This window comes from Haliotis rubra, unplaced genomic scaffold, assembly GCF_003918875.1.
Source record: "Haliotis rubra isolate DU_JTF1 unplaced genomic scaffold, ASM391887v1 Scf130, whole genome shotgun sequence".
Classification (NCBI taxonomy): domain Eukaryota; kingdom Metazoa; phylum Mollusca; class Gastropoda; order Lepetellida; family Haliotidae; genus Haliotis; species Haliotis rubra.
In genome coordinates this window covers 1491119-1609120 of record NW_025765226.1, presented here as the reverse complement: position 1 = coordinate 1609120, position 118002 = coordinate 1491119, and the positions used below count along the sequence as shown (strand labels likewise).

The 118002-nt window shown below is 39.0% G+C and overlaps 2 protein-coding genes across 2 annotated transcripts in view; one reads left to right on the top strand and one right to left on the bottom strand.

Annotated features, from left to right (window-relative positions):
* The window catches only part of LOC124267285 (aspartate aminotransferase, cytoplasmic-like), a 17252-nt gene extending 9096 nt beyond the window's left edge, over positions 1-8156 (bottom strand). The window contains exons 1-5 of the mRNA XM_046702201.1: positions 8001-8156; positions 6769-6947; positions 5745-5853; positions 4272-4384; positions 3504-3608 (exon numbers count right to left, since the gene is read on the bottom strand). Coding sequence (XP_046558157.1) covers positions 3504-3608; positions 4272-4384; positions 5745-5853; positions 6769-6947; positions 8001-8115 — 621 coding nt within the window. The 5' untranslated portion in view covers positions 8116-8156. The remainder of the gene's footprint in view (positions 1-3503; positions 3609-4271; positions 4385-5744; positions 5854-6768; positions 6948-8000) is intronic.
* A 12395-nt stretch (positions 8157-20551) lies between these two features.
* Positions 20552-102417, top strand: LOC124267284 (pleckstrin homology domain-containing family A member 1-like). The gene is given in 14 exon segments (XM_046702200.1): positions 20552-20694; positions 21905-22116; positions 30310-30369; positions 70109-70154; positions 76760-76857; positions 77997-78116; positions 78842-79027; positions 79359-79427; positions 80259-80320; positions 81155-81218; positions 81739-81752; positions 81754-81820; positions 82930-83004; positions 100022-102417. Coding segments are annotated over 13 exon segments (1074 nt in total). The 5' UTR covers positions 20552-20694; positions 21905-21975; the 3' UTR covers positions 100094-102417.
* Positions 102418-118002: the final 15585 nt, after the last annotated feature.

Below are 118002 nucleotides of genomic sequence, written 5' to 3'. Positions count from 1 at the left end.
ATACTCAGCAGCAAAAAAACCCGTCAGTACAAATTCAAAATTAGATAGGCACTGTAATCAAATCATTACAGAAATGGACATAATAAGCGGATCAAAAACATTTTTTGTGTACAATATCTTGACACATCAATGAATAACTCAGCACAATTCCAAGACATTACGTGAACGTTTGCAGTCCATTCAGACTCTTGACTTGAGTATCTAGTGTGACCACCACGAGTCGCAATAACTGCAGCACAGCGTCTATGCATGGAGTGCACCAATCGATTGATAAAGGCCATTGGCACCTTGAACCACACTCTGAGGAAGGCCTGGCACAATAAATCGGCTGTGTTCGGCCTTGGTATGACATTATTCAGTCTCCTCTGAATTTCATCCCAAAGATGTTCAACTTGGTTTAAATCAGGACTAAGGGCTCGCCACTGCATAATGTTGACACCGTTTTGCTGTAGGAAGTCCCGTGTAGCTCTGGCAGTATGGGCCCGGGCGTTATCATGCTGGAAAATGTTGTTCCAGGGACGTGCTAAATGTGGTATGACGTGTGGTCTGAGGGCTTTGTCGATGTAGCGCACCGCTGTGATGCCGCCTCCTCTCCCTGGACCAAGATTCTGGAACACAACAGGACCCACTCTCTGGTTCAGGCCTATTCCATCCCATACCATGATGCTTGCACCTCCCCATGAGTCTCTTTCCATAACACATTGGTCTGAGTAACGCTGGCCACGTCGTCGCCATATTCTTGTTCTGCCATCTGCAGTTGATACGCAGTACCGACTCTCATCCGTGAACAGAACAGTTCTCCATTGCCTGTATCGCCAGTTTTGGTGTTGTAGGGCAAACTGTAGACGTTCACGTCGATGACGAGGGGTGAGGATAGGTCCACAGTAAGGTCTACGACAATGGAGGTTCCCGCTATTAAGACGTCGGCGTACTGTATTAGTACTGATTGGTCTTCCGTGTGTTCCCACTGTCTGGCGTGCTGTTTCGGATGCCTGCATGAAAGGGATTCTGTACATGCTGTCGCACAACATGGCGGTCTTGTCATCTTGATGTCACCCTTGGTCTGCCAGTACGGGGACGATCATTTGTGGTTTTGGTGGCCCGGAAACGTTGCTGCAGCCTGTAGATGGTCCGATTGGAAGTGGAAGTGATTGGCAATGGCTTGTGCAGTGTGACCAGCTTCAAGTCTTCCTTGCGCCTGTTTCCTCTGAGCTGTCGTGAGAAGAGGCATCCTGCTGACGTTGTAATGTGAATGTTTCAACCTGGTTTGGGGGTGCATTTTGTAGGGCTGCTCCTTGTGAACAGCACGTGCAGCATTAGTTGCATGAAACACATGGAGAACACCTTACCATCTCCGAGATCAGGTTGCGTTTTTGAGACCATTTCCTGGGTTCCATTCTGAGTTTGGGAAGGAATGTCTTTGCTCAGGTAAAGTTGGAGATGTTGTCAAAAATATACAATCAAAACATTAATGAGTTTACAGTTATCCGTTTCTGTGAAGGAAAATTCCAAGCTGACGTTTCTTTTGCTGCTTAGTATATTTTACAGATTAAAGATAGTATGCAGCAGAGAGGGTTTGGGTGATCCTGGCACAGTCAGACTGGTAAGGCTCATCATCAGCTCAGGACCCTTGCCCCCTCTACATGCAGCAGAGACAGTGAATGGGACTTCTCCTAGGAAGCGCTGCCTAGTCGTACCCACCAAGAACTTCCCGGAGAATATGAAGGCTCCCAAACACTGCAGCCTTCTGCATTACTCAGAGTGTCAGAAGGGCTGTGCTCCCGGTGGAGAACCCGGGCATTCTCCTGATCTGCGCCAAGAGATCAGGAGGTACCAAACCAAGGGCATCGAGAACAATGGGAAGCCTGACGACAGTGTACTTGGGATGCAAGCGGGACATTTCAAAGGTGAGGTCCGCATACTTTCCTGAATCTTGCCAATCACATTGCTGTCAAAAGGGACAGAAAATTCAATGATATAAATAAATTCATTAGCTTTATCAAAAAGGACAAAATCAGGATTGTTGGCTGGAATTCTCCTGAGGCTGTATATGGGCCTATTCCAAAGAAGTTTAAAAGCATCATTTCCATGACGCCCTGAACATGTTCAAGGTCGTAACATGGATGGACCTCGGAGTCAAAGCCACAGGCATGGCGAAGACGATAGTAGAAACAACGAGCCATGCCATCATGTTGTTTAAGGTATGCTTTTTGTGCAAAGGAAGGGCATCCACTGACAAGGTGTTGGACAGTCTCTGTGAATTCACTGCATAGTCGACATTTCATGTCAATATTTTCTTTAAGAATCACATTTAGGTGATTACGAGTGGGAAGTGACTGGTCCTGAGCAGCAAAAAGGAAGCCCTCCGTTTCACATTTTAGATCAGCCGACTTCATCCAGGCGAAGGAGTCGGTTTGATTGCTCTTCTGTTCCACACACTGCATGTACTCACAATGGAATGGCTTATCAGAAAGCTTCTCCACAAATGACCGACTCTGAGCAGACTTGGTGAATAACCGTCCAGCAGTACATTACCTTCAACAAAATCAACCTCAAATTTCAGATTCTGTCCAACAACCTTGACACGCTTAAAATAGCTGTGGAATTCCTTGCTTTCATCATGAGTCTTGACATGCATCACCAGAGGATCATCCGACAAATAAATATGTGCAAAAGTACACAATAAAATTCTGTCATGAAGAGCCTCCACATTAATCAAACCCTGACCTCCCGAACTGATTGGCATATATAAACGATTGAGAGAGGAATGAAGGTGGTGGGCTCTGTTATCAGACATGATCCTTCTGGTCAGGCGGTCAAGACTATGGATAAAAATCAACTACTCCAAAGAAATAGGAAAGGACTGGCTCAGCAAAAGTATTGGTGGCTTTGACCTTGTTTCGAGCATTTAGCTCTGAGCTCCAGATTTTCTTTAAGCGAGCTTTGTACTCGGCCCAAAGTTTTTCTTGAATCTGGGCATTCTAGAGCTTGTCTCGAACTAGCATTCCAAGACAGGTGTAGGCCTGATCTTCCACAAGATGCTCAATAACTCCTCCCCCTTGTTACCTGACAGATCCATCATTAATTACCTTGTCACGTTTCAAATGAAGAGTATTACATTTGTCTAGTCCAAATGTCATGCCAATATCCTTAGAAAAGGACTCGACAAGGAGAACCTGTTCTTTCAAATTGGTATCTCCCTTGGCAAGGAGCATAATGTCATCCATGTAAAGGAGAAGACTAAGTGGTGTTGGGCATCTGTGCTGAGGAGGTCCGGTGGTAACCCTCCTCTTTATTGAGCAGAAAGCTCAAAGTATTTAAAGACAAACAAAAAAGCAAAAGATTAAAGGAATCCCCCAGGAATATTCCCCTTCTGACTGGAATAGATTCCGAAGTCTGCAGCTGCCCTTGCGAGTTACATCTCAAGTTGAGTCGACCAGCAGCTCATTAAAGACTTATTATTAGTAGTAGTAGTATTAATACAACCTGTTGTTCCCTCTCACCTCACAGACATCAGCGATTTCCTTCCACTGTTCTGGTGTAGGGTCGACTCCAGTCGGGTTATGAGCCACAGCGTGCAGGATCACAACTGACTTTTCCGGGGCACCCTGTTACATCAAACAATTTATTGTATAAACCATGTGTCCTAACATAACCATACACTACACATATCATACATGAATATTCCTTCCCCAAAGTGAGTGAGTATGGTTTTACGCCGCTTTTAGCAATGTTACTGCAAATTCACAGCAGGGGACACCAGAAATGGGTCTCACACATTGTACCCATGTGGGGAATCGAACCAGGGTCTTCGCCGTGACAAGGGAACACTTTAACCACTGGGCTACCCCACTCCCCCTCCTTCCCCAAAAAGAAGCAAAATCGATAACCTTTGGTCTCACATGACAATGCCTTTTCCTTGTAAAGTCACCATTCATATCACTAATTTCAAATTTTACTCTCCATCTTCAAACAATTTCACAAACAATAAATTAGTTATTTTGAAGTCATTTTCCCAAGTACGCTGATTACACTCAAAAATGACGATTATAAAAGGAATATTTTTGCATAATGTCAGCATTCGTTTCTTCAAATTGAAATTTCAGATTGGGGAGTAAGTCATGGAGCTAAAACAGCTTAGAAAGCTGACATGTGACTATTCTACAAAGATGTCCTCTGTTCTTCATGTAGAGTGACAGATCTTGTTGTAATGAGCCTGCTGGTGAATGTTCTGGTGACATCTTTCACCCTTTTCTCCGCCATGTTCTTACATTGAGATCCTCCAGCATACCCTCGAGGTCCAGCCCTCTATTCTTGGGATTCCAGTAGCGGTATTCCTTGATGTTGGAGAAGTTGGCATGCTTGAAGATAGTCCTGTGGTTACCTGAAGAACAATAAGCCATGACGACCCAAATAGACAACAGAAACTACTTGCTCACAATATTAATGATTTGCATGAGAAAAGTAACACATTTTAGATTTGGGGTAACACTCTCTAGTAAAGTACAGATTCTAGAACTTTGGTCACAAAAGATGAAGACAAGGTGATTACAACCTGCATCGTGGCTTAATATTTATCCTTGAATTCTATAGTTATTGCAAGGGTAACATACTGACGATTCTGATGTGATGCACCCTGTGTGCATGCCTATGTACCTCAAGCCGGAGACCTGTTTCAGGGCTCCAGATAACTTTTGGGGGTGTGAGTGTACTTACACATCATATCGCAAGTGGAGGTGTACTGAGAATTTTGAAGGAGTACTGACATGTTTTTGTGTGAGCGAGTTGATGTGGTTTATCTGGACAATTCATCGATCACTATTTCCAACCATGTATTTGTATTTGAAGATGCGTGAGAAATAACTGAGCGACTGTGTGATGCGCGAAATGTCAGGTCCGACTGGATATAAATAGGAACAGTGTAGTTTTTAGCCAATCGAAAAGTAGTGAAGCATATCGTTGCATGGCAACGCAAGGGATTCCTACTGTCGGGGTTTCCTTATGTGACAAATAGTGTTTCGCAAAGAAACTCTTGACAACAAGTATTTATCCGAAATAGATTTCCATTTGCACGATACGCACGGAAATTAAGCGTTAGACGTACAAAAGTATTTATGTGCATACACGATATGCTTGAAATCTATTATTGTGTCATTCTTAATTGATTTTGAGGCGTACATGACGCCTGTACACCCCTTATCTGTAGCCCTGCTGTATGTTGAGCCAACATGAAGTACAAGTTGACTGAGCATTGTTTTGTGCCACATTATTACAAACTTCAAGCTGAAGGACTACCAGAAATGAGCACCACATTCTACACATTAGGGAAATCAAACCTGGGCCTTCATCCTAAATATGAATGTTTTAACTACTAGAACACCCAAATCTTATGGGGCTGTGGGGTAGCCCAGCGGTTAAAGCATTCGCTTGTCATGCGGAAAGCCTGGGTTCAATTCCCCACATGGGTACAATATGTGAAGCCCATTTCTGGTGTCCCTGTCGTGATATTGCTGAAATATTTCTAAAAGCAGCATAAAACCGAACTCACTCACTCACCCAAATCGCATTTTGTGTTCAGGTTTGTCAGAGTGGTACACATAAAAAACCTGCATTTGTCCAGACTTTCTTGCCACATCAAGCTAACGCTCCATGGTATACCATAACACATTCAAAGCAGCTTAAAACACTTCTCATACACACACACAAAATTTAAAATGTAAATAAATAATATAAATTATAGTTACCCCACGTAGGTTTGGACACATAGACAGTGTCATACTTGAGAATCTTCTTGAGGAATTCTGCACACAAGCGTATACATCCAGTTCCTCCAAGACACTGTATACCTTCAGTCTGTATACATAAACAGACTCATTACACAGGGAAACAAATAGAACATTAAGCTAAAAGACAATCCGAAGTACTTAAATGGTAAATAGGGAGAACATTGATGCGGGGTTTTACACAATGCAGAAATGTGCGTCCAGAACACACAAAAATGTTTTGAATGGACGCAGGAAAAATTAATATTGCAGTCCTTACCAGGCCTTACATTTTCCCAAGAGATTCATATATGTGTAAAACAGTATCGTTTTCCAAGTAAGACTTGGAATATATAAAATATGTAAATGACCCAAATCAGGTCAAGATCATAGTCTCTGTTACCTACCAATACAAATCATATTTTAAGATGATTAAAAAATTCTGTACAATGTATTTTTCCATTTTCCCTTTTAAAATATTTTGAAATTTTGACTATTGCCCTTTTTCCTCTCTGACCAAATTTTCACTCCTAAGATCTGTAAACACAACATAAAAATGTCTTGCTCTGTGTACTATGGCTGTAACGATGCATCAAACTATCGATGGATTGCAACAAATTGATGGTAGAAACGAAAAACTATCGATGCATCGATAGTTTGTGTGACTATCGATAGTTTAGTCTGTGACTTCTGCTGATAAATGAGTAGCTCAAAATACAGGAAGTACCAGATTCGTTCACTTTGATTTAGAGTTATACGCCCCTGTTACCTCTTTAACACACTTGATCTGGGTTTCAAGTTCTTGTCAGTTATTTAAAGAGACTGAAACTACTTCAGCTTGTTATTATTTCATATAAACTATACATTCATTTGGGAAATGACTTCAAATGAGACAATTCAAGGAGAGAAAAAATTACAATAGTATTGCAATAGTGTGTCGCAATAGACTATCGCTATCACAATAGTTGTTTCCCCCTCAATAGTCACCCCTACTGTGTACACTCACCCTATTTTCTGCCAGAGCACGACTGTCTTCTCCAAGAATCAGCTTTTTAGCAGCTTCACGGAAAGCAGGGAGACCGACTATAGGCAAGTACTCATGGTTCTGGGTATCTGAAGCTATCGCAACCTCAGCCGTTTTCACGACCGGCAACACCAATGGTTTACCATCATCCGTCCGGTAGGCTAGGAAAAGGGTGACAAGATCAATACTCAATAATCATATCCAAGAATCAAGATTTAAATAATCATTCATTTAGACAAGTATTACCAGTGCTTCAGAATGCAGGGACTTGTGTTCAACCACACCCTGCTGAGTGTTTTGAGAGGAGAACAGATGGTCGGGTGAGAGGTTTGATCCTCAGCCATGTCTTAAGAAAGGACATTGATATTATAGTCTGGCAGAAAACTGTTCGTGTTTGGTCACTTTACTCAAAAACTGCAAGTACAATCATTTTCTAATTTGGCATGATGCATTATAATTGTTCTACCATTGTGAATTTTAATTTCATGCCGTCGTGCCCCACAACAAAGCACCTATGTACGTTATTTGTTTCTATCTAAATTACACAATTTCAGAGACTTCTTGTAATCACATAATGAACTGGTTTTTGTCATGGAACACTGAGCACATTGACGATGTAAAGAAAATGGATGTCTTTACAAACATTCCATTTTTAATTATATCCGTGTTACAATGTACATCGACTTCTTTCCTTTCAACGACACTAAGGCTGAAGGGGTCGTTGCACAGGTACTACAGATATGTACCCAAGGTACATGTATACATTTGTATATACAACCAAACGCATCAGTATGACAGTTACGGTCAAGACAACAACACAGTGCGGAATAGAATCATCCTTGGGTACGTTTCTATGTTTGATTCTGGCTAGGGTACGTTTCTGTAGAACTTACGTGCCGACAACGACCCCTTCAGTGAGACTAAGCAACTCAAGGAGGCGTATCAATTAACACAATTCAAGCATGAAAACACGTGTGCACATTTCTCTGCATTTAGTCACTGCCCCAGAGTGACCTAACAGGAATTCCAAAATCTAAATCTTCACCATTTATGATATGATGTCAATGTTACAGTAATCAAAATACCTTGGGCGGCAGACTAGTGCAGGGACTGATTGAGGCGCACGTATATTGTAACCTTCAAATACCCTCCTGCATTACCAGCTTAGCAGTTCTATGGACATTTCGCGTGACAGGCAATTATTTTCAGTTTACCTCCAACTCCGAGATTCACCTTCTGAGGGAAAGTGTCTTCGTTGTATCGTCTGGTAAGTTGGAAAACCTCGATAGGTGGTGCCATTTCCACATCTTGGAAGAATGAAGCCGCCATTTTGACAGAGTGAAGGTCGAGGTCACGTGGTTGTCAAGGTGCTCTTTTTGCAGGATTCGGGGGCCGCCTCGACAGCTTAGATAGATATTTTTAATCATGAAACAGAATGGGGGAAATAGTTTGCAGTATAAACGCATTGCTTAAAAGGTTTATGAACATAAACGCATAATTATACACACAAACTAAAGCAAAATAGAAAGGCAAAGAGAGAGAGGGAGAGAGAGAGAGAGAGAGAGAGAGAGAGAGAGAGAGAGAGGGGAGAGAGAGACAGAGAGAGAGACAGACCTGTGTCTGGATGTCACATGGTAATCATGAGTTTTATACTTTTTTTCCTAAAACATTTCAACATTTAGGGAATAAAATGGGGTGTCCCACAGGTCCCACTTGGCATTTAGGAAACTTTATTACTAATCAAATACAAAGTATCTGTTAGTATTGTCTCAAGGCTCATTCACCGAGTTTGAAAGGGGTACAAAGGTAATATAATCACAGACCCAATAAGATGGGATAACTTCTTTGAGAGGTATTTTAGAAGTTCGATAGATCAGGGAGACTATATAACGTGTTGTAGATTATCCCTGGATAGATGAAGGAAAACCAAGTTCTATGGATAGTCAACTTCTTTATTGCAATGGGTGCGACGTTTTGGTGTATGTATATATTCTCCATGTTACAACTCTATGTATCACTTGCTTGATAACGGTGTTAGTACCTACACCGAAACGTCGCACCCGTTGCAATAAAGAAGTTGACTATCCATAGAACTTGGTTTTCCTCCTTCTAGGGTTATAAGTGTAAAGACGAAGCCAATGAGATTAACGGTGTAAGAATGTAAGACAAAGCAAATGATTATATTGCTTGCTTTACTTACAGATGGAGAGAGATGCGAGCAATATGACGCCTCTGTACTGGTGGGTGTGATCTGAGAGATCTACAAACAAAATGACTGCATATATCTCTCACGTACTCTGCTAGAGTTTCCTTAAAAGAAAAAATACACCTACGTGATAGATGTCACAACAGAGAGAAAGAGCTTTGTTAATCCACTGCGTGTGATTACACCAGGAGTGTATATCGAAGACTATGACAACTGGAAATGTCAAGTGTTTGACGTAACTGAAACCAATAACACTTAGTGACCAGGAAACTGAAAGACTGTAGATGCATTTGCAAAAATTCCGTCTTTTTTCAGTTTTCTTTTTTTATCAATTAATATATACAGAAAACGTTTTTCACTTTTAAGTTACATTTCTCTACCAGCATGCATTATACTGTTAGTGAACGTTTCACGATGAAAAGATGTAATTCCCCAAATTGATATTTTTACGTGTCCAAAGTCCGAGGGACTGGGTTTGTGAGTTTCAGTTTTAACAACTTTCTTCAACAGCAAAATGAATAAAAACATGACTGGAGATAATTTTGTATAATTAGTGGTAACATCACTCAGTTTAGGCCATATATACAAATAGTCTTGTTTCCCATTACCGCCTGACCAAACTTTGATTCGGCCCGACACTGAGATTTTAAAAATAAATTACACAAGACAAAATGCAACTTTGACTCTCAAAATGTGCATGAATTTTTCAAACCTTTAAGTTTTGATTTTCTATCGGAGAAAAGTTGTAATTTTCCACAGAAAATTTTCAACGTGTTATGCAAAATGAAGGTAGAAGCGCAACATGAGAGGAATTATCAGTTGAGTTCCAAAAACCATCGGTCAAAGGATTAACCCATAATACATTGACTGATTTATCGCTGTTATCTTGCACGGGGTATTTCTCAAAAGTTAGGGTTTATGTCTGTAGGTTTACCAACGCAGACGGAATACACCTATATCATATCGTAAAGTGCCTGTGTACAGACATTCTTTGTTCAAAGGATCAACCGATAATACGTTGACTTATTGCTGATTGTCGTGTACCTAACTTATCGTTTTAAGGACAACGTGAACATAGATTCTAGGATATCATCAGTGTATCAAAAGGACTGAAAACAACAAAAGACACAACCAGGGAATTGCTCTCGATTAGTGCCTCGTTTTCACGATTTCAGAATGTTTGCTCCTTTCGTAAATTATCAAAATCCAGTGAGTCGAAAACGTCCTTTAGCAAGACATATATATATTCACAGACATATGAAAAAGTATTATAAAGGAAAACTACGTCAAACAAGTCAGGAGAAACCGATGCAGTAACTCGAAGGGAGACAATTAAGTCCAATAATTTGACTAATTAAGTACAGTCAGTTACCTACCCTTGCCTTTGAAAGACGAAAGGTCACAAAACATAGTTTTAAAATAAAAACTAGAAAATATGTAACTCACCTCTGCTCGTCGTGGTTTTCGATATCACTATACCCCCAACAGTTCCTTCTTTTATATACACTGACTATATTTGCATAGTGTGTTTATATGCTTAGCGCTCACAACACAAGTTACCCAGATCTGTTATTCTTATAACTACTAATGCGAAATGAATACCTTGAACCATTGTGGAAAATATTTTAAGCGTTGTACGAAACCCCTCTATACTGTTATAAGTAGTAAGACATCAATAGGTGGTTCGTTCTGGGCGTTTTAAGACCTGATGGAACTATTTATTCAAGGCGTTTTAAGACCCGAAGGTAAGATTAATTCAGGTTGTTATAAACTTTGAGGAGCGATTCATAACATCACAGGTGCAAATTGTAATGGCTGGAAACCATTGTGTGTAAAATGTTACGTGGTAATCGGTGTACCAGGAAATTAAGTACTGTGATAGGTAAATAGGGGATGTATCAAAACCAATTTCTATATATTTGTTTATTGCTTCAACTATTTACGTTTGCTTTCACCGTTGTTAAAGTTAAGAGTGAGTGAGTTTAGTTTTACGCCGCACTCAGCAATATTCCAGCTATATGGCGACGGTCTGTAAATAATCGAGTCTGGACCAGACAATCCAGTGATGAACAGCATGAGCATCGATCTTCGCAATTGGGATACGATGACATGTGCCAACCAAGTCAGCGATTCTGACCACCCGATCCCGTTAGTCGCCTCTTGGGTTACCATGGGTTACTGAAGAAATGTTTAACCCGGATCTTCACGGGTTCGTTACTGTTCACGATTCCCCATAAGGAAACCGTGTTCGGAATAGGAAGATCACGAGGTCACCGACTGCCCATGACGAATCCTTGTTCGGATTAGGAGGCGGTTGATTCTATAGGGTGGTTGAGCACGGAGTAGATCATACCCTCGATATATCAAACGGGAATATATCTGGAATGAGTGAGTGTTGTCGTAACCGGGATTTGGGTGTTAGTAAACCCTACTGGTGAGGTGAGGTGAAACTGGGTTTAACGTCGTGCTTGAGAATATTTCGCTCATGACGACGTGCATGCATGTGTATGTGTATGTGCGGCTGCTTGTACTAGCCCAGACTGAAGCTGGTTTTATAGTGCTATCCCACTGAGATACCATGCCGCAGTGAAGCATGAATACCCCACTCAGACACATTATACTGACTCCGAGCCGACCAGTCCTTGTTGTACCCATTACCGCCGAGCGCCAGGCAGGGACCAACAAGTACCATATTGTAACGTCTTTTGGTATGGCGGTCGGGGATCGAACCCGCTACCTTCCGCTCTCCGGGCGGACGCTCTAACCACTACACCACGGAGGCGGTCAGTAAAGTAAACCCTACTACCAGTTACCTATTAAGATGGCCGTTCCGCATTGTCAGGGGTGATGTAAGCTCAGGTTACATACTCGCTTGGTCCGTCCGGGGCTTCTACGTTTAGGAGTGAGAGGTCTGACGACCGAGACTCCTAACTACAACATTTCATTCATGTACTGGCACTCTGGCATTACAAGGAATAACTCAACACTAGGTTCTATACTCACATAGGTATACTTGATCCCTCTCTTCATTACAAGGTGACGTGGTCAGGACAGGATAGGGCAAGCTCTTCACCAGATATGGAACTCATCGATCGCGATGCGAACGTTCTGCAGACTTTGTAACCCGCACCATTTTCTAGTGCCAACCCATCTTTTTAAGGTGTTCGAGCCTGCTCCACCCTTGTCACATGACCCGATACAATCCCTCTGATTCGTTTAAAGTTACATCATTCCATTGTCTCATGTCGTACCTCGTGATCAGAGAATTACTGTAAACTCATCGGTGACTCACTGTTAATTGCTACTTTTAAGAGTCTGTTCTGTTCTGTTACTGACAGTTATCCTGTTCTCTATTCCTTAGTTTATTACCAAGCAGTAACAGCATTGATTCTATGACTAAATAATCGTAATTCTCAATAATGGATTTGTGATACGTTTCTTGAATAACGGATGCATTTTCGCCATAAAACAGTATGTTTTTACGTCGCGTTTAGCAATGTTCCAGCAACATCACGGTGGGGGACCAGAAATGGGCTTCACACATTGTACCCATGCATGTGGGGAATCGAACCCGTGTCTTCAGCGTGACGAACGAACGCTTTAACCATAGTTACCCCACCGCCCGAATGTATCTGAACCAGACCGATATATTACATGTCGCCATCATATACCCGGTATATTGCAGAATGCGGCTTTAAAATGACAGCTAGAAATTCTATCGAGTGTTATCTAGTTCGAACCCACTGCAGCAGACGCCAGCACTCAAACGCACTCGCGTACGCACACGCACTAAAATAACTGTTACTGGTGATTCCATAATCAGTAATGTGCTACTCCAGATCTATGGGTTAACGAGGTTTGTGGTATCTGTGTCTGGAAAACACCCACGTCCTTTATCGGCCTGTGTGTTGAACTTCCATATTTGACCGAGTCCCTGTCCTCCAATCAAATGTTTCTTTTTAAGATTTGTACTGCATGACAGTATTTTTCCAGGGCGTCTTGACACACTGTGTGCCTAAAATAAACCAAAACGAATACCGTATTATGTATTTCGAGCCTTAATTAAGACCGCATTTAATAATCATTGGAATAAATATGACATGGATTATGTATTTTAGGGTTAAAGAAAAATGATCGCATGAAAGGTAATCTGTGATACGAATTATACCATACTGCATATTATATGATTAGTTGTATATACCGAGTACAATTGTATATAAATTAATACATTAATAAAACGTGGGAGCAGGCCAACGTTGCTTTTCAGAATACCAAGGTTCCACTGCCCAGACCCTTACATACCGTACCTGGTCAAAATGATTTCCATTTGAGCTAAAATGATCCTTACATCTACATTTAGACTTGCATAGGTCTATAAGGTAAAAAGTAATAGTTTCTATGATAATTTCTACAAAATAATAAATAACAGACTGGGGTCCATTGTACTGTCCGTTAATCTAGACTTGCCTCTTTGAAGGATAGAATTACTATACATCCATGCCAGCAGTGGCGGATCCAGAGGAGGGGGTTCAGGGGGTTCGAACACTCAGGTTCCTCCCCTTTTTTGAAAATGTCTAAAGACCACATTGAAGTTGAACCCCCCTGGGAAACCAAACAACCACCACGCCACCACCACCCCTTGAAAATTGAAAATTTCTTTCTGGATCCGCCTATGCATGGGCTTAGCATTCAGTACAGCCTTGGAGCAAGGTTAATTTACGTTATTTACAGTATATTTGTTCTGACTCATTCGTGGTGAAACCTGCTCGTTCCACCGTGAAAAATATGCATTATATGTACACGTTCTCAACATACCGGTACTTTCTTCACATATGACTGATGATGTGGAACTGTAAACACACAGTTATCCATCACAGTAAACGCTCGTCCCAATTACAGGCGGTTTGAACAAAGACTTTTCGAGTTATGTTGAAACGCTTCTTGACTGTACCTCAAGTGGTATGTGTACATGCTTCACCGACCCAGTTATACCGATATACCTTTAATGTATGTCGGCGTCGTTCAGCTTTAACGCACCTGGTGGTTAAGGATATAATCACGTACATCTGCGGTTTATTTCTAGAACTTGGGGTCATATACATTTACAAAACATTTGTGATTTTAAGTCACAATCAAAACACTTTCAAAATATTTATGCTCCAAATGTTTTTTAAATAACCCCAAATCACAAGGCGTGTACTTTCTGTCCCCAGCCGTGATGTTGCTGGAATATTGCTAAAAGCGGCGTAAAACCAAACTCACTCACTCACTCACTTTTGTAGATTTGAAAGAGATAAAACGTGAAGTTTTGTCTTATAGTCTTGAAATCGCAAGACAAGACCATGTTCCCAGAATAGTTAAAACGCAATTATTTTCCCTACATCGAAGATAGCTTTTCATATCGTTTGTTCTTTAATCGCTATCAATCTCGCTGTCATTCCAGCATAGATCAGACTAATGTGTCATGCTTTTAAATGTAATGTTAGTGTTTATTATACTGCAGAATACTTTCGCATTTTTGACGACTAAGTCTTGTAGTTAAAACGAATACAAGGCTTCAACACAGGCTGACATACACACAAGACATACATACAGATGTTTGGGCAGTAAAACAGAACTCGTGTTTGAAAGGGTGAGTGAGTGTGGTTTTACGCTGCTTTTAGCAATATTCCAGCAATATCGCGGCGGGGGACACCAGAAATGGGCTTCACACATTATACCCATATGGGAAATCGAAGCCGTGTCTTCGGCGTGACTAGCGAACGGTTTAACCACTAGGCTACCCCACCGCCCCTGTTTGAAAGGGACACACCTTTTCGTAGTGTGACAATCTTAACATGCTGGTCACTTTTACCGTAATATGTTTGTTTTTGTTTGTTGTTTTACGCCGCACTCAGCAATATTCCATCTATATGGCGGCGGTCTGTAAATAATCGAGTCTGGACCAGACAATCTAGTGATCAACACAATGAGCATCGATCTTCGCAATTGGGGTCCGTAACATTTGTCGGAAGAGCTGGTCTAAATCATTGTTTGAAGGAAACTGAACAAAACATGCTCTTCGTCGTCAATAGATTTATTATAGTTACAACACACTTAATCCTCAACATTTAAGTTAATATATCTTCCCGTTTCTATTCTTAAAGGGGCAATGCCACATCTAAAATTTTGCATGAAGTTCTGACATAACTTTTATCTGTAGGTATACGGAGCTCACTTCTACAAGTAATATCATTCTCTTTTCCTAAAGGTTGTTGCCCGTTTTCAACATAGTTATTCATTAAGGTATCATGCATATTAGTACAGATAAATCTAGTATTTGGACGAGTAGTGATATTTGAAATATGCTACATATACTATCCCAAAAAAGAAACGCATAGACCAGAAATCTGTTGCGAAAATGTATTTTCAAACATGCATAACTCCTCCACAAATAGACTTTTGTGCATGAATTGTTACATCTGTTTAGAAGAAGGAAATGTCTATACTACCAAGTGGATAATTTTAGATAACGGAGACGCTGAGCACGGTGGTGAAGACGTAGCTCGGTCCCGACGTAGGGTCTCCTGGCTCTCAGTCCAATCTCTCTCAACCTGTTCCGTACAGTTTGACCGGATATCCTCCGAATTCCAGGCACCCTGGCTGCTGTGCTTTCACCCGTGGCGGTACGTTCATGTAGTACCCGGATGTATCGATCTTGGGCTACAGTGGTGACTCGAGGTCTGCCTGTACGGGGACGGTAATTTGTTATACCTGTTTGGTTGTAATGAGCTACAAGCTGTGACATCGTGCTCAGACTAACATTCAGACGCCTGACAACAGAAGATTGGTAATCGCCAGCGTGCATTCTTTCAATGGCGATGTTCAGTGTCGCAGTGTCAAGACGTTGCGTAGGAATTTGACCTTAAAACTCCTTCAAAACGAATGCCGATGTCCGAAAGTTATCTGGATTTTTAAAGCCAGACAGTGCATGCTCTTTGCTGCACAATTTCAACTGGAAGGTGATTTTTGTTGCGTTGTGGTGATGCGTTTTTAATCCTTGTAAGAAACCTCGTCAAAATCAACATTTTCAGGTTAAGTCGATTTTTTTACTTGTGCAGTTGTGTAAAATCATGTTATCGACACTTTTGTTGCATATTTTGACGATTGTTTGAACACAATAGGCATTTAATAGATTTTAAAAAATACAAAACACCTATGCGTTTCTTTTTGGGGACAGTATATTTAAGTCTGCCAATTTTGACGAGAAACGCTAATTCCAGTTTTTACGATAAGCAACAAACTTTTCTCATCACAAGAAAAGAAGTTTATTTTAAAAATCAGGTACATTTCTAAACGACACCTCTTTCTAACTGTACATAGCCATTATCGGACAATAGGAGGGCCCACCCTGTGCACCCATAAGTAAGAGCAATATTCGGTGAACATTTACCCACTCTGTGAAAAAACCCGTAATAGTCCTGTCATGAACTGTGTTGATTGCAGATCAACGATTACCCGATACAGATGCCCCGTAGCTGATCACAAACCATACTATAGTGTCGTATAAGTGTTATTTAAAGTGCATACCTCCTATATATTAAAGCACAGGCAAATTGTAGCGCAAATAAGGATGCGCAACAAAGAGAAAATGACCAGTCTTTCTATATGCGAGCGAAGCGTCGCTCACATATAGAAAGACAGGTAATTTTTTCTCTCTGAATGCGACCATGACATGTATCAGATATCCTATAAAGTAAGTGAGTTTAGTTTTACGCCGATTTTAGCAACATTCCAGCAATATCACGGCTGGGGACACCATAAATGGGCTTAACACATTGTACCCATGTGCGGAATTAAAACCCGGGTTTCGGCGTGACGAACAAAATAATTATAGCCGCGAGGCTACCCCACCGCCCCGAAACTTTTCCTCCGGCCTTCAACCCACGAACAAAATAATTCCATGCCCACTTTGTCCAGGGGTTACTACCGTTGAAGCAACTGATAAAGAACAGGGACGTTTTCCGTTAATTCCTCCCGGGTACCCATTCACCATTGGAGGGTGGATATTGATGATGCGTATCGTGATTACATTGATGCTAGAAAACATGTCACGTTGACTTCTGTTGCAATATATCCTTAACTAAGATCAGGCGAGAGATGATCCACTGATAGGCTAAATATATCGTTCGTAACCCGGTTACCCAGTAATTATGGAAGTTGGAAGGTAAATGAAAACAGATGTGAAACATGATTGACAGATAGTATAACTAGTTGAAGCCGGTCTAAGGTGGGCCATCTCAATGTACTTCTAAACATCTCGCGATATTTTGATCTTGGATCAGTATCACGAAATTCAGAATTCTTGTGTTTCCCAACCAAGAATTATCACTCATTACTTCTCAAGCCTTTCAAGCTCCTCTTTAGAAGAATGCGCTGATCACGACTCAGCCGTCATAGAAATCCATTATGGTCGAATGACGTCTGCACTATTCAGCCTACACCGAGCTTACGTCACAACACAATTTAATTTATGGATCGGCATATTACATCGCTTGTGTTAAGTCGAAGGTTAATGCTTTTAGAATAGAATAGAAATGCGATATAATGTTGTATTACAAGCTGGAAGGTACTGACCTAGTGTTACTATGGCTACTATATCATCTAGGTAACTTAATGAGGTAAGGGGCGGTGGGGTAGCCTAGTGGTTAAGGCGTTCCCTCGTCACGCCGAAAACCCGGGTTCGATTCCCCACATGGGCACAATGTGTTAAGTCCATTTCTGGTGTCCCCCGCCGTGATATTGCTAAAAGCGGCGTAAAACTAAACTCACTCACTCACTCACTACTGAGGTAACGAAAACCGAACTGATCACCCATCTGGGACAATAAAGGTGAAGGTATTTGCTGTGTAGAGTAGCGTCCCTGGGACATAAAAGCATCTTGATCGTGGGTTTGATTCCCGTCTTTGCCTCGATCGTTATTCTTGTCGGTTTTTACAAGATTCTTCTAACAATTGCCTCACTTTGGACCTAATGCATCAAGCTGACATGTCCTGATTTCAAAAGACAATAAACATCGTATAACAATAGCGTAGATCGATGCTCATGATGTTGATCACTGGATTTATTTGGTCAAGACTCAGCTATTTACAGACCGCTGCCATGTCGGCGTTGAACAACAAACAAAACGAGCAAACATCAAAACGTTAATATCATCACCGTATAGATCAGTCTGGGTTGATTAAAACCCTTGTCAGTATTACCATAGACGACACGACGAGACAGAATCCACTAACCTTGGACGAGTCCTCACAAAACGTTGTTCAACTCCCAGAACGACTAACTGGATAGAGTTAATGTTGCATGTGTGCTTCCAGATAATAAAGGTAACTTTTTAATACATCAAAATGGAAAGGCACGTATTGAAAATAACGACGACTAAGTTTACGCCTACTGTCTCCCAGCCCCGCTAACACAAACCAGCATGCATAAGATATGCATGCATATATAAAATAAGGGACACAGCACAATTAATTTATGCATGTAATCAAGGTATTTATGAGTGAAACCGGGACGATTTGATTGCGAATATTTTAGTATATCTATGCTAATTAAAATTATGCTAATTATTACACGTTACAGGTCCAGACCTTCTTTGAGTGGCATTTGAGAAGTTGGGAAGTACAGCATTGAAGAAACTTTATGAACAACATCTTCCAGTATGTCGTGACGTCGCACTCATGAAATACATTTTGCTATCCATGAAGTTTGTCAGTGACGTCAAGGCCTGCTGCAAAACACCATTATTTCATCGAAGCGACTGTAAAATCGTTGTTGTCATTCTCTTTGTGGCATTATCCTAGCGATGCGGTAGTAAAATTAAACCCACGTTCAGTTGTATCTTTGATGTGGCCTTGGTAAAACTGTGAATTTGGACAGATCATGTACAAGGGAAAGTAAGATATGGGACATTTGAGATACCCTTTGAATGAATTGCCTCAAACATTTTACGCATTTCGTTAGCACAGTCATCGCTCTAAAATAGCTACCCGCGGTTTGGGTACATATCTTTATATTGGGTAAAAAGGCGAGAGCCCATGAATATGCGTTCAGCAATAATTATTGAACAGAAATAGATAGGTACCTTAACTTTACAAATAGACATGTCTTGATACAAAAGTTTCTCTCTGAATATTTGTAATGTTATTATTCAAATTTGGTTGTTGTTACTGTTGTTATTTTCAAGATATTTACATATTCAATTTACTCACGTTAGGGTTAATCCAATACAGTTTAGGTATGTATATTTATCTTAAGTCCCTGACATATATACATGCCAATATAAAGTGATAGTCATCAACTATTATTCTATGACTACACAATTTATAATGTCCATTGGCGGATCCAGAGAGGGGGTGGGGTGTGTTGGGTGTTGGGTGTTCAGGGGGTTCGACCCCCCCACCCCCCTTTGAAAATGACTTAAGACCACATTGAAGATTTTTTTTGCGTTGGCGGAGCCAATGGGGTGGGGGGTGGGGTGGTGGTCCTTTCAAAATTCCTGGATCCGCCCATGAAGTCGATTACAGCGAGCGACATCATGTTGTCTCCCAGCTTTTCTCATTAATGGCAGTTCCCCGAATTAACAAGCATAAAACGAACCGTCAGTGTATATCAAAAACACTGTTGTTCGAAAACGATGATGAAAGTAGAGTGTAAGCGACCAAAAAAACATCCGCGATTATCCAGTTTTATCATTCCTCTAGTCCTACGTGATATTTATCAAAATATAATAGAGATACAATGCGCTGGATAATCGAGAATGCCGTGCGAGCTACGTCTTAAAACAAACATGCAAATATACCGCACCCAGGAAAGAAAGTTACTTGTGTAAGCAATCTATATCTGTGATTTATATACCTTGTTATTTCTGATAATTGTTTTGGTGTTTGGATTTTTCTTTCTGTTATTTTATTCTAAATTATTTATATTTTTTAATTTTATTTTATCAAATTTATTTTGTCTGTAGAAAATCAAGCCAGTGGTTCAGTCAAAGTAACCTTCAACACTACGCGATTGTATCATAAACAAGCCCTTGATGGAAAACTATTTGGGCAGTATGATAAACAAACAATAAATATATACCGCACGTGAGGTCAGTGGAAACATTAGTTATTCACAGTATGTCCATGTGTCATAAGCAGAGGCAACGCTGTTGACATTCCTCAAGTACATTATTTATACACTTTACATTGTTCGAGTTAAATGTATTTCGCTTCGGTCATCTTCACTTCGGTCATTATTCGGTATTAGAAGTGATGATATCATCCCGTACTATTATGACGTCATATATATTTGTGACGTAATTTTTCCTGCTAGAAGGGAATTCCCCTAACAGGTGCTTGAAGAGTGGAAGGATAGATATTGTATACTAACCTGTCGAAAATAGATTAGTCCTGTTTTTTCATCTGTTGAGCTATGAAGCTCCCCAGCTGAATGGTGGCTAAAGAGCAACATTATTATTTACACCAGTGACTATTTTCCGTGTTTTACGGTATGACTCACCGTAGCAGTTACCTCCCTTGTCTGTCATGGCGCACTGAGCATCAAAATACTTCCTGCAGTAAACATCGGCGTGCCGACGAATATAGATGCTGTGATCGGCATCGCGAAAACAATCAACGATCGTTGCACCTCGACATTTAACATTGCGCCGTTTCATTAAGGTAGGTGTGATCCACAGGAAAATTAGTAAACGATTACGTTGTCTGCTCACACATTCGGTCCTCAGCTGGAGCGATTTGTTTATTCAATTCTTTCACGATAGACTGACTTTGGCGAGCATGCACGCGTTTATAGGACAAAATTAACCAGGTATAATGGTGTTGAACCGTTACCCCGCTATTGTGTATCAGGTGATACTCACTGTTCTACACATGCACTCTGCTTTATGTTGCAATATCAATAAAACAATTTAAAATAATCACGAATACATATTTAGACCTAGAACGCATATTACGTTTCTCACAGTGCATTATTTTCTCTCAGATTTGTTTGAAATTACAAGAAGAACATGGTATTATTTTACAGACGCTTACCGTGGATTTATTTCTTTTAAGTGCCCTGTGTGAGTGTGAAATTTCTCTTAAACTTATGACTCGTTTAAATTGAATTTTAATTCACAAGAATATACGTCTAAAAATAATTGTACCGAAGGAGTAATTTTTTAATGAGGATGTTTTGATTATCGTGGTCAATCATGATAATAATTTTTCGTGGTATCTCAGATGATTTTTCAACATACATATTTTAATTTTACACTATGTAGTATTTTTTAAGGAATTTGATCCATGCATGTTTTATATTTTCTTTGAGGTTCTACATTTGATGGGTCATTGTTACGTGATGCAAGAGTAAAACTAGAATAGGTTGAAATGGGACTAAATTATATCATTGTAAAGTTCAGAATTTCAGATTGAAGCATAATTTTGGGCTCTGTGTAAATGTGCAGACCGTACATAGTTTTGTGTTATATATATCTTCTATCAAATATAGATACATGTATTTCATTCAGAGCATTTGTTATCAAGTACACAAGCAGATACAGTTTAAAGATGAAATTATCTTGTCAAAGGACAATATTTATATCAACATATTATTTAAAGGATAAAGTTATGGATGTAATGATCAAAATGGAACTGGAATATTGACTGTAAAGAACATTGCCACATTGTAAGAATAGTCTCTTATCTTCAGATAGCCCACTGTTAGACCCATGAACTCCTTTTCAACTTATCTTTTACATAATTTTTGTTATGAAGTCGTATATTAAAAGTTGAAGAGAACAGACCTACCGTAATAAAAACGAGTTTAATATGAAATGTGTTTCTGTCATGTTGTCAAATGGAAATTTGATTCATGTGTTTTGTGTTGCAGATAGATGATATCTGGCAATTGACAAGCCCTGTCACGTGACTGTCATCGCAGTGTCGTCACAGTATGTGACCATGCCCTATGTAGACAAGTACGGCAGAACATGTGGTTTTCTCAATATTGAGGAGATTGAAAATAGTGGCAGTTTTATACGGAGATACTTCCTACTGGATCAAAACAATGAGCGCCTGCTGTACTATATGGACAACCCCAATGTAAGTAGCTGATAGCCATCAGTGAGATAGTAGCTTCAATAGTTGATTATATATTGGAGTTGATGATAAAGATATTATCATTACTAGCAGCACTGTTCAATTTTAAGGCAGTTGTTGAAGGAGAGATGCTGATAAGTGAGTGAGTTTAGTTTTACGCTGCTTTTAGCAATTTACCAGCAATATCATTGCAGTGGACACCAGAAATGGGCTTCATACATTGTACCCTGGCGGGAATCAAACCCGAGTCTTCAGTATCATAAACAAACACTTTAACTACTATGCTGCTTCACCACACCACGATAATGAGCCCAATCTGAATATTGTCAAATATTGAAGGCAGTGGTGAAAGACTTGTTACAAATGTCGTGTAACATAGTTTAATAGTTGATAACAAGGTCAAGTACAATGTGTCATTAGGGATCATGCATCATTGATCAATACAGAATAATTGTTACAAATTTTGTGTGACATATTATCAGTACTATTTGGCCATTATCTATATGTCACTCATGAGAAAACTTCAGTTTTATTATTTGTCTACTAAGTCTATGATCACAAATCATACAGACCTTCGGAGCCAGAAAGAGCTTGTCTACATGCTGCTTCCAAACATCTTCAATCCTATCAAGTTTGAGTCATATCATACACAGTGCACTTTGTTTTTCTGAAACATTGTGAATTAATCTAGCAGATAACAAAAGTGCAAAAGACAGTGTTTCTGTTAAAAATAACACTCCTTAAAATGTCAAGACCTCTACTAGACTGGACTTTTGCGCCATAGAATGTAATTTCCCTTTGAACTGTTGACATGGTTAAAGGTCTAAATGATGAGATGGGCCCTGAAAATATGCAAGATGAAACTATGGTAACATGAGATTTTATTATCTTGTTTATTACTGTTTATTAAAATATTATTAATACCTTTTATAACAGAACTTCTTGTTAGTGTCAAAGGCCTTTCCATGTCCTTTTTGGTCAAATTTGCTTAATTGGACACATTGGCCATGGATGATGTTTCTGCTATCGACATTGTTTCTCATTCAGGAAATTCTGACATCTTGTCCAGAAACTGTTGATTGATTGAAAGATTATTTACTGAAAAAAACATTAGGCTTATAGAAGTGAAAATCTGTAAGCGTGAAGCAGATACCATATATGATTTTTACTTTCTCATTGGAATCTGGACTGAAAAGCAATATGGCCACAGTGACAGCCATCTTGGCAATATGTCAAAAAATAAGGTTGCTATGCTATAGTTAGTAAAAAAGTTTTTAATTTCAGAAATCTGTCTGATTGAAACTTCCTGTAAATTTGAAATGCATTAAAAGATTAATTATTTTAAATACCAAAATATTTAAAATCTGTTAGGTGTTTAACTTGTGGCAGGGTTGAAATATTATGTGGGTGCCAAAGTAATCAGCTTTGATGAATTTTAAGGATGGTATGAGTGTAATGAACATCTGCTTGGAATTAAACAGTATTCAACAATATTTAAGATACAAGCTCATCAGGTTGATTTTAAAAACCATAACTGATTATTGCTGATTACATACCTGAACGTATTGATTGATACTACTAATTGAAAAGAAAGTTGAAGGTACAGGAAGTTATTTAGAATGAATGCTTTGTTTGGTCTTTGTTCAAGAGGAATGAAGGGAAACAAGGAAATGCTTTCAATTCTGAGACCTACTTATGTGACAAAATACGTAGAATTTCCTAACCCACCTGTAGGAAATAGTTATAGTAGATTGTTTAGGTAGTTTCATTTTTAACATTGATCTGAATAATTATCTGATTATAGGTGAGTTTAAAAAGTAAACATTTATAGTACATTGCAAATATTAAGAAATGATTTACTTGCTAGAGATGATACATCTATTCCCTTTTGCCCAGCTATTCAGAATTTTGTATTTCGTGTTTATTATTATTATCCTTTTTCGTTGATGTATTAATCATGATGATAATGATACTTCACCTGGGCCCAGATTTTCGAAGCTCTCTTAGCACTAAGATTGTCGTAAGTGCCATACATTAACATTAGCTTACGACTATCTTAGCGCTAAGAGAGCTTCGAAAATATACTCCCTGGGTGATAAATGATGTAGAATCTTTTGTGCAGGCAAAGTGAAATTACTCCATACATATCTCCATATATGGTCATAATTTCTTAATTCATATGTATTTTTCATTTTGATTATTTTAAAGGGGATGTTTAATTTTAATAAACATGTTTATCTCTTTTTATTAAATATTGAAGTTGGATGATAAACAGTGAGTGAGTGAGTTACGTTTACACCCCTTTTAGGAATATTCCAGCAATATCATTGCAGGCGATACCAGAAATGGACATGGATGATGAAACAACTTACCATTTTTACTAACACTGGTCCTGTTGAAGGCAGTTGGTCATAGGGGCAGGGTGTCAATCTTAAGATGATTGACACAGAAATTAGACAAAAGCAGTCACTTGTATAACTATAATGAAATTAAGCACTAAGCTGTTGAGGAATTCCCTGTCATATTGCACTGCAAAACCTTTTTGGAGTCGGAGCCAAATTTAATTTGTTTTTGGTCTTGACATTTACAAGCATGTCCGTTGGATAATTGTGGGTTTATATTTAGTCCAAAATGTTATACCATGTATTTAAATTCACTTTGAACTTTTAAATTCACTGAACTATTGTTTTTGGCTGGGTCAGGCTTGTTCTAAGTCATGGACGGTGGGGTAGCCCAGTGGTTAAAGCATTGGCTCGTCACGCCGAAGACCCGGGTTCAAATCCCCACATGGGTACAATGTGTGAAGCCCATTTCTGATGTCCCCTGCCGTGATGTTGCTGGAATATTGCTAAGAGCGGCGTAAAACCAAACTCAGTCAGTCAGTCAGTGAAGTCATGATATAGAATTAATATTTTGTTGTCTTAAAAATTAAGAGCACAGGTTTATGGGACATGTTTAACTTTGAATTGAGGGGGTGTTTTTCTGAGTTACCTTAAACACTGGCATGCAAAACCCTGAAGATCCAGGCAAGAATTGGTCTTCAGCAACCCATGCTTGTCGTAGGGGCGATTATGGGATCGGTGGTCAGGCTCGCTGACTTGGTTGACATGTCATTGTATCCTAATTGCGTAGATATTGATGCTCATGCAGTTGATCACTAGATTGTTTGGTCTGGACTCAATTGTTTACAGACTGCCACCATATAGCTGGAATATTGCTGGGTGCGCCATTAAACAAACATACAACGAAACAAACTAGTATACTTGAAAGCATACAAGGAAAAGCAAAGTGTAGCAGTGAGGTAACCTTTAATCCTTGCCCCAAACCAATCCCGATCACCAGGGCAACCACCGTTATTCCACAGTACACGCTTTGTGATGACTCATTGATGTGGCAATTACGTTTCATGGCAGAACCATAAATAAACTATAATTGTTAATGTAAGTTAGTGTTTCAAACAGCAGAATATATGTCAGTGTGTCAGACTATAAAATGTCAAATGTGATAGTGTTTCTCTCAGTCAGGGAGTATCCAGCGTTTCACATACAGTTTCATGATGGCTGGTACAATGCAGGGGGGTGTCGCTTTACAGAAATGTTTTGTGTGGTTTCTTGGTGTTTTTCGGTCATGTTGGTAGGATTACCGTTAACTAAGAAATAGATCTGGTTCAGATTACAGATTTATTCAAACAGAATCAATGTGTGTGTGCCAAGCTTAATCGCAAGTTTGTGTGTGAAATGTGTTTCATAGCAAAATAATTCAATTCTGCCTGAATAATGCAATTATTATATCCCTTCTGTGTGTAACAGCATGTGTCCTTGATCATGTTGATAGTAATAAATTCAGTACCAAATATGGATTGGTAATCGGAACTCAATGTTTTCACATTTGAACCCCAACTTTCAGTTCATGGGAAATATTTCTTACACATATCAAATCAGATAAAAATCTTTCTTGCGTAGGACTCTTTGTGGCTGTGTACACTTAGCGTACTGAGGTAGTTGCCAAGGTCAAGGTTGTATTTATCTGCATGGTGGTGAACACAATCCCTGTATAGTTGCTGGAGTCATCTTTATGATCAGTAGCCATGGTAACATGACACCATGCATTGGCTGAAAACCTTGTGGCTTTACACATGACCTGTGTATTGCCTTAGAAATTCAATGCCTACATGTTGGACACAGTCTTCAGGCTGCTTTCAATGTTGAAATTCAGTCTCCAGGCCATATTCAATGCCTACATCTTAAATACAGTCTTCAGGCTGCCTTCCATGCCTGCATGATGAATACAGTCTTAAGGATGCATTAAATGCCTACATCTTGGAATAAAATCTTTATTCCACTTTCAATGCCTACATGATGAATACAGTCTTCAGGCTGCATCCAATGCCTACATCTTCAACAAAGTCTTCAGGCTGCATCCAATGCCTACATCTTGGAATAAAATCTTTATTCCCCATTCAATGCACACATCTGGATTTCAGTCTTCAGGGCATATTCAGTGCTTGCATCTTTAATACAATCTTTAGTACATGTAATTCTTTTCTTTGAACTAATTCCCAGAAATTGACAGGTATGAACTAGAGTGGGTGTGGTCACTTCTTTCCAACTGACCAGAGGCTGTCATTATTAGCAGATTAGGGTCAACCCAGGCTCAGGTATTTACGCTCTGTAATCCATGTTATCTGTGATAACATGTACGTAACTATGGCTTACAGGTTGTAAGTCCAGGTAAGGCTGTTGCAGTATGCTTGGGGCTGTTTGTCACGGTTTGTGTACCAACATGCTCTCGCAACACCTTGTACAACATCTGTTACTGATAGAAGGTAATGGCTGTTGTGACCTTGATCGTGCTGATGGACAAGTTCTTTAGGGACTTATTTTAATTAAATTATGATACTTTTTTATGCCATTTCCATTCCAACTTCATTATGTTCCTCTGAGGGGATTTAGTGTGTTTGTAGTGCCTGTAGTCTCTCATACAGATCCCTTGATTAAAGAAGAGTGATTGAGTTGGGCTTTACGCCGCTTTTAGCAGCAATATCACAGTGGGGACACCAGAAATGGGCTTCGCATATTGTACCCTTGTGGGGAATCAAACCTGGGTCTTAGGCATGGCGAGCGTACACTTTAACCACAAGGCTACCCGACTGCCTAGGGGAAACAAACTGGATTGGCCAGTGAAACTTGATGACGAGGTTGATGCATGTTGTTGTACCTCAGTTCAATGAAACAGATACAACACACTTGCTATGGATGTGCAACTAAATCTTTATTATTTACACACGATGTTTCTGGGCTAATACTTGCCCCTTCATCAGGTGAATGACAGTGAATAGTTACCGAGGTATATATAGTATCTAGAGGTGTGCCGATACAGAAATTTCACGATACGATACGTCTTGCGATATCTTGGAACGATACGATTCGATTCGATGCATGTCACGATATGCTATCTTTAGTTATTTTCTTTCAAAATGTATATTTTGGTAGCAAGTAACAGTGTAAATTTTGACATAACCGCCAATTTCTGGTGAAAATTAATAATTTTAAGGTCAACGATACATATCACGATATGAAAAAAAGTATCGATATATTTATAGTCGGATAAAGTATCGCGATTATCGATACTACGAAATATCGTCACAGCTCTAATAGTATGTACAGGAAGCCACAGAGTTGTTATTACAACAGATTGGTGAGGGGATTAAGCTAAATACATACTGTTTGTACTACATGTTTACATAGAGTGAATGACCACAGATGGAAGTCAGTAACGGATATACAGTGATAGAGATTAGGTGATTGGGATGTACAATAAAAGAAATTAGGCGATGGGATGTACAGCATGTTTTGGTAAACACCATTGTTGGAGGGAAATTAGTATATATATCGTTTGTAAAACAACACTCTAGCTTCCTGTACATACTATATATACCTCTGTAACTATTCACTGTCATTCACCTGATGAAGGGGCAAGTATTAGCCCTGAAACATCGTGTGTAAATAATAAAGAAGTTGCACATCCATACCAAGTGTGTTGTATTACCCTACCAACTTCTAAATGCCTATCAAACATCTGATGAAACAGATGCTCATGATGTCGATCACTTGACTATCCTGTCTGATTATTGACAGACTACTATCTTAAACCTGGAATACTTCAGGTTAAAAACGATCCCTGACTCCAAAGTAGGGAGGTGGGGTAGCACAGTTTTTAAAGTGTTTTCTCATCATGCCAAAGATCTGAGTTTGATTTCCCATATGGATAGAATGTGTGAAGCTCATTTCTGATATCTCCTCATGATATTGGTGGAATATTGCTAAAAGAGGTGTAAAATGACACTCACTCACTGAATCTGAAGTTTCACAATATTTACCTTTCTTTGGCACGTCAAGATTTCTTCAGTTGCTGAATATGAGTCAGTAAGTTTTAAGATCTGAACATACCATATTCACTTCTCCTCTACCAGACTGAGGGTGGTGGGGTAGCCTAGTGGTTAAAGTGTTCGCTTATCACGCTGAAGACCCAGGTTCGATTGCCTGTATTTGTACAATGAGTGAAGCCCATTTCTGGTGTCCCCCACTGTGATATTGCTGGAATATTGCTAAATGCATCATAAAACCTCACTCACTCACTCACTCACTCACTCACTCACTCACTCACTCACTCACTCACTCACTCACTCACTCACTCACTCACTCACTCACTCACTCACTCACTCACTCACTCACTCACTCACTCACTCACTCACTCACTCACTCTACAAAACTGAAGCTAGTCTTGTGAAAGTCACATGCTCACAGTCTTACCCGATCATCCCCGATAACATTCCGTATTTGTTTCATTAATCTGTTAAATATCATCCTGAAAAACAGCATCTCGGCAACTTTATTTGCAAAAAAATTGGAGACATACATGCACTCATCTACTATTGACAGTGCATGGGAGTGCAACTGTTTGCTGACTGTTATCTTCATGTGTATCATTGATGTTATATTGAACATGTTGAAGTATACGTCATGTTTGTTCCTGTTTAAGGAAGCACATGGAAAACGATGGTGAAACAGTACCGGCTGTTCAAATCAAATTATTTTCATAATTAAAGATAACAAGAAGCACGTTCTTTAGCCTGATACACCAACAATTCATTTAAAAATATGTTACTTTAAAAAATATAAAGACACTCAACCTGAGTCAGTGAAATTATATCGACTACCCAAACAAAAATGAAATGCTCAATGAGAAGGTTTACATGCTGGGGAATATTAAGTGACTCTAGGTCTGAACCATCATTATTAATAGCACAGCTTGAATTGTCGCTTTTGAACAACACTACTTTCACCAAGTATGTCTAGTGCATTGTTTACTTCAGTCTACCCTCAGAAGGTCCGGGTTGGAATTGATCTTCAGTAACCCATGCTTGTCGAAAGAGGCGACTAACGGGATTGGGTGGTCAGGCTCGCTGAGTTGCTTGACACATGTCATTGGGTTCCCAATTGCGCATATCAGTGCTCGTGCTGTTGATCACTGAATTGTCTGGTCCAGACTCGATTATTTACAGACCGCCGCCATATAGCTGGAATATTGCTGAGTGTGGCGTAAAACTAAACTCACTCACTCAGACACAGTTACCTACCCTGGACATTGAAATCAAGTATGTCACTAGGTGGCAGTGTTGTTTTTTGTAATATTCTGTTTACAGACCCTCTGACCCATATTTCGCGAATATGGAATAACTGAGAATTGTGTGTGTGGTTACTTTTGTCACCAAGTCTGTCAATTTATTACACATAAGTAAATAGTTCTAAAAGTGGCAAGGCATTTTCTATCCCACTGTCTACTATATAGTGACAAGATCAAGTAAAAATTGTTTTGCAGTTCTATATTTTTTTCACGACCACTAACTGTGTAAACTGAATCTATAAACTGGGTAACCTGGAAGAAAAATCAGACTCAATGTTGTCTAAGTTCTCTAATATATATATATATATATATGATAATATATATATATATATATAATAACATAAATGGAAAAATAAAAACAAAAACAAAAACAAAAAACAAAAACCAGACAACATTAATTTATATTCAAAACATGTTATCTTGCAGAGTTTATCATTTATTGTATAAATCTTGTTATGTTAGATAAGAAGTATGGCGGAAAATGATTGATACTTGTATGTTTGTTTATAGAACCTGCCTGCAACATGGAGGAACTCTGTGGGGGAAATATTCCTACAATACGTGTCCAAGGTAGGTGTTACATGTATTCATTTTTGTTGTGAGTAGGTGTTAAATATATGACTGTATGTGTGCGTATCAAATATATTAGTGTTTGTGTGCATATCAGGGCCCTGTTTCACAAGTCTATCATAGCGCTATGACTCTCGTAACTCCTATACTGTAACATAGACTTACTACAGTCGTAGCGCTACGATAGCTTTAAGAAATGGGGCCCTGATGAACAGGATGACATGACTCTTAGTCAGGCTTCAGATGCCTGGCTGTGTTGGGTCAGGACAGAGGTACTAGTTGCCAGTACCTATTTTATAGCTATCTAATACGTCAACATCCTAATATGGTCGGGGCGTTGGGTAGCCTAGTGGTTAAAGCGTTGGCTCATCAGGCCGAAGATCCGGGTTCGATTCCCCACATGGGCACAATGTGTGAAGCCTATTTCTGGTGTCCCCGACAGTGATATTGCTGGAATATTGCTAAAAGCGGCGTAAAACTAAACTCAGTCAGTCCTAATATGGTCACTTAGAGCTAACCTGTGTTGGGGAGTCTAAACCATACTGCCTAACATTTTCATTTTCTAACTATTTACTTGAAACAATGAAATAATTACTATTCGTTGATGCTATAAAATGGGGTGTGCCCACAATACCCTAAAATAAATGAAATGACCAGACAGAGGGGAGTACGTAATCTTGTTAATCCTAACTGAACTGGCACTAATCTTGTTGACACATTTACTGGATGATTTATGGTATTACAAAATATACGCTTATACTACAATATATACGCTTATACTGGGCTAAATCTTAATGAGCCTAGATCGAGGTATCTGCATAATGTTATTCTAATATAGGTGATGACATTTTTGCCTTATAAAACAAATCAAGGCAAAGAAGTAATCAATGGAGACATAGCTTTAATGTATTACTGAAGGGCGGTGAGGTAGCCTAGTGGTTAAAGCGTTGGCTCGTCACGCCGAAGACCCCGGGTTCGATTCCCCACATGGGCACAATGTGTTAAGCCCATTTCTGGTGTCCCCCGCCGTGATGTTGCTGGAATATTGCTAAAAGCGGCGTAAAACTAAACTCAGTCAGTCAGTCAGTCTTACTGAAAGTGTGCCTAAGGGATGGGTCATTGTTACCTTATGCTTTGAGTCATCAAGAAACGTCTTTTAAACTATGTAGACATAATTTATACCTTTTTGAGTACCGTATATGACCGCTTATAAGACGACCCCATGGATAAGACGACCCCCAAACTTGACCCTTAAAATCAGTGTCAAAATGGTATGTTTCGTGCATAAGTCGATCAAAAGTTAATCCCTGCAAATAATACAGTGCCCAGCAAAAACAACTTTGAACTTAAAAGGTAAATAATCTTGTCTAGTGATGTTTAATTGCAAATTTGACGTCTCTACTGACAAAGTCATCTTCTGTTGTTTGTTCAGGCGAAGTGATACGATGTTGTTTTCTTACCCCTGGAAAAAGTTTACCGAAAGCGTAACCCATGGATAAGATGACCATATGGTCCTCAAAATTCGGCTTATAGATGGTAGTTTGTCTGTGAGATGAGTATTTATTGCCATTGACTGGTGTGTCTTTCTCTAAGCTGTTACTGATCATGGTGAAACTAACATTTCCTAATACCTGAATCCTAATTTATCGCTTTTTTGTGGTAATAATAAATAATGAATTTTTGTATAAATTATTTCACCACAATATTCCTGTCTACAGTTGGATATGTGCCAATATAAACTTCAAAGCCAGGTGAACTATTTTTGGACTGAAAAACCTTCGGCTATCTTCTGTTTGCCTTTCAAAGCATTAATTCCCTTTCTGTAAAATCTATTATACTGCAACACCCAGGAAGTATATTTAGTGGCTACTGTAGTCTCCTTCAGAGCTGAGAACTGAACAGTCTGTAATGTTTACTAGACGTTCAATAACGGTTCATACTGTTTATATTACAACAGTTTGTTATTCTCTATACTGTTTGTCAAACCCAGTGTTGTATTCTCGTGAACAAGGTGTATTCACTTCCTGCTGTGTTAACGTGATGCTTCAAATCATCCAGGAAGATTATCAAACTACATACATGTATTACAATCACCTCATTGTCTAGCATTCCCCGACCGCATCATACCAAAAGACGTTAAAATGTGGTACTTGTTGGTCCCTGCCTGGCGCTCGGTATTAATGGGTACAACAAGGACTGGTCGGCTCGGAGTCAGTATAATGTGTCTGAGTTGGGTATTCATGCTTCACTGCGGCATGGTATCTCAGTGGGCTAGCACTATAAAACCAGCTTCAGTCTGGGCTAGTACAAGCAGCCGCACTTACACATACACACTCATGCACGTCGTCATATGAGCGAAATATTCTCAAGCATGACGTTAAACCCAATTTCACCTCACATCACATTGTCTAGCATAAGTCCCGGAAAAAGTTTTGTGTAAGGTGAATATAAATCTGTTTTGTCGCTTTGTTGTTTAACACTGCACTCAGCTGTATTCCAGCTATATGTTGGTGGTCTGTAAGTAATCGAGTCTGGACCAGACAATCCAGTGATGAACATCATGAGCATCGAAAAACGGAACTGGGACATGACATCATGTGTCAACCAAGTCAGCGAGCCTAACCACCCGGTCCTGTTAGTTGCCTCTTACGACATGTATGGGTTGCTGAAGATCAATTCTAACCCAGCATAAAACTATACTCACTCACTCAGTCAAGAGCTGGAAATGTCCTTTTTTTTCAATTATCTATCCCCAACTTACTGACAATGGTTGTGAATCAAGGAAATAATATAAATCTAGCCAAAGGATCTTTTATCTGGTATAGGGGGAGGTGATGGAATGTCGGCCATGTTGAGTGGTGGTCTTTGTGATCTCAACCACAGGAAGTTGTGGTGGAGCATTTGTCTGACTCAGAAACCAGATAAGTCCACCATTATCAGGGATGTCCCTACAGTGTTATGTCAGACAGGATCTAGAATAGGAACTTTCAGCAGGAAATGATGATGTTTCAGCTCTACCATGTCGTCATCTTTCTACCTGTTTGCATTTTACATGGAACATTACAATACAGACCCTACGTTTCGGGTTTGAAGTAGTCTTCAGCAACCCATGCTTGTCGTAAGAGGTGACTAACGGGATCGGGTGGTCAGGCTCGCCGACTTGGCTGACACATGTCATCTCATCCCAATTTTGTAGATCGATGCTCATGATGTTGATCACTGGATTGCCTGGTCCAGACTCGATTGTTTACAGACCACCGCCATATGGCAGGAATATTGCTGAGTGCGGCTTAAAACTAAACTCTCTCACTCACTTGTTGTCTTGTGTTTGTGTGTTGTCTATCGCCACATTGAATATTCCGACTGTATGATGGTAAATAATCCAGTCTGGACCAGATAATCGTTTGATTGGTATGATCAGCATTGACCTACACAATTGGGATATGAACACATGCATCAAACTTCAAACAGTTCAGGTCAAACACCCAATCCTGTTTGATGTTGTCTTTTATGTCTTACATTTGTGGAAAGAGGTGTTTAATTGGATTTCAGTGTGTGGCATGTTAGATCCCAAGAATAGGTTTCTAGTCTATCTCACAGTTCCTGAACTACATTATTTTCGCTTCTGCCTGTCCCTTTCTGCAATCCTAAGGCCCTAAACGAAGCAAGTCAAGATTTCCACAGTTTCTGAATCATCCTTCTTACTGGGGCTCCTTTTCAATAATTATTGGAAATGAATTATTTGTTTCTATCAAACATATATATTCAAAGACGAAGCAATCCCAGCAACTAGATTTGCACAAATCTTTAAGGTAATAATGAATAGTTTAAATGATAATTTCTAAAACAAAACAAATAATAACAGACAGATGTCCTTAGTCCCCTTATCTTGACTTGTGCTTTTAAAGGATAGAATTGCTATATGTACATCCATGGGCTTAAGCCTTCAGTACAGCCTTGGAGCAAGGCTAGCCAACCTATGATGGTCATAAGAGGTGCCTGCACTCTATGAAGGTTCATTCTCCAGTGAACACTGACAAATAGAAAGGAGATCTTTATCACTTCATGTACCACATTGTACCACAAAGTATGTAAACACAGTTTCTTTTATTAAGTATAGCTTCTGGTTTACACTTTCTACAACACCAAGCAGCTGTATCGACAGATATAATAGTTTCTCTGAAGGAGAGGTGACAATAGTTGTAGTCTGTCAGTCATGGTGGGTTCATTCACATCGAGTGTGAGACGTCAAAATGGCCGTCTTGATCAATCTGATGGTATTTGTTGAATCTGGTGATTACAAGTATTAATCATCATTTATCAACTGGATGATCATATTTGTGATTATATTGACAAGGCAATTAGATACTGAGGTATATTCAAGGATTGCTGTAGACTTTCTCTGTCAGTAATAGACGTGGATGATATGTGGTTGTGTATTTCTATGTTTAGTTGACTAGAATGGGAAGAGGATATTTATGATTGGGCATGCACTCAAACTCTCTGCCATTTCCAAACGAATGCTGAGGGAGTTTATGCCCATCAAGGCAAGTTTCCACCAATATCATGATGGGGGACACAAAAATTGGCTTCAGTTGTTGAACCTGGGTACGGAATCAAACCCAGGCCTTTGGCCTGACGAGCCAATGCTTTAACCTCTGAGCTACCCCACCTTCCACTGAATGTTTAAGATTAGTTTAGTTTTACAATGCTTTTAGCAATATTCCAGCAATATCACGGCGGGGGACACCATAAATGGGGTTCACACATTGTACCCATGTGGGGAATCGAACCTGGGCCTTCAGCGTGACGAGAGACCGATCTAAGCACTAGGCTACCCCACTGTCCCTTACGATTAGAGAGTCAAAAACAACACTTAAGTATATTTGTGGATGGGAATACAGAGGTCTTTCTTGGGGATGTAACTTGAATGTCTTTGATATATATGTATATAGTGTAAACTTCACATTAAATAACCATTATATGTATATAGTGTAAACTTCACATTAAATAACCATTTCATGATAGTATAGCAATTATCAGATTTTCTCTTCTTGGTGACAAACATGATGTATGACTTGGTTGATGCACTACTGTTAACATGACAAAAGTACCATCTGTTCTTTGAATAACGGTTAACCTGTTACCGGTACTGTCCTATCATCAAGGGTGGAAATAACCCATTGCCCGACGCCCAAGTCCAGTGTTTTTTTCTGTCGGGCAAGCAAATTTGTATTTCACACTGTACCGATGTCCAGTTGATATTCCAATGTTAATTATGTTGTTTATTTTAAAAATCAACAAGAAAACGGCCGGTATAGTGGAAAAATTATCAGGGCAAGTGATTTTACATGTGCCACTGTACCGGAGTACACTAGCAACTTTAAAATTATTTCCACCCCTGATCATGAACAATATAGAACCTTTAGGTTACTTAACAAAGTTCTGTTTCTTCTGTAAATGTACGTGATGAAGTATTATATACAAATGTTTAATGATATTTCAAAAAACATATTTACTACAGCTATTTATGTGACCAGTGTATTATGATTAAAAAAATAGTTAATATCTGACTTAGTGATTTAAAAATCTAACAATGCTTTATACAGAAAATTATCTTAAATACAAAATACAAATTGATTGTGATGTGTCTTAACATGAGAGAACCAGTGAATGAGAATAGATTTGGCGTGTTATATCAGTGTGTTTTTCACGATGTAGGTTTCATTTATACCCCTTGGAAGGGCAGTAAACATGGTTGCTGGATATAGCCAATAACCTATAGGTCAGCCAGCAAAACAAATGTCACTTCCCTGTCCAGTCAATGTGGTGGTGTAGTGTTACCTGCTGTCCACTACTGTAAACACGCCGCGCTGACCTGTCGATGACCCTATGGCAAGCCGACCCTGAAACATCAATACAGCTCAGAGCGGCAGTTCTTGTGCAACACACTGTTTCTGTAACTGTTGTTTGAGTGAAACGACAATGTTGTTCCTGATCTGCCTTCTGCTTCATGGACCTTCACAGCTAATCTTGTGCAACACACTGTTTCTGTAACTGTTGTTACAGTGAAACAACAATGTTGTTCCTGATCTGCTTCCTGCTTTATGGATCTTCAGTTATTTTATTCATGTTTGAAGATCATTTCATATTTGTTGTTTCATCTCAGTTCAAGGACTTAGACACTTAAACAGTGAAGACATTTCTTTTAAATACTGTAAACGTACTTAGTAGTAGTAACACATTTTTTTTTCATTTAAATCTTTCTTCCTCTGTTGGGGTGGTGGGCTAGCCGAATGGTTAAAGCGTTCACTCATCAAGCTGAACACCTGGGTTCGTTTCCTCACATGGGTACAACGTGTGAAGCCCATTTCTGGTGTCCCCAGCCATGATATTGCTGGAATATTGCTAAAAGTGGCGTAGAACTAAACTCACTTAATCTTCCTCTGTTGTGAAATCAAGGAAACCAACCACATCCAGTGTGATCTAGATTTGTCTAGGGATTTAGTGAGAAATGATAGTAAAACTAGACATTCCACAGTGACAGTGTAGCACTTCTGTATTCACAGGTAAATGAACACATGATATCTTGTGATTATATATTTATTGTATGATATATATTCCAATATACAAACACATGATGACCATAAATTGAGAGATGGTATTCTATTTATTACACAAATAAAATCAAAAGTCTCCAGAGAATTTTGGATCTTAAAAGATCATATTAGTATCGAATATTTGCCTGTAATGAACATTTTGTTGCGATATGATACTTACTTTTATCGTATATTGTTGTGATCTGATACTTTAAGTATGAGGTTTACCTCGCTGAGGGACTTGACCAGATGATATTGATATGGCCATAAATCAGGTTGTCAAATTTGTCTGGTTGCAAGATGAGGTAAATATTTTATTTCATAAGAGCAGACAAATGTTATTCTTATTGTATATCTTTTTACTGATTGAATGAAAATCATAGTCATTGAGGCATACTGAAATCTGGCTCTGTCTTCAAATTGTTAAAGGTTATTTCTCTCAGATGGAATCACAGTTTTATCATTGCAGATAAATATTGTATTAAATCGATAACTTCACGATAAATGTACATATCTATGTCAATACAGAAGGGTTACTAAGATGGCATCCTTTGTTGAAAGTAATGTATCTCTGAACAGCAAAAGTGAGTGAGTGAGTGAGTTTGGTTTTACGCCGTTTTAGCAATATTCCAGTAAGATCACAGCAGGTGACACCAGAAATGGGCTTCACACATTGTACCCATGTGGGGAATGGAACCGGGGTCTTCAGCGTGACTAGCCAACGCTTTAACCACTAGGCTACCCCACCGCCCCTGCACAGCAAAAACACTCGTGAGATGAGATGTTGGGTTTGTTGGTTGGTTGGTTAGCTGTTTAACGCAGCTCTGAGTAATATTCCAACTAAATGGCAGTGTTCTGCAAATAATCAAGTTTGGACCAGACAATCCAGTGATCAACATCATGAACATCAATCCATGCAATTGGGATATGATGACATGTGTCAGCCAAGTCACCAAGCCTGACCACCCGATCCTGTTAGTCGCCTCTGATGACAAATCTTGGTTGCTGAAGATCAATTCTAACTTGGATCTTCACGGGTGTATGAGATGAAATATGGTTTAGCCCCTATTGCACTTAAATTAGTTAAATTGGAATAACATGCTTTTGTGTGTGTGTCTGCTTGTACTCTTAGGAACTAATGTTAGTTAGACCCAAGTGTAGGTTGTTGGTTGGTAGGTTGGTTGTTTGGTTGGCTGGTTGTTTATTGCTGCACTCAGCAATATTCCAGCTATATGGTCTGTAAATAATCGAGCCTGGACCAGACAATCCAGTGATGAACATCATGAGCATCGAAAAACATGTGTCCACCAAGCCAGCGAGCCTGACCACCCGATCCCATTAGTCGCCTCTTATGACAAGCATGGGTTACTGAAGGTTCATTCTAACCCATACCTTCACGGGTTGCTAACTAAGATAGGCAGTTTAACATAAATATGCCACCTTTACATATTATATACAGATTAGTCCATGTTCTATCCCCAGTGAACCAGGCAGGGTAATGATAAGTAGCATCTGTTAACAGCTTTAGTATGACTTGGCTGAGGACTGAACCACCAGCCTCCAGCTCTCCGGGCAGACGCTCTATCCACTACACCATCAGGCTGACTGCTAGTCTGACTCCCAGAATTAAACTAATTAACAAAAGAAATGAATGAAACACAAGTCTACAAAGTCTCAGACCTGCCATACAGACCCTGAAACAAATATATCAGTTAAAGCCCATGCAAGTCTAGAATATGTGGCAAGTCTAGATTACCAGAGTGTCAGGAACAATTTCTCAAAATGAAGAAAGTCTTTGGGCTCCTTTTCATTTATATACTACTCACACTTTGCTAAGGATCACAAAAATTCCAAACTTTACTTAAACATAGATTTATAATTTGAAATTGTATCCATTTAAAACAGGATAAATAATGATATGGTATCCCCCCTTTAGGCAAACAGCCACTTTAATCTAACCATATGCACTTGATACATGAGTAACCATAAAATGGTTTTCATGGCAACAATCAACCATTTTGGAAATCATGGAATGAGTCATTGATAAGTACACAACACCTCTGAATAGCAGGTATGGGATCCACAAGATGCAGTGACATACTGAAACCTAGGATCCATGCTTACAATAAGCTTAGATAGTTAAACCAAATTAGACCCCACATCATAGTTTTCTGTTGAATCAATGATTTGATCCTTAGCAAAGTGTGAATAGTATATTTTATGATTATAATTTAAGAACCATATTTTCTGTAAAATAGATGTTAGTGTACCTCAGTTTGAGAAGCATCATTCTAAGTTCAAATTGGATTATATTTTTCATTTAATAGATATTTGATTTTATATAAGGTAACTGTGTTTCTGAGAAAATACGCATCTAGCCGTCTTCACACTCAATTGTAGGTAAGGAGCCCCTTTAACAGTTTCTGTTAACACTGCACATGCTGTCTGAATAGTACACCTTTAAGACAATCCTGCAAGCCATCCGACAGGCCCAGGTGGAGCATCTGCTTCAGTCTCTACAGGTTGTGTTTTCAATTTAGTTCGCCCCGTCTCAAAATCTGTTGCTAATGTTCATTTTCTAGTTCCTGTATTCCCACTAGGGGGCGCTGTGTTCTCAGGTGACCCACACAATGATGATGAACCGCGTGATATCCTCATCCAGAATTGTGGTGAAAAACGATTGATGTTTTTTATGCTAGTTTCGTGTTTCAAATACAAATTATCATTTTAAACTATGTGTTTATTGCTTTCCATTTGGATGAAATTCAGCTGGCAGAAACAAAAAGGCGTAAATGGAAACTATGTCAGTTTATTTTATCATCTGCAGGACAAAAATTCTTAAGTTTCAAGCAGTCCATCAGGAAAACAGTGAGGCATGAAAGCAATATATTTCTGACATAAGCTCGGCAACCACTACTGTATATCTTCTGCTGTCGGAATCGCATACGGCCAAAAATAGGTGAATTATTAGATTGTCTTTCATACAGGCTTTGATACCAAACATTCCCCTATCATCATTGTATTTTCCCTCAGGACCCACAGACGAAAAGGTCATCTTTTTTGAGAGTATGTATGGTCCTTCCGAAAGTCCTGATTCATGAATAACATGGTCAGTTAATAACGTACAATGACCACAACCATCTTTTAAAAAATGCAGAAGATAAGAAATAAATGAAATGTCACTTGCTTCGTGTGATGATCACTGCATTGTCTGGTCCAGACTTGATTATTTACAGACCACTTATATAGCTGGAATATTGCTGAGTGTGGCAAAAAACAACAAACCAACCAAAATCATGTGATGAAACATTTAATTTACCGTGGCCCAAACCAAACTTCATTTTTAATGTTTCTGTAAAAATATGTCACATACAGTTAAGAATTTTCCATTGAAGGCATTGATAAATACAAACTGCCATTTGTCACTTTTCTAAACTACTTATGTAGATTATCCCTGGAAAGTTTAATTCCTGTGTGAGTATGCGTGTGTTTAACTGTAGCAAATTTTTATAATTTCTTACACAAAACATCACTATAATCATGATTATGAAAATTAATAAATCAAATCAGATGAAACTGCAACAATGTTGTTCAGACAAGGAAAGACAATTCTTTCATCATTGTCTCGATTATCTTGTAATGGCTACCCACGTAACTGGTGATGTAACCCTAAAACATATATTTATTTTTACAAAATATTTTTCCTGAAATTATATAATGTTTCCATCAGGTTTAGCTCACTTTCAAAACTAATATCAAAACTAGATTTCTTTGATGAGTCCAAAAGATAAAGATTGCCTTTATAAAAAAAATTGGGGTCCCATGTTTTCAATTTTCTGACAACAAACATTCTTTTCATCTTTAACTGCCTTTGCTTTTGAAGGTGAATGGTATCACCTTTAAGTTTTCAGTCAGAGACAATTAGTTCTTCTGTTATGTAGCAAGCCACAGGAATTCCTTTGGTAGTTGTTGAGATATGAGAAGGGTGCTTTACACTGTAGCTTGTGTCCACTGCCGAGCTGACTCTTGATTGCAGGTGAGAGAGAACATCTGTCACCTGTCAATCATTTCACCAGCTGCTAATTGCATTTTCACCTGGACTGAAAGGTTTATGTGTTTTTGGTACATCTGTCCATAAAAGTACTTGGTAACTGTTAAATGATGTAAATGTGTTTGTGTGCAGTGATGAAAGTTCTAATATTCCCAAGATGAGGGTTTGTCTTTGAATAAGATTTTTCATTATATCCTGATTTAGAGAATGTCATGTGAATTTCTTTGGTCAAATAATTTCATTGTTAGTCATGTTGGCTAACTTTCATAATGTTTATGAGTGTATATAAGGACTGGAAAGAATCCACTGTGAAGTGAATTTGATACATATCATGAATATAGATAGTGAATATAATATTTCTTTACAAATACAAAAAGTTAGCATCATACTCTATATGCACATGATGTTCAGTGAAACAATAAAAAAATGTTTTTGACATGTTTTTACCATGCTGACAATGTTAACTTTGTTACAACATTGACCAGTGACCATTGTTGACCATTGTTGACCATTGTCCTGCCTGGCCTGGATATATTCCATATTTTTACTGCGTTGGTAAATAATGGAGGAATTCACTTATAAAACATTCCTTTCAGAAATATTTGTGAATAATCATTTCTATTGATTGCGAATAATAAATTCCACGAAGGTATATGGTTCGATTCACCGAATACACACATGAATTGTGACAGCGCTACTGTATATTATAAAACTTATTATCTTACGTCAGATCATATATATACAAGGCATTTTCTAAACTAAGAGGATTTTCTTTTTACAAACATTGTTATCTAACTTCATTTGAAAAATAACATGAAAGTCTTTGAGTCGATCCGTGAAATACATTAATGTTATCTTCTTCTATGACCCTTGTAATCGGGGTGATATTTCCTTACGTTTGAAATAATAAAAATAAGACAGATATATCTGAGTCTTTTAACAGTAGACCTTTGTGTATTTCGTGATCTTAAGGAAACATATATGAGACATTATGATAGACAAACCACCAATCTGCCCTCCCCAGATGGCACAAATGTATATAGACTACAGGCAGCTGCCAATCAAGTCGTCAATATGCCAGGTTGATGGACACGTTACAGGATATGATCACGTGTTGTGACATAAGCTCCCCTGGGGGTGGGGTATCATGTTTATGATGGGTGAACCATTTACAGCGCCCTCTACATAGATGGGTTCCGTTTGTGGTCCGGAACGTGATGTCCTGTGTTAAAAAATGCTGCTGTTTATTTGTGCAAATGGGATGAATTGACTTAGGAAATGTAGAAAACGTATATGGGTCACAATGTGATGCTTGCTCTCTGTTCAACAGCTGTGTTGAAGGAGGAAGCTGTGGTCTACGATGTTGGTTGTATTTTTATGATGCAAGAAGTTCTTACAAGAAGATGTGTATAAGAGATAAGGCTTTTTTCCTTTTGTCGCTCTTTCAACATATACAATAGTTTTCTCGGAAAGGTGGAGATGAACAAGTACTTCTTTCCTGCAGGACATCCTGAGTCACCAGTTGGATTTTTTATTCTTTTTTGGGGTTTAATTTATAGATTTTGTTTTGTAATAAAACCATTTGGTTACTATGGGAATAATCTTGAAAATTGAGTTTTATGGGACAGTGGTAAGAAAAGGAAACGATTTTGTATCTGGAAGTATAGATGTGAGTCTGTCGCTATTATCCATCTGAGGTGGTTCCTCAAGGTTATTCTGGTATTGCTGGAGGTCATTGTTTAATAACTACCCCTCACTGTCGACACTGCATTGTCATGTACGTCACTGCAAGAGTGATTCCCTCTGAAACGTAGCAAGTATTGGTGGCACAGTCTTCTTGTCACTGTGTTGCAAGATTCTAGAAATGTGTTTTGTTCTTTACAGACAGTCAGACAGACAAGTTTATTCAGTAAAAGGCCACAGGCCCATCATACAGTCATTTGCATATGATGTAGATAGTTTAGCGCACAGGCTGTGTAAGAGGAACATTTCTAAAGCACTGAAGTACATAATACTGACATCTCTTATGATACAGTCATTATGTGTTTTGTTCTTTACATTATGTATTTATATTTTAAAAACAAAGCGATGTTGAAAATAATTTTTCTGGTAAAATTGTTATTAATGTGTTTCTCCATTTTGTCATTGTTGAGTCACCCCCAAAACTATTTCAAGGCCTTATTTTGAGGAGGAGGTGGAGACTCAGACAAAACAAAGTTCGTTGTATTTTTCCAATGCAAATTTGTCACAGAAAAGGGTATCTGTTTGAAAGAGAAGATAAAGAACCCATGCATTCTGTGAACTGGACTGATTAAAATAGCATTTTTTATTTTATTTTTTGTCTTAATGAATTGGCAGAGTCTTGGTCTTTTGGAGGTCTGGGGTCCTCTACTTTCAGTTTATACAATGAATCAAATTAGCATGGTTCTAAATAAAAGAATATATGTGTTTTTAATTGTTGTATAAAATAGTGTTGGGAATTGGTTATAATACTCATAATTGATGATTTGTTCATTACAACCGATCAATCATCAAAAATAATTGGTTAGCATCATTTATCAAATTTTCCTGGATATGTTGTTAATGCACCAAAAATATAGAAAAAAATATGTAGATCTTTCAGGGTTTTCTTTACAAATTGCACAAAATGCATTTACAAATGTCATATCTTTAAAGGATGACTAGTATGTTAGGAACATGAATTTCCTGGAGTCTTTAAGATAAATTCAATCATCACAAAGAACGAGCTTGTAGTGCTTATGAAATGTAACGAAAACCAACCTAGTGCAAAATGTTGTTAATGCAAACAAGTGTTCCAAAATTGGATTTGTTCGATTATGAGAAAACATGATCGATTGCTTGATTGTTTAGTCATTGCGACCAATCTTCGATTATTTCAACTAATCGAACCACCACTAGTATAGAAGATGTTACAGAAACAGTAGCAGGAAACAGATTATATTCAGTTTCCTGTTTTTGTCACTGTAGCCATTATTTGTATTATCACTGTTGATTTCTACTTTCATATACACTATGTGATATATGTGTCTATTCTTATAGAATACATTATGAAATGATGGACATATTTATTGTATCAAATTGTGTTATATATTGATGTATGTGTCTATAATAGAATACGGGGCAGTGGGGTAGCTTAGTTGTTAAAGCATTCGCTCGTCACACCGAAGACCTGGGTTTGATTCCCCACATGGGTACAATGAGTGAAGCCCTTTTCTGGTGTCCCCCGCAGTGATATTGCAGGAATATTGCTAAAAGCTGCATAAAACTAAACTCACGCACTCACTTTTCCTTACACAATTGTGTATACTTCACCCTAGCGATGTGTGACAGAACGCACGTTAAAAGGTTCATATTGCCCTGAGGAAGATTGTAAGAGTCTGACAGCCAGTCATGTGTGGGTAGCCATCGTGTTAATCTATCTGAGGAGCAAGGGCATACAGTGGCATTATGGGTACTTGAGCGTAGCATGACCTTGAATTCTTGCCAGCAGCAGATGGTTGGAGAACAATCAAATTTGAAATGATTTCCTCCTGAATGTATTTACCATAATGGATGTGACTTGTGCCCGGAGCACTGAGTCAGTCTCTGCATTAAGTCAGTTTATTATAAGCAAGACATGTTTTTGGATAGTTTTGTAAAAGTCTTTGTACAAGGATTATGCCGCTTTTAGCAATATTCCAGCAATGTCACGGCGGGGGGACACCGGAAATGGGCTTCACACATTGTACCCATTAGGGGAATTGAACCCGGGTCCTCAGACAATCAGACGGTTTAACCACTAGGCTACCCCACGGCCCCTTATACAAGGAGAAGCTGTGATACTTGAGTAGTGGAGTAAAAGTGATTGTTGTTAGATGCTAATTGCAAGCATTACATCATAGACTATCTCCAAAATTGTTGTAAAAGCCTGTATGAAGCCAGTCAGATTACATGTTCAAAAGTGTGAAGCTCCGGGTTAGAATTGGTCTTCAGTAACCAATACTTGTCGTAAGAGGCGACTAATGGGACCGGGTGGTCAGGCTCGCTGACTTGGTTGATACATGTCATCGTATCAAGATTCTGCAGATCGATGCTCATAATTTTGATCACTGTATTGTCTGGTCCAGGGCTCAGTATGTACAGACTGCTTATATAGCTGGAATATTGCTGAGTGTGGCATTTAACAACAACTAACAAACCAACCTGTAGAGGTAGATCCAAGTGTGACCACTTGATCCTGACTGTTGTCTTGTACAACCAGCATAGGTTCCAGGAGACGATTCTAACCCAGAATTCCCTTCAGGCAACTGAGCAATTACCTCTTAAACAATATCGCTAAGATAAACAGATGTATCATTAATCTTAATTATTGAAATATTTGTAAATACCACATCATAAAGTTAAGATAACACAAAGATACAAGATTGATCTTATGTTTTTACAAGCTACAAATCAGAATATACTACTTTCCTTGATACTGATAACACACCTGAGATGCAAGGGCTTATCTGTAACCGGCTATAATGTCGGTAGTTATCAGTTTGTGATACTCTACCTACACCACGAGGGCTATGATAGCCTGTAGGTTGTAGCTATGTGGTAGAGTTGTGGAATGTGTGGATGCAGTCCTGGTTGATGTAGGTAATACTTACCTGTCCACAACTCCATAGTTTGTGTATATATTCAATGGGACTATTTTGAGATTGTTTTCAAATTGCTGTTGACACATTCCTGTCTGCTGTCTATTATTTTCATTCCTTCCTTTCTTTGTGTTGTAACTGTGCATACCTGTTATGAAATTGTATATTTCTTTCATTACTAGATGGTCATGAAGCTTATGTTGTTTGTTGTTTGGAGAATAGTTTCAGTCTGTGGTGTTTAACTGTTGTACTGATGGTGGCACATTGCAACTACAGATGACCAAACACAGATTTGTCCACACAGCGGTCAATGTTTGACCTTTCTCTGTAAATTGCAGCAAAGATTTCAAAGTTGGTATAAATACCCCCATGCATGTTATACTGGGTGCTAAAAGAAACTGTACATATGATGATATATATCATTATGCATTATTTGGCACTACAATAAACTCGCAGCAAAGATTTCAAAGTTGGTATAAATACCCCCATGCATGTTATACTGGGTGCTAAAAGAAACTGTACATATGATAATATACATCATTATATATATATGATAATATCATTTGCATATGTATATTTTTGTGTGATGAGGAAATGCAAAGGACTACCCCACTAACTAGAAATTATGGAATAAAACAGATGCTGTTCTGTAAAGTCAGATCAGGAGATAAAACTGATATGAAATAAAAGTCATAGGCACTCACTCACTCACTCACTCTCTCACTCTCTCTCACTCACTCACTCACTCACTCACTCCACTCACTCACTCACTCACCCACCCACCCACCCACTCACTCACCCACTCACTCACTCCTCACTCACTCCTCACACACACTCACCCACCCACCCACCCACCCACCAACCAACCAATCTATCTTTATGAGAATAATTATATTTGACCACAAACATTTTCTATGTTACAGAATGCTCACTCACTCACTCACTCACTCACTCACTCTATCACTTTATCACTCACTTACTCTATCACTCACTCACTCACTCACTCACTCACTCACTCACTCACTCACTTATGAGTGTATCTGTAGTACACACAACCTTCATCTACAACCCGGAGAATGAAGTACATGTCGTCACTGTCTTATCATTCTTGTCGTTGCATATAAAGCCAAGTACTTTTCCTGATAGTTAGACAGACAATTACACACAGGAACTCAGGTCACTTTCCTCATGAACAGGATTCTATAACATGCCCCGTCATCCCGACTGAGTAACAGGGAACACAAATATTGTTGTTGAGAAAGGCTATGGACATCAAAGGCTGAGAGGCTCGGGAAGGGGGTTGTGTGGGGTTGACCCAGAGACGACTAACGGGATCGGGTGGTCAGACTCGCTGACTTGGTTGACACATGTCATCGGTTCCCAATTGCACAGATTGATGCTCATGCTGTTGATCACTGGATTGTCTGGTCCAGACTTGATTATTTACAGACCACCACCATAAAGCTGGAATATTGCTGAGTGCGGCGTAAAACTAAACTCACTCACTCTTATTTAAGTGTTCTTATTTAAGAATATATATCTACAAAATGTATAATACATTCAAATGAATCACAGAACAAGACATATTTTCAGGAATTGTCAAATCATGCAGGACCTGAGTGTTTTTCTTAATTTTTCAATTATATTCAATTGTATTCTCTACCACTTGCTGTTGAGTAGCCTAGTGGATAAAGTGTCTGCAAGTTCAGTTGAAGGCATGAGGTTGATTCCTCATCCATATGAAGCCCATTCCTACCGACCCCCTGCTGTGATATTGCTAGAATATTATTAAAAGTGTCATAAAACCCAACTCATTTTCCCATTTTGACTGTCTGCAATATGATCAGGAAATATTAACAGCTTATCCCATTGTACACAAAATTTTAAAACAAAGACCATAAATACCATTTCTGAATTTTTTTTTACACTACATTGTTCTATAGGATTTTAAAATTTGGAAACAATTTTTTCAGAGTGTGTGAATAAGTTTGGGCAGCTCCAGAAATGTCAGGGGACACCAGAAATGGGCTTCACACATTGTACCCATGTGGGGAATTGAACCTGGGTCTTCGGCGTGATGAGCGAACGTTCTTTAAGACCTTTTGCCAATCTGTCCAAGAAAGTAAATTGATATGAAGTCATGAAAGTTCTGTTTAAGTATGTATAAGCTATTTCTGGCTCACTTTATTGATAAATTTTTGCATTAAATAGACTTATCAAAGGTAACATGAAATATTTATCTTCTAGAATTACAAATTCTAGACTTTATGTCCTAGCGAAACATCATGTCTACTTATTTTTAGAAAAAGCAATATATTTATTTTAGTTTCTTATCATAGGAAAGTAGATGGTGATCTAGGGAGTTGCATATTTCTTGGTAATGATTTGTGAATGCCAACAGAAAATGTTGAAATGTCGGTAACAGCCAAGTTCCTAATCAGAATTGGTCGGCAAAAATCCATACCTATGGTAAGAGATGACTAGATTGGGGGGGGGAGAGTCTGCTGACTTGGTTGATGCATATCATCGTATCCCAATTGTGGAGACCGATGCTCATGATGTCAATCACTGGATTATCTAGTCTGGATTATTTACAGACCTGTATCATACTTCTGGTAAATTGCTGAGTTCGGTCTAAAACAAGAGTGAGTGTGAGTGAGTATGGTTTTACGCCGCTTTTAGCAACATTCCAGCAATATCACAGTGGGGGACACCAGAAATGGGCTTCACACAGTGTACGCATGTAGGAAATCGAACCTGGGTCTTTGACCTGACGAGCAAATGCTTTAACCAAACAAAAATGGCTGTGTGATGACATAGAGGGGTCAGATCAAGATATGGCCAGACCAATTTAATTTCTTGTTTTACGGATCTGCTGGTCGCATTTTTTTAAGAAAAAAAATAAAAATAAAAATTAATTTTCCATGCTCAAAAAATAAAATCCTCATGTTTTTATTGGCCAAAAATGTAAGCTTAATACAAAAAAATATTTTTTGGATTGTTTTATGGCCCATATAAACTTCATAAATTGCCAAAAATAAAATACTTTTAGTATTTAAAAGGAAAATTATTTTGACTGGTGATTTTTATTTTTTATTTTTTTTCCCTCCTGCCTTTAGGTTTTCTGACGACACAAATATGTAAAACAAGAAATAAAATTGGTCTGGCCTATACAAGATTTTTCAGGAGCACATCTTGTACACCATGGGTCTGACAATTGGGAGTGCACACAAACATTCCGCTAAAAACCCTGACAGTGAGATGTGAAAAATTTATCATTGTAAGTTCACAAGTGACAAGGGGCAGTGGGGTAGCCTAGTGGTTAAAGCGTTGGCTCGTCACGCCGAAGACCCGGGTTAGAATCCCCACATGGGCACATTGTGTGAAGCCCATTTCTGGTGTCCCCCGCCATGATATTGCTGGAATATTGCTAAAAGCGGCGTAAAACCATACTCACTCACTCACTCACTCACAAGTGACAAAGACTAAATGTTCAGTGAAACATATTTCTGTGATAGTTGTATATATGTGACAACATGACTGACTTAGTATGGTTTTACACAAACTGCAAATGGAATCATTTGCAAAGCAGGGCCATATCACTGGAATATTGCTGAGTGCGGCGTAAAACAACCAACCAACAAATCCTTTCGGATCACACTTTCTCAGTCACATACAGATTCTAGTGCTTCTTGTGTTCAGTCTCATGTAGGATTCAAACCCACACTTTCAGAATGAGGTACCTAATCACCAGCACATACTTTACTGAAAAAGTGTAATCCCAGATATAACATGCTCCATTGTATGGGTTTAGCAAGATGGTTACATTCAATGTACATTTTGATTCCATGACAAGTACCTAATCACCAGCACATACTTTACTGAAAAAGTGTCATCCCAGATATAACATGCAAGATGGTTACATTCAATGTACATTTTGATTCCATGACAAGTACCTAATCACCAGCACATACTTTACTGAAAAAGTGTAATCCCAGATATAACATGCTCCATTGTATGGGTTTAGCAAGATGGTTACATTCAATGGACATTTTGATTCCATGACAAGTGTTGATAGTGGGCTTTTCAAATCTGACATAACATTGTAGACTCGCATAGAGTGTGTCTGCACTGCCTCAACTGTTTCATCATAAAGGGTAACTTTCCATTGGAAATAGTTTATGGAATCCCAGACTGTACGATGAAAAGTGCTATTAAGATCTGAAGATTTTGTATTCACCAAAAACAAATTTGCAGGGTGATGAGCGAACGCGAACCGCTAGGCTACCCCATTGTCCCTTAGGAGAATCTGGACTTGCTTCATTTATGTTGTTTGCATTACAGGCAGTGCTGGGTGAAGGGAAAAAGATTATGGTTCAGGGACTGTGAGACAGGTTTGATGTTACACCACAAGTTCAGGCCTACCAAAGAAAACATTCCCACTGTGCAGAAAAGCGCAGAAAAGTCTACATTAATCGTGGAAATAGCAACATAAAGATATTATTATTACCTCGCTGCTGAAACAGTAAAAACGGCAACAAAACACTATGAAACTGCAACATTTTTTATTTCAGTAAACTTTGACCTCTGCACATGCACGTTATGATCTTACCTGGAAAACTATTTCCGAGCAACTGTGAATGGCCTTGCATAGAAAAAGTATTGAATATGTTGAAATAATTGCTGTCAATCATTTCATACGAATGGAAAGTAAACTATACAAGTGTGCACACAAGTACCATGATGATAAATGTCAAATAACACTATACAAATACTTTAAAAAGGGAATGTAACCACTCACTTTTTGTCCAAGCTGGAAAATGTCAACATGCGGTCAAGACTTCCTCTTCCATGAGCGCATGCACAAAATCGAAGTTGCAGGCTCTTCGTTTTTTTATCCAGTTTTATCGATTTAAAGTTGCTGTTTTTACTGTTTCAGTAGTGAGGTATTATGTTTATGTTGCTATTTCCACGATTAATGTGGACTTTTCTGAGTTTTTCTGCACAGTGGGAAAGTTTTCTTTAGTAGGCCTGAAGTTGAGATATACGTACATGCAGAGTATAGCATAGTCCAACATTTAGTCCCTAAAGTAAAGTTTGGTTATTTGTAAATTTATGTTCACTAAAAATAAAAATCCAAATGGATGCTAGAAAAATGCTTAATTTCAGGAGCTGAGACAATGTAGAATGCCAAATGATTCTCGACCTGATTTGAATTAAGTTTTTACTTATACTCAAGTGTCTGTGAGACAATCAATGTAATGTCAGGGATTTATCCGGGACTTAAAACAAAGTGCCCTTGGCAAGCAAATTGTGAAGAAATAATAAATTGTTTCATTAGTAGGATTTAAAAAAGTTCTTATGTTATTTCAAATGAGAGTTATACCTATTTTAACACTGTATTTTAGGATTGAATTTAATGCAATACTAGATAACTAAGAATCTTCCAACTTAAAGTCCTGTGATCTCTGAAATACAAAGCCATGCACACAGAATCAATTAGTTACTTATACTGAGAGAAACAAATAAAAGGATCACAGCAAAATTCATGCTTTCCTTTTATTTCCTTTAATATTTTCCAGTTTTCATCACCAGCTTTTAATAGCGCTGTGGAGATGAAAACTGGAAAATATTAAAGGAACGCGTGACTATTCCTGTGATCCTTTATTTGTTTCTCTCAGTATATATTGACATAAACTGGGAAACCATTTTGGGAATTGCTGATGACATTTCTTGAAGACTTGGTGCTGAATATTGACTTCTGAGATTGTCTGGATAAAATCCTGAATGTGTAGCAAGGTATTCTGATTCTGTATTGTATTGAGGAACCACTGAATCTAAGCTACTGGGATTCTTGAGGTGATCATGTGTCATGCCATTAGGAAATACTACACCAGGTAATTGGTACCTATTATTTCTGAAGACCAACAAGTTCCCTTGTCATCCTGAATCACAGAGATGGGGATGTTGGAGTAACTGAACAGTTGGTGCCATTAATGAATGTTGGTCCGAATATATATAATTTTTACAGAAACAAACAACTCCTGAAAAGGAGCCCCAATGAAAAGGGAGATTCTGATCCTGAACCTGAGGAAATCTAGACTTGCTTCATTTAGGGCTTTAGCATTGACAAAGGGCTAGGCAGAAGGGGTTATAAGCAGGGTCTGTGAGACAGAGTAGTTGGTGCTGCAGCAGACTTGCATGTCGATGCAGCAGACAGACGTACCTGGCAGAGGTATAGTGTATGCCAGATGTTGATAACTACACATGTGTGAAATATTTGTATTGGTTTTGAGCTAGTGAAGGTCAATGTCAGTGTCACCTGAGAAGAAGTCGGCAGAGCAGGGGGAGTCTTAGATGTGGAAATAGAAAGAGGGTTCTTGGAGAGTATTTGAGTATTGGGCTGTGCATGCTAGAAGCTGAAGGAAGCTTATGACAACTGCCGACAAACTTCCGAAACACAATCAGTGTGAATCTGGGATTTGAACCTATGATCATAGCTTCTGGCATGTATTGTACGCCATGTTTCTGTATGCTGGTACATTATGATTTCAAATATTTATGTATATTTATCACAATGAAATATTGGTATGTGGCATCGAAAATCATGCATAGTAGAAGAGGTGGGTTTTAAGGAGAGACTTGAAAGGTCTATGGATTTGGTATTTTTATCATGGAGTAATAATTCATACAAAAATTCATTTTTATAATTACTACCACTGCAAGTGATATATTAATAATAATAATGAATTTTGGTATGAATTATTACTCCATGATAAAAATACCAAATCCATAGACCTTTTCGAGTCTCTATAAACAGTGCATACAACATTGTGTGGTTAACTGAAATGTCTTGGTGCCGAAATATTCTGAGCCTTCCCAGTTCTTTTGACCAATCAAGGGATGCTGGCACCGCTGAGATGTGAGGAGGTGGAAGTATAATATACTTTCTCAGACTCAGGTGGAGGGAATTGATTGATAGGTAAGGTGAGGCTGGAGTGCTGGCATTAAATGTCTTTACCAGACCTGCAGAAGAAAAGATCATCCTGATTCAACAGTCAGGTGGAGTCTGTGAGGGCATCAGGAAGTAGGGTAGAATGAGATAGAGCATAGACTTGCGGTTTTCCTTTGGAAAGGTCCAAGTTTGATAGAACTACAGTCACACTTGTAAAGTCCCAGCGACATTGAAGATTCAGTATCTCTGGAGAATGACTATGTATGGTTGTACACCACATTTGTCAATATTCTAGTGAGTGAGTGAGTGAGTGAGAGAGTTTAGTTTTACGTCACTTTTAGCAATATTCCAGCATTATCACAGCGGGGTACACCAGAAATTGGCTTCACACATTGTACACATGTGAGGAATCAAACCCAGGCCTTCCAGAACAAGCAAAAACTTTAACCACTAGGCTACCCCACCGCCCCTTAGCAATATACTAGTAATATCAGGTCCGGGTACCAGAAATGGGCTTCACACGTACAGATGTGGGGAATGGAACCTGGGTGTTTGGGGTAACCACTAGGCTACCCCACTGTCCCTTAGGAAAATCTAGATTTGCTATATTTAGTCCTTCAGCACTACAGTAAGGACTGCGTAAGTAAAATAATGTGGTTTATGGACTGAGACAGATAGGGCTGTGAAAGGTTTTGATTGATTCTTAAATTTATCACATGGATAGTGTTACTGATGCAGTAATCCTATCCATGATGATGATTTGGAGATTTGACGTGTGCTTTCCGACGTAATGCGCATTTTGCACATGAATACATTTCATCCTATAAATATTCAGATCTGAACCTTAAGGACCCATCAGAAATGCTAATCCTAAGGCTATGGCCCTACCCCTAATCTGTGCCATCTTTGAACAACATCGAGTGTATCTGTAGTACACACAACCTTCATCTACCTCTCGGAGAATGAAGTAGATGGTGTCACTGTCTTATCATTCTTGTTGTTGCATATACAGTACTTTTCCTGATGTTCCTGTTAGACAGACAATTACACACAGGAACTCAGGTCACTTTCCTCATGAACAGGATTCTATAACATGCCCCGTCATGCCGACTGAGTAACAGGGAGCGCAAATATTGTTGTTGAGAAAGGCTATGGACATCACTCTCACTCACTCACTCACTCACTTTTCCAGTGTGAAAAGTATTCCTAAAGTACATTTTGATATTCAATCTGAGGTGAGGCGTCACTCATAAAGGAACTACATGTTACAGGGTGACAAGCCTGTTTGCAAATCCCTATGTGTAATTACAAATATACAGTGGAATCTGTCTATTACTGACTGGCATGAGACCGTCTCATTTGTCCGGATTGTAAAGGAGTCCGGATTAGACAACTTTTGTCCGTTACCGTGTTCACTGCCACGATGAGTTACCTCCTTTGTTAAGGTCAACCAACAACTTGAATCGTTTTTTTTTGTTTTTTTTATTTATACTCAATATATTATTTATACTTTCATTGGAAAAAGTCTGTTAACATGAATTGCTTCTGCCTCTGTAAATTTCCACATAATACAATGTTTTCAGTCATTAACCATTGGGGGCAGAAGTTAACTGAGATGTTTATTCAACTGACTGCCAGCTACAACCGGATTACAAAGCATTGCTTTCATAGCAACTTCATTGTCGGGACTGTTATTTTAGTCTGTAATCCGTAGTTGAGAGAGTCTGGGTTTTAAAACACGCTTTAATGATAAATTAAGAACAATTTTGCCGGGACTCAGAGAGTAGTGCGGATTATGGCGAAAACCGGATTACACTGAGTCCGGATTTGACAGATTCCATGTATTGTGCTACAAATGTGTAATATTGACTGATAAAGGATGAAATTCAGTAATAAAAACAGAAAAATGTGCCTTTGACATGTCCCCTCTTTGTACTTCGAAGTGCATCTAGATACTAATGCATACTTCCTGTTGGTTTAACGAACATGACACCCTTGAAGTTGTCAGGCACACTGACCTAGTCCACTATTACATGTTGTTCAAGTTACCCTTACACTTCAGGATTATGATATGAATATACCAGTGATACTTCCTTATTAAAGGACATACATTGTTAACCTCTCCAATGTAAGTACTAGCCAGATGTGAACAATTAAAGCACTTTCACTATCTAGGTTGGTTTGGGCATGGCTGTTGTTCCAGCTTATGTTCGAATTTGTCTCCCTTAGGCGTGCCAGGATTGTGGTTCAAATCCTGGTTCACCCAAATCATGTTTCTAGGTTTGTCAGCACCATAGGAGTGCGTGTTGGTATCATCACAGCTATTGTTTCAGATTAAGTTTGTAGTTGTCTCCCTTAGGGGCGCCAGGATTGTGATTCAATTTGTGGTTCACCCAAATCATGATTTCTAGGTTTGTCAGCACCATAGGAGTGCTTGTTGGTATCATCACAGCTATTGTTTCAGATTAAGTTTGTAGTTGTCTCCCTTAGGTGGGCCAGGATTGTGATTCAATTCCTGGTTCACCCAAATCATGATTTCTAGGTTTGTCAGCACCATAGGAGTGCTTGTTGGTATCATCACAGCTATTGTTTCAGATTAAGTGTGTAGTTGTCTCCCTTAGGTGTGCCAGGATTGTGATTCAATTCCTGGTTCACCCAAATCATGATTTCTAGGTTTGTCAGCACCATAGGAGTGCTTGTTGGTATCATCACAGCTATTGTTTCAGATTAAGTGTGTAGTTGTCTCCCTTAGGTGTGCCAGGATTGTGATTCAATTCCAGGTTCACCAAAATCATGATTTCTAGGTTTGTCAGCACCATAGGAGTGCTTGTTGGTATCATCACAGCTATTGTTTCAGATTAAGTGTGTAGTTGTCTCCCCTTAGGTGTGCCAGGATTGTGATTCAATTTGTGGTTCACCCAAATCATGATTTCTAGGTTTGTCAGCACCATAGGAGTGCTTGTTGGTATCATCACAGCTATTGTTTCAGATTAAGTTTGTAGTTGTCTCCCTTAGGTGCGCCAGGATTGTGATTCAATTCCTGGTTCACCCAAATCATGATTTCTAGGTTTGTCAGCACCATAGGAGTGCTTGTTGGTATCATCACAGCTATTGTTTCAGATTAAGTTTGTAGTTGTCTCCCTTAGGTGGGCCAGGATTGTGATTCAATTCCTGGTTCACCCAAATCATGATTTCTAGGTTTGTCAGCACCATACCTCTATTCATAGATTTTACCAAAGTGGAAATACCTGACACCTGCGTTAGTTTGGGCTTTCCTCCCACCCTAAGCTAACACACCATGATTTGATTGAAATACCATGTAACATGTTATATTTATGATTACTCTTTCTCAATAGAAATGCCTCTTTGGGTTGAGTCCCATCCAGGATTTGAACCCACTACTCTCAGCAACTCGCCTGCACACTATGTCAATGATCTTACCCACTCAGCCACCGAAGCGTTCACAAAAATGGAAGTCTGACATCTGATAGTCTATACCACAAGCCGTGTGTTCCCCTCTGAATGTAAATTGGCACGGTTCCCATGACCGAAAACTATGAGCATAAAAAGTCATTTAGAAAGTGGTCAAATGTAATATATGCTATAGTTAGGATTACATTTTCTCAGTAATGTGCAGATTTAGTGCTGTTATTACAGAAATACAGTGGACCTAAAACCAACTCACTTATGCACTCTTGTCTCTGTATATATTTTTTATCACAGTCCTGCATCACTTTGGGCTTTCTTGCCACTCTTAGCTGACACCCACTGATTTCACTGAAATGCATATTTCTGGTGTCCCCCGCCGTGATATTGCTGGAATATTGCTAAAACGGCGTAAAACTAAACTCACTCACTGAAATACACTGGGCTTAAGCCCAACTCACTAATGCACTCTTGTGTCTGTGTATGAACTATATTTCTTTGGACTGTTCAGTTGTGTCAAGCTTGTCTGTTCCTCCATTACCTACCTGGTGAGGTCTGACACTGGTAGATAAACTGTGTCAAGCTTGTCTGTTCCTCCATTACCTACCTGGTGAGGTCTGACACTGGTAGATAAACTGTGTCAAGCTTGTCTGTTCCTCCATTACCTGGTACCTGTAGATGAGGTGTCCTTGTGACCACCTGGTGAGGATGACACTGTGTCAAGCTTGTCTGTTCCTCCATTACCTACCTGGTGAGGTCTGACACTGGTAGATAAACTGTGTCAAGCTTGTCTGTTCCTCCATTACCTACCTGGTGAGGTCTGACACTGGTAGATAAACTGTGTCAAGCTTGTCTGTTCCTCCATTACCTACCTGGTGAGGTCTGACACTGGTAGATAAACTGTGTCAAGCTTGTCTGTTCCTCCATTACCTACCTGGTGAGGTCTGACACTGGTAGATAAACTGTGTCAAGCTTGTCTGTTCCTCCATTACCTACCTGGTGAGGTCTGACACTGGTAGATAAACTGTGTCAAGCTTGTCTGTTCCTCCATTACCTACCTGGTGAGGTCTGACACTGGTAGATAAACTGTGTCAAGCTTGTCTGTTCCTCCATTACCTACCTGGTGAGGTCTGACACTGGTAGATAAACTGTGTCAAGCTTGTCTGTTCCTCCATTACCTACCTGGTGAGGGCCTGACACTGGTAGATAAACTGTGTCAAGCTTGTCTGTTCCTCCATTACCTACCTGGTGAGGTCTGACACTGGTAGATAAACTGTGTCAAGCTTGTCTGTTCCTCCATTACCTACCTGGTGAGGTCTGACACTGGTAGATAAACTGTGTCAAGCTTGTCTGTTCCTCCATTACCTACCTGGTGAGGTCTGACACTGGTAGATAAACTGTGTCAAGCTTGTCTGTTCCTCCATTACCTACCTGGTGAGGTCTGACACTGGTAGATAAACTGTGTCAAGCTTGTCTGTTCCTCCATTACCTACCTGGTGAGGTCTGACACTGGTAGATAAACTGTGTCAAGCTTGTCTGTTCCTCCATTACCTACCTGGTGAGGTCTGACACTGGTAGATAAACTGTGTCAAGCTTGTCTGTTCCTCCATTACCTACCTGGTGAGGGTCTGACACTGGTAGATAAACTGTGTCAAGCTTGTCTGTTCCTCCATTACCTACCTGGTGAGGTCTGACACTGGTAGATAAACTGTGTCAAGCTTGTCTGTTCCTCCATTACCTACCTGGTGAGGTCTGACACTGGTAGATTAACTGCTCTAGAAGCAGCTGTTTCTGGGCTATATCTATGTACAGTGGAAGCTGTCTAAACCGGCACACGTCGGGACTGAATAAATAATCCGGTTTGACAGGCGTGCTGGAATGTAGAGCTGACATGGTTACCTACGACTAGAACTAAACCAGTTTTATCACTCTCATATACATTGTTGTATAATGTGGTTCTCTCAATACAGTGGAAGCCAATTACATGTACAAGTACACCCATACTGAACTAAGATTAAATTATCTTTGTCGGCAACCATGTAGTTTCAACACAGGATAACTGACTCCTTGCCATGCGCCGGATTAGACAGCACTGATTACTGTATAAACACATATTCGGGCGTCTCATTTCATGCCGAGATCCAGAATTGAAAGCTGCCGGTTTGCAGAGCTTTTAAATGATGATAAATAGACGGGACTGAGATTTTATGCCGATGTTGACAACTTGCCGGATTGGACAGCTGCCTGTACTACATGTGTGTTTGTTTTGTGTAGCCTTGATTGATTGTTTCCCTATACTCAGTCTAAACAATATAGACACGCTTTGTCTCTGTCTAGTTTAAAAGATTCAGGCAGAGTGGCAGTGATGGTATTTTACTTCTGTCTTCAGCACTGCACTATAGTTAACGCTGTTCTCTATCACCCTCAGTCAGTTTATTGTAGACTTTGTTGGTGGGACCCGTGAAGATCGGCCTTAGAATTGTTCTTCAGCAACCCATGCTTGTCGTAAGAGGTGACCAACAGGATTGGGTGGTCAGACTCGCTGACTTGGCTGACACGTCATTATATCCCAATGGCGTAGATCGATGCTCATTCTGTTGATTGTCTCACTAGATTGTCTGGTCCAGACTCGATTATTTACAGACCGCCTCCATTAGAGTGTGGCGTTAAACAACAAACCAACCAACCAATCAACTGTGTTGGTGACTCTTCTGTCTTTGATACCCTAAAGAAAAAAATAAGTAAGGCCAGACCAATTTTATTTCATGTTTTACGGATCTGCCTGTCATATTGTTTCAAGAATAAGAAAAAAAAATAGAAGTTAATATTCCCCGCTCAAAAAATAAAATCCTAATGTTTTATTGGTCAAACATGTAAATTTACAAGAAATGTTTTTTTAGATTGTGTTTTGCCCCATATATACTTCATAAATTGCCCAAAGTAATATACTTTTAGTATTTATTTATTTTTTATTTTTTTATATTTTTCCCTCCTGCCTTTAGGTTTTCTGAGGACAAAAATCCATAAAACAAGAAATAAAATTGGTCTGGCCCAAGCACCCTATTCAAGTTTAGTACCATTTGGCAATTATTGTAGACCTCATGGTTTATTGTAGTTCTAGAAAAGCGGTCATGATGATAATACCACACAGTCAAGCTGTCTGTGTCACCAGTAAAACAAAAAAGATAAATAATTTGAATATGTATTGACCAGGGATGCTATAGTCATTGACTTGGTTGTTGTTTGTCATCATATACCCATTGCTCAGATCAATGCTCATGATGTCGATCACTAGATGGCCTGGGCAGGACTTGATTATTAACAGTGAGTGAGTGAGTTTAGTTTACGCCACTTTTAGCAATATTCGAGTAGTATCACGGTGGGGACACCAGAAACGAGCTTCACACATTGTACCCATGTAGGGAATCGAACCTAAAGGTTTAAACACTATGGTCCCCCTCCGCCCTGATTATTTACAGGCTGCTGTGTGGCTTTAAACACAAGACAAACAAAGCTGCCATCTGTGGTTGATATGTTTTGTTTGAATTTTGTAACAGTAACGTTGCCCCTTTCTGGCACCGAAAACTATCTTCCAGACCACTGTCTTCATGTCTGGAGCATCCAGGTATTTGTATTAGATGTTATATGATGTTAACATCCAGTGGGCTGTATTATGATGTTATTGTTAACATCCAGTGGGCTGTATTAGATGTTATATGATTTTAACCTCCAGCGGTTTGTATTAGATGTTATATGATGTTAACATCCAGTGGGCTGTATTAGATGTTATATGATGTTAACATCCAATGGGCTGTATTAGATGTTATATGATGTTAACATCCAATGGGCTGTATTAGATGTTATATGGTGTTAACATCCAGTGGGCTGTATTAGATGTTTTATGATGTTAACATCCAATGGGCTGTATTAGATGTTATATGATGTTAACATCCAATGGGCTGTATTAGATGTTATATGATGTTAACATCCAATGGGCTGTATTAGATGTTATATGATGTTAACATCCAATGGGCTGTATTAGATGTTTTATGATGTTAACATCCAGAGGGCTGTATTAGATGTTTTATGATGTTAACATCCAGAGGGCTGTATTAGATGTTTTATGATGTTAACATCCAGAGGGCTGTATTAGATGTTATATGATGTTAACATCCAGAGGGCTGTATTAGATGTTATATGATGTTGACATCCAATGGGCTGTATTAGATGTTTTATGATGTTAACATCCAGTGGGCTGTATTAGATGTTTTATGATGTTAACATCCAATGGGCTGTATTAGATGTTTTATGATGTTAACATCCAATGGGCTGTATTAGATGTTATATGATGTTAACATCCAATGGGCTGTATTAGATGTTATATGATGTTAACATCCAATGGGCTGTATTAGATGTTATATGGTGTTAACATCCAGAGGGCTTTATTAGATGTTATATGATGTTAACATCCAATGGGCTGTATTAGATGTTTTATGATGTTAACATCCAGAGGGCTGTATTAGATGTTATATGATGTTAACATCCAGAGGGCTGTATTAGATGTTATATGATGTTAACATCCAATGGGCTGTATTAGATGTTTTATGATGTTAAAATCCAATGGGCTGTATTAGATGTTTTATGATGTTAACATCCAATGGGCTGTATTAGATGTTTTATGATGTTAACATCCAAGGGGCTGTATTAGATGTTATGACAAAAATTATGTCATGTTGTATTGACCTAGAGCTCAATATCTCATTCAAAAATACTTTTGTTGAAATAGTAACATATAGAGAAGCATGCAACATTTATTCTGCACTTAGTAATTTGTGTTAATTTGCATATATGTAAATTGACAATATCTCAGGCATACAACCACTTAATATTTAAGAACCAATAAACCCTTTAAGATTACTAGTTGAAGAAAAGGGTTGAGAATTTTCTATCAGGAGTTTGTAATTAAATTACTTTAAAGTTAATTAAGAACAGCCATGAAAACTTGCATCAGAAGGCTTCTCCATTTCCCATGGTGAATTAAAGTAAATTGTGTGTTCTCAACCACTGTCCCCCTACATAACCCCGAGATGCCTGGGATCTTTCCATCCTACACTTTGTTGAGAACAGGCCTGTCACGGTCTCATTAGAAGCTTGGCATCCTGCCCTAATACCAGGTGAGACCTGGTGCTGTTAAATTGGCCAAATTACCCTCAGCGTTTTATTGTGCTTTGAGTATAGCAGTTAAGGCTTAGATATGGGATTCTGGGAAAGAGGTTACTTTTTGTGGGGCTTCTTATATTTTGCCATCATCATCATCATCATCATCATCATCATCATCATCATCGTCATTGTTGTGATCTTGTTTGAAAATGTCCTACAGAAAAAAGAAATGTGAAAATATATGAGTAGAAAAAGTACCAAATTCTATTATTTTAGAATAATCAAGAAATTTGAATCAATCATGAAAGTAAACATTTCTTTTCAAAGAAACTGAAAAAAAAAATCACTCTGAGCAAAAAGGGGAGATTATCAATTCCTCAAGAGTATCAAATGTTTGGACGGATCCTGTGAAGATCAGAAAGTATTTAGAAGAAAATGTTCAACACTAGACTTGATACTGTGTCAAATGCATCGCGACTCAAATGCATCCCGATACATTCCCAGAGCTGTGTGAATGAGTGAGTTTAGTTTTACACCACACTCAACAATATTCCAGCTATATGGCAGCAGTCTGTACATATTCGAGTCTGGACCAGAGAATCCAGTGATCAACAGCATGAGCATCAATCCACGCAAATGGGATTCAATAACATGTGTCAACCAAGTCAGCGAGCCTGACCTGAGTGACCTCCCGATCCTGTTGGTGACCTCCTATGACAAGCATGGGTTACTGAAGATCAATTCTAACCCGGATCTTCATGGGTCCTCCTGGAGCTGAATGCGCAACCTCTGTACAAGTGATGTGTTGATCATGCTGTGGTCATTTGCCAGAGTATTATAAATCTGTCTGGTCCTTCCCACCACGGCTACTAAATCCACTTTTATGCAAAGGTATACTGTCCGTGCAGTGTATATTGTCTCAAGATCTCCTAAGAATGAAAGAGTCCTCCTTGCAGTTATACTCTAATAGATTTGCACTGTCACATTCCTCTGATTTCCTATATACTCAGTCTGGCATATGGCTCCCATGGATTGCTGCCCTGAAACACTGCCTGACACTTGGAGTGAGTGAGTGAGTTTACTTTTAAGCCGCTTTTAGAAATATTTCAGCAATATCACGGTGGGGACACCAGAAATGGGCTTCACACATTGTACCCATGTGGGGAATCGAACCCAGGTCTTTGCCCAGACGCTTTAACCGCTAGACTACCCCAACGCCGCCTGACTCTCGGAAAACCAGCTAACTGAGATCTAGGAAACTTATGTTACCGTACTTCATAAGGGCGCAGTAAATTAATTATCATTTTCAAAAGGTTTTTACGATGAGAAGAGAAGTGGCAGACATATTGGGATGTCATTAACCTGATTTCTTGTAAAATTTCCAGGTGAGTTGTGTTGTGATGAAAGTGAGTCTGTTTTAAACTGACATTTTCACTCAATTAGGGTGTAGTTATTCTCTGGACATTCCTTGTGTCGCGATACCTACGAATCAGAAGCTTGTATTATTTGTATCTAAACAAAGTGATACAAGTTTATGTAAGGTGAGTGAGCAAGTTGAAATTTTACATCACAACGGCGACAATAAGTTTATGTGAAGGTGCCATGTAAACTGTTTTAAGATGTATTGTAGAATATTGTGTATAACCTGTATCTCAAGCCACTATATCATAAATATACTCATATCTACGAATAATATATAGGATGGGAATTCTTTGGATTCAGTTCATAGTATACCATTAATTTCTGCACATTGTCTTCTTGAGAAAACAATTAAAAGCCAGGTAGTAATATAAAAATTCACCTTGAAGATTACTTCATTAAATTTAGGGGCAGTGGGGTAGCCTAGTGGTTAAAGCGTTGGCTCGTTACGCCGAAGACCCGGGTTCGAATCCCCACATGGGTACAATGAGTGAAGCCCATTTCTGGTGTCCCCCGCCGTGATATTGCTGGAATATTGCTAAAAGCGGCGTAAAACCAAACTCAGTCAGTCAGTCAGTCATTAAATTTGTATTGAGGCTTTCAAACACTGATCTTAAACATCAATGTAATCGAGGGGACAAATAACAAGAAAAGATTCATAACTAACCTCAGAATTCTGAATATGATTTGTAGGTGGAATAGCCTATTGGTTAAGGTGTTCGCTCGTCACGCCGAAGACCTGGGTTTGATTCCCCACATGGGCACAATGTGTGTACCCTGCCGTGATATTGCTGGAATATTGCTAAAAGCGGTGTAAAACCCAACTCACTCACTCACTGAATATGATTTGTAAGTACATTTGCCTCCTAAAAATTCTTGAATAAGCATGAAACAAACCTTATAACAAGTAAGGTTTTTATATAAGCATATCTTCAAACAACCTTTCATGTCCCCTTCTTGTCACCACAAAGTCTGAACGTTCCTGTAAAAGTAGACAATAATGGCCGTACTGTAATTTTGGTCCTCCAGGTTTGACTTTGTGGGAACTTTCACAACAATATACAGTGTCGACACAACACCTGAAATTAAGTCGGTTGTTGACCTGCCCAGACCTGGTGTGGAGATTTAATTAACATGGGAAACACTACACTGCCTCTGTTATGGCCATGTAAACCTGTTTTGATATTGTCCTGTGCCGAGAACAAATAGTGGTGTGAGGAGGTTTACGTGGATTGACCCTGTAGGAAAGGAATTCTTTTGTCTTTAGTGAACAAGTAATGTCAACAATGTTCTAGTGGTTTTATATCATGTTAAAACTTAGTGTACATGAAATGTGTTTGTTTGTTAAATCCATATGTATTACTTCCGTCTTTCTTATAGAATTGTCAATGATATTAGGACAAAATGTCTGTGTCAAGTACAGTTTGTTTAACTATAAGGGTGGGCTGAGATGTTAGTGCAGAATTCATTTCGATGGTTGTTCAGCTAACATTATATAACAAAAAACAAAACAAACATAATTGTTGTGAGTCTCTTTTTATGACCATGTTCTTGAACATGTTAAGTTAAGAGCAAAACCCTTGAAAAATATTAGGTTAAAGGCAATAAAGTTGTTAGGGGTATGGTTTGTTAGCTTACCTGATCCCGAAGACACATATTCGACTCCCCACATGGGTACATTGTGAAGCCTATTTCTGGTGTCTCAAGCTGTGATATTGCTGGAATATTGCTAAAAGCGACATAAAATCACACTCACTCACTCACTCACTCACTCACTCACTCACTCACTCACTCACTCACTCACTCACTCACTCTCACTCACTGGTATGAAGTTGGGTGCTTCATTAGTCTGTAAGCTACCAAGTATATATACTGAGAGAAATAAATAAAGGATCACAGAAATCGCAAGTGTTCCTTTATTATTTTTCAGTTTTCATCACCACAGCGCCATTCAAAGCTGGATTCTGAAAACTGGAAAATATTAAAGGAACGCTTGAATTTTCCTGTGTTCCTTTATTTGTTTCTCTCAGTATATATACTAACACAAGAAGGCTGGGGATTATAAGTATCTGGGGATGGTCTTTTTGTAGTGAACACTGAACACACAATTTTTAAGATATATGTAGATTTTGTCTTAAGCTATTGGCAGTTTCAAACCTTGTGAAGCAGAGCAGGAGAGAGATAGCTGAGAAGGTATCAGCGGCAAGCTTGGGGTGATTTGCTATAAATAGTGGTCCTAATGTAGTTAATACTAAGGTCTCTGTTCTAAAGCCTTGCAGAACAGTTGCTGTACAGAATGAGCAATGATGTTGCCAAAACTGAGTGGAAGGAGAAGTTTTGACACATTCACAATAAGCTGGCTGAAGACTGCTTTCACAACAACTTATCATGTTTTTGTTTATGGTGAAATGTGAACCTTATCGCTTATTATTCTGTGAGAATGGTTGTTATTTTAAAAGAACTAGCATGTTGCTACCGATGTAGTTCAGGCAGGAGATCACATAATGTTCTTTTGTCTTTGTTAAAATGGGGCGGTGGGGTAGCCTAATGGTTAAAGCGTTCGTTCGTCATGCTGGAGACCCGGGTTCGATTCCCCACATGGGTACAATGTGTGAAGCCCATTTATGGTGTCCCCCACCATGATATTGCAGGAATATTGCTCAAAACAGCATAAAACCATACTCACTCACTCACTCACTCTTGCCGAAATGGAGAATTGACCCACACATGTCAAATATTGTAACATATTGGCTTGGTATATTAAGGGTAAGTGAGTGAGTGAGTATGGTTTTACGCTGCTTTTACAATATTCTAGCTATATCACAGCAGGGGACACCAGAAATGGGCTTCCCACATTGCACCCATGTGGTTAGTTGAACCCAGTTCTTCAGCATGACGAGCAAATGCTTTAAGGCAAGGCTTTATACTAGGCTACCTGACCACCCCTGTCTGTATATCAAAGGAAATCTGACACAGTGGTGGTAGGTTCAGTGACTGTGATGGTACACAAGGTGAAAATATACTACTCAGAATATGTTAAAGGCTTTTCCTCCATATCACTATAGTCAATCTGTCTAGTCTCCGGGTTAGAATTGATCTTCAGTAATCCATGCTTGTCGTAAGAGGCGACTAACGGGGTCGAGTGGTAGGGCTTGTTGACTTGGTTGACACATGTCATTAGTTCCAAATTGCGTAGATCGATGCTCATGCTGTTGATCACTGAATTGTCTGGTCCAGACTCGATTATTTACAGACCACCGCCATATAGCTGGAATATTACTGAGTGCGGCACTCACTCACTCAATCTGTCCAGTCAGTAATTGAGAATACATGTTAAAGTTCTATATGCTCATTCGTCAGCCATATTTAGTTGAAAAGATCCTTTTTGGGACAGATAATGCAAATTTATAGTTTATGTATTTCATCCCTAATTACTTTTTTATTTCATTTGTTGAACAAGAGAATAAAGCTTTGAATAAAAAATACAGTTAACTTATGTTTATTTCTCATATTTACCAAGAGAATAAGGCGTTGAATAGATGGCACATATTCAAGTTGTATGTGTTTCATCACTGTGTACTACCCATCAAAAGTTTAGACTCACTTAAAGCACTCACTATATGTTATGTATATATATATGGTTACACCAAAGATGAATTTCTCCACGAATCAACTGCAAACCTTATGCAGATGAATTGCATGAGGATCATGCCATCAATTTGCTGAAAAGCATGTGCACATATCGTGCATGTGAAACGCTGCGTTTTGGTGTAAAGTTTTGTTAAGAATTTGCTAATTTTCACTGTTTCATCATTTATTGAACTCATGACAATAATCTGTTCAATGTTACACATTTATTTTACAATGCATCAGTTCATGTGTAAACAGTACCTTTAAACAATATGGAATATTCTGCAAAATCTAGTATGGAACTGTTGACTGAAGTAACTGGCTACATTTAATCTAGTGGGTCTAAACTTTTGATGGGTAGTATAGTTATTATAGGATGCCACCTAGTGTTGAACGAACATATCAAGCACTGTGAAACAGACCATAGGAGCAGCACAATTCCCTTGTTCCCATGCAGGTATAGAAGCTATACTTTGATTTATGCCTCAAGCACCTGGCCAGGTGAGATGTGTGGCCAGATAGTGCTTAGCAGCTGCTGTTTTGTCTGTAAGCTGGAGGTGCTGCACTTCCTCCTCACTTGTCAGGTTGTCATCAGGATAATAGTATGTTGTCATCCTTGGCAGCCATATTTAATGGAAGTAATAGCTTCACTGAATGAAGCTTTGCTATAAAGAACAATTATTCCATTAGACCATGGAAATATTATTGTTTAAACCTTTCATCGCTCATTCAAGTCTATTTCCACCACATGTATGTCTGGGAAGAATGCAGTAAAGAGAATCTTTTTCAGGAAAACTGTAGCTTTTCTAAGTCGGCAGCCTGTCAGACTGACCTTGATACTGACATTTTTTATGATCTTAAACATATATATCACACATGGCCAATCCTATATTTTGTATCTTTGCTATTGTCTTTCAAAAAATAAATTTCCTTCTTTGTTAAAACATGAGTTTCAAGGGGTTAGTTTGTCAGATTTTGGAAAGAACATACTGGATTCTCACAGTTTGCAATTCTGTGTATTAAAGTTACCATGACACTGTGTAAATTGTCATAGCATGGTCAAATTAAGTTCCTTGTGCCTTTATGTTTTTGCATTAGGAATTGCATAGACATTTTAGTTTGGACAAAATGCTTTGTCTCAATCTTTCTCTCATGAAGCCAAACGTTCTTAGGTACTCCTGTCTGTGACTTGTCCTGTACTTCGAAGCCTAAGAAAAATTCTTTTGGTCTGGTAAGCTCTGATAATAATAGTCCCTATGAAATGCTAAAATATTCTGAAAATAATGTTCAGAACCTTATTTGGTGCTTGTAAACTCATAACTGTTTGGCATAAACTGCTGCTCTTTATGGTAAAATTACATTCATTGAGTTTGATGATGGGTAACAATATATTCTTCTGCTTGTTACACTAATATTCCAAAGGGCATATCTAAACATCTATTAGTTCCTCGAAGCAGTCTTAAGACTAATAATTTCTATCTCTGATTATGATTCTGGCTTAGTTTCATTTTCATTAATTCCTTAATCTATATATTTTTTGCTCAAACAATAATTATTATTAATCTCTATGATCTGTGTCGACAGTCAACCCTTCTGACTCGTGATATTTACTATATGGATAAACAGTAATTACCTCAGACTATGTTGTGAGTGACCGACAGTTTTAGAACTCTTTTAGAAGTATTCCATCAGTATCAAAATCGGGGAACACCAGAAACGGGTTCACACATTGTACCCATGTGGGGAATCAAACCAGAGTCTTCGGCGTGATGACAGAACACTTTAGCCACTAGGCTATCACCGCCCCCTAAGACTGTGTAACTAACATTGGCAAGTGCATGTCATGGTACAAAGATAGCATGGATCATTGTTTCCCCAACATTCACTCCCCTGTGCTATATATACCTGGAGCACCTGCCTCGTGTTGCCTCCTCATCCGCGTGGGAACTGCAGCAATCATAGGGCATTCTGTCTGGTGATCTTGAAAATATTGCTCCCTGCAGATTAATGCTAAGTCTCTGAATATATGTAATTTTGTTAGAAACAACTCATTAGGGCTGGGACGGTCCAAATTTTCTACCCAGGTACCCCACCCCCTATTACCCTACCCGGATACCCGTTATGTTAATTCCTGACCTCAAACTTGCAAGAAATGGCAATATATTCTTCAGCTCGGAAGCTACATTTCGAAGTTTTCATTATCTTAACCATGTGTTATATTGAAAACAGGTGACTGTAAATTATGTTTAAATAGTCAAAGACAATGCAACCTTTTAATCATTAAAGAATAACATATTACATTGTTTAATCTATTAGTCACATGAACATACCAGGTCCGGGTATTGAGATGGGTACCCAGGTCCAACTCATTACTCACCCGTCCCTGGTATCCAGGTTACCTGTCCCAGCCCTACAACTAATTCCTTTTAAATTGAAAGAAGCCCTAGTGAGATGGGTTGATTCAGAAGCTGAGGAAATCTAGACTTGCTTTATTAGGGCTCTAGGCAGGAGACCTATTGTAATCGTTCAGATTATTATTATTATTATTTTTATTATTTTTATTTATTATTCTGCCAATTTTTGTACCAAACATAACTCCTAAACCAATGCTCCGAATCGCTTACCAAAAATCACACAGATGTGCACCGAGGTGTAGATATTCCCCTTAAAAATCTCTAGGCTCTAGGCCCAATAGCAAAGGGGAGATAATTCAAAATTAATTCCAAAATTTCAAAGTTTGACATCAAATATGTCAAGAACTAATTGTTCCAACACTTCCAAACCTCTTGTGCAGATGCACAATCGAATTCCCAACAATTTTGCCTGGGACGGCTCAAATTCGCTAAAAGCGTGCCGTTTGGCAGTTATTTTTGTTTTCAGTTTTTGGCCATGTTTTTCAGCAGTTTTCTGAGTAGTTTGCTCCCAAAATGTGCAAATTCTGCAGTATGGTAGATGAAGGCTTGGTGATTCCAGAACATTAATTGTTTTGACCGTAGACCCAAGAACAACTGAGATACAGCCTTTTAAAGAGGGAACTATTTCTTCTCCGGAACTTCTTAAAAGGTACATGACCCCCTGCAGCAACCCCTGCTGTATTTGGAAGATCCGCTCGCCTGTCAAAACGTGTTCTGGCCCTGTTTTGAACGATGATTTCTAGCCCTCAGATACAATAGAGAGAACTAAAGCCAAAGAGCCCTCATCGTTGCCTGCAACTATATTTTGAGTTTTGGCATTGCAGAAAGGTCAGGGCAGTAAAATAATATGGTTCAGGGACTGTGAGACAGACATGTCTCCCTCAAGCTTCACACAGGGTTGATATAAGATTACACTAACAATTTGTTTCTGAATGTATATAATTTCCAGCCATAGATCAGAATTTTCTGCAGATCTGTGGATTTGATCGCGCTGGGGTGAATCGTCTAAACCTGCACCCCCAAGACACCTGGCTCATTTTCCTCTTTTTTTCATTCATACCCGTTCTCATTCCTAAATTACAAATTTCGTCAGTTAAAATTGTATTTTAAGACACATTGGACTGGAGCTCTGAGAATCTGTTCATTTTGTTGAAGCAAACAAGACTTACTGAAGTAATGTAGACTTACTTGGGTTTTCTCAGACATTTAACAAATCTTTTGTCGTCTTCATAATGGAGTTGGTGGCCAGAGAATCACTTCATTTCATTGAAGCAAACTAGACTTGCCAAAGTAATGTAGACTTAATTGGGTTATTTACAAAGTTATGCATGGCCTGTATGGAGACTTCATTAAAATGCCTTTATCTTAAAACACTTGAGAACAAATATCTATATTATATTTTATATGTTTTCATGTTTGATCATGTTGATTATTTGTTTTTCCAGGTAAGCGATGGGAAGAAGCTCAGGCCAAAGGTCAGCAACTGTTTTGGTAAGTTGAGAAACTGTATGCTCTCTGTTTAGAACAGGCCAGTGTTTTTTGCCTTACTTGGTCTTGTCATTATCAGTTCCTTCTGTATGGTAGCACCCCAGTTGTCAGACAGTCTCAGGGCTGGCTAAAATGATCGATAATAAAAAATATCATTCATAGGAAAACTTATGATTATCGATATGAAAATTGTGTTATCGATGATATTGCACATTAAAGTTTGATAGAATTTTAAATAAATTACTCACATGATAGACAAAGTTAAGGTTTTATTCAAGGGCAGCTGATGTTCATGATGCTATGCGTTAGTAATCCATGCATAAGCGTGTCACTACTCACCAGTCATGTGAGTGACTGAGTGAGTTTTACGCCGCACTCAGCAGTATTCCAGCCATATGGAAATAATCGTAAATAATCGAGCCTGGACCAGACAATCCAGTCATCAACAGAAAGAGCATCAATCTACACAATTGGGATACGATGACATGTGTCAACCAAGTCAGCGAACCTGACCACCCAATCCCGTTAGTCGCCTTTTACGACAAGCATGGGTTACTGAAGATCAATTCTAACCTGGACACCAGTGAAGTGAAATATGCTCATTTCTTTCAGAAGACATTTTTGCTCAAAGTTGTTTTCTGATATTTATTGATAATTGTCGATATTTATATGAGATCGATCTCAATGATTATAAGACAGCCAGCAGTTATCATTATACCGTTAGATATTTATATAGCAGTATTGTCTGTGATCTATATAGAGCCAGCACATGTATCATTCCAGTACAGATATTTATATAATGAGTATCGATGTCTGTGATCTATCTTTCAGATGTATCATTATACCCGTTGACATATTTGTATCATGAGTATGTGTCTGTGATCTATATAGACAGCCAGCACATGTATGATACCCGTAAACATATTTGTATAATGAGTATCGATCTCTGTGATCTATATAGACAGCCAGCACATGTATCATTATACATGTACAGATATTTATAAAATGAGTAACGATCTCTGTGATCTATATAGACAGCCAGCACATGTATCATTCTACACGTACAGATATTTATATAATGAGTAACGATCTCTGTGATATATATACACAGCCAGCACATGTATCATTATACACGTACAGATATGATTCAGTAATGGTAGACTGGTTGATGATTAAAAAGCCAACTTCATACAAATGTTGATATTTTTAGTTTTACTTGTTAGATATATCTATATAGTCACAACAATACCAGTCCGTCTGCTCGTGGGTTGTTATGTTGTTGTGACAACTAATTAGTAAGCAGTAGAAACAACTACAGAGGCTCAGATAAGCTGCGTATCCGGGTAAAATACGCATAGAAAATTTCCCGATTACGCATTGAAAAATAATTGTTGCATACCAATTACGCATTTAAAATGTTAGATACGCAAAAAGTTTAAAACAAATGCGTACGGAATAAATTTAGAAAAATCGCTTGCGTAATGAAAAAGACATCGATTGCTATCAAGTTGTACTGTTAGTATAGGACAAGTGTTGTACTGTCAGTATAGGATGAGTGATTTTTTTATGAAATCATTTCCATTATATTTAAGTTGGTTTTGATTAGGTATGACATGAGGCAGAACATACATGCTTAGTAAACTTACTCAATGACATAATACTTAGGTGAGTAAAATGACTGAAATACGTACACATTTGAAAGCAGTGGGTAACGGAAAATGAAATACCCACTCAACATTCATAATACCCACTTCAGAAAAATACAGTGGGTACAGTACCCACATGAGCTAAATCTTATCTGGAGCTCTGCAACTACAGGGTTAGCTGTGAACACATAATGAAAGTGGTCACATGTAACATGTGTTATATTAGGGATTACACTTTCTTGGTAAGGCCAGACCAATTTTATTTCTTATTTTACAGATTTTTCTCCTTAAAAAAACTAAAGGCAGGAGGGAAAAAAAATAAGAATACAATCATAAAGTAATATTCCTTCTAAATACTAAAAGTATTTTACATATGGCAATTTATGAAGTGTATATGGGGCAAAACATTAGGATTTTATTTTCTGAGCAGGGAAAATTCAATTTATTTTTTTTCCTTATTCTTTAAAAAATACGACCGGCGGATCCGTAAAACAAGAAATAAAATTGGTCTTGCCTAAAGTAGAGATTCTAGTGCTGATGTTAGGTTGAGTCCCATCCGGTATTTGAACCTTCAGTCTCAGGCATCTGATCGCAAGCACACAATGTCAGCGATCTAACCCACTCAGCCAACACAGTTGCCACAAAAATGGAAGTCGGACAACTGGTAGTCTAAATGTTGACTTTGTGTACCCCTCTGACAAGTATAAAATGGCACAGCTCCCACAGCTGAAAGCTATGAACACACAATGCCGTTTAGAAAGTGGTCAAAAAAGTAGAATCTGTGCTTCACTGAGAATGTGTAATCCCAAATATAACATATGTTATAACACAGTAAGCTGCTGAGTGGCACAGGTGAGTGATAGGATTAAAACCAGTAGATTAGTCTATTATTATGACAGGTGCATGTGTTAAGACACTCCTAACAAACAGTCTGAAAACTGGAGTGTGAAATGGGGTGTTGCAGTGTATGAAACCAGTGAGCTTGACACAGATATACCCTAGCATTATGACGTGGGTACAAATCGACATGATATCTTTTTAATAAAACTTTGTAAGATATGTTATATTTGGCATTACACTTTCTCCAGGATTCGAACCCACACCCTGTGTGCTGGCGACTAGGTGCCTGACTCTGAAGGTGTGGGTTCGAATCCCGGATGGGACTCAACCCAACAAAAGTACTAGATTCTGTACTTTACTGAGAAAGTGTAATCCCAAATATAACATATGTTACATTTTACCACTTTCTAAATGGCATTGTGTATTCATTTAATGAAACTTTTATAACAAAATAAAATCACTGTAGCTATTTAGTACATAACAGTTGCTCATCTGAGAGTTTTGGCAGTTTCAAATCAAAGCTCTGTGTGATTTGAACATTGTTGAAGCAGGAGAGAAGGTTTCAAGAATTTACACTAAACCAAATATTTTTCCCATTCACTTCTTTAGCAACGCTATATTTTTAAAAAAATGAACCAAGCCCTCAACAGCTGTTACATGTACATGCGTGCATAGTCTGGCCATAAAGCAGCCATAAAGACCAAAAAATGACTACCTCAACCTGTTCCTTTTCCGAGTCCAGGAAGCTGAACAGACCAACCCTAGTTCCGCTCAAAATATCACCTGCTTGTCGCTACAAGCTGCATAAGTTATCATGTTAATAAAAACAGCACTGAATATTAAAAAATATGGTCAATTTTAATAACTGGATGGATGTACATTTAAGAAACACCTCACATAAAATCAGCCAATCACAGCTGCCAGATGATTCAATCTGAGCTGAAGGCTCCCAACAAAAACTGCTTATTCAACCGACATAGGAGAATATGATTAGGCAAGAAATTTGATTTTTGTAGTGAAAAACATTGATTTCAAAAACTGAATACAATATCTCAGTTAAGATTTGCTAATTTGTTTTCAGCATTGTTGATTATTTTTGTCCTACTTATCCCCGATAATCCTTACTTCCACAAGTTGAAATTCCTTGGGTACGAGACCCGGGAAGTTTCTGGTTAGAATTGGCCTTCAGTAACCCATGCATGTCGTAAAAGGCGACTAAAGTGATCGGGTGGTTAGTCTCGCTTACTTGGATGGCACATGTCATCATATCCCAGTTGTGTAGATCAATGCTCATGGTGTTGTTCACTGAATTGTCTTGTCCAGGCTCAATTATTTACAGATCTGCCGCCATATAGCTGGAATATTGCTAAGTGCGACATAAAACTAAACTCACTCACTTACTCCCATCCACTCAGCCCTTTCTGCAATGCAACAGGTGCAGATTTTCCTTAGTTTTTGACCCGCCCACCTTGCTGCCACCTTCTTTACAATTTAAATAGTGTTTAAAATCAAGCTTTAGTCTAGTGAATATACTGTAATTGCTTCCTGGGAATAATGCCTTAGCTAGTATTCACATGTAATAACAATGATGATGGATACAAGTTGCTGGTATAATGAAACAGAAAGTGGGCCTGGACACATGACACAAGAGTCGTTTTCCTGTAGTTACACTTGTGACCTGACAAACAAGACTGTCATATTATGTCCTTCTTTGTATATTTGTAGCTATTACAAGTACCAGGCAGGAATTTTTGACTGGGGGCAATACCAGAATGTTTTTACTGAAACTCATGAAACTTAGCTTTCCCTAAGATTATCAGTCACTGATGAGGCATGAGTAACTTTGTACAGAGTTGTGTCCCTTAGTTGTCAGGATCTCCTATTCAGGGGTTCTATTCTTTGAGTGAGTGAGTGAGTTTAGTTTTACGCCACTTTTAGCAATATTCCAGCAATATCATGGCGGGAGACACCAGAAATAAGCTTCACACATTGTACCCACATGGGGAATCGAAAATGGGCCTTCGGCATGACAAGCGTGAGTGAGAGTGAGTTCAGTTTTACGCCGCTTTTAGCAATATCATTCCCCACATGGGTACAATGTGTGAAACCCATATCTGGTGTCCCCCACTGTGATATTGCTGGAATATTGCTAAAAGTGGAGTAAAACCATCCTCACTCACTCTTAAAGATTAAGCAGTTGTAAGGATGAAAGGCAGATAAAAGCGGTGTGAAAACCGACTCACTACTAGTAAGACAATCTGGACCTGACACAGGCAACAGACAATGGCTACAAATCTAAACTAACAACAAGATGCAACGTTTGTTTATTCTGTCCGAAATCAACATCATGTTCCCCATTCCCACAATTCCTGTCATAATTCAAGTTGCAGGGATATGTGAATGTGGGGATATTCAAACCAGGTATTTAAGTGGTAAATACGCCTGTTGATCATACACAGTGACCGTGTGTGTGAAACATTGTCTTCAGCTATCAAAGCGTGTCTCCAGACTTTTGATGTGTGCCTGTTGGAAGAATGCCATCTCCACACAAAGGATAATCTAGAAAGAGGAAGGAAAATAACTCAGAGTCTCATACAAAGCTTAGCCTTGATAATACCCAATATGTCAACAACTTTTTGCAAATTAGAAATGTTATAACATATGTCATTGTGTTCGTGTTCTTGTCAACTTCAAGGGGGTATTGTTAGACCTGTGACAGGTCTGTGCTGTATCGGGGCAATATGGTGAAACTTATTTTTAATTAACCCTTTCACTTTAGAGGTCATCATCAAGCACAACAAAAAGGCCTCCAGGCCCAGATTGTTTGATTAAACTATATCATGGCGGAATTAACTTCTTGCACAGAATGTTTGAGAGTCAGTAAATCTGGGGAAGTATTTATTTATGTTGATGAACATTGTAGTTGAAGCATTTATGTTGTGGTTAAAGGTTAAGGAAACTCCCACGAACCATTGAGAAGGTTAATTCACATTTCTCTTGTACCGAACACATGCTGAATACTGAAAATGGTTATTTTTTCACACATATTATGATGAACAAAATGAGAGTGACTGAGGGATAGGTTTAACAAATTCACAGACAAGCCCCGAAATCTATACCTGCACCTGCTAGCCTGTTAGTACAGAATATTACTTACATGGTCTGGTTCATGTTTTGAAATATAGGGGTAGCATAGTGGTTAGAGTGTTCACTTGTCACACCAAAGACCAGGTTCAATTCCCCACATGGGTGTAATTTGTGAAGCTCATTTCTGGTGTCCCCCGCTGTCATATTGCTTTAATATTGCTAAAAGCAGCATAAAACTATACTCTCACTTGCTGTTATAACATCAGAGTATGCTTGGAGAGAATGACAAATATGAAAACATGCAAAACAAAAAGAATTGGGACTGGTTTGTTGTTTACAATGTGTTGGACTAAAATTAGAATTTAAAATGTTATTGATGACATGTTAGATTTGTTATTTGCATAATTTTGATCACTCACAGGACTTCGACTGAGTCACAGCTTTGGAGGTCATGTTGTCCCACCCTGCTGGGCTCGGCCAGACTTTTCTGGTTTTTGTTTATAGTTTATTGAAAACTTTGGTTGATAGGTCAAATAGGGGAATAAATATGTTTCAAACGCTTTAGTGGCTTGAAATTTTATTTGGATCGATAAGGGATGGCGTCTGTTTTGCTGGTTTTCAGTCTTTAAACATGTTAAATAATAGCTTTTAATGGGTTAAAACTGGGTTCCAGAGTATAAAGTTTGTTATGTGTGCCTGCTTTAGGTAGTAGAAAATGCACTCAAGGCTAGTTTATTTTCATCATGAAAACAATTTTTCGAGTCAGAGCAAAACATTTCTCTACTAAATATATTTTCTCCAACTATTTTCAAATTTTGAGGTTGCTTGAAACGTAAATTGTGTAAAAAATATGTTAGGCATTAAGTTTTCTAATGTCTACACACCCTCTTTCACTTTTCATGGCACGGTGTTTATTGCTAGATGAATCTCTCTGACATTCCATTTCAACGAGTTATGCAGGATCTGATATTCACAGAATGAGACAGATTTCAGTTGATTTGTCAGATTCTAGAAACTACAAATTTCATATTTCAGTCATCAATGTGGCTGGGCGGCGCTACTTTATGGAGGCCGAAGATGAAAACGACAAAACAGAATGGATAGAGGCCCTCAACAACGCCAGCAAGATCACGGTAACCTAACTCAACATACCGTAAAACCTCAGTTAAATGTGTAGTTTGTGTAGTCGGAACAAGTTGCTGTTACTAGTTGAAGATGTAGAGGATAAACTGACGAGTGTGGGTGGAACCAGATTAGGAATGATGATGGTTGGATAATTGGGATGGTTGGAGTTTTTCAAATGTGTAATTGTACTAGAAGATACAAAAATAATGCCTTAGCTGGAATGTGAAAAAATATTGGTTTGCTTGAAGCCATGAAAAGAATCTGTCTCTGGTTTCTTCTGAAAAAACATTGTGTGTTGCAGTAGTGAGCATACATGTGTTTTGTCTTTTAAAACAAATTGTCGAATTCATATTGCTGGTTTGTTTTCTTTCTTCTTTTTTCTTGTTTCTTTACTGGCTGGTGTATGTAGGAAGTACTTGAGTTTGACACAAGTAATAATGCATTTCTCTCATGCATTTCTCTCAAGTTTATCTTGCAGTTTTGTGCATACAAAATGTTTTATTTTTTGTCAAGATGTTAGTTATGATTGCTTTTATCAAAAGTAGTTTTATTAAAGGTGTACAGTCTACATATGTTTGACTTTTGTAATAAGGATGAGATAGATAAACACATCTTAATGCTCATTTTTAGGCATTTCACACAGTGGTAGAGAACCTTTTTTTCAACATGGACAAATATTGAAATTTAGTTGTCTGCTGGAGAAAATAATATATAGGTGTTTGTCAAAATATTACATTTTGTTTATCGGCCATTGAAACAGATGACTTAAAATATCTTAGGGCGACAAATGATCCTGATTAAAGTTAATTAAATCTCGAAAAAAACTAACTGCACAGACTTTTCATGTTCATTAACTTAAGATTAAGGGGCGGTGAGGTAGCCTAGTGGTTAAAGTGTTTGCTCATCAGGCCGAAGACCCAGGTTCGATTCCCAATATGGGTATAATGTGTGAAGCCCATTTCTGGTGTCCCCTGCCGTGATATTGCTAGAATATTGCTAAAAGTGGTGTAAAACCATACTCACTCACTCTTAAATATTAAGCAGTTTTAAGGATGAAAGTCAGATAAGAATCAATGGCTGATTGTATAGTGTTGACCTGTGTTTCACTAGTGTTCACTGAGTGATGAGATCACATGCTGACCTGCAGGTACCTCAGGACGATGCAGTCAAGCACCTACGTACAACAGAATGGCAGGCGCGTGACCTCAGTCAGAAGTCCTATGTGACCGAGATTGCTGGCGGTGTGGTGTGTAAGATGCCAGTGCAGGTCAGTAAAGCTACAGGAGTTGTCTCCCTTGTATGTTTCATCGCCCGGCCATTGACATGTTGTTTCATGTATTACTTGTAGAAATATGGGAGCAGTGGGTTTGTCATGATGAAGGCCTGTGGATGATTCCCCACAATGTACAATGTGTGAAGCCCATTTCTGGTATCCCTAGCTGTGATAGTGCTGGAATATTGCTGAAGTGCCTTAAAACTTAACTCACTCACTCACTCAGTCACATGTAGGATTGTGTACTTATATTGACGTGCAGGCACTATGTAATGTGTGTCACTTGACTTTCCATATTGACATCTGATCCACAATCTCTGATATTAGTCTATGGACAAATCAAAATGCTAAAATTGTTGACAAGGAACTGCCTTCTCTTTTGAAATACTACTGAATGGATTAACGACAGTTACTTTTGTTTGTTTTGTCTGTTTAAACGCTGCACTCAGCAATATTCCAGCTATATGATTGCGGTCTGTAAATAATCAAGTCTGGACCAGACAATCCAATGATCAACAGCATGAGCATCGATTTACGCAATTGGGATACAATGACATGTGTCAACCAAGTCAGCGAGCCTGACCCTCCCGATCCTGTTAGTCGGTCTTACGACAGTCATGGGTTGCTGAACACCAGTTCTAACCCAAATTACTTATCTAATCATTGGGTTTTGCTCTTTGGTGTGTACGACTGTCTCCACGGTGATGTTTGTTCCCCAGACTGGCGAGGATGTGTCCGGTGAGAGCAGTAGTGAGGATGAGGAGTCCACGAGTCGGTCATCCTCCTCCGGACGTGTCTCCCCCTCCAACTCCCTGTGTCGCACCATCAGCGATGCCCCTCGGACAACTTCCTCGAGGGGAAGCTCATCGCTGAAGGCCGGGTACGGAGTCAAGCAGGGGGCAGTGGTGAGTATCTTCATCTGAATCTGTCTACGTATTTAAGACCCATGGTTTTACCCATTATTGTATATTCTTTTCACATGTAGAATTTTGATGAAAAAAAGGGGAGAAAAAAATATAATTTTAACTCATTGTTGTGTTTTGGCTGACATGTCATTCTATGGTTATAATTCAATGCTTATTTTCACACATATATATCACCAGTTTGTTCAGTCAAAACATTGTGGCCTTTTTAGACCTTCAGAAATCAAATGATCATTTTCTTTGAAAAATATTCAGCTGCAGTTGAAGTTTTTACAAAAGTGAAATGCATGAATTGACAAATTTCTTGTTCCAGAGAAAAAGTTGGAAAAGGCGTTTTTTCCTTCTCCATGAAAATGGATTTAGCTATTACCGGACTGAACAGGTGAGGAATTCACTAACCAACACGAAGTAATTATATCTGGATGTGAGAAAATCTTAGTCACAATGTACAGTTACACTGTCAAGATCATCATATCTCAATATAATTTATGTGAATATTGTTTTGGCTATGAATAAATATGTCATATTACCAGACTGAGAAATAGAAACAATTAATTCCAGTGTTATAATATTAACCACTTGTTGGTGTGGCCAATGGTATTATTTTGTTTTCAGGTCACCAGGATGTAGATACATGTTTCTCTGTGCTGTCATCTTCCAAAGATATTTATTTTAACTTGTTGCTATAAGAAAGCTATGTCCTGTTACTAAATATTTTCCCATTAGATCCGCCAATGGCCTGTTGGTCACTTCATATGCTTCAGCCATGTGTATGTTTCGTGATGCAGCGACGAAAGCAGCATGATTCATAGTCTCACTGTCCCTGAACTACATTATTTTCCCTACTGCCTAGCCCTATCTGCAGTGCTAAAGCCCAAAATGAAGCAAGTCTAGATTTCTTCAGATTCAGGATTTCCCATCTCACTGGGGCTCCTTTTCAATTTAAATGGGTTTATGTGTTACTATCAAAATTATATATATTCATAGGCTAAGCATTAGTCTACATTAGTCACTTCATAAGGCTCTTGCCTTTAAACCCTACATGTACCAAGTACTTCCTTCAGATGGTGCATCAATATGTTTACACTATAGAGTTGGAAACCGGACCATTTTCGTTAAATGTGTTCGGTATATAAAAATGTTTCATGATATTTGTATGATATACTTGTGATACAGTTTTCTTGTTTTGTACATGTGATGTTTCTGTTTTCAGGACAAAAGCCCAATTCGTACAATTCCAGTGTCTGAAATTTTAGAAGCCAGACAATCATCAGGGTAAGCCAGATCACAGAGAAGCCGTTAACTTCAGGGAATTCTGTTCTAAAAAGACCCGTAAAGATCCGGGTTAGGATTGGTCTTCAGCAACCCATGCTTGTCGTAAGAGGCGACTAGCCGAATTGGGTGGTCAGGCTTGCTGACTTGGTTGACACATGTCATCATAGCCCATTTGCGTAGATTGATGCTCATGCTGTTGATCTCTGGATTATCTGGTCCAGGCTCCATTATTTACAGACCGCCGCCATATAGCTGGAATATTGCTGAGTGCGGCGTAAAATTAAACTCACCCAGTACTGTTCTCAAAAGGCCAAGTAGCAAGATAGAGCTCCAGTTCTATGCTCAAATCCAAGATTCTCCCAATTTTGATGATAAATTTGTCAGTGCAAGTGGTATGGTTTGGGCCTGCCAAGAGTTCAGCTTTCCCCCAATATACTAATATTCAGTGATGTATCTGTATTCAAGTCAGTGTTTTACCCAAATCACCCTGTCACTGTTATCAAATGAACAAAAGTATTTCTTATGGATGATATCAAACATATCATTGAAGCAATTAACATGTACAAATTGTAGGTAATCTTCCCATACACAAAAGCTAAATGTGCATATATTTACTCAAAACAGACAATTGACCTAAACATATTTTGGGGTGTACTTTGAACACAAGATTCCAGGGATGTTAAGCTCTCAGGAGTTATCTCCCTTGCAGGAATGTTGTCATGCTTGCTTTCATCCCTTACAACACCTCTCTTGCAATGAAAATATAACTGTTATCTGTAAGTGATAGAATTATCTGTTTGGTCTGATGTACAACTGTTCTCTCTCTTGTTTCAGTGCTCATGTAAACAGGGATAATTTATTTGAACTCATGACATCAAAACGAATATTTTATATACAAGTAAGTATCTTTCAATGTCAGTCATGTCACTGATATTTCCCAACTGCCCTTGTAGGGTTAAGATCCGCGAAGACCTGTGGGTTCAATTCCCCACATGGGTACAATGTGTGAAGCCCATTTCTGGTGTCCCCGCCGTGATGTTGCTGGAATATTGCTAAAAGCGGCGTAAAACCAAACTCAGTCAGTCAGTCAGTCTGTGGGTTCCATGTGGAAAAGGTCACCTATGGTTGGATTAACTGTGGCTAGTGAGGATTCGTTGACCACAATGGGCGATCTTGTTGATTACGTGTAGATTGTTGCTCATGGTTTCAACTGGGGTTATAATTGCAGTTAATTTTGATGTTTTTTTCTCTATTTAATGGTATTCAAACATTTTCCAACATGTTACGATTTTCAGGTTTATTTGCATGAAACTTCACAATGTTATCTACGGTAAAGCTTTGACATTGTTTTCAGAGACAATGGTAATTTTAAATGTTGTCTGTTTATCGTAAAGTCTGAGTTCTCCTATGTTCTACAGTGTGATACACCCTGACGAAATGCTCAGCTGGATTGATGCCATTCGCTCGCTGCTTCGGAGTCGAAAGATGGAGGAACGAAAGGTGACACCAGAACTGAGTTGAAAACACCATCACCAAACCGTCACTTTGCATTGACACTTTATGACATGATGTCATAACTGTAATACTTTTGCGCATATGTGAGGTTTAAGTAATGTGTGGCTAAAAACAATCTCAGTTATGTTTAACAAGTTATGTGACTTAAAATATCCCATATTACCCTGGAACCCTTGATCTTCCGGGTTAGCATATTCGCCTTCAGTAACCCATGCTTGTCATGAGAGGCGACTAATGGGATCGGGTTGTCAATCTCACTGATATGGTTGACACATGTCATAGGTTCCCAATTAGTGCAGATCGATGCTCATGCTTTTGATCATTGGATTGTCTGGTTCAGACTCGATTATTTACAGACCACCGCCGTATAGCTGGAATATTGCTGAGTGCGGCGTAAAACTAAACTCACTCACTCACTCACTCACTCATATTACCCTGGTTCAGGTAGACTTGCACAAGTCTCTAAGGCAATAATTAATATTTAAATGATTATTTGTAAAAAATATGAATAAAGAGGACTCATTGTCCCTCTAACAGAGTGGCATCCGTACTGTCCACTTATCTAGACTTGCCTATATATAGGATAGAACCATGGGCTCAACACTCAGTACAGACTTTGAGCAAGGATATTGTTCAGATACAGAGTAAAGAACTTCAAGCACTGTTCTTTCAATTATACTTGCAGGAAAACATATTTGTATCTTGCCATATCTTCTGTATGAGTGTGGTGGTGGGGAAGCCTTGTGGTTAAACAGACCGCATATCACGCCGAAGACCCGGGTTCGATTCCCAACATGGGTACGATGTGTGAAGCCCATTTGTGGTATCCCCCACCGTGATATTGCTGGAATATTGCTAAAAGCGGCGTAAAACTAAACTCACTCACTCACTCTTATGTATGAGAGCAGCAGTGGGGAAGTGGTTAAAGTGACCGCTCTTCACGCCAAAGACCCGGGTTCGATTCCCTACATGGGTACAACGTGAGAGGCCCATTTCTGCTATCGTGATGTTGCTTTAATATTGCTAAGAGAAGTGTAAAACTCAACTCACTCACTTACTTCTTCTTATTAATATAATTCATATTTCCTTTTCAGTCTATGCAAGATACAGAAACTCACCAAACACTTGAAGATGACATCTGTGGCAAGACTTACCCCAAGGAAGTGTGGGTATGAGACAACAACATTGCATGCCTTGGATGTCGATTTGTGTTGATGGACTGACGACTAGTTTCATGCACCAATCTTGTTTTGCATTTGACAATTTAACCCACAAGACTGGAGATGAGCCATTGTTGTTACTACCGCATGCTCTCGTTCTGGTGTGACTCACATGTATGAACCATTGTATCATGTATTGTATGGGGATCTTGTACCATATGTTGTATGGGGATTGTATCAAAACTTGAAATGTCATTTTTTGTATATTTCATCTTGTATAATTCATAAGCAGGTATGTGATAGATACAGAAGGTGGATGTTTTGTCAAAGGACTAAGTTAGTGTTAATTAATGCATGTATATCACTACATGAGATATTAATTATACATGTATCATATACATGTGTATTTCCATACAAAGATGCTAAAAGATGTTAAACATTAAAAGTGCATATATATTTCATTAGAGTAAGAAGGGTTGTTTGTATTTAAAAACTTGTTCTACTGTTTTAATAATATTCATATGATTGGAAAAAACCATGGAAATTGTGAAGGAAAGAAGCATGCTTTAAGCCCATTTAGATCCTCCTAGGCTAGATGTTCCCCATTGTTAATGTATGTGCTGGTAGTTGTAGAGGGGCCCATTTAAGGTTTTGCATGTCTTATAGTTTCTGCATCAGTAAATAAATAAATGAATGATCGAATGAATAATATATAAATAATAAATAAATAAAAATAAATAAATTAATTAATTAATAATGATCAGACTATGTGACTTGTATGTGATATACTTCTCATCAAAAGTTTAGACTCACTAGTGTAAATGTAGCCACTTACTTCTTGCAACTGTTCTAAGCTAAATTTTGCAAAACATTTCATACTGTTTAAAGGTACTGTTTACACATGAAATGATGTATTGTAAAACAAATTCGTAACGTTGAAAAGATTATTGTCATGAGTTCAGTAAATGATAAATACCAGTGAAAATTAGCGAATTCTTAACAAAAGTTTACACTAAAATGCAGATGTTCACATGCATGATATTTGCACATGCTTTTCAGCTTTTTGATGCATGATCCTCGTGCAATTCATCTGCATAAAGTTTGCAGTTGGTTCCCCCAAGTAAGTGGAGAAATCAATCTTCGATGTAACATATATATATATATATATATATATAATAATTACGTAACATATAGTGAGTGTTTTAAGTGAGTCTAAACCTTTGAAGAGAAGTATATATACTGTAATGTTGTTAACTGTGACATAAAATACAAACAGCAATCAGGGGTTACTTGCATTATACCAGATACTGGCCATATTTTCTGATACTTTGATAAAGCATTGTGCTATAGTATGGCTATTCCAAAAGTCAAATAAACCTCGAGCAAAGCAATTCACAAACAAACTCAAAAATAGAAGTTCCATTTTAAGGTCCAGCAAACTCATCAGTATGCATCAGCACCAAATTTTTAATTAAAAAATTATCAATTTGTTTTCTTAAACTCAAACTGAAATGACATTACATACAAGAGCTTTTGTTACAAATATTTGTGTGGAGGGTAATCCCCACTTAATGTAGTCTTCCTATTTCTTCCCACCAACAATGCAACATCTACACTCTAATCCAAGCTATAGGGCATGTCTCGCGGGGGGCTACTTGCGGTACTAATCTGGTTCCTGGCTCCCTTTGCGCACACCAACTTGCGACATGTGAGATGGGGGCCCAGCTTACTTCCGGTACCAGATTTCCTGTGAGAAGAGTATATTAAAAAACCAGTTCTGGTTCCAAACTGTGCGACCTCCAAATATGACTTTACTAGAGCGGACCAAGTCTGCTTGGCTGTCACAACTGTTTGGTGATGGTTAGATTGCAAATTTGTTATTCCTGCAAGGATTATCGGTTCTTTACTGTCAACTGACAACCATGAGACCACTAGAAAATTTATGAAACGTTGCTTGTCAACAGAAGTACTAAGGTCTCACGAAGTGACCTACATACGGGCCATATTTTATAAATGCAACGAACAGTCCATGATTTTTCCTCATACAGTTTTATGAGGGATGTCTTTATGTGATCATATTACGTCCAGTGAAGTGGAAAGAGATTCAACAGGATAAGAAATTAACACTGGGAATGCATCCGTTTTTTAATATCTGAAATCTGACTAATTGCTAATAATATGTGAAATGAATTTTTTTTTTATATGTTACCGAAATCAGTAATAGGTGAATCTAGCAACATTCATAAATTATTTTTATATGATTTTTAAAGAATATTTTATTGTATCTCTGGCCTAACTACCATATGAAATCTGTTTTGACAGTATAAAAAGCTAGGGAGGCTAAGACAGAGTAACTTTCGTGAATATGAAGTAAGTTGACATTTTATCCTTTTCAGGGTTTCCTCTTTGCTTTAATGGGGCAGTGGGGTAGCCTAGTGGGTAAAGCGTTCGCTCGTCATGCCTAAGGCCCGGGTTCGATTCCCACATGGGCACAATGTGTGGAGTCCATTTCTGGTGTCCCCCGCCGTGATATTGCTGGAATAATGCTAAAAGCGGCATAAAACCATACTCACTCACTCACTCTTTGCTTTTCGGTAAAATTAGACTAATCTTATTCTTCTTTGGAAAAGCAACATGTAAGATTAATTTAGAAGTTGGTAAGATATTTCATGGATAACAGTTTAGTTATTATATTGTGATGCGATGTTTCAGTATAGAGTCTCATCTCGTTTTCATTCTTGCTTGACAACAGCAAAAGAAACTATACCAAAACATGACATCAAGAATTTGTCATCCATTGAAAAGCAGTAAAGATCCTTATCAAGCAGATCACTGCAGGAGTTAAATGTTAGGATGTTGATTAATACACTGAGGACAGTATCATAAGTATAATGTTCCACCTCATGGTCATTTCCCAATGGAAATTGATGTCCGAACACTCCTGATGGATGTACTGTACCAGATATTTATTGTTTCTCTCATATAATCATGTAAATTTGTGCACTGACATAATTGTGTCACACTGTCAAACACCATTGTGTCAAAGTCAAAGGACCCGTAAAGGTCCGGGTTAGAATATTGATCTTCAGTAACCCATGCTTGTCGTAAAAAGCGACTAGCGGGATCGGGTGGTCAGGCTCACTGACTTGGTTGATACATGCCATCGTATCCCAGTTGCGCAGATTGATGCTCATGCTGTTGATCACTGGATTATCTATTCCACACTCGATTATTTACATGTAGCTGGAATATTGCTGAGTGCGGCGTAAAACTAAACTCACTGAAAGCAAGGAGTATATAATTTATATTGCACCAACATATGCAATAGTCGACGCATGCATATACACATGTAGGTGATACACAAGGGGGACACGGTTGTTTGAGACACTTCATTTTGCTGTACAGAGTTGCTTCCCTTTCCCGTATCAGGAAGGTTGGAACGGGATAATATTTGCTCTGAAATATATTCTAGGTTGAGTGTCCTGTCTCACTTCAGGCTTTCCTCACTGATTGGGGGTAGCCTACTGGTGAAAGCTTTTGCTTATCTCGGCAAAGACCTGTGTTTGATTTCCCAGAATTTCCTGTTATGCCCATTGGCATTCAAAATGGCCATGTTACTCTGTGAGATATAGAGTGCCACCAATAAACAGGTTGATGGGGTTCGAAAATAGGTTTTGAATCATTTGAATTGGTCAAATTTATCACATTTTCCATTAAATGAGTGAGGACTCTTATCATGGTGAGCATGTAATTTTTGTTGTGCCACCAGGGCACATTGAAAATGTTTCATCTGTGCCATCTAAACATTCATCGTGCCACGGCACACAAATTAAGCACTTTTTCAATCTGTGAGAGCCCATTTTGACTGTCCTCATACCATCGTATTGGTGGAATATTGCTAAAAGTGGCATTATATCTTGCTCCCTGGAAGTGGCATTAAGTCTGACTCACACAGAAACAAGACATCTTGTGATTAGTGGTGGTCCAGTTAATTAAAATAATCGATGATTGGTCGCAATAACTAAATGACCAAGCAATCGATCATGTTTTCTCAAAATCGAACACAAACAATTTTGAAACACTTGTTTGCATTGACAATATTTTTCACAAGATTGGTTTTGTCTGTTACATTTCATAATCACTACAAGATCGATCCAAGTCATGACTGAATTTATCTTAGAGAGTCCAGGAAAGTAATGTCCCTAATATACTAGTCATCCTTTATAGATGTAAAATTTGCAAATGCATTGTGTGCAATTTGCAAAAATACTGAAAGAACCACATGTTTTTTCTTCAGTTTTGGTGCATTAACAAACATAACCAGGAAAATTTGATAACTGATGCTAACCAATTATTGTCGATGATTGATCAGTAGTAATTAACCAGTCATCAATTATGAGATTTTAACCAATTCCCAACACTACTTGTCATCATGGCTGGCTTTCCTTCCTTGTCGAATACTGAAAACCCCTCTCACACTTGTAAACACATACCTTCAAACCTCCATATACATGTAGCTTCATCATAAATAAAAACATTTATTACTTTAAACTGTAGTGAATAATGCTAAAATAAAGTTAGAGAACACATTCTAACAACTACTTTGTTGCATAAATTACAGTTCTCAATAGCTTGCCCCAGAACGTAATTATGTTCATCTTTAGATCTTATAGTAGTTCAGTCACTGACCAAAAAATGAAAATATGTTAGTTAATGTTTAAGCCTAGTTTACCGCTTACCCAAAAATTAAAATATGTTAGTATGTTTAAGCCTAGTTTACCACTTACCCAAAAATTAAAATATGTTAGTATGTTTAAGCCTAGTTTACCACTACCAAAAAATTAAAATATGTTAGTATGTTTAAGCCTAGTGTACCACTATGTGTGGATGGTTTCAGTGTTTAAGTGTAGTGGTGAAGAGATTGGGATGGGGATATTGTGAAAGTGTAATCTGAAATATATCATATGCTGGTTAAATCTTCTGGTGTACTGGTGTTGGTTGATGTACAAGACCACTGTTTTATTTCATGCACTCGACTGATGCTCTTGCATAATATTTTGTCATTTTATGTTAACCCTGTATCGTGAGGTATGTGTGCACATCATTCATTCTATGTACTAACTCTGGACATGTACTGAAACATTCCATACTAACCTAGGTGGGACCATATTTGAAGGATCAATCGGACCATCTCTACTCGAGATTAGTGCAGTTTCCGATTTATTATTACGTTTATACCATAGAAATGTTGCAACAAGTAAAAAACATGCTGGCAATAAAAAACAAAATAAATCAAAACATTATTTGAATGATTGTTCGTAACAAAGGTCATTTTTTAGAGATTCTTATACAGCTGGAACACGAGATGCAAGGAAACAAATATGATATTATTTGAAACATGTTGAACTGGTCCCGACTTTACAGACTTTGAAGTCCACATATTGTCCCACCTTCAATGTGATGTTGTTTATGTTGATACTGAGGCCAGACCAATTACATTTCTTGTTCGGAAACAAAGAAACATTTGTATAACAAGGTGAGGAAAATAAAGAAATCTGTGTCAATCTTTTTGCAAAAATATTGTCATGTGAAAAAAGGAAAAATTCTTTATTTCATTTTTGACACACTGTTGATAGAAAACTATTGCTGGGTTTTTTCTAGGAAATGAGAACATTGGGGAACTTTTACCTGTGTTTGTGATAGACTCAGGTCAAATTTTGATCAATCTTGATAAATCTTGATTCTCTTAATAAATCTAGATAAATCCCTGACAGATCTGTAGATATCATGTGAAACCATAACTTCAATAATATGCCTCGGCAGTATGTCTTAAATATTGTCTTTTCAGAGATAGTGAAATTGTTTGTACCTAAAATAAGGAAATATGTGGTCTGGCTTCATCCTTATCTTTTTGTATTGATGTTTATCTATTTTTATACTACAACCACTTTGACAATGTTACATTCATCTACTGTTTTACTAGCAGTACATTTGTTTTATTAGTTTGCAATATGTGTCCATGGTTTATTAGCGGTATGCATTAACATGACTACTTTTGCATGTACTTGATGTTTTTACACATATTATAAACTGTGAATGTTTCATCATTAATCATGGATGGTTCAGTGGTTTGTGGTCTTCAAAATTATTTGTGCGGAGTTGTGTCCCTTGGATGCAAAGTTCCCATGGTGCTGGTATCAAATCCAACTTATTATAATCATGGTGTGTTAGCTCATGATTGGTAGGTTTCAGGTACACACTGATACCATACTATCTAAGGTGCCACAATTCACTGTGGAGACTTATGCCCCGTGAATATGACAAGAAACCTTTGATAGAAACCTTTGATAATGGTTTTGAATCCTAGTTGTTTTGATTTTGTTTCCAGCATACAATGCTTGTGGGTTTCGCCAAAGTGGTAACTGTCTAAGACTTGCATCATTTTGGGATTTCCTCATTCATTAAACTGTAAGAGGCGACTAAGGGGATTGGGTGGTCAGATTCACTGACCTGGTTTACACATTTCATCATATCCCAGTTATGTAGATGGATGCTGATGCTTTGATCACTGGATTGTCTGATCCAAACTCGATTATTACAGACAACCGCCATATAGCTGGAATATTGCAGAGCGTGGCATTAAACAACAAACAACAATCCAAACCACACAGGAAATCGTTTACCATGTAAAACTGAATATTTTTCAAAGTGGCATTAACTCATAATTTGCTCCTGTGGGATTCACATGGGCTGACATCCATGACCTGTGGCCTGTTCCACAAAGTAATCGTAGCGCCACAACAGGCGTAAGTCTGTGTGGAAGTATGGGAGTTACGATTACCGTAGTGTTACGATCGGTTTGTGAAACGGGTACCAGGCTCACATAGGGCCTTGTCCACCATCAAACAGACCTGCTGTAGTAGAACTACAGTGTGTCAAGCATGTGAAGAGCCTTGGGCATTTATGGCTTGTATTTATGAGACGTCATGCATCGTCCACTATTTAGTGTAATATATATCCATTCATTTCGAATAATATCCTCACACAGTTGCACCATAGCTTCCTTTCAACAGGGATGTCAGCATCTTCATCTCTTGTGTCGCTAACACAGACTCTCTCAACAACCAATCAAATTGATTCAATGTAATAATACAGGCGAGAGTTTATTAGAGCTGTGACAATATATTGGTAATTTCCGTACATCATAAGTGACTCATTTATTTGAGATACAGAATTACTAACACGAAGTACCAAATGAATTCCCACAGTTCGGCATTCCCTTACTTGTAAGCGGGGTACACTGAAAATAATAGAAGAGCACCCAGCCAATCAGGAAACGACATTTATGTGTGAGGTAAGATAACAGGCAATAACTGTGATATGACCGGAATACTGTTGAAGGAGGGGCGGTGGGGTAGCCTAGTGGTTAAAGCGTTCACTTGTCATGCTGAAGACCCCGGGTTCGATTCCCCACATGGGCACATTGTGTGAAGCCCATTTCTGGTGTCCCCGCCATGATATTGATGGAATATTGCTAAAAGCGGCGTCAAACTAAACTCACTCATTCACCGTTCAAGGAGGCATCAGACCCAGTTCACTTTCTATCTTATCACTGATACTGATTACCTCAAACATGGGAGCTGAAATCAACAACCAATCAAAAGATTCAACGGAACTATCGGGCTCATATGAATAAAAACTTGATAAATATAATGTACAGGTTTTGATGACTGACTGAGCTGTAAGCTGGATACAATGTTTTCAGTAGCATTAGGGAAGGAAATCATTACATTACAAGTGTTGTACACATTACAAAGAAGTGTCATGTTTTAATCTTGAAAATCATTACAATTCTCTGTAATAGTCATTCTTATCACATTCGTTTGAATCAGCTTGAAGAGGAAGCTATGCTGGCAAATGTGTCAAGGATATTTGTAATGTTGAAATATAACACTTTTCATAAATGAGGATGTCCTGTATAGGGACGAATCTGATAAACGTTTATCTGAATTTCCCAATTGTCATTGTCTGACTGGTAATGCTATGCAAAGACTGGCTGTTGTTACATCCTGATGAGACCAAGGTGCTATTTTCCTGACACATCATCAAAACCCAAGCATATTTGTACCAGGCTTCTATTCTCCCAACATTTTGATGTTGGTCGAAAACATCAGATGATACATACAGTATTGTTTGATCTGTATGTACAGGTCACTGAAAATTAACATTTCTTTCTCTTAAATAATTTATGTTGAAAATCACCTGTCCTTCTCAGTCTCCAATGACAGTTAAAGTTAAATTGTAGTTTAGCAAACGATTTTTTTTTCTTGTTCGACAAGAGATTGATTTTAATTGGGAGGAGTATGTTTTTGTATATAAGTATATAATAGCATAATTTTGTAGCAAACAAGTTACATATGACTGATTTGCTCATGTTTAATAGGATTTCCCCATGCTAACTATTAAATCTTACATTCCACAAGGGGAGATAACTGTACATATATAGACAATTGTGATATTCATACCTGAAAACTTTGTAGTTCTAGTCGCAACAAACAACATTATATCATCAGTGTGTTCCTCATCATAGTAAATGTCAGGTATATTCACCAACATTTTAAGATTTTATATATTTTCAAATTTCAGTGATATGTTCTTATTCTGCACCACCATGAATAATTAAACATGGCATCAGAGAAAACACTATTCCACTCACAAATGATTGCTCTCTGACAACTTAAGCCTTTAAAATTTAAAAAAAATCAATGTCATCTTCATGCAGGCAATACAATGCAAGCGAAGGGAACAATAATTATTTATTTTCTGGTAAAAATCATGTTTTACAAACATGACTGGCTATATACAAATTTTAACTGGATTTTAATAGAGTTATCTTTCCTTGCTTAATTAGGTGGAAATTGTTGCTGATTACCATAGTTTACCATAGTTTCATATGGTTTAGGGATGGGTGACCAAATTTGGGGCGGGGAAATGTTCAAGGACCAATAATCCATTGTGGACAATAGCTGCTTTTCATAGAGCCTGGGGTCAAATAGAGCATTTGTCAGAACCATGTCTGCAAAAAATACACCATGAGGTGAACGCAATATATTTTCCATTTATATATAGTAATGATTATGAATATTTAATCATGAATACTTTCTGTTTATTATCAAACAATTAAAATAACATGTCATGAAATTGCATAAGTTGAAACATGATATTTCGAAAAAAGCAAAGAGTACATCGGGAACAATGCCACTTATAGCCTAACAACAGTGCCATAAAAGGCCTTAGCAAAATATTTTGGCACCCCCAACCACATTCTGGACCTAACTGAGAGTATCCATAACCACAATAAACTAACCAAACCAGAAAGTCCACATGATGATGACCGGTTGTTGTTTATACACATTATTTGCAACTGGAAACGGTATTGATGTGAGTCATTATTTAATTCAATATGGTGAATTCTGGTTTTTGTTTGAACTGATTGGCATATACTACAGATTCTGTATCACCATTATTGACAGCCACAGTGATCAAACAATATTTGGTACCTTGGAACATTATTTCTTTTCCGAGAATAAAAGCATTTGTCATAAATGGGATAATTTGACAAGGAATAAATCTTAGAAGCTGCAACTTGACATCTATGATGAATTTATTGTTTTCATTTAAAAAGTAAGGTGTGATTATGGGCATTTCTGTTTTCTCGATCATTGAATGGTCAGTGTTAAAACTGACATGCTTAACAATAATCAACAACATGGCAAAATGCACTCTGCAGTGTCTTTCAATTTTGAGAACTATTTTATGCAACAAGAATAAAAGGTGAGGTGAGGTGAAATTGGGTTTAACGTCGTGCTTGAGAATACAAATGTATTTTGCTCATATGATGACAAGCATGCGTGTGTATGTGCATGTGCGGCTGCTTGTACTAGCCCAGACTTGAGCTGGTTTTATAGTGCTAGCCCACTGAGATACCATGCCGCAGTGAAGCATGAATACCCCACCCACTCAGACACATTATACTGACTCCGAGCCGACCAGTCCTTGTTGTACCCATTAATGCCGAGCGCCAGGCAGGGACCAACAAGTACCATATTTTAACGTCTATGGTATGACGCAGTCGGGGATCGAACCCGTGACCTTCCACTCTCCGGGCGGACGCTCTAACCACTACACCACGGAGGCGGTCCACGACACGGCTGAAATATTGCCGATGTGACGATTAATATTAACTCACTCACTATATCCTTGTTGCTATTAAACATGTAACCTTCATGCACGCTGGGACGGAATGGACTTACGATCTATCTGTGCGTGAGCAATGATTGTGAATGCATGGTTTAGTAATGTATCATTCTTTTATTTATACTCTTTGTGGGAATTGTTCATTACTTTCCAAAATATATTCAGTAAAAGTGGGGAACGCTCTAACCACTACACCACGGAGGCGTTTACAAGAATAAAAAGCTACAGGATAATTTTTTAACAGATTTAATTTTTTTTACTTATTGTCATCCAAATAATGGTATTTAGGTTTGTTTACTGCAGCGAGGGTTGACCACATGGTATTATATCGTTCAGTGAGATGATTATATCAGATTTGCTTCATAGCGTTCAGTAAACTTTAGTAGCTGGTTTATGTAGACAATAGGAATAGAATGTCTGGGATTAAATCTCTTCAGAACCATTGTTCTTTTGGTTCATCGGGATGGTAGGGTAGCCTTGTGGTTAAAACATTTGCTCGTCACGCCGAAGACCCGAGTTCGATTCCCCACATGGGTACAATGTGTGAAGCCCATTTCAGGTTCCCCCACCGTGATATTGCTGGAATATTGCTAAAAGCAGCGTAAAACTAAACTCACTCTCTCACTCTTTTGTTTCATCAAACTAAAGGATTGACTTTACTTACCAGTATTCATGATATTAGAAAAGAAACCAAATATTAGTTATGCTTATCAAGCAGTATTGAAATCAATAAACTAGAATTTGTGATTTAAACAGTATTGTATTCTACTCAAAACAGGTTTAAGAATGGATGACGGCAGTATTACCCACCGTAGTTAATCTGTCATGTGCCTTTACAGATTAACTGCAGTGATAATTTCTTTAACTTATTTTGTGTAGTATACATCTTATTGTTGTGTGTAACTGATATACTGTTCACAGTGGCCCTTACTCACTTGAACATTTTCTATTTGCTTGCTTTAAATTTGCCTTTCATTTTGATATGATGTTATTACAGCAAGCACAAACATTGATTTAAGCTTAATAATTACAGAAGCGTAACCTAAATTCGTGGATAACCTTGATTCGTGGATCGCAGAAATTATCATGCTTGCTCGTAAATTAAGTCTCGACTGACGTCACGAAGCGGTACTTTTGATGTACACACAATGCCACACCTCGCTGACAAGAAAGTTCTGAATCTCTGCATTACACACAAGTACACTAAATATAATTGTCCAGCATTGGGATAAATAGCCCCAAATCACTAATACCACCATTACCAAATTATAGTTTAACAAAATGTCAAGTAAAAAAGATACCGTTAGCTCCAACATTCTCACTTCTCGTTGTCTGGTTTCCTTGGTGTCAATACTTACTGCAGTGGGATTTCGTACATAGTGATATAAAGTAACCGTCTACGTAATCCACGAAACAAGGTGACGTCACATTTTGTGGGCACACGTAAACAAACGTTTTCACGAGTGGAATATTAGGCATCTTCAATTTGCTGAATCAATGAATAAAATAATCAGTGCGTATACAAAATGAAAGCATGCATTTAAAGTATGAATTTCGCTGCATTTCCCTTATATCCATGAATCAAGGTTATGCAAGTGTACTGTAGTTTCAAGGCCATTGTGTTTAATAAGAATGGTTGATAGCATTGTGTCAAAAAGCTTTCTGCTTTACAGTTAAAGATCTTTTGATTCATAGGTTTCTATGATAATGCTAATGGCTGTCCATGTAATTGCTGTCTATGTTCTGATCACTAAATATGAGAAATTCATTTAAATGCTCAAGTGTATTTGAACTGAACATGGAGTATCTTTGTGGCTTTTACTCACCAGTAAAAATATTTAGAGAATAATGTTGCTGGTATGAAGCTGCTGATTGGCTGGCTCTAGATGCAGGCGATATGCAACTTTACTGCATGCTTGTCTATGTCATAATGTGTATATTAACGGTTGAGAAATAAACAGTAGAATAGATATGTGTTTTGTACATTATTTTTTAACAGTTCATATTTGTCACACTGTGTTCCATTACTCCATGAGCATATGTACTGTATATGACCATTGGGGGTGGTTTGGCTTAGATACGGAACATACCATTTTGATACTGATTTTAAGGGTCAAGTTCAGACCTTGGCTTATCTACAGTCATATACGGTATTTGTTTTCAAGGATTTCAAAATAGAATTTTTAAATTCACTGACAGTGGCATGCATACTTTAGCATGTACAGGCCATATTTTTGTAAAATTAGTTATTTTTCTAAAATGTTTGGTCCAAAATGCAACTTTCGTTGAAAGTATTTTCAGGAACTCTAGTTTCCAGCAAGCAGTTGTTTCTTGTTATGCATGCCACTCAATTATTTTCTTATCTACAATGAAAACACTAGGCATGGCAGGATGATACCACTGTTATCATTGTGTGGCTGTACCAGACCCTGTTTTATTACCTACAAGGGCAAACATATTGGGGTTCATATTTTGCGTTCTACATGCGGCGACCACGGGTAGCCAGCCTATGTTTGAAAGTAGATTTGGGTTTATTTTCCTCAATTTGACGATTTCGGTAATAAACAGAATATTATGTTCGTGCCCATGTCATACTATGTTTATGACACTCGTGCCTAAATAACATTTAGGCACTCGTGTCGTAAACATAGTATGACATGGGCACACATATAATATCCTCTATATCATTGTGTTGATTCAGTCAGGGGTGGCATTACCAGACCCTGTTATCACTGTGTAGGGCAAGTCAGGGGTGGCTGTACCAGACCCTGTTATCACTGTGTTGAGTAAGTCAGGCATGGCAGTACCAGACCCTGTTATCATTGTGTCAAGTAAGTCAGGCATGGCAGTACCAGACCCTGTTATCATTGTGTCAAGAAAGTCAGGCATGGCAGTACCAGACCCTGTTATCAATGTGCCAAGCAAGTCAGGGGTGACAGAACCAGACCCTGTTATCATTGTGTCAAGCAAGTTAGGCGTGGCTGTACCAGACCCTGTTATCATTGTGTTGAGCAAGTCAGGCGTTGCAGTACCAGACCCTGTTATCATTGTGTCAAGCAAGTCAGGCATGGCAGTACCAGACCCTGTTATCATTGTGTTGAGCAAGTCAGGCGTTGCAGTACCAGACCCTGTTATCATTGTGTCAAGCAAGTCAGGCATGGCAGTACCAGACCCTGTTATCAATGTGCCAAGCAAGTCAGGGGTGACAGAACCAGACCCTGTTATCATTGTGTTGAGCAAGTCAGGCGTTGCAGTACCAGACCCTGTTATCATTGTGTCAAGCAAGTCAGGCATGGCAGTACCAGACCCTGTTATCAATGTGCCAAGCAAGTCAGGGGTGGCTGTACCAGACCCTGTTATCATTGTGTCAAGCAAGTCAGGGGTGGCTGTACCAGACCCTGTTATTGTGTCGAGCAAGTCAGGGGTGGCTGTACCAAACCCTGTTATCATTGTGTTGAGCAAGTCAGGGGTGGCTGTACCAGACCCTGATATCATTGTGTCAAGCAAGTCAGGTGTGACAGAACCAGACCCTGTTATCATTGTGTCAAGAAAGTCGGGTGACAGTACCAGACCCTGTTATCAATATGCCAAGCAAGTCACGGGTGACAGAACAAAACGTACCCTGTTATCACTGTGTTGAGCAAGTCAGGGGTGGCTGTACCAGACCCTGTTATCATTGTGTAAAGCAAGTCAGGCGTGGCAGTACCAGACCCTGTTATCATTGCGTAAAGCAAGTCAGGTGTGGCAGTACCAGACCCTGTTATCATTGTGTTGAGTAAGTTAGGGGTGACAGAACCAGACCCTGTTATCATTGTGTCAAGCAAGTTAGGCGTGGCAGTACCAGACCCTGTTATCATTGTGTTGAGTAAGTTAGGGGTGACAGAACCAGACCCTGTTATCATTGTGTTAAGCAAGTCAGGCGTGGCAGTACCAGACCCTGTTATCATTGTGTTGAGCAAGTCAGGCGTTGCAGAACCAGACCTTGTTATCATTGTGTCGGGCAAGTCAGGCGTGGCAGTACCAGACCCTGTTATCATTGTGTTGAGCAAGTCAGGCGTTGCAGTACCAGACCCTGTTATCATTGTGTCAAGCAAGTCAGGCACGGCAGTACCAGACCCTGTTATCAATGTGCCAAGCAAGTCAGGTGTGACAGAACCAGACCCTGTTATCATTGTGTCGAGCAAGTCAGGGGTGGCTGAACCAGACCCTGTTATCATTGTGTCAAGCAAGTCAGGGGTGGCTGTACCAGACCCTGTTATCATTGTGTCGAGCAAGTCAGGGGTGGCTGTACCAGACCCTGTTATCATTGTGTCAAGCAAGTCAGGGGTGGCTGTACCAGACCCTGTTATCATTGTGTCAAGCAAGTCAGGTGTGACAGAACCAGACCCTGTTATCATTGTGTCAAGAAAGTCGGGTGACAGTACCAGACCCTGTTATCAATGTGCCAAGCAAGTCACGGGTGACAGAACCAAACGTACCCTGTTATCACTGTGTTGAGCAAGTCAGGGGTGGCTGTACCAGACCCTGTTATCATTGTGTCAAGCAAGTCAGGGGTGGCTGTACCAGACCCTGTTATCATTGTGTCAAGCAAGTCAGGTGTGACAGAACCAGACCCTGTTATCATTGTGTCAAGAAAGTCGGGTGACAGTACCAGACCCTGTTATCAATGTGTCGAGCAAGTCAGGGGTGGCTGTACCAGACCCTGTTATCATTGTGTCGAGCAAGTCAGGGGTGGCTGTACCAGACCTTGTTATCATTGTGTCGAGTAAGTCAGGGGTGGCTGTACCAGACCCTGTTATCATTGTGTCAAGCAAGTCAGGGGTGGCTGTACCAGACCTTGTTATCATTGTGTCGAGTAAGTCAGGGGTGGCTGTACCAGACCTTGTTATCATTGTGTTGAGTAAGTTAAGGGTGGCTGTACCAGACCCTGTTATCATTGTGTCAAGCAAGTCAGGGGTGGCTGTACCAGACCCTGTTATCATTGTGTCAAGCAAGTCAGGGGTGGCTGTACCAGACCTTGTTATCATTGTGTTGAGTAAGTTAAGGGTGGCTGTACCAGACCCTGTTATCATTGTGTCGAGCAAGTCAGGGGTGGCAGTATCAGACCCTGTTATCACTGTGTTGAGCAAGTCAGGCGTGGCTGTACCAGACCCTGTTATCATTGTGTCGAGCAAGTCAGGGTTGGCTGTACCAGACCCTGTTATCATTGTGTCGAGCAAGTCAGGGTTGGCTGTACCAGATCCTGTTATCATTGTGTCGAGCAAGTCAGGGTTGGCTGTACCAGATCCTGTTATCATTGTGTCGGGCAAGTCAGGCGTGGCTGTACCAGACCCTGTTATCACTGTGTAGAGCAAGCCAGGGGTGACAGTACCAAATCCTGTTATCATTGTGTCGGGCAAGTCAGGCGTGGCAGTACCAGACCCTGTTATCATTGTCAGGGCTCTCCCGCCGTGATGTTGCTTGAATATTGCTAAAAGCGGCGTAAAACCAAACTCAGTCAGTCAGTTGTCAGGGCTCTCACAGGTTCTTGAGCCCAAGATCGGTTTACATAGTCTCGTTAAGAACTTCATTACCAGCTCACATGGGCACAATGTGTTAAGCCCATTTCTGGTGTCCCCCGCCGTGATTTTGCTGGAATGTTGCTAAAACGGCGTAAAACCAAACTCAGTCAGTCAGTCATTACCAGCTATAGGAGCTGGCATACATCTTCACTTCTTAAAGCTACGATGCAGGTAAGGAGCAGCACAGTAACTGGACGTGTTTATAGTTAGATGATGCTGGGCAAAAATGTCAAACTGTTGATTGTGTGGCAAAGTCCCATTGAAATCAGGCACTTGCATCAGAGTCAAATTGTATGTACTCAATCTATTGTTTTCTACCCATCAATCTTCGAGTCCATGACAGTATGTTTGATCTGTCTACTCAGAAAACAGTTAAACTTCACACTGTAAAAGGTATTTCTCAAGACTTTCTAATTTCATGGAATATTAAATGATATCATAGTTAAAAGTGAGAATTTGTGGATTTCACCTTTTTTCTAGCTACAGATCAGTTTGGAGTATAATCTTACTTGTATCGTCTGAAACGTTGTGAGGTAGCCTTGTGGTTAAAGTGTTTGCTTGTAATGCTGAAGGCCCGGGTTCTATTCCCCATATGGCTACAATGTGTGAAGCTCATTTCTGGTGTCCCCCGCTGTGATATTGCTGGAATATTGCTAAAAGTGGCGTAAAACCAAACTCACTCACTCGCACTGAAACATTGTGTTCCTGAAAATAAAGAAGTTTACATCAATAAATTATTGCCTTTATGAGTGTCATTTCTAAATGCCGTTCAACAATAACGTGGTTATGTATCAACACAACTCTTGAAAACCCTGGGGCAGTGGGACAACCTTGTGGTTAAAGCCTCCGCTCGTCATGCCGAAGACCCTAGTTTGAATCCCCACATGGGCGCAATGTGTGAAGTCCATTTCTGGTGTCCAGTGCTGTGATATTGCTGGAATGTTTCTAAAAACTTCGCAAAACCATACTCACTCACTTGAAAACCTGATGCCCCTATTGTCATTGCTCATCACCCCTTAGCATCAAGGTTTTAATGGAGATTAGCCCAGTGGAAAGTGTGTTTGCTTGCTCACTGAAAAAACAAGGTTCACATTTCAACCTGGGTATATCCAAGTCTCATGCTGTCAGCATCTAGTGTTCTCTTTTTCAGTCATGCTACAACTCATTCAATATAAATATTTTCACTCAGTTCTCTCCCTTTGTTTCAGCTGCGCGATCGACTTGGAGGGGATGTCGGTGGGCGTGGCAAGTTACGGAAGAAGAACTGGATGTTCTGGTGACAGGAAATGACTTCAGCTTTTTGTCTTTCTGCTCCTCAAAGTCTTCTCCTGTCACACTCATCACAGGATGTGGATCCGGAGGACTCTGTCATAGTGCTTTTGGCCCACTGTTTATACAATATTGGATCCTTCTTGTTATATATAATACCATCAACAGGGTTTACATATTTTTAGTGTTTTTAAAATGGAAAGAACATTATGACTTCTTGTTACATTTAAGCTGTCATATCGTTTTGTAAATGTTTTGCTGAAAATATTTTGGGTCACAATTGCCTCTGATGAACTGTTTGCGAAGTATTTAATCTGGATTGACTGTTTGCCTGTATCAAGTCTAGACAGACTGGTGTGCCTGCATTCTGTCTGGACAGAGTGTTGTGCCTGTGTCTGGTCAAGATTGACTGCTGTGCCTATTTTCATCTAGACAGACTATAGGACCTGTGTGGAGTCAAGGCCACACGAAGTAGTTGGCGCTAACAGCTAGTCTCATTTTCAGCTACAACACAGTCACATAAGGGAAGAAGATGGCGCTAGCAGGTAGATGCTCTTTCACCTACATCAATATCATGTCAGGATGAAAATGGAACTAGCAGCATAGCCTCACTTTCATTTTCGCTAATGATTGGTCAACCCTCCTTCACATTTTTGAATGAAGGAGGAATCGTTGACACACGATGTACAGTGTTAGATAATATGCATGTCCCACCTGGTACCTCTAATGCCGGGTGGAACATGCTCATTATTCTCCGCCTCTGACCTGATAACAGTCCGTCTATCATGTGACAAGGCGTTGATGAAACTGTTCAAGTTCCCAGTACCCCATCCTCTGTAACTCCAGGGTGTGCATTCAGTAGACTTACTTGAACCCCTTGATCCTTTGCTATGGTTCCTATCATCAACAGTTACCCACCGTGGATTTGTATGGACATTTAACCGACCACACATATTGGGGTAGGGTAAAGGATGTAGCTCATGTTATCTTGAAGCCATGGACTTGAAGACATCCTTTCCAGCAAAACTATTTTTCAGGGCTTCTTTTTACATGTCAGTCAGAATTTCTCGTAAATGTAATCATAATCAGTAGGACTGGCGGCCATATTGTTGATAACCCAACATTGAAGCTGGTTTTTAAGGGCACATTCTGAGTAAGCAACCAATCAAATTACAGTTGGAAATCATGGGCAGGTAATTTGAGGTAACAGATCCACACGTTATGGCAGGTGTACTGAAATGTGAGCCTAGATACAGAGAATGCCATTACCCACACACCATTAAATTTCAGTGTTTACTCAAACATTGTATTGACATATCCACTGAATATTTGGCACTTGTGACGTTTGAATTCTATTGGGTTTTGTAAAAGAAAAACAACATATATGTTTAGATGGCATACCCTCTTGTGAACCTAAATATCAGTTGGGAGAGGTAGAACCCCAGCTTCTGATTTGTGTACAGCCTACCATTTTTCTCAACTGGTCACAAACATACACAACTTTTTTGGCATTTGAGCACAGCTCCTTCCATGCCCACCCTGTACACCCATGCTCCAACCATCTCCCTCCCCAAACACGCACACTCCTTCCATGCCCACCCTGTACACCCATGCTCCAACCATCTCCCTCCCCAAACACGCACACTCCTTCCATGCTCACCCATGCTCACCCATGCTCCAACCATCTCCCTCCCCAAACCAGCAAGTTCCAGTTATCCCCCCCTCAAAACACCCATTCTCCTATAAATTTCCCCCCATCCCCCACTCCCCCTAAAACACCTACACACCTTTAATCCCCTGTCACCCACACCCACACAACCTCCTTTGCTCACAGAATATTAGAGATTTATTCCAGAGCTATATTGTGCTAAGAAAACCTTGCCATGTTCCCCTGCATGACTGACTGCAGTGATACATCAATAATACTCCCAACAAAATGAATATTGTCCCACAGGTGGACAGATGAGTGATGGAATGCATGCTGTTAACTCATCGACAGCTATTAGTTTATTCACGGGTGCTCACAACCATTTCACTCACTTTGTCTTTTGCATATTTGTATTCCAAAATCACTACAAGCCGTGATGTTTTAGCATCAAACCGAGCTTTGTCTTCATTTTGTGAAGTTTTATTCAGATTCACACATATGAGGAAGTATATTTGCTGTTAGAGATGATGATGTTGGAGACGTAAAACATGATTCAATGACAATAATGGTCCATGACGCCATTGCACCGATTGACCATGTCGCTTTGCAGTTCAGCATTCATTCGCCTAAAAATGGTTCAGCTTCTCAAGATTCGTGTTCCTATTCATCGTCAGTAGTTTATACCACCTTCCTCCATCACCAGTGAAAACATAACTGATGCGCCGTATTTTCCTCAATATAATACCTGGCCTCAGTTAAATGTCCGCTAGATTTTTTTTACCAATGATTATGTTTGCAATTAAACTCCATCGTAATCTTGTAAAAAATAGTGCCAGTGAGCGTCTTTGAGGTGGATATAGCCTCTCTAGAAATGTTTTATTGTAAATAATTATTAAAGAGTTGATAGAAATATATGCCTGGGCTTAAAAAGAGGGAAATGTGGTAGCGTCGTGATGAGATCTGTCAACAGAAGTCAGCTAATCAGGCTATGTGTAATGCAAGTCAAATAAGTTCATATTCATGAATGCAGTGTCGACACTACCACTGACTGACAATGAAGCAATAGTTTTATCCTGCCATGATATTGCTGGAATATTGCTAAATCGGAGTAAAACTAAGATCTCTGGCTTGCTTTTTTTAGTATTAATTGATGAGCCAAGTGCAGTCTAAAAATATCATAGAACTGAACTGGATATGTAAAGCTGCTGGAATAGCATCAGGTGTCCCAGAAGTCTTGTTTTGTGAATATTTACTCAAACCATCAAACCAGGTTCATTTATTTCCCAATCCTAGCATCCCTATGATGACCATAGAGTGTATCCAGTTGTATGTACTGTTGATATGATAGTATAGTTTTTGACATGCTCCCCTTTGTGTGCTGTCTTCCAGTGATAGAAACCTATGTGATCTTCCCGTGGGAGTTTTTTGTTGTAACGGTAATATACAGGTGCACAGTATGTTCTGGTAAAGGTAACCCATTCGCTATGATATCATTTTCAGAAAATATTGAAAATGTTAAAAAAAGCCTACTACCTCAAAATGTAGATTGAACCAGAGACGAGCCTCAGGTCAAGATTATGGATTTAAAGGGAGACACACCTCAGATCAGTGTACAGGTTTATAAAGGGTCTCAAGGCCAGTATATAGGGTCAAAGGGGTACACTTTTGAGGTCAAGATGCAGATTTAAAGGGAGGCTCACTTGAGGTCAGTATATATGGTTAAAGGGGTACTCTGTTGAGGTCAAGATACAGATTTAAAAGGGGATTGACTCATCGAATCCAGGATACAGATTTACATGGATACATTTTGACTAATTAGTTTAGAGATCTGACAATTATATAGGATGATATTCCTGATTTCCCTTGTGAAAAACATAGCTGGTTGTAATTTCAGTACTGAAATATCTCATAATTATACATGTAACAGTCAGTGTTTCTGTTCTCTGGTATATACCAGACTTTGACTGGTACAAAGTTAGAATGTCCGGTAATTTCAAAGGCTGTCGGTCATCGTATCCGGCAAATTTTAAAATCAATTTTCTAATAACCTGTCAATTTTATTTCTCCTCGAAAAAGATTACAAATTCACAATGACATTGAGGTGTTGTCAAATAAAAAATACCAGTTTGGGAAAACCCCAGGCTAAAAATAGCAGCATTGACGCACCTTGACACCCTCACATTTCTCATTGGTTGTTAGGGTACAAGGTCTCGCGCACAATGAAAAATGTGATCACTTGACTGGTAAAATTTACAAATGACCGGTATTTGAAATGCTAGCCACTCTGTCACAATGTCCAGTTGTAAAAAACGCCAGCTGAAACACTGACAGTGCTGTACAGAGTTCTCTGTCTGCATGTGTGACCTTTAAAGCCCATTCACATGTCACTGTTAATGGGACAAAGATGTCATTTGGAAATAGTACTGTGCACCTTACTCAATTATAAGTTTGAATATATAAAATACAAAAATCCATTCATATATCTATTTACTTTTCAACAAATGTCAACAAATGAATATTTTTTTATCATTAAGAATTATATTAACCTTTTCCAAAGAAAATACATTATTTTGAGGTAGAAAAAGGCATGTTTCAATGGACAGTTAATGTTTGTTGAATCTGGTTTATTCAGATACATTTCAGGGCCCCATTCCTCAAAGCAATCATAGTGCTACGACAGTCGTAATTCTATGTTAAAGTATGGGAGTTAGGATCCTCTTAGCGCTACGATCGCTTTGAGAACGGGGCCCTACATGATTTATAGATGAAGTTACAATAAAGGCTGGATATAGCATCATGGCCTGTTGTCAAGCTCAGGATCCTTGGTTACCAACAAACTTTCACACCCGTATAAGATTTGTGCTTCATGTGTTGTTCGTATTTCAGAGCTTGTCTATATTTTGAACAGGGCAATTGGTACCATATTATTGACAATCAGTTGTTTTCGAGAAAATTGTCTGTGTGGCTGAAGCACAAGGCGAGAAGGTTTTGTAACATTCATTCAACAGTTTTGTGAAAGTAATCCAATGGCAAACTTGGGTATAGTTATGATCTACGGGGCTAAATAGATTTGTGTTTATTGCCAATGGGGATATATGGAACTTGATTTGAGTTAATTGCCAACTGGTATAAATAGAATGTGGGTGTAGTATCTACTGGGCTCAGTAGTTTGGGGTTAATTGCCAGCTGGTATACTAGTATATAGAATTTGGGTGTAGTATCTAATGGTCTAAGTAGATTTGGGTTAATTGCCAGCTGGTATATATAGAATTTGGGTGTAGTATCTACTGGGCTAAGTAGATTTGGTTTAATTGCCAGCTGGTATATATAGAATTTGGGTGTAGTATCTAATGGGCTAAGTAGATTTGGTTTAATTGCCAGCTGGTATATATAGAATTTGGGTGTAGTATCTACAGGGCTAAGTACATTTGGGTTAATTGCCAGCTGGTATATATAGAATTTGGGTGTAGTATCTAATTAAGTAGGTGCCAGATATAGAATTTGGGTGTAGTATCTACTGGGCTAAGTAGATTTGGTTTTAATTGCCAGCTGGTATATATTGCCAGCTGGTATATATAGAATTTGGGTGAATTTAGTATCTACTGGGCTAAGTACATTTGGGTTAATTGCCAGCTGGTATATATAGAATTTGGGTGTAGTATCTACTGGGCTAAGTACATTTGGTTTAATTGCCAGCTGGTATATATAGAATTTGGGTGTAGTATCTACTGGGCTAAGTAGATTTGGGTTAATTGACAGCTGGTATATATAGAATTTGGGTGTACCCTGTCTAGTATCACACTGTCAACAGATAACACTTGGCTTTAACAATGTAAAAATAATTGTACATTTATGTTACTCTTTCATAGCTCAAGTGATGGATGTCTGATGTGGTCAACCTCATCAGTTAGAAGGCAATCATGTATTTTGGGGGTGTTATTCAACATTTCATGCCCTTCAATTTGTTGTTCCCCACTGTGATATGGCTTGATTGTTGCTAATAGTCATGTCAAACTCTTCACTACCGGGATTTCCCGTATTTAAGCCCTGGGCTTAATAACAGAAAATGACCCCTCTCGTTAACAATAAAAACCCCATAATAAAGCCCAGGGCTTAAATTTGGGAAATGCTTGTAACTGAAGAAAATGATTCTAAGACACAGTAAAATGGAATGAATTTTAATAATGATATTATCATATTTTATTGTGACTGCGTTTGAGTCATATGGATTGAGATTGTCTATTTGAGTATAGAGTACCTGACCTCTCTTGGGACTCCGAAACGTTCTATACACATGAAAACCTCTAACAGCATGTTACATATGCTGACGTTTGCCATGTGCTTTTGCAAGGGGATGTCACACTAAACAATAAAATTTGAAATCTTAATTTAGGCCCATGGGCTTAATAACGGGAAAATATCCCGTTTTTAAGCCCAGGGGCTGAATTTCGAGTGGGCTTAAATACGGGAAATCCCGGTAGATCTGTGACAAGTAAGATACTGCTTTCCTGATGAGATACTACAGGTGAGGCTGTTTATAGATCAACATTTAATCTCTGAAGTAAAAATTAAGGATTTGTTTAAATTGTCTTGTAATGTGTAAGATGAGAGAATATCTTCATTTTCAGTCTCATACTAAAGGAGTCTTCCTTTCATAGATTTCTTTTTTTAATTAAGGAGAATCTACATGCAATACTAATGCATTTTTCATGAGCATCCATCTTTCAGACATTGTACTGTTACCATATCCACATCGCTGAGTCTGTCGTTATGTCATGGTTGATTGATATGCATTGTTTTTGTTGTATAAAGGTCATTATACGGTCAAGGTCATTAAGATTAACCAAGCATCTAAACAGAGTTAAAGCAAAATATCTTGACTGTCACTGATGCTCCATGTTGTTGGACATCTTGACTGTCACTGATGCTCCATGTGGTTGGACATCTTGACTGTCACTGATGCTCCATGTGGTTGGACATCTTGAGTGTCACTGATGCTCCATGTGGTTGGACATCTTGATGCTCCATGTGTGGACATCTTGACTGTCACTGATGCTCCATGTGGTTGGACATCTTGACTGTCACTGATGCTCCATGTGGTTGGACATCTTGACTGTCACTGATGCTCCATGTGGTTGGACATCTTGACTGTCACTGATGCTCCATGTGGTTGGACATCTTGACTGTCACTGATGCTCCATGTGGTTGGACATCTTGACTGTCACTGATGCTCCATGTGGTTGGACATCTTGACTGTCACTGATGCTCCATGTGGTTGGACATCTTGACTGTCACTGATGCTCCATGTGGTTGGACATCTTGACTGTCACTGATGCTCCATGTGGTTGGACATCTTGACTGTCACTGATGCTCCATGTGGTTGGACATCTTGACTGTCACTGATGCTCCATGTGGTTGGACATCTTGACTGTCACTGATGCTCCATGTGGTTGGACATCTTGACTGTCACTGATGCTCCATGTGGTTGGACATCTTGAGTGTCAGCCACCAATATTTAGCAAATGTCTTCACTCTGAGGGTCACTGAGATGTGTTTAATGTCTTAAGTGTCATGGTCAATTTGGTTAAATTGTGATCCTGTTGAGGTTGCTGAGGTAAGTCAGATGTCTTCTCTAGCAAGATCACTAAGGTAAATCATGTGACTTTAATGGCAACGATTGATGGAGGAAACAAGCAAAACAGCTGTTCATCCTCAGGCACAGAGTTAAATGAAAGACTTGATTTATCTTCAAAGCAAGCCTATGCCTACCTGGGTATAACCTTACCTTAGACTAATGCTTTGTGTCTGTAAATACTTATATTAAAACAAATAACCCTAGTTTTATTGAAAAGGGGCACCAGTGGCAAGGGAGATTCCTGAACTTGCAAAATCTAGACCTACTTCATTTGGGTTTTTGCATTAAGGTTTACATGTAGTGGAAAGGAAAATTGTTCAAAGCAGCACAATGATACAGTATTGGCAGTGGGGCTCCCTGGATCTGTCAGAATGTCATGTACTAGTCCACTCACTCATTGTTGGAAGATGGAAAACACCCAGTTTAAATTCAGTTGTCCAGGATTGAAAACCACAAGTACCAGGTGCTAGTACTTGTATATGTTTGGTGCTATTAGTCTCGTCTGTTGTGAGAGCTGCAAGAGCCTGTAGCCCTAAACAGAGGACTTGTCATACACGGTCAAGGGACACATTTAAGGGACATCTCTGTATATTTAGATCCATCTTGTGACTACTATCGGTTGTTAAAATATATTGATTGGAGACAGGATACGAAGTCATGATGTCGTGAAAGGCCAATCAGATGACAGCCTGGCTGACTTGCATGCATTTTTACAAGATGGCTGCCTCCCAGTCAGATATCTAGGTTGTTTAGCTAGGAATGAAATGATTTACTTGGCAGGCTCATTTATGCGGACGCCTTTGTCCGAAGTACTTGTTCCTTGCTGTGAATGCACAATGCCATTTAGAAAGTGGTCAAATGTAACGCATGTGGATTTGAATCCCAAATGGGACTCAATCCAACAAAAAAGTACTAGAATCTAGACTTTACAGAGAAAGTGTAATCCCAAATATAACATGCATTACTCATGTGGGTTCAACTCCCGAATGGGACTCAATCCAACAAAGAGTACAAGACTCCAGACTTTACAGAGAAAGTGTAATCCCAATTGTAAACCAAACGGGTGACATACTCAATAACACCCGGATATTGGCCAACACATGATGTGTATCTCCCAAATATAACATGTTTAACATGATTGTTCATTGGTGTAACTACATCTTACACATTAACACCAGACTCCAGCTTTTACCTCTGCAGTTAGTCAGCCATGGAAAGCTGACAAGACTGTTCACGTGGCCTTTCGGTGGAGAATTCAACCAATTATGAAATTTGTGTGTGGTGAAGCAAAACTGCATGACCTTGGTAAGTTAAATGGCAAATGTTTATTTAAAGTTGTAACAGATGAAAATGGCTTTTTGAATACCTGGTGTTTGAGGTCACAAATAACAATGATGGTTAGTTTCGTTGTGCTTAGAGGAGTGGAAACGAATGTGAGTTTGTGCAAGGCAGAATGGCTGATTGTGCAAAGCGGAATGATGTGATATGTTGGAAGATGTAATGACTCAAAATGGCTGCTCCATAACATAGAAACGAGGCAAAACCAGCAAAAGTTGTATTATGTTATGTTATTGATTAGTTTTCTGATGAAGTCAAAAGTTATGAGTATTGACCTGCTTGATACTCACCTGGTGTGTGAAATGGATGATTGAGAAAGGTTGACATGTTTGAAGCACTGCCTTTCAGCAGCAGTTTGAATAATGGGCGGCCATCTTTGATTTTTCTAACATATATAATCTGTTTCACAAGAATTCATTAGTTTTTGCTCATGATTTGTAATTATGAAGTACATGTTTGCAAATTCAAAGATGCAGATGTGATCTTCCTGAACTTTTATTAGTTCCACCATGTTGATTCATTAACTTCATCCACTGAGACCAGAGTGGTTACTACACCAAATTTTGTGGGTGTTTTCATGTCAAGTAACATTTGTATTGTAAACCAGCGAACCCTTTTGATATTCCTATTTTAATTCTCATGCCAGCTTCCACAAAAGGTATAATAATAGCCCTGATGGCTTTTGAGATGACCCCTACCTAAATGGTGTAGACATTGTTTTTTACTTTTTGTTGTAACAATTTCATTTGGACTTTTTTGTACAGCATGAGGATAGCTTGATATGATTCCATGTGTTAGTGTACATTATGTGTGTGTATATCTGTACTGGTGACAATGTTGCAAGTTTGTTGATTTTGTTGTGAGGCTAGAAGCTTTGATGGTGTCACTGCCACTTTACAGCAATAAAAATGTTGAAAATACTCAGTCTTTCCTGATGTTGTTTATGATGTTTTAAATAAACAGAAAGCAAGCACCAGCACACCTACAAACCCACCCCCATTAACCCCCTCTCTCTCTCTCCCTCTCTCCTGTGTTTTCTCTTCTTATTTGTATATTCTTGGTGAAGTCTCAGTAATTAGCTATGCAGAGTTACCTCCCATAGTGGTATCAGAGACCTAAGATCATGGGTTTTACACACTCTCTCTCTCTCTATATATATATATATATATATATAATATATATCCATGTTCAGTATATTAAGGGAGGAGTATCTATCTATCTGTTTCTTAAAGGTCACATGCAACGTAAAACACAACTTTGCAGATTCTGATACCTTTCGGTATGGACTTGCCGAAACAAATCGTCAAAAAATGCAAATTCAACTTATATAGTTGAAAAATAACACGATGAAAAAAAACGGAAATCGGAGTTCAAACGTTTCACTAATTTTCCCCCGACTTTTCTGGGGAAAACGGGTTTCAACAGCTGGGCTGCGCTTATAGCACGTGCGCAGTGAAGTAGGTTCGCGCAGCTTGGAAGCGGTTGTCCGGTGAATGCTGGGTGAAGGCTTTGGTGTGAGCTATTTTTCTAATGTTTTGTTGATATCTCACAGGCGCGAGCTTTTTTATATGTTATGACAGTAAATTAACTGTTTATATAATTTCATTTGTCTATTTCACCACACGTTCTTCTTACCGAGTCACTTTCTCAGTTCGATACTTAAAAGCAATGCCATTATTTAGCGTTGACAGAATTTCCAACTGTGATATAGATATGTCGTTGTCACAGACTAAACTCAATGTCTTGTTTTATTGACACCTGTGTGTCTGCCTGCCTGTCTGCTAATGACAATATTCAATACACAGCTGCTATCACTGACCACATGCAATTTGAACTTAACACCAATCAGGCTATACACCATAAACAAAATGCATTGATTTATGGCCCGAGTTCGGTCTCTGTCACATTATGTAATTACACAGACAGGCAGGTGTGATAGTTGAACACATGACATATTATGATGTCTGTTGATTGCAAAATGTTATACACCAAAAATGAGCATGTATTTACAAAACCCAACATCTCTATATATACACACACAATGACCCGAGAGGGCATCTGCAAATGAACCAGCCGTTACACTTGAGTGCACACCCACCCGCTCTGACTGGGTTCGGTATCCCGGCTGCTTCATTTCTTGGGAAGTAAACCGAAGTAGACAATATTGCACTTTTGATTTGCGATTGTACGCTTATAATTTTATTTATATGTTTTTTCATAACCAGCAATGTATATTATATGTCATGAATAAGTGATAATTGTGTTTTAATTATGTTTGATTTTTTGGTTGCATGTGACCTTTAATATAGGTTTAGGGTATTTTAGGGAGTGTGAGTATATATAAATATATACACACTCCCTTAAATCAATGTAGTACAGTCCATGCTGTTTGGTTTATAGTGCAATCTGACACATTCATGACTCCATTACATATTCTACTTGCAACCTCCAATCAACCAACCACACCTACATTCCTGTCCAGGTGTCCTTTGGCTGCAGTTGAGCACTTCACCAATGTAAGTGGATCTATATGTTTTGTGACTAACACACGTTTGCCTGAACTGTTCTTGGGTTTTATTTCTTCAAGTCGTGGCAGGCATGTTTTAATCAGATAGCCATAGTTCTGTTGTAAAGTAAAGGGCCTTTGACCTTTGGGAACATTAAACATGCGAGGCAGTACATAGCCTTAGTGCAAGTTTGTCCTGAATGATAAATCCATGGATTTATAGTACCTAGATCGGCCCTTTCAACCTTACACCAAGTCTATATAACGGACAGTACATATTTGGACGCTGGTCGTTTCTGTAGACAAATTGGTCTTACAATTTATATATTTTCTAGAAATTATGATTCTCACTGAGGATTATTTTCTTGGAGCCTTGTGCAAGTGCAGGTAGTAACAATAGCGTTGAGTGAGTTCGGCTGGTCATAACTCGATTTGCCATAGTATATAAACTATGTCTGCCGTGAGAGATTGACGACAGTCCTGATTTGAGTAGTGTCGGGATATAACCCATTATTTAGCTTCCATACATTGGATTTTATGAGAAACAAATTCGGCCAATTTGTTCATTATCCAGTTTCTTTCAAACTATTCTAACAGCTAACCTCTCTGCTAGCCCTCGCGTTTTATGACACATACTAGTTTAGTAGTTAATGCTGCACTAATTAAACCAGAGACCATATAATAGGCAGAGACAGTGCCTCAGATGATGTTTATTACCATGTCTAGACAGTCTGGATGGGTGTTACGGACGTTGGAGAATCAAAGAGAAACCTGGAGAGACCTACGATCATTGGCAATGCACTGTCAACATAAATTCTTGAGAGACGGACAATAAAGAGTTGCGAGTAGGTTAATACTTTTTAACACCCGGAACTGTTTTTGAGAAACATCTGTTAGAGGGTCGTGTGGAGTGGTCTCCCTTGAAATCGTTAGTGTGGCCGTGATTGTGACGTCATCGTCTGATTGCGATAGTGCGATCATTATATGACGACCCGGAACCTACACGGACCAGCCAATCAGCGTGAATCACCAACCATAATGTTCAGTGTACTTGTTATCCAATGGGGATTAATATATAGTCGAACCCCAATGTCTCGAACTCGGTTAAGACGAATTCTGGGATGTTTCGAACTCATCTCTCTCTACATTTAAAAATGGCAACTACGACCACAGACCATTACTCATTTACAGAGTACAGGTGAAAACCTATTAATTAGTGCTATGTGATCTGTTTGTTGTTTCAAGTTGCAATAACACAGTTCTGTGACGGCTGTAAATAGTCTGGACCAAACAATCTCACGGCAACATAACGGTAATCGCCACTGCCAGACAATTACATCTTGAGACGCCCCCATGAGAACCGTCTTGTGCAAGCAATTTTGTGTTGAGGCGTCTCGACTCCGCTGCCGACTTTATACAGGTCTAGTTCCCTTGTAAGTCTGAGTCGAGGCATTCAGGGCTCAGATTTTCGAAGCTCTCTTAGAGGTACGATAGTCTCAGGTTAATGTTAATGTATGGCACTTATGACTATCTTAGTGCTAAGAGAACTTTGAAAATCTAGGCCCAGTTAAGTTTTTATGATGTATGCTATCACCTGTTGATTCCCCTAATTAGATAGTGAATTGTTTTAGTGACCACGCCTCACACAACAAACTAATTACAGCGTCTAAGGACATGTATTGGAGTAGGTTAGAGGGATGAGATTGATTTTAGGACCGCCCTATATCAACATTCCACCCTGGCCCCCTTCCCTGCCCCACGATACACTCACATCAACTGTACGCACATATAGCATTTTACATAGAACATTACAATACAGACCCTGACGTTTTGGGTTTGAATTGATCTTCATTAACCCATGCTTGTCGTAAAAAGCGACTAACGGGATCGGGTGGTCAGGCTCGCTGACTTGATTGACACATATTATCGTATCAAAATCGGTGCTCGCGCTGTTGATCACTGGATTGTCAGGTCCAGACTGGAGTATTTACAGACCACTGTCATTTAACTGGAATATTGTTGGGTACGGCGTTAAACAACAAACAATTAAACAAAACATTACTATACATGCAGCATGTTTTGGCATGACCCCCACCCGCCCCATAATGACCCCACCCGACCCACATAATAAATACCAGACACCAGTCCATGCACACACACACTGACACACTGATGACACTGACCCCCACCCGCCCCATAATAAATACCAGACACCAGTACCCCACTCAGACACATACTGACTCCGACACACACACACACACACACACACACACTGACCCCTTGTTAATCAATGACCAGTCCCTACGTAAACTCTAGGGGTGACTTTTGAGGGGAAACAACTATTGCGATATTGCGACTAGTCTATTGCGAACAACCATTGCAATACTATTGCAATAGTTTTTTTCTCTCCTTGAATTGTCTCATCTGAAGTCATTTCCCAAATGAATGTATAGTTTATATGAAATAAAAACAAGTTGAAATAGTTTTAGTCTCTGTTAATAACTGACAAGAAACTTGAAATCCAGATCAAGTAAACAGTTAAAACATAAACCCAACGAAGCTGCAAGTCTGCACCCAAACAATAAAAATACAAAACAACATAAATATTTAATAAAAAATGTGTGCTGCGCATGTATCAACGAAAGTCAGTTACTAAACTATCGATGGTCACACATACTATCGATGTATCGATGGTTTTTCGTTTCTACCATCGATTAATTGCTATCGGAGACTCAACAATTGCAATCCATCGATAGTTCGATGTATCGTTACAGCCCTAGTAAACACCCGTGTCCGACCCAATGCCAAGAGGACGGATGGTGCAACACGCACTCCCTTGATGTGAGGTTGCGGTGGGAATATCCCACTCATTTGGAAAAGGTGGCCATAATCGTGATAATGTTGCGTGCGAAACGTAAACTGTGAAAGGGCATCAATGTTGGGTCAGTTAACTAGTCCCAGTTGGTTTCGATTCTGTCGTCCAATCAACACTCTCTTTGAATTCAATTTTGAGGTGGAATATTCTGCCATTTAACAAATACCTGTATCACACAGGACAATGTCGATCTATTTATTCTTGCCAGATGAACCAGGTTTGTCTATACACGTGACCATTCATCAAGCACCACCCACTATATATTTATATAAGTTCGAAAACACAATATGCTTTTTTTCCCAAACATGGGTACAATCATTCTCTTCCCACAGAGGTTACTTGTCATATCTTCCTACGAACCTCTGTTCTAATACGGCCCTTTCATGATGCGAGTGTTCAGGATTCGTGATTGGTTGCAATCAGATTTAGTTGTGCAATCAACGACGTTGTTTCAAAAGTGATCATTCGCAAGGCCTCGGTTATTTCCGTATGCTTCGGGAAAACTAGAACCTCTTTCCCTGCGCGATGCGCAAACGTTTCTTATAGACAGAACTCAGTCATGTAAATGGCGGCTCAATGGCGTCTCCATCGCCCTCGTTGACAACGGACAAGCTAGCCATTAAATGTCTTGTGTGTCACATCAACACAAGTTCCTGACAGAGGAGGGATATTTGTGACCCAACATTTGCTTGTATTAGTCAAGTTGATGTAACACGTGTTCTGATTGGACAGAAAGAAGGGAGATAATTCGTCTTGCGATTTTTTGCCGCTATGGGATTTTACGAGAACCGGGAAATATGACCGTATTAGAACAGAGGTTCGTAGGAAGAAATGACAAGTAACCTCTGTGGGAAGAGAATGGGGTACAATGTGTGAAACCCATTTCTGGTGTCCCCTGTCGTGATATTGCTGGAATATTGCTAAAAGCGGCGTAAAACCATACTCACTCACGCACCATATGCTTTGGAAAAATAAGGTTCGCGTGTTCAACTGGTAAGTAACTATCATATTTTACTCTGATTTAACAAAAACAAAACGTTCTAACGACAGCCTTTGGTAACAAGTAACAGATAGCTACTTTCAGGAGACCAGTGAGTCCACGCCATGTCCTCAAGTTGCTTTTACTTGACCAAGCCAGACGTATCTGCCTCTGCATTTGGGACGTGGGGGCACGATGGGATAGCCTGGTGGTTAAAGCGTTTGCTCCTCACGCCGATGACCCAGGTTCGATTCCCCACTTGGGTACTATGTGTGAAGCCAATTTTGGGTTTCCCCAGCCGTGATATTACTAAAAGCGGCATAAAACTGAACTCACTGACTTTGACGTCTGATCACATGGGTACTATGTGGGAATCCCCTTTTTGGCGTCCCTCGCCGCGATATTGCTTAAAGCGACGTAAACCCAAACTCAGTCACTTGGACGTCTTTTCTGAAGACGTTTTCTCACACCAGCAGCCCGTAGCCGCCTTCTCATGGTACTGATGGAGAGTCGGACACCCACTCCCCATTGTCTTCGCAGTTCTTCGGTATTGGTCTTGGGACTGCGTTTTGCCAGACGAATTAGCTAGGAGTCTGTCATTGGTCTTCCAGGTCTTGGACGATCCTTTACTTCATCAGGGGCCACATGCTTCCTTGTGTCATACCTGCCAATAACTTACCATCGTGTATTTTCTGAAAGTCTGTGTCTTTCCATGTGTCAAGAAAAGGTATTTTTAGTACTGACTTATTTTAAATCATATCACAAAACTGTTGTGCACATACTGCAGTTATACCCCAGCGTACTTCGAAGCACGTGAACATGTGACCTATTGGTTTTGAAATATTGTGTGAAGCACTTACTTTGCATGTGCATTCCAGTATGACGAAGTCCACTTCTGGTGTCCCCCGCCGTGATTTTGTTTGAATATTGCTAAAAGCGGCATAAAACCCAACTCACTGACTCACTGGATTGATTCTCACGTTAAACCTGGGCCTAGATTTTCGAAACTCTCTTAGCGCTAAGATAGTCATAAGTGCCATACCTTAACATTAACTTACGACTATCTTAGCGCTAAGAGAGCTTCCAAAATCCAGGTTTAACTGAGCTGGACTGGATTATTTATGGGCCAGGGTCAACAACTAACAATTAGTAGGGCTTTCTGGAGAAGCATTGTCGTAAGAGTCCGATCAGGGTACAATGACACACTGTCATTTTAACCAGGTCAGACATTTTAATGCCTTGAGCTTCTTTACAGCTGGCTGTTATGCGAGTGATTGAGAGCGTGAGTGGGTGCGTGAGTGATTTTTTAAAACAATACGTCTCCGTGTCAGATTCCCGAGCCTGTAGCGATGCAGTTGTTTGATATATGACCTAGGTAAACCCACGAGCAGTGATACAGTGCTGAAACACATATACTCGTTATCAGGGCTAACCGAGATTTCAACCTTACATAGTTATTTTGGATGTCAACAGAATTAATTTTGTTTGTTTGTTTGTAGTTTAACGCCACACTCAGCAATATTCAAGCTATATCGCGTCGGTCTGAAATTATCGAGTCTGAACCAGACAACCCAATGATCAACATCATGAGCATCGATCTACGTAATTGGGGAATGATGGCATGTGTCAACCAAGTCGGCGAGCCTGACCACCGATCCCGTTAGTCGCATCTTAAGACAAGCATGGGTTTCCTGAAGAATTATTTTAACCCGGATCTTCACGGGTCGACAGAACTTTCAAGCAACTCTTCACAGGGAATATCGAAAGGTCACGAACAATCGAAAGGTCACGAACACAACCTCAATATTAAAGAAACGTCAGCTACTACTAGGGATGTTGTCACTCTTTAGCATTTTCCTTACAAGTCAGTCGCTTCCTTGACGTGGCAGGGGTCACTTCCGAGAAATGACATCCGGTTTTGAGCCGACACGCTCCCCACTGCTTGAACAAAGGCCTCCAGTAAATATATACTAATTTATCACCAAGATCCTAAATAATATCCAAACAAACACAGTTGTCTGACATATGTATGTCTCTTTCACAATTACTTACATAAGTTCGGGCCTTGAGACTGTGCTTCCACACCCGATAGCCGTTCTGTAGAACACGTGAAGGGCAATTATGAATTAGTTAAAATGAATATTATATCCTCTTCTTGGGGCATGGTTGATCCAGTCGCCTGGGGACTCGGTAGAGTAGCGTCCCTTGGACGTACTTGAAACCAAAATTCATAGTAACGCCTGCCTCGAGTTGTATGACGGCGGACGACGGAAGTTCTTTCCCAGTTGGGTTTGAGATCCTTATTCTTTTCGAGACGACCGGAAGTTGTCTGGCCCAGTGGGAGAGGTGGTATGGATGTATCCATCGTTGATAGGGGAGTTGTGCGACACGTACCGCTCCCTCTTATACCCGATCTACTGTTTGTGGGTTCGAATCCCATATTCATCCTGATTGTGACTCGTGGTTTGTTTATAACAATATGTTTATTCTGCCCTAATATTAATTTTACTTCCTACATTAAGCCGACAGTCAGTTACAGAACTGTAATACTGTGTTGCGACAAACAACTAGGGGTGGGTATTGCAGAGAATTTTCATATTGCGATATATTGCGATGAGAAAGCATATATTGCGATATGTATTGCAATATATTGCAAGAAGTTTTTTCAACAAAAAACCCTACTTATACTCGAGTTAATGATTGATTTATAAAGCAAAAACAAATAAAATCATCATGTTTGATTAAGCTTTAATAAAAACTTTTAATCCTGACAAAAAAATAGAAATGTAAATAATATCATGTTTGATTGCTTTAATATTCTAAAACTTTTAATCCTGACAAAATTTGGCACAAATGAAACAAGGCAATATCCGAAGATTTCCGAGTGTTACGAAGTTTTCCGAATGCATGTCAAAATACCGGTTTTCGATCAGCGTATC